The sequence below is a fragment of the Spinacia oleracea genome, chromosome 2 (assembly GCF_020520425.1).
Source record: "Spinacia oleracea cultivar Varoflay chromosome 2, BTI_SOV_V1, whole genome shotgun sequence".
Lineage (NCBI taxonomy): Eukaryota > Viridiplantae > Streptophyta > Magnoliopsida > Caryophyllales > Amaranthaceae > Spinacia > Spinacia oleracea.
In genome coordinates, this window is record NC_079488.1 from 111158834 (window position 1) to 111281055 (window position 122222).

At 34.8% G+C, this 122222-nt stretch overlaps 11 protein-coding genes, 1 long non-coding RNA gene and 1 other non-coding gene across 18 annotated transcripts; 10 read left to right on the forward strand and 3 right to left on the reverse strand.

Annotated features, from left to right (window-relative positions):
• Window positions 1-8342: 8342 nt before the first annotated feature.
• LOC110779028 (uncharacterized) lies at window positions 8343-14958 on the forward strand. Its single transcript, XM_021983588.2, has 5 exons — window positions 8343-8611; window positions 10579-10840; window positions 10961-11154; window positions 13496-13683; window positions 14378-14958. Exons 1-5 carry the CDS (start codon window positions 8517-8519, stop codon window positions 14662-14664), a joined length of 1026 nt encoding a protein of 341 aa, XP_021839280.1. The 5' UTR covers window positions 8343-8516; the 3' UTR covers window positions 14665-14958.
• Window positions 14959-15684: 726 nt separating this feature from the next.
• LOC110778841 (FH protein interacting protein FIP2) lies at window positions 15685-28515 on the reverse strand. Of its 3 annotated transcripts, none has more exons than XM_021983405.2 (11): window positions 28358-28515; window positions 27962-28071; window positions 25889-26023; window positions 24288-24440; window positions 21795-21878; window positions 21645-21691; window positions 21413-21486; window positions 19063-19121; window positions 17309-17368; window positions 17102-17182; window positions 15685-16173 (listed from the first exon to the last, which is right to left on the reverse strand). In XM_021983405.2, the coding sequence occupies exons 1-11, from the start codon at window positions 28395-28397 to the stop codon at window positions 16120-16122; spliced, it is 897 nt and encodes a 298-aa protein (XP_021839097.1). In that variant the 5' UTR covers window positions 28398-28515; the 3' UTR covers window positions 15685-16119. The 3 variants fall into 3 exon arrangements, 2 of the variants coding, with proteins under 2 accessions (XP_021839097.1, XP_021839144.1); XR_008928518.1 differs by lacking the exon at window positions 15685-16173 and adding an exon at window positions 18871-18932 and having other exon boundaries at window positions 17105-17182; XM_021983452.2 differs by lacking the exon at window positions 25889-26023.
• A 1866-nt stretch (window positions 28516-30381) lies between these two features.
• LOC110778750 (uncharacterized) lies at window positions 30382-36268 on the forward strand. The gene is made up of 3 exons (XM_021983340.2): window positions 30382-30934; window positions 33846-34588; window positions 35602-36268. The coding sequence occupies exons 1-3, from the start codon at window positions 30641-30643 to the stop codon at window positions 36068-36070; spliced, it is 1506 nt and encodes a 501-aa protein (XP_021839032.1). The 5' UTR covers window positions 30382-30640; the 3' UTR covers window positions 36071-36268.
• A 4147-nt stretch (window positions 36269-40415) lies between these two features.
• LOC110781890 (probable xyloglucan endotransglucosylase/hydrolase protein 25) lies at window positions 40416-43052 on the forward strand. The gene is made up of 3 exons (XM_021985966.2): window positions 40416-40774; window positions 41085-41278; window positions 42329-43052. Exons 1-3 carry the CDS (start codon window positions 40421-40423, stop codon window positions 42711-42713), a joined length of 933 nt encoding a protein of 310 aa, XP_021841658.2. The 5' UTR covers window positions 40416-40420; the 3' UTR covers window positions 42714-43052.
• Window positions 43053-45007: 1955 nt separating this feature from the next.
• On the forward strand, window positions 45008-47513 carry LOC110778622 (probable xyloglucan endotransglucosylase/hydrolase protein 23). Its single transcript, XM_021983201.2, has 3 exons — window positions 45008-45512; window positions 45705-45898; window positions 46963-47513. Exons 1-3 carry the CDS (start codon window positions 45246-45248, stop codon window positions 47342-47344), a joined length of 843 nt encoding a protein of 280 aa, XP_021838893.2. The 5' UTR covers window positions 45008-45245; the 3' UTR covers window positions 47345-47513.
• LOC130468114 (uncharacterized) lies at window positions 47306-57889 on the reverse strand. Its single transcript, XR_008928519.1, has 2 exons — window positions 57756-57889; window positions 47306-52287 (listed from the first exon to the last, which is right to left on the reverse strand). It is a non-coding gene; the product is annotated as an uncharacterized lncRNA (long non-coding RNA).
• On the forward strand, window positions 51899-53986 carry LOC110780246 (xyloglucan endotransglucosylase/hydrolase protein 22). The gene is made up of 3 exons (XM_021984672.2): window positions 51899-52253; window positions 52659-52852; window positions 53478-53986. Exons 1-3 carry the CDS (start codon window positions 51981-51983, stop codon window positions 53875-53877), a joined length of 867 nt encoding a protein of 288 aa, XP_021840364.2. The 5' UTR covers window positions 51899-51980; the 3' UTR covers window positions 53878-53986.
• On the forward strand, window positions 56127-58406 carry LOC110778533 (probable xyloglucan endotransglucosylase/hydrolase protein 23). Its single transcript, XM_021983112.2, has 3 exons — window positions 56127-56486; window positions 57137-57330; window positions 57777-58406. Exons 1-3 carry the CDS (start codon window positions 56202-56204, stop codon window positions 58162-58164), a joined length of 867 nt encoding a protein of 288 aa, XP_021838804.1. The 5' UTR covers window positions 56127-56201; the 3' UTR covers window positions 58165-58406.
• A 616-nt stretch (window positions 58407-59022) lies between these two features.
• LOC110778456 (uncharacterized methyltransferase At1g78140, chloroplastic) lies at window positions 59023-64243 on the reverse strand. Its single transcript, XM_021983035.2, has 8 exons — window positions 63978-64243; window positions 62043-62146; window positions 61759-61899; window positions 61585-61666; window positions 60921-61114; window positions 60699-60810; window positions 59662-59769; window positions 59023-59552 (listed from the first exon to the last, which is right to left on the reverse strand). The coding sequence occupies exons 1-8, from the start codon at window positions 64146-64148 to the stop codon at window positions 59412-59414; spliced, it is 1053 nt and encodes a 350-aa protein (XP_021838727.1). The 5' UTR covers window positions 64149-64243; the 3' UTR covers window positions 59023-59411.
• A 1894-nt stretch (window positions 64244-66137) lies between these two features.
• On the forward strand, window positions 66138-66210 carry TRNAK-CUU (transfer RNA lysine (anticodon CUU)). The gene has a single exon. It is a non-coding gene; the product is annotated as a tRNA-Lys (tRNA).
• Window positions 66211-75901: 9691 nt separating this feature from the next.
• LOC110778372 (uncharacterized) lies at window positions 75902-79684 on the forward strand. The gene is made up of 4 exons (XM_021982957.2): window positions 75902-76905; window positions 77265-77338; window positions 78080-78215; window positions 78814-79684. The coding sequence occupies exons 1-4, from the start codon at window positions 76777-76779 to the stop codon at window positions 79315-79317; spliced, it is 843 nt and encodes a 280-aa protein (XP_021838649.1). The 5' UTR covers window positions 75902-76776; the 3' UTR covers window positions 79318-79684.
• A 13829-nt stretch (window positions 79685-93513) lies between these two features.
• Window positions 93514-99532, forward strand: LOC110785689 (pumilio homolog 12). Its single transcript, XM_021990209.2, has 5 exons — window positions 93514-95657; window positions 95765-95927; window positions 96624-96787; window positions 97851-98106; window positions 98784-99532. Exons 1-5 carry the CDS (start codon window positions 94054-94056, stop codon window positions 98886-98888), a joined length of 2292 nt encoding a protein of 763 aa, XP_021845901.2. The 5' UTR covers window positions 93514-94053; the 3' UTR covers window positions 98889-99532.
• A 1745-nt stretch (window positions 99533-101277) lies between these two features.
• Window positions 101278-112908, forward strand: LOC110778286 (sugar transport protein 5). 4 transcript variants are annotated; one of them, XM_056837843.1, is made up of 10 exons: window positions 101288-101468; window positions 101575-101653; window positions 101759-101838; window positions 101972-102038; window positions 102817-102879; window positions 102998-103231; window positions 103322-103532; window positions 103614-103791; window positions 104474-104775; window positions 104874-105291. In XM_056837843.1, the coding sequence occupies exons 1-8, from the start codon at window positions 101393-101395 to the stop codon at window positions 103617-103619; spliced, it is 816 nt and encodes a 271-aa protein (XP_056693821.1). In that variant the 5' UTR covers window positions 101288-101392; the 3' UTR covers window positions 103620-103791; window positions 104474-104775; window positions 104874-105291. The 4 variants fall into 4 exon arrangements, with proteins under 4 accessions (XP_021838572.1, XP_056693821.1, XP_056693820.1 ...); XM_021982880.2 differs by having other exon boundaries at window positions 101278-101468; window positions 104474-105291; XM_056837842.1 differs by lacking the exons at window positions 101288-101468; window positions 101575-101653; window positions 101759-101838; ... (3 more) ...; window positions 103322-103532; window positions 104874-105291 and adding exons at window positions 106281-106537; window positions 108978-109297; window positions 110358-111215; window positions 112282-112908 and having other exon boundaries at window positions 103649-103791.
• The last annotated feature ends 9314 nt before the right edge of the window (window positions 112909-122222 follow it).

The window sequence follows — 122222 nt, forward strand, 5'->3', positions numbered from 1 at the left end:
ACAACCTATATTGTATTAAATTATAATTTGAGTATAGGTCAAGACTCGTATTGTAGATTAAAATCTATATAGTTTGTTAATTGTTATATTTAGCATATATTTTTAAGTTTAGGTTAGAACTCATATAAAATAAGTGTGGTAAATTATATGATCTAAATTACCATAAGATTATAGAATTTGTAGTCTTTTTTGTTATAATCTCTTGTTTTAATTCTAATTATTTTTCATCCGCTCCATAATAATGTTCCAATTTAGAATGTTGACACTATTTAAATTAAAGATAATCATATAAATTATTTTCAGTACATAAGAAAAAAACATATTCATGTGAGTCTTATTTGATTCGTTTCAATGAGTATTTTAATAATATCAATTTTTTTTCTAATGTATTATATATGATCGAAACGGTAATGTATATATATATATATAAATATATATATATACTCCCTCAGTCCTGGAATAATCGAAACGGTTTGACCGGCACAGAGTTTTGTGCATTGTAATTGACTTATTATTTAATTAGATGGTAGTTAGTAGTGTGGTATTTAATATAAAGAGTGTGATATGTAAGTGGATAGAGAAGTAGGTGAGTTCTTTGGTAAGTGAGAACTTGATATAATATTAATAAAAGTTTCTATTTTTAGAAATGTTGCAAGTAATCTGGGACGGCCTTATAAGGAAAACGTTTCGAGTATTCCGGGACGGAGGGAGTACATATATAAGGAGGAATTATTAGAGCGCCACGTAGGATTACTGTTGGTTCCGGCCAATGAAAAATAAAATTTCTAATTTAATTTTGAATTAAAAAATCAAGTGCCACGTAGATAATTAATTGTGTGCCACATAGATATTTTAATTATTTAATTAATAATATAACTCTTATCAATAAATAATATATACTCACTATGTTCTCGAATATTAGTCTCTCTTTTGAAATCTTGACACTATTCACAATTGAAGAGAATCTTCTAATTTTTTATAATACGTACTTCAAAACATATTCATGTGAGATTTTATTTTGTTCGTCTTAATGTGTAGTTTAACAATATCAAATATTTATATTTTTCTAACATCCGTATTTGGAGATATTTACGTTTAAATATTGAGTTGAAACGAGTTAAAAAGTCAAAATAGGACTAATATATAAGAACGAAGGGAGTAATTAATTATGTGCCATATAGATATTTTAATTATTTAATTAATAATATAACTCTTATAATTAAATAATATATCTAATTAAATAATAAATCTTATAATAAAATATCTACGTAGAAATTAATTACTCCGGTTGTCTAACCTTCACTTTCAGTGAATCTTTTTTTTGACGGGAACTTTCAGTGAATCTAGAAAAGGGTAAAGTAGGGCAATATCCTCTTTTAATTGGTTTTTGTATAATTTTTGAATTTGAATCTAATAACCTGATAACTATCAAATAGTTGGTACTCCTCGAACATTCCACGATAATAACGGTTTTGTTATCATAATTCTACTCGTGAGCCATTAGATCGTGGATTTAATTAATATGAAATACTACGTACAAAATTTATATTGTTAGCTTTTGTTATAGAACTAGCCACTACTCCTGTCATGTAAATTAGATAAATATTTTTAAAAAATAACAATAATTCAGTGATAATATACATATAAATCATGAAAGTTATAATCAAATCATGATTCCAAGTTATCCCAATATATTTACTAATGCACTATAACTCTTCAAGATAGGAATTGTAAATTCTAATCAAATCATGAATCCAAGTTATACAGCCACATAGGAAATCTAATTTAAAATAAAATTCAATCCAAAATCAAACACTAATCCAACATTAGAGCGCCATTTTTATTAATCAATTACTAATATTACGCATATTCAATTTCATCCAAAATCAAACACTCTAATAAATATAAAATAAAATTCAATTAAAATCAATCACTAATATAATCTAATATATAAAATATAGCAGTTGTAATAAAAGTTTTATTTTAATTTAATAATTTGATAGAATTCGTGCATCGCACGGGATAAAATCTAGTTAGAGATATGAATTATACAAAATGTGCATCGAAAACTGAAAAATTAAAAATAAAAATTAGAACATCATTATGGAACAGAGAGAGTATATTGCTATTTTATTAAAATTTATCAATACATTTTTTTAGTTTAGGTAAGGACTCTTGCTATAATTTTTTTAGTGTGAGTTATAGCCATATAAGTTCTTGAGTATTTTGTATAATTAAATTTTGGTCAAAATTACCACAAATTATGTTGAGTTTTTCTTTTGGTAGAATTTTATTTGTCATTACTTATTATTATTAATTCCTATGAAGTAAAATATATTATTACTTTGGCCTAAAGTCTGTCAATAGATCATTAAATCTATGTTAAACCCATATTTTAAGTTAAAAATGGTACTCTATATAATGTTCAAATTAATATATACTTGGTTTAACTAAAATTTTAAGTCTATGACAGTAAAATCAAATGGCAAATTGAAACATTAATTCTTGATAAGGATAGGTCACCCCATAAAATTCATTGCAATAAAATTTATTCTAAACATGTGTAGATTTCGTCCAATTTATATTAGTCATATAAACGAAACAGAAAATATATATTTACATATATATTGAATTCAAAGAAACTACTTATTCTGTTTTTTTTTTTTTTGGGGGGGGGAGGGAAGTAGTTTTGGTGATGGATGTTTTTTTTTTCTTTTTAATAATAAAAATCATGTTTATGATTTATTGGATATCCCATCGATTTATCCACGAGTTTTGTTCTTACTCTAAAAATTACATTTGACATTACAGAGTAATTATTACTCCATTTGTTCTTGAATGTTAGTCCCTTTTGGAATCTAAGACAATTCAACAAAAGGACAATTGTCACATGAACTGCAATAGAATATAACTCATGTGGTAAGAACGAGAAATAATTGAGGTGGTTTAATGGAGATAAAAGTTTACTTGAGAGTAAACAAGTGGACATTTAGGATATTTATAAGGGTATAAAGGGATTAAATGTTAGACAAATAAGGAAAGATTTCAAAAGGGTCTAATTAAAAAAGAACAACTCAATTATGAAAGGGTGTAACATTAGAATGGAGGGAGTAATTGATTCTTAATACTACGCATTTATCTAATTTTGGTAGTAAAAAATGTGCGAGAAAAATTATGGAAAAGAAGTGACACATATCATCTTGGTATTATTTTAGATAAGTTTTGTAAATAGGTTGTAGCAGTATGGAATTATAATACAAACTTTTATATAAGGCGGTGTTACATAAAAGACCGCTTTGGTATCATACAAGTTGAGCAATGAAATCAATTAGTTAAGCACTAGAACTAATTAGTTAAGCACTAGAACAATTAGTTAAACAATTAAACTAATTAGTTAAGCATTAAAACCAATTAGTTAAGCAATGAAAGTGGTCTTTCCGGTAAAGCGGTCTTACACAAAAGTTGTCGGGAAGTATAATAATACTAAGTACATACATATTATTTACTATTGTAGTGATATTTAGACTCATTAAGCAGGTCACCAGTTTTAGGCTTTTTTTTAATAAATATTACAGAGTAAATATTATTCAAGATTTTTGACATAAAATAGAAGATCGGGAGGAAAGGAAATTATTATTTTTCTAAAAAATATTACGTTTTCAAAAGTTGCTTTAACAAAAATATATATTTTAAAAAGAAAGCAAGAATACACCAAGAGATGCCACGTGTCATTCCTAATATGTCTTTTAGTATATAGTTATTGATTAAACTACACTTATTACACCGTAAATGAACTGAAAAGCTAAAAAATGAGTCCAAAAAGCAGGACAATATTGCGTCAGTACACATTATATACTACGTACATACTAAGAACATATGAGTAAATTTGGTTGAATTACTTGGTTCGGGTCATTCGGGTGACGAGTCATATCGGTCAACTTGATCTTGGTCAGCTTCGGATCGAATCATTTCAGATTTTTGGTTAACTTCGAGTCATCGTTACAGGTCAAAATCGGCATAGACTCGGTTTAGGTTGGTTTTGTCAAGTTTACCTAAGACGATATGAACCTCATTCATGACACATTGCATGCAGCCAGGGGTGTCAAATTTCAATCCGACCCAGTGAACCCGATGGGTTTGTCCAACCGTTTAGAATCCGAACCGTTTAGAACCCGTGAGTTACAATCCGAAACCCGATCCGATCCGATTATATTCAACCCAAATCCGAACCAACCCGTTAGTATTGATCCGATTAAGATCCGAATCCGTTAACAGTCCGATCCGTGACAATCCGAATCAATCTAATCCGATCCGAAGCAATCCGAAACCCGTTTATGATCCGATCCGTTTCAATCTGAATCCGTTCCAACCCGAGGAATATCCGTTTAATCGATCCGTTTTTAATCCGTGACCTGTTTAATCCGACCCGTTTCAACCCGTGACCCGTTTATTCCGATCCGTCTTTAATCTGTGACCCGTTTAATCCGAACCAATTCCAACCCATGACACGTTTAATCCGAACCAATTTCAACCCATGACCCATTTAGAATTACTATTGTTAGACTTGTAAACATTATAAACTTACTTGACTCTATATTTATAATGTGATAGAAATATAGAATTATATATTTGTAAACTTATAATCTTATAAAAAAGTATATAGCTATAGCTTATACAGTTATTTACTTTGTAATTATCGTTTGATAACCATATATTTATATAATTATGTAGTTATAGTCTTACAAAGTTTATTGTATGGTTATAGTCGTACAGATGGTTATCATCAACAATCCATAAGATACCCAGTTTCGTATATGAAAAAATTAAAAAAACTTGATATTCTAAAAACATATATCGAGACCAATATAACAACATCTTACATGATAACATTTTGATGTATATAAATCATAATAGGAGAATCTACGGTCAAAGTTTTCATACTTTGACACATATTCTAAGACGTAAAGAACTTTCAGGAATGGAGGTAGTATTAAACAAGGTTATACAATATACTAAATAACTTATATTATTAATATTACTAATCTTAAATTCTTATTACTTTTAAAAGTTAGTTATCGTTTTCTTCCCCTAATTAAGCCATCGATATTATAATAATATAATTTGGAACCGAACTGACCCAATTTTCAACCCGCTACCAAATAACCCGATCCGATAATTACCCGAACCAATATAAAACTGAATCCAATGTAACCAGGCTAAATTTGTTTCAATCCGACCCGTTTTAGTCTGTTACCGATTAATCCGATATGAGTCCGATCCGATATGAATCCGATCCGAAATGAATCCGAACCGATATGAATCTGATCCGAAATGAATCGGATCCGATATGAATCCGATCCGATATGAATCCGATCCGATATGAATCCGATCCGATATGAATCCGATCGATATGAACCCGAACCCGTTATAGTCCGACTAAACCCGTTAACAATCCGTCATATTCCAATCCGATCCGACCCGACCCAAACCGACTATAATCCGACCCGTTTACAACCCGATCCGATATGGATCCGTGAATAAAAAATCCGACCCGATCCGATCCGTTAAGTTTTCAATCCGATCCGATCCGACCCGTTAGCCAAATTAATTCCTTTCAATCCGATCCGTTTCAACCCGAATCCGATGAGTCCGACCCAAACCCGATCCGTTGATCCGATTTGACACCCCTACATGCAACCCTCTCAAATCTCAATGAGATGGCCCATATAAAGTAGCACATGACCCAAAAATAATTAGCCCATTTTGTTCACAGAGCCCAGTTTCTCCGACTTGTTTACGTGTTAGTGTGTTACTTCTACATTCAATTACTAGTACAAAAGGTCTTGCGCGCACAAGGTGTACAATAAATTTATTGTACACCAAGATAACTTTTATCCAATTTTTGTAACTTTAACTAAGTTTTGATTAACTTTTATATTAGTAAAAAAAAGTTGATAGATAAACATTTTAAAGAGTTCAATGATTAATTTTATATATTATTAGAGATTTTGAAGAAATAAGTTTTATTAAAATGAAAAAATTTATCACTACAAAAAATAGATAACTTTACATATATAAGCTTAACTTTTAAGCATTTTGAGTTAACTTTTATTCTGGTGTACAATATTTATTGTACAACTCTTGTAAATAAGAATTTGTGTTACCAGTATATGACCAACTTCATAAACTAACATCATCTTCAATTAAGATTTAATTGTTGGGAGAGTTGGGTTTGATCACTTTTCATACTTGTATTTAGTCATAATAGGCAAACTAAAAAAAAGCCAATCATTTTCGAGTTTTTAAACTCTCAAAATTGGGATCTTAATTGTGTGTAATAGAGGATATTAAGGGTATACTTATAATTGTAATTCTGTACGATATTATTATATATATGAGTCCCAGGCACCCGTATTAGGGTAAGCTGTATCACTAAGGGTATCCTATATATATATATATATATATATATATATATATATATATATATATATATATATATATATATATATATATATATATATATATATATATATATATATATATATTTTTTTTTAATGATACGGCTTACCCTAATACGGGTGTCTGTGACTCATATATATAATAATATCGTACAGTAGTACAATTACGAGTATACCCTTAGTATCCTCTATTAGTGTGCAATATCACCAACTTCGACAAACTCACAAAACCAGGATGTTGATTGTGTGCAATGTCTATCAAGTTCGACAAACTCTCAAAATCAGGATGTTTGTGTGCAAATTTGCCACTAATTTATTTTTTTGATTGCAATGTGAAAAGTTTTTCATGCACATACTGCGTTAATTTCCTTTCTTTTGCAACGACTTACATAAAAGCTCTACTAAAAGAAATGATAAATGGAGTAACATTATAAATTTACAATAATATAACACAATAAAAAAACAAGAAAAGTGTATGTTAAAGTGTAAAATGAGGTTGGAGCACAATGTTCCAGCCAGGAACAAGATGAGTTATGTTCGTGTTGACTCTAAATTCGTTTCGTCCTATTTTCCCAAGTTAAAGTACAATACTGATATTTTCCAAAATCGTGATGTTTGAGGAGGTTTTACACGTTAGTGTTACTAATCTTTCTATTTGATACGGAGTAGAAATGAAAAGGATAAAAATATACTCCCTCCGTCCCGGAATACTCGACCCGGTTTGACCGGCACAGAGTTTAAGGGACTTGAATTGACTTATTTAATTTAATAGGTAGTAGTTGATAGTGGGATATTATTTTAATGTAGTTAGTGGGAGGTGGGTTAAGAGGTGGGGTTGGGGGAGAGTAAGGGTTGAATTTTTAATTATTTTTTGTATGGAGTAGGGAGTAGGTGGGTTAATAGGGGTGAAGTGAGAAATAATATAATATTGTTAGAATATTTCCATTTTTAGAAACAGGTCAAGTATTAAGGGACGACCCGATAAGGAAAACAGGTCAAGTATTCCGGGACGGAGGGAGTAAGTGTTTTTTTTAAGTGCATCAAACACAATGTTATACACTTGTACGGTATAAAATCACAAATACACTTTTGTATAAGACTATAAGTATTACTCCGTGTAAAATTCTACTTCGTATGATACTATGATATTCCTTATATAGAAGTATAGAACGGGTTCAAACTTTATATATAATTGACACCTAGGGGTATGTAAACTTGGCCCAGACCGAAAAAATGGATAGGATCGGAGCGACTCAGACCGGATCGGAGGCAATCGGTCCGGTCTACGGGTCAAGAAATATCAATTTTCGATTTTCGATTCGAATTTTGGACCGGACCGATTTTTCTTTAATAAAATATAATATAAACTATTTAAAAATTTAATTCTATCGTTTATATGTTGTAGATATTAGTATACTGTGATATAGTTTATTTTAGCTTCAAAAATATATAGAAATAGGTCCAAACTGGTCTGGTCCAGGTTTTGGACCTTTTCCGGCCTGGGTATGGTCCGGGTATGGTCTGATTTGGGGTCCAGTCCAAGCCTAATCGATGCGGTGCTCGGGTCTTGAATTATCAAAATTTCGGTTTTAGGTACGGTCCGAGTTGGTCCGATGAACACCCCTATTGACACCTGTTAAGTCTCTGCAAACTATGTTAAATTTGCGTAAGGTTTGAACCCCTGATTTTGAGTTTTAAATAATAAATTTTTTATCAATAAATCATTACATGTTTTATATTTTTTTTGCATAACAAATAATAATAATACATAAGTAAATGTGAATGTTGTTAATGAAGTAACCGAGGCATAGCCCGAACCCAAAAACTAGTTTTTTTTTTGTTTTTTTTTTTAACAAGGACGATTTAGTACTTACTCCGTAATTTGTAAGGCTATATTGATTATCTCACCATTCTCTCTTCTCATAAAGAATTAAAGAGAGAATCCTGTAAAATTCGAAAGTTAATCTCGAGAGTCTTGTAGTCCCATCCTGTAGATTGCCACTGAAAATTTAATTATTGCATTGTCTAATTCCCGATCTTCATTAAAATCTGAAACAGATGTTGAATCGTTGGTCAATTCTCTTCTTTTTGTTGATTTCATGCTGTATTCGGGTATCTTATGCTAGTGCTGGTGATGCTGATCCACTTTACAGGTACTCCATAATCTTAATTTTTCCTGTTAATAATCTACACTTCTTTTGGAACAATTTCATCTTAATTTTGCAATTGAAAACCTGTAATTGCGCTCGTAAATTGATTGTATGATGTTTTTGATTCTCTTACTGTAATGGGTGTTAATGTTGTTAGCCAATTGCTCAATTTTTTGGAATTTATGTTGAAAATCTTCGAACTAGGTATAAATATTGGAACTTTGCTAAGTAAGGATGGATTATGAGATGGATCTTTGAACCTCCCATGTTGGCATTGCTTGTTTTCGCAGTCTAAACTCGAAAACTAGAAATTGATTATCAAGTTCCTTCACTTCTTTCCTTTGATGACATTCTTCTAATGTGCTCTTTGTAGCTCTAGATCAATCCTTAGAATAATGTGTTGTTCTGACTAATAATGATGGTTGATTAGGATTAAGAAAATGGGTGATGCGAAAATTTGATTGGTGGTATTGCTACTAGTGGGTGTTGAGGTTTTTGCTTCCTCTTTTGCTAGGGTTTTTAGAATTGTGGAGAAGGAGTAGTTTGACAGAGTTATGGTGCGGGATAAGAACAAAACTAATTCAATTGGGTGATGTTTAGACTAGGGTTTTTGTGGATGTATAAGAGGGCTTTGTTGTTTGTTAAGAAAGGAGATGGTTGGAGTTGAATTTAGTTCTATTAAGGATGGGTGTTGTGGTTCTAGTTGTTGGTGAGGGGGACTGTGGTTCTTGATTGAGTGTGTCAGGAGACACAGATGGTGATGCTCTCAGATTGGATGGTTTTAGGGAGATAGCAGTTATTGTGACTATTGCTTAGGGCGGTTGAGTGAAGTGATCTCTTATAGAAGTTGGTTAGGACTTCCAAATCCTCACGCTACGGCCTTTGGGGCCACAAGGGAGGTTGAGAGTGATTGGTATTATAAGTGGACAAGTGGTGCATGTGGAGATGCATGCTATCACGGTTCGAGTGTTTTGACATCGGATCGTGCGGCACGCTCTTGCCTATGGGGCGGCAAGGGCGCAAGCTTTGGGCAGAAAGTGTATCTCAAGGCTTTTTAGGGGCACGAGCGGGTGCTTGAATCAGAATGGGCACTCTTGCCTGACAAGAGCGAGGGTCGAGGGTCGAGGGTCGATCAGGGCGCTTGGTGTGCACAACAGGCACAAGCGGGACCGACGACGAGAATGTAACGGTTTTGGAAAGTCTTGAAAAGCTTAAGAACGAGTGACAACACAATATCTATAAAGGCTTATAGCAACGATAGTAAATAAGCAAAGACAACTTTTGATGAGAGGTATTGGTCCATACCCCTCATAAGAGGTTTATTTTGAATTAGCTTTAAACTCCGGCGAACGCTAGATTGACGGAAACATAATAATTATATCTGAAGCCTAGAAACTATTAGAAAACTATTAGAAAAGTCTTAGAAAGCAAAAGATAAGCAAAATACAAGTAAAGGAAGGATGGATTCTAATACATGTGATGCACAAGGGGTATCACCTGAAGAGGCACTTATCACATGTAGCCATGTAGGTGTCTGATATGGTGTGTGAAGTTGAGAACTATGTGTGTGGAGCACTTAACAATGCGGTTTACGCCCCATCAAGAGGTCTCCTCAATAGTGTCATTGATATAGGCTATATTACTCGAACACGGCTACGAGTTTCGGGTATTTAAAAAAAAAAAATACAACAGCTATTATTTCTCGGGACTTACCCTCACTTTGATAGTGATGAATGCTCATTGAATGAAGATAAAAGATTGCTTTGCTGTTGGAAAAACTAATACACTCTCATGTCTCTAGAACACAATTGGACAATCAGTGACAAATAACAATGACTGACAATAGTCTAGAATCAAGTCTTTAGTCAACCATTTTGGTTTTTGCTTTTGTAGGCTTTATTAATTTATCTGCAATGTTGCATATTCCATGATTTTCCTTCATCCACCTTCTATTTTGGGCTTGTTTGTAGGTCTTGTGTGAACCCGTGCATAAGCACTGGATGTATTGGTGAGAAGTGCTTTCCACATTGCAATTCTTCTTCAAATGGAGGTTCAGTCAACAGTCCATGGTACGCGCAAGAATCCCTTTACTTGAAATGGAAACAATCAGATTGCCTCAGCGATTGCCGCTACTATTGCATGACTGGCAGAGAAAAAGAAAGAGAATCACTTGGTCTCGGTCCTGTTAAATATCATGGAAAATGGCCTTTCAAACGCGTTTTGGGACTTCAGGTCTGTCATATTTTTAAGTATGAGAAAAATCAATAATACTTACATGAAACATGCACTTGAATTTTCTCATTTGTATATGGTTTTTCGGCTTTATCCATTTGCAGCAGTTTATTTTTGCAGGAACCTGTTTCCGTGGCTTTATCTGTTCTCAACCTCTTAATGCATTTCTGGGGTTGGTTGTCCTTCTACAGCCTTCTACAATATAAGCTTCCCCTAAAGCCAAACGGAACTTATTATGAATACACCAATTTGTGGCATATCTATGGATTCCTATCGCTTAATTCTTGGCTCTGGAGTGCTGTTTTTCACAGTCGGTAAGTTTTTTCTTGTATATTAATTCAAGCTATAATTTGACGTTCTTCATTGAAATACCAGTATCTGTTGTAGACACTATAAACAAGAAGAAAAGTAGGAAACAAAAGCCATGTATTCTTGGTCATATTCAAGTAGAAGTTACTTTTTCTTATGTTTTCAGCTAGAGAATACCCTGACTAGGTGGTGCCTGCTATTTATGCATGATAAGTTTGAGCACTTTGAAATGATTAAATTAATAACTTTACATCTGGTACCCCGAAAACGAAATTACCGAGAACTCCAATTTTCCTCCTTTGAGTTAGAACTCATGTTGTTTTCATGAGCCACTATTACAGGGGGCTATTACTTTACATCGTCGCTCAAAATATCTCATGATTATCATCAATTCATGACAATACCCAGTCTGGGCTTGGTCCTTGAGTGGCAAACTGGCTATCCTTTTCATATGAGCGAGATTATAAAGAGACTAAGAGAGATGCTGCAGAAGTCCTTATTGCCTTATAGGTCAGTAGTTGTACAAAAATATGAACCGGATATGGTGTTGCCTAAATGATAAACTTCTGTCCTTTTCGTATTCGGAAGTAGATACAATCTTTAATTTGCCTCTCCTATTTGAGTCTAGTGTTCTAGAAAAGAAAGTATGAATGAATACTATGAACTTCGTGTATGCCATTCATGTGTACATATTCTCATTCATCCCACACGGTGCATAATGCATGACTAAACTAGCAAAGGTTGTGGGGACTAGGGGATAGGGATCTTGTAATGGAACTTCTGTTGTGTTTCCTATTGGTCTTTAGCTGCTATTTATCAAGACTATCTTTATTTGTATAACGTGATAAGAACTTATATTAATCAAAAAATGCTCTCAAGATGAAATACGCTTATACGCTGTGAATTTTCATTTTTTGATTTTACATGACGCCCTCGAGGAAATGTTAACTATTCTTCAACTAACAATAAGCCACAAGGAAAGCACATGACTTTACTCAAGTAACATAAATTTTCTTCAACGTAGTCACGTAGTATCAGGAAACATTATGACACCTTTTCCAGATTTCTGGCCTCAGAATTTCATTGATTTCGCTTCTTCCTGCTTTGTTCAAATTTCCTTCCCTCGCTCACTAAAATTATGAAATAATCATAGTTGCAGCCCTGGATTATTTTTCTCGAAAGGTTTAGGAGAATGAGAAGAAAGAGGAGCAATTACTCAAGTAACTTTCACTTTCTTCTGTGATCACCTAAATTCCCGTTATTTTTCCTGTATTGAAATTGCTTCCTTTATTCCCCTTTCTTGGGAGTCTATAGATAGAAAGGCCAACAGGGGAAGAATAATTGGTTCAAAGTCAAAGATTAGGCATGCATGAATATCGGTAGTACAGTAGCAGCACGTATGACAACCGCTACCACAAGTCCACCACCATCTAATATAACTTCTACTCAAGCAGGGTCATGGGAAGTCAAGATGTTTATAGCCTTATCCTAAAAAAGTAACCAAGTATTTCCTCCGTTCTTATTTACATGACGCAATTTCCTTTTAGGGAAGTTCCTTTTTATTTGACACAATTCTATTATGGGAAAGTTTTGTATGGTGAATTTTCATATTTACCCAAACGTTTCTAGTAATTTGGTGAAAGTGATGATTGGTTGGTTGTTGTTGTTAAGGGGTATTTTTGTCCTTTAACTTTCTCTTTTAACTCTCCTTAATATGTTGACAAAATCAATTGTTCATGTAAATAAGAACGGAGGAAGTGTGTTTTTATTTGAAACCTCAATGAGCCGAAGTTTCTTCTCCTCCCATAACTAGCTTTCAGCTGTAGCCACTATTTTAAACTTGAGGTCAATTGCATTTCCTGCTTCCACCACTGTCCTTTGCGTATATTTACTTCTCTAAGTTTGTGAAGATGCATTGGAGATGCGTTGTGTAATTAATCAACTTGTCTAGGTCAAGATACGTTGCTTTACTATTAGAGAACCTAGAAAGGGTTTTTTTTGGGGGAATGCTCTTCTTTGATGCAATTTAGGCTTTGTTATGTTCACCTTACTTCCACTTATTTCAGGATAAATAAGTTCAGATCCGTTAAGTTAAGTTCAAATAAGTCAGGAAAAATAAGGGTTGACCAATTATAATTTATAAATAAAATAAGTTCTGATAAGTTCAATTAAGTTCAGATAAAAATAAGTGGAAATCATGTGAATAGAAAACACCGTTGGAGAAAGAGAGACATTGAATCCCTGGTGCATTATTGTAACAATACGTCAATACGATTGTAGCCTCTAAAATGAAAGCTTTTCCCTACTATTTTCGAAGATATTAATGATCAATGTGGTTTATTGCAGAGACATTGATATTACAGAGAAGCTTGATTACTCATCTGCAGTGGCAATACTTGGGTATTCACTCATTGTTTCAATAATGAGAAGTTTCCATGTTAGAGATGAGGCTGCGAGAGTCATGGTGGCTGCCCCGCTTCTGGCCTTTATAGCCACTCACATACTGTTCCTTAACAACTATAAAATGGATTATGGTAAGACATTCAGACTCAATATGTTATTCTATTTTATAGATTAAGATAACTGTGGTGGGCATGGTCCTCCTCCAAAATTGCATGCAATACACAGTTAATGGATGCTGTACTAAAATTTCAAGTTGAACCTTTATATCGCAAGTAGAATTTATAAATGGCTTGGTAAGCTTCACCCAATATGAAAAGCAAAAAAAATAGGCAAACTTGGCTACAACAGCCAACTATGTCCAAGGTGTACTCGACAACACAACTTAACAAGGGTGCACTCTGCATCATCAACTATATCATCTTATGCTGTCCGCTAAATTATACTCCGTACGAAGTATCATCTTATGCATATCCTGCTTATGGGTATCTTTGCACAGCTTTACCTAAAGATGGTCGTGGGCCAGGCCGGGTCGGGCTTCGGACTGAGTCCACAGGCCGTGGGTCTAAATGGACCGGGCCCACTCTGTGTTTTGCCAGGCCGGGCCGAAAAGTTCAAAATATGGCCCAGGCCCCCTTATTTTGCAAAATTTAGCGTGCTTTGTCGTGCCGGGTCGAATCGTGCCGTGCCGTGCCTCGTCGCGCTTTTTCCAAAAAAATGTGGCCAAGCCCGGGCCACGGCTTCGTGCTCGTGCCAGGCTCCCACATTTGTTAAAATTTCTTTTTTTTAAAAAAATTTATTTTTTAACTCATGTCGTATTGGAAACAGGGTGGAACATGCAAGTCTGCGTGGTCATGGCTGTCGCTCAGCTTCTGATATGGGCAATCTGGGCTGGTGTAACTCATCATCCTTCACGGTGGAAGTTGTGGTTTGTTGTTATAGCAGGGGGATTCGCGATGCTTTTAGAGATTTACGATTTCCCACCTTATGAAGGATTTGTTGATGCACATGCCCTTTGGCATGCCACCACCATTCCCCTCACCTATTTGTGGTGGAGCTTCATTAAGGATGATGCCAAGTACAGAACATCTGACCTTACAAAGAAGGTAAAGTAACCAACCATCGTATGAACGGCTTTATTGTGGACCCCGCTATCGGTTTGATTGGTGTTCGAGTTGATCCAAATGGCACACGGCTGCCTCTCGTCCTGTTTATGGCTTGGTTTTCAGGACGGGAACTTCTTAGTTGGCAAGAGTACGAATTTAAAAAGATGTTGATGTTGAATTTCGAAATCAGCTAGGAAGGATGAGCTTGTGTGCCTGTGATATTTTGCTAATTACACCAGATTTTGATTTACAGAATTCTTACTGGGTTTGATGGTCTAATATAAAGTCTGTTCAAATCTTCCATTTTTTTTTGTTCAAAGTAAAGTTGTATTTGAATTAACATTTGTTTACTATAGTCATTCAAATTATGGGGTTTTTCCAGAAAAATCCGGTAGGGCAAATAGGGTTGCCGGGTAAAAAATTTGGGTGAGGGTTGAGTGATGTTTTATGTTTTTCAATTGTATGTGCATCAACCAAATACGGAATATGAAGTGACATTGAGCACGAATGAAAAAAAAAGAAGTCCCTCCACAGGCAGATTTCAGAAGAACAATAAAAAAACGTTATCTAATAGAAGGCACAATTGTTGTTTTTTTGGAAGGGGAAAGTAATGGATTAATAAGTTGAATCAAATAAAGACCTCTTTTATCAAAGACTCAAAGCTATAGCCGTTTAATAAGCCTTGCACTGTAGAATATCTCTTATATATAACGCTGGAACATGCAACTTTGTCAAAGAAAGGGTTTAACGATTTGTTGTAGTTGTAAAGATGAACAACTTGATTCATCTAAATGTACTCGAAATATTATGTTGCGATTATACATAAAACTTTACCATAAGGAGGATGACACACCAACATACTAAAACTCAACGGACTCTACCCGTATGGTAAAGATTTATTGAATATAAGAGACAATATCTGAATTGAAAGAAAAGAAAGGGTTGAAAATAATCTAATTTCTAAAGAATTTAGACGATTTTCAGCCTACAATGACTAAGAAAATAAACCCTAGAATAAGAGAGGAAGAATGAGAAGAGAAATTAATGTATTATTGTTGTTGATGTTATCATAGTGAGATTTTAACTAGAACTTTCAATGCAAATTTGGTTACAAACTTACAACTTAGCTAACATAAGCAGGAACAAGCCAACCTCGGCGGCCAAGGGGCAAACACCAAAGACTTGATTGTTGACCATATCGCGCTGCAGCGCTGCTATATGGTTTCTCAACTATACTTTACGGTGGGGAGTAAATTTAGGATAAAACTTAATCGACATTGAGCATAGAGAGATTCCTTAACTATACAAATGAAAAAGATCTATCAGTCCAAGGTCCATCAGCAATCATATGGACAATGGGGATTTGAGCACAATCAACAGAAATTGAACATTTTCAATATACATATTGAACTTGACTTGGAACTATTAAATAGAAAAGTGCACAGTATGTGCAGAATGCTTGTGTCATCGGATTGCTCCAAGCAAGTTTGCACCATCAAGCCTTGCACCTTCCAAATCCTGATGCCAGAAACAAAACAAAAAAACAAATATTATGAGTTTTCGTATCAAATGTGGAACACCATGTCATATTACATGATTCTGAACTTGAATTGTTGTATCAATATAGAAAGACCATGTCAAGAGTCCTAAACAATTCATATCATTCCAAAAATAGAAATTCAAACCATGTCAAGAGTCCTAAATAATTCATATCATTCCAAAAATAGATATGGAGTATTCAATCCTGAGTTCCTGACAGACATACTGTACTTAAAAGAAAAAATTGCAAGTTAAGCAGGACTAGTAGACAACTGTATTGACAGAAAGAGCAACTTTGGCTAATTTTGCAGACCAGAAAAGGAGTAGCTCTAACAACTTTTCAAATCACAAGATACGTGACGAACATGCAATAGGTGATTAGTGATATAACATACTTACATAACCCTTGGTTTTTAAATATGAAAAGATACTGTAATGCAAATACCAAATTATTAACTTCTACAAATGAAACATGTTTTGCTTACTGGAGTTTAATACTGTTGATTTAAGAAAGAAATCTACTAGAGGTTAGGAGAGTCAAAGTGAAACCACACATGAAATGAAACTGAAAAAATTCTAATTGTACAAGTTTATGTCATACAGTATATTCTTGACTCCAAATGAAAGGAAAATTTGATAGCTGCCTACTGTAATTCTAATTTTACAAGATTATAGACAACTCATTAGCTGCCATTCTGCGGCTTCTGCCAATGCACAAAATATTGGTATGCACACTTTCTTTTTGGTATGCACAAGATAATAGTACCGGTTAAGCTATATTTATTGGTATCCAAAAATTAAGTATGCCTTCGCACCGGACATACTTTTCCGTAAAAAAATATATAACAAAAACTAGTTGCGAGCCTCGGGGCAGATATGTGTAAAAGAAATAGTTGGTTGAACTTACTGTTTCCCGAAGATTGACATGTCGTAAATAAGCTCGCTGAAGATTTGCTCCTTTTAAATTAGCATTGGTCAACTTTGCCCCCTGATAAACATTGCAAGTCATTAAGACATTAATTATCCCTTCTTTGTCATCCTTTATTGCTACACGTCTCAAAATGTGTTACACACACTGCCGAGCAGCTGATTTATCTACTAAAAGCCGATTTACCTTTAGGTTGGCCCCTTCCAAATTGGCTCCCTCTAAGTTGGCATTAGTAAGATCTGCACTCTGGCAAGTAAAGGCAACAAAATAAACATTAAAACTCGCATCTTAATTCTTAAATCATCAAACTCAAATAAGAGAATTATCAATTGTTGACATGCAATTAAATTAAGCAATTACAAAATGTGAGTCGGTTTCATTTCCGGGCAAAGTATGATAGAATTTCAATCATGCAATGTGAAACTTCAACTATGGCTCGATTTGAAGAAAAGTGAGCTGAAGTTAGAAAAGGGCTGTCTAGGAGCTGGTAGTTGTTAAGCTAGCCTAGCATGGTGTATAATACCAACCCGAAACTTGTCCAAAAACTTAGGTAGGAAACCCTACGAAAGGTAAAGCTTCCCAAAAACTGAGCTTACTCTTGATTTACCCAGTATAGATTCCAAAACAAACCTCCACATGATCTACTCCACCAAGTTCTTGGACATCAGTTTCCCACTTAATGGGTTCCTATATTATTTGGCGTACTTCGATATTTGAGGCCTAGGTTAGCAAATTTGAACCCTAATTTGTTAAAATTTATAGTGATACTTGAAGTTCTAATGAGAACCAAGTCTATAATCTGTCAAAGAAAATATCAATGTAAGTAAATCATGCTGATCCAAAAGTAAGTATCCAATGATGGGAAATCTCTAAACACGGATTTTATGCTGAAATGATCAACTTTAGACCTTGAACACTGTAAATTGTCAACACCATGTAAACCATATGACACAAAGAGAGAAGTCAAGCTTAGTATTGCGTGTTTTATGAGGATAAATAGTTCCCATTCAGACTTCCAAAATTCATTTCCATACTCTTTTACACCCTGGATAGTGTGATCTTCACTAAAGTGATTCTACGATCTTGTAGAGAGGAGGGTAAAGGATTCATGTGGGAAATGCTCAAGTGCTTAACAAAAAATGATTGAGTGCATGAGCCAGTGATCTCCTGATGTAGAGCTACTGGAAAGAAAGATGATAAGAAACGCAAAATGGCTTTTAGCAGTAGATCATGGGATATCACGTCATAAGCTTTGTTTTATGGAATAAGAAAGGAATTTTAATACAAAAGGAGGACCAAGCCACCAAGATCAAGCAAAGCCACAAGAGCATATGCCTAAGAGAAGTTAGTACACCACCGGATTGCACAAGGAAGCTAAATAGAACATAACCACGAAAAATTCAATCAGTTCTTTCAACATAGAGCAGTAAGAGGACCCATACAAGCGCAAAAAAGCATACCGGCCACAATTTTGTGCCTCCCTTTAGCCTCAAAGTTTCATATCAACCTTTGTCAAAAACATTAGAAGACTTCCATTCCAATATGGTAACTTATAAATTGTACATGTAGTCACATGGATGTTTTAAGATGTCCAGAAAATGTTGTCCAACTTCTATTATGGTTTTGGTTCATGATAGGTTTTTCCAAGATGACCCTATTTAGAATGATGGATATGAAGAGTGTGAAAATGAAACAACTACTACAGAGGACCCTTCTGCCAAAAAAACTATAGAGGACCCTATGTTCACCTGCTACAAGATGCATTTCATTAACTGCGAAATTCATCACCAGCTATTGTCAAGCAGAAATACTGAAAGAACAGATCAGAAGTACATTAACTAATTATTGCAAAAGCTAGTGTGATGTTATTAATTGCCTTATTACAGGCAACCAGAACATCATATAAGAAAGATATCAACGGGTAGTGACAAGATGCAAACCTGCAAGTGAGCGGAACGCAGATCTGCTCCACAGAAACTACAATCAATTAAACAAGCATCTGCAAGTAATGAAAGGTTTTGTGAATTCAAAAGGCATATTCAAAAATATATTCAAGGTAATAGAACAAGTTTAAGAAAGTTTAGCATGCTTTATAAGGTTCAAGATTGGAGAAGGATAAGCAAGCTCACAAATAAGCTACATAATCCTCTCATCGTAGTAAATTTAATTAAGTGTAGCAGTTTGATGGAACAACCAGATTAAAGACAAATTTCTTCGGCCTTTACCAGCCAATATAATCCAATTAACAAGGGGGAGAAAAAGGCATTCAAGGAATTGTAATTTACACATACACACCTTCTGATTATTTTCTAGGTACTCGTGGGCAAAATTAACAGTAAAATATTACATGAAAAAACAATTACTTATGTATTACTAGTTCTATTATATTCTAAAAATTAAAAGAGGGACAAAACCTAAGTTTTCAAGGGAACTTATCCCAAAGTATTTGATTCATTAAAATGAGTTTATAAGGAAAGTTCTGCAGCTCGCTTTTCCTTTTTCTCTCTCCTACTCCCACCCATTGGCAAACTCTGCTTTCCTTATTTTTCACCTAAAGCCTTGATGGTTTTCAAACTTCCTTAATACAGATTTCCAAATTATTTTTAATGCTTCAATGGGTAAAAAACCTGTTTCATTCCCTAAACTACTACTCCCTCCGTCCTTAAAAGATTGCCCCATTTTACCATAAATAGATGTCCCTAATTGTTTGCCCCATACCTTATTTGGTTTGTGGTCCCCACATATCTCTTCTCACACACTATTATTTAATCTAACTAAAAGACAAATCTACCTACCCATTTGCTTTTGAGTATACCCAATTCTTAATAAAATAAATATTGGCTATGGGGCTATCTTTTAGGGACGGAGGGAGTAGCTCGGACACATATCTGAAATGATGCTTTCTCTCCTTCTCGCCTAAGAAGAAAATTATTGAGACAACGAAGAAAAAAGAGAGGCAAACGAGAATTTTAAAGATTCTACATATTAAAGGTAAAGGACCTTCAACCCAAAAATGAATGTTAGACAAAGGCATGAACACTCAAGCAATTTGCTAACTAGACCACCATCACTTTTCATTATTGCTATGCAACATATCACCCTTGAATTGGGTAAGTGTGCTGCACATAGGTATTAAGTTTGTTTTAGGGTTTTCAAGGCTTTAATGCATCGTGGAGGAAAAATTAGAGAAAGGGGTCAGGTTCAGCTATGTGTGAAATGATATTGAAGGAATGGCTTCACAACTAGTTTAGTAGCATACTATAATCTGTTGCATAAATATTACGTCAAAATCTCCAAAAAACAGATCAACATAACTAAAAGGACCACCTAAAATCTAAGGCCTACCATAAATTAGTCAAAAACTTGCTCAAACATAGCACCACTTTTCAAATCATGAACAATTCTATGAGTGGTGGAAAACAGAGCAAACATATTTGGATATTAAAACTCAAGGGAACCATCAGCGATTTCTCTCGATCTATCTCCAATTTTATTTTGTTTTTCATTTTTTGCATATAATTTGTAGCAGAAAACCTTATAAAATCCAGTCCGCCTCTCTAGAAGTGTGAAAAAAAATGGTCAGGGGAGATCAACTATAGTTATAGGTGTGTGCCTTCTATAGAGCTAATGTTGAAATAATTGATCCATTGTTTCATATGTGTGATTTATCCATAGGAGGACATGTGGAAGATTAGGATTACGGCTGGATGCAAACAGCCGATCAGTTTAAATGATTCTATTGACATCCTAAACTTATTTTTGTTTTTGAAATTTGATAGGACGGCCTTGGGAAAATTAACTAAACATGGGACTAATTAGACCCCTCAGAATAGCAGAATACAATGTCCTGTTTGAGTGCTGAATGAAAATATGGCCTCAGATTCTCATCAAACAAGCTCAAGAACTGGAGAAAGTTTATAATGAAAACAAACAGCAGGGTCATATAAAACAAATACGAAGTATGATTTAAGCTTATAAAAATGTTGATAACAGCAGCTATAGAGCTGTTGATGCAATTTAGGTGGATGGGTCTTGCATTAAGGAAGTATTTTTGAGAGGAGGATTTGTTGATTAGCAACATAGAGAAGATGATAGAGACGGCGGAACATAATAGAATAAAATAATTCCCTTGCAATATAGAAAATCACATAAGTTCAGTAGCAAGAATAGATTGTGCACAATGTGCTTTGGAGTCTGAAACAAGCACAAGAGGTTTTTTATACTACTTTATAGTAACAGATAATGGGAAAACAAATTCAAGACAATAATCAGATTGATAAGAAGGATTGCCTTGCAGGTTTGCACTCTGCAGGTTGGCACCCGCCAGTAACGCTCCGCGAAGATTTGCCCCAGTAAATTCACATCTTCAACAGGTAAGACAAACCCATCAGAACCCCCAAAAAATAAACCACCTAAGGGAGAAATGAGAAACCAATATAGCAGTGGCAAAGAAAAAAATTTGATAATTCAATCATGGATAATTATTAAGGAACTTCATTAAAGTTTTCTTCGAGTTACTTACTCACGCAAAGTAGCATTGTGAAAGATAGAACCTTCAGCATCCACATCCTGCATAAAGTGTAGAAGAAATCATCCATTACTGAAACACTTTGCGTGCATGTATTGATATGAACTGCAACAAGTAAACCTTAATACACTTGGATTTACATACCCGAAATTTTGCGCATTGAAGGTTTGCACGGGAGAAAAATACATCTTTAAGAGAAGCATGGCTAAAGTCCACATATGAAAGGTCCTGAACACAATAGAATTAGAGGATATCAGATATAAGCACACAAACATACATACAACGGTACACATATACAGAAATATACAATTATATAAATGAAAATCAACCCTGAACAGAATAGTTCTACAAATAGCCAGAAGTTTGTCACAGAAAAAAACACCTTCCCAAAAATCACGGTATTATTTTTAAGAAAAACCTCCAAGCACAACTCTACCTATGTTCTAGATCATGCAATCTGAATTTAGGGTTGTCTGGTTAGACAAAAAGAAACGCAGAGGTATAGAGAACAGGAAGGATTAGGAAAATAACCCAAACCCCCCAGCTCCTTAATGTGTTTGGTTACTTGGTTAGGGGGGACTAGGGTGGACACGAACAGAACTGTTCGTGAACAGCTCGGAATCGGTTCGATAAAAGTTCGGCTGGAGCTCAATTCGTTTGTAAATGAACCAAGCTTGAACTTGAATTTATGGGTCGATGACTAAACAAACCAAACTCAAACTCAATGGTGTTCGGCTCGAAAGCTCGCGAGTTCGTTACTTTAAGAATAGTAATGTGTATTTATGAGATTTTTATATATCGTTTAATACCATTGTCTAAACTATCAATTGCATGACAAATAGGGGATAACATTTTACATAACTTGTCCAAGAAAAATACGGAGTACTATATAATGTTAGATTAAGAAAATTATTAATATATTATTGTACCTGTTGATAAAATATGATTTATCAGTTTATCGAGTCAAAGCTCGAAACTCCGTTCGAACTCGAAGAATTCTTATCAAGCATTGCTCGATAAGGATTTTTAAGCTCGCGGTAAGTTCGAGCTCGAGTTCGAACTCGGGAAAATTTAACCAAACCAAGCCGAGCCATATTAGAGTTCGGCTCAGTTCGGCTCGTGTCCACCCCTAGGGGGGAGCCAGGGTACAAATTTTCCTTCACAAATCACAACAGTTTGGTTCAACTGATTAATAGAACTCCTAGCCTCACTTTCTCTCTCTTCCTCTTTTATATCCTACCATTGTCACTTCCTTCACCTTATCACCACTGCTTCATTCCTCATCATGGCACCACAATTTCCCCATCTCAGCACTACTGCCACCTTCCTTGTCATGTTACTAGTTCTGATTAGGGATGCTAAACCTTCAAGCGAGCCCGAGCATAGGAAAGCTCGACGAGTTTTATTTTCTAAGCTCGGGTAGAGCTCAAGATCAGAAGTTTGAGCTTGGTTCTAGCTTGAAGCTCGTTTCACGCTCGTTAATCCCATATATCAGATCATTCTCAAGCACATAGCTGTACAATTTGCAGCCCTAGTTCGTGTATCCTTACACCCAAATTGAGGCTCGTAGCTATTATTCACTTCACCCGTATTTAGAAATAGACTTTATAACTCTTCCCTTCTACCATCCCACAATAAACAATCAATTTGGGACGAATGTTTTCTTCAATTGAACAGAAAAAACAAAAAAAAGGAGGTAAGTACTCAATTGTGAATAGATTCTTGCATGTATAAAGAAATCAATTTAGAAGTTCATAACAATTAGATTCTTGCATGTGGAGGAAAACATCAATGATTCTCGACTTCACTTCAGTCTTCCACTGCCTGCCTGCCTTCATCATTGTTCTTGCATCATCTTTTACTGCCATTACCTTTTCGTCCTGTTCCATATATGGAATGACATCGTCTTTTAGATCTTTCATATTCTTCAGAGTCACAGATTTATGCTGAAGCACCCGAAGTGGCAGGACAACCGAGTGGATGGGGATTTGGGTCATCGAGTAGATGAGGTGGGTGCCCGTGCTGTTGTGTGTTCCAGAATATATAGATCTATTATTGTTTTTTGGGATAAGCTATGACCTATGATGCTCTTTAGAAGGAAGAAAGGAATGAAAAGGGTTCATGGAAAAGGGTTCATGACCTATGATGCTCTTTAGAAGGAAGAGCGGGAGATCTTGATTTCCTTGTTCGACCAATTCACCTTATATCCAAATAGAAATACAACAGGCGATCAGAAAAATAAAGACACTATTTTCCTGTAAAAAACCTATTTCTTGTGATGACTGGAAACTGGCTGATTTCAGCCCCAGTTGACTGAAACAAGTAACACAGAGCTGCTGACTAGCCTGACTATAAGGAGGGCAGAAGAGTGTCAAACTTTTATCCGGTCCTAGTGCTAAAATAGGCAAAGATTTTACATAATGGGAAGCCACCTTTGGCTGACAGCAGCCACACTAGACCTAGAACTAGTGAAGAAAGAAAAAAGGTGGGGCAGAGTTAATATCAGAACTTAATGCTGATATGGCACATGGTGAAATTCTATTTTGTCAAATGTCCTGAACCAATATGCTCAGAAGGAAAAATAAGAGAAGTTTTTACATAGATTACAATTGAAAAGCAGCTAGAGCGCTAAATTACCAATTTAGAGAGATCAAGCCCAGAAAGATTCACCCCTCGAAATTTAACTCTCTCCGACTGTATGCACTTGATAATATCTCGTCGAGTTAGCTCAGAAGTCTCATCCTCTTCTTTCCTCTTACTTGAAGCTGTATTTATTCCCTCTATCAGCCCCTGAAAACAATATCAACATTCTCAATTAATGAAAATTGTAACTGAACATTTTAAGTTCATGCATAAATTTATGCCATGATAAGCTAAACACAGCATGCTAAGTTTTACTGTCTCAGCTTCCATAATAATAAAACCAAAGGTTACTTAAGAATCAAGAAAGAAATAGGCATGAGCAACTATGGAAAATTCATTTCATTACTTGATCAATCATCATACCTTTGCTTGCCCAATATTAGTTGATAATACCATTAAGAAACAGTGCAAAACAAGATTGTCAATAGAGCCCATTGATTTTAGGTTGACATGGTTCACCATTCACCCTAAAGTTTTAGATTCTCTATTTCCTTCCCCCTCTTCAAATAGTCGGAACTTGGAAGCAAAGGGGGAAAACGTAAGGGAGCCTCAACTAACAATACTGTCTGTCATTGATGTACAATTTATTCAATATACTAATACAGTGGAATTTAGCCACGAATAACTGAACCAATAATATTTATATATACGTAGGACACTTATGAAAGTTTAAGTTTGATTATTTTTTGCGGATTACTCAAAATGGAAATGTTTTAACTTCTTGTGACAGAAATCAAATATCTTCACATGACTATTTATATACATCTAATCTTTTCCTATTCTTACTTAAAACTCAAAAGGCGATTTGTCTTCCTTCCTAATTCCATTCTGCATTTTCTCGTTTTTTTTGCTTTAGAGAAGCGCTAATAAAGAAATCACTGTCAAAGTTCTCAACGAAAAAGTAAATGCAAATAATCTCATTCATGATATTCCGTATAGACGTAAAATAAAAGGAGTCTGTTGACCATAAGACAAGAACTAGGCAATTGAGTATGGGTCGCTGACAAAGATTAAGAGCGGGAGAGAGAAAGGGAGAACTACACAGAGACTAACTGAACATTCTCTCACATACTGCTTAATTACAAACACCACACTATACTTTGATACTCACTCTTCTGCTACAAGTACTAAAATTTTCAGGTACTTTATTATTCACTTTAACAGTCCAGTAAGACATCTTCTAATGAAGTCAATTCAAATCAGACACAATGCTTCTGGCCCCATATAATCATCTACACACATCAAGAGTGCACGTCTTTATGCAACATAAAATTTCAACTGAGGACATTGGTGAACACTCCACTCAACATGTATAATGTTATTTATTCCTTTAACATACAACATGTCAACAGATAGGGTGGGGGGGAGGGGAGGGGGAGGCGCAACTATATGAGTCTAGAATAAAGGCACTTTATGCACTGCATTTACTTCTTGTCACCAATCATCATCCTTCCCACTGTTGTGGATGCAATAACTGGCTGAAAAGACATTTGTAATGATAGTGCAAAATTGGCAACAAGCATATAGAACGATAGAACAATTATATGGTAAAAAACTTAATCCGAAATATGTGAAGGTGGAAAAGTATTGTTTACAAGTAGTTGATAGTATTCGGCCTCCCGTATTAGTTCAGCATAGTCGGAGTCCTTTAAATTTGGAATCACACCATCCCGTAGCCAATTCAAAATATGCCGAAAATGTTCACCGTCTCTATCTACAAAGATATAACCCTGAAGAAATGCTATATTGTTAAGTTGTTACTTATAAAGAAGCAAATATATATGTGCCTGAAGATTGAGAATGACGATGAAAAATAAAGCAGTCACTGAGCTGTCTAGATTTTCTCTCTTCCTACTCAGGATGGGAATAGGTGCAGATTTTATGTGTCTTTTAGCATTGGGTATGGAATCCCCTCGAAGCTAGCAACCCAAAGAAATAAACCTCATCCTATAGACTTCTATGCAAAGAAATTTTGAACAAAATACAACAATTTAATAATGATCCATCATCTATGATGAATGATGACGATATAGTCCTTTTAAAAGCTAATAGTTCCTCAAAAGTCATGCCCTGTTGTGTAAGGCCCATAGAGAAACTTATCACTGAAAAAGTTTAGCCCATTATGCTAATGTACAACCCAGCAAGACTTATACATTGTTCTAATCCATGAGCTTGCTTAACGTTACTCAAGATATATTTCTTACATAAGTGTATGATAAAGATTGGGCTTCAGTAAACCTATACTATACATGATGGGATGGTTTTTCTGAGCAGTTCATAGAATCGAATTCTAGTACTACTGTGAAACCCATAGAACCGCATAGACTTCTAATACTACTGTGAAACCCTATGCATTGACACAGTGGGGGATAAAACCACAGTTTTCAGTGGAGTAGATTGTGACAAAGGGATCCTATGTCTCCCGATCTGTTTGTCATTGCATAGTGGTGTTACTATTCTGAGAATGTGAGCGTTACTATATGCAGATAAAACGGTAGATTAACATCACAGTTTCCGTAGCAATTAACATCTAATATAGCCTAGTATCACATCAGTTTGAAACTCTCTTTGCAAAGTTACACTTAAACTTGTTATTATTATCTATTACCATCTATCAAGCGAGCCATAAGAACAAAAGGAAAAGTGAACTCGAGCAACCCGAAACAGATATGCCAGCTCCACTCAAACGGGATGTTACTGCGCCCTCAATCTGATAGGCAAAATGCACCCCAGTGCTTACAGCCAGAGCTTCCTGAGCTGCTGCTTGGGCAGTATAAGCCCCCTTTTAGTCTATTAAACATAATTGATGCGAATAGGTCTCGCACATTTGCCTGTTTAATTGATACTTCTGATCACTGTTGCTTGATTCACTAGTATGAGACGGGGTATGGGTATGCAATTTGCTACCTAATTTGCTAAATTAGACCAAACTTGTATTATGTATTATCATGTTATAAATTATAATTCACTTTTTCGGTTCGTGGGGTACTGCTTTTGATTTCCAACCCATCATGTGGTGGCATTGCACAACCACACATTCGCGAAGGTTGTTCTTGTTTGTATATTATACGTCTTTGTAAACAGGTTCTTCCTAATCATTATGATTTTGAGATATCCCAAGCACATATTAGCGTACTTCTAGTCACTTGAACTAATTACTAATTGGATCTTAATATTAATCCAATCCCACTAACCCCGAGAAACTTAAAGTTCCTTATTGGGAATTCTTCATCACTCTTAACACCCAACAACTAAACACTTTTTTTTCCTAATCTCCCCAAACCCTCCCCCCATGGTTCTATTTCTCCCCCCTTGATTCCCTACCAGTCCTAGTTATAAGCCGATTTTGTTTCTAACACTAGATTAGGAACTCGGAATTGCTCATCCCAACCCACTTTTCAACAATCAACACATACCCTAACTATCAACGCATACCCTAGCATATTTGTCATATAACTTCCTAAAACTCCACAAATAAATCACTGACTCCAAATATTTCACCCTCTATCGACTAATCTACACTCTCAATGAACTGAAACTACTAATAAAATCACAAGATTCACAACATTATTCAATAATATGAGTGCTCGTACCACATTTATGATTTATCCATATAATAACATAAACAGTAAACAGCTAAAATGTATAGAAAGGAGGGCAGGGGCAACCTTGCCAGGATCTTGACAAACAGTGTGGCGACCACTAAACATCGCCGCGAGCATCGAATCAGGCTCGCGTTGCGTCAATGTATCAAGTGTTGTACAGAATTTCTTCCCTCCTACAATTGAAATACATCAACAACAACAAGTAATCAATGATTATCAACAGGTCACACTTCAGATTATAGCATAAATTACAAACAATTGAAACATAAGTACCAAAAAAAAAACTGTAAATTCGGCTCCCAATTAAGTTGCATTTTGGTCAAAATGCTCAAAAAATCATCAAATATTGTGAGAAATTGAACTGAGTAATTCAGTACAGTTGATAATCGGAATTCCTTGCTTGTAAAATACGGAATCTTGAGTTTGAGAATTTGCAATTGAGAGAGAGAAAGAGAATACCGATGTTGAGACGGACGATGGAAGGAGAATCGGGAGTCATCGTCACCGGAGCGGTGAGCCTTCTTCAGTTGTAGAGAGAGAAAATGTATACGCATGCCGACGGATGGCTGACTTGGCATTTTTTCGTCTTTCATACGAAGTATATAGGGCCCAACTACTCTCTCTATTTTCTTTTTTCCTTTTTCTGCCCTCCGAGATGGGCATTTGGTAGGTCGAGCGGAAGGCACGTGTGCCTCACGTCTCTGACGAGGGAGACGTTGTGTTGTGTCGGACTCGTGCCTCTCTCCCATAAAAGGTTTGATGTTTAAATGAAGCGCTAAAAGCTGCTCAAATGTACTCAAAACTACCTATTATTTTACACAACTATTCGTATAATGTTAGACCCTTAATTTATAAGTCTACGGCATGATATGTCGAGCAGAAGGCACGTGTCTGGCCATGTAGGCCTGTGTGCCTGGCATCTTTGACGAAGGAAAAATTGTGTTATGTCTGGCTCGTGTCTCTCTTCCATAAATGATGTGATGTCTCAATATACTATAACTACCCTATTATTTTACACAACTACCCTTATAATGTTAGACTCTTATTTTATAAGTCTACGTCATGGTATGAGCTTAAACTGCATTAGTTTATACCATAGTCGAATCTCCAAATTTATGTCTTTAAATTTTTTTCCCGGGATATTTTTTTCAAATTCAACAATAAATCAAACCCCTAAATAAGATAGATTTATGTATATTAAGCTCACACCAAGGCAATAACTTATGCATTTTAAACTCCTGCCATGGTATGAGCTTAAAATGCATAAGTCTATACCATGATCAAAACTCTAAATTCATAAGTCTCTATTTTTTTTCCGGAATTAAGTAATTCAAATTCAATAACAGATCAAACCCTTAAATAACACAGACTTTTGCATATCTAGCTTGTACCATGGTACAAACTTATGCATTTGAGCTTCTGCCATGATACCAGCTTAAAATACATAAGTTTGTGATTTTTTTTGGACAAAAAAAAAAATTACCTGTTGTAATGTCGTCAAGGTTCCGCCGGTAGCCTCAATGTGGTGGCCGGAACGGTGGTGGTCGGAGTTGGGGGATCAGAAATGTGGTGGGAAGGTTGGAGGTGGGAGAAGGTAAGTAGTGAAAGGATGAGGTAAATATAAGAGGGTATATACATAAATAAATGGGGCGGTAAATAGTAAGTCCCATGTTTAATTGTACCGTCTCGTCCATGTGTTGTGTGATTTCTACGAGCCCCTTTCTTATTTTAACACGGAGTATCTTTTTGCTAATGGACTAATATGTTCCTACGTTTGTGCATGTCTATCGTACTCGTGCCAAGCTTTTAAAAAGATGTCCATGACCTGTCCATGGCCGTACCTCTCGTGCCGTATCTCGCTTATAATTTGACTGTGCAACTTGACATTTTTGTAATAAAATTAAAAACATAAACAATCGTTTTTCTTCGTATGTGTAGAGAGAAATTCTATAAGTCTCGTCTAAAGTTGGTGAATTATTACCTTTGTCTCTCGTCTAACCATTACCTAAGTCACAATATTGTAAATCACGAGTGACTACGAAAACGAGAGAGATGTAATTCGAACATGTAACCTACATACATGTCCTCAGTCTTAATCACGAAACCGAGTGATTAATGGTAAATCCATTCAACAATAAAGCACAAACTAGACATGATCATCATGAGCCCAACCGAAAAATAGTAAGGTTTGGGCATTTTTTAGGCCCATTACAGGCCCTGGCCCGACCCGATTTTTGAATTTTTAGGTGAATTTTGGGCAAATCAAAATTGAAATTTTAGTTATAAATTTGTCACGAACTATGGCCCAAAAATCTGGCTATTTTTTACCCGAAATAGTGGGCTTTGGGCAGAATTTTCGACATAAAATTTGGCCCGGTCTAGTCTAATGGGCAGAAAAGTTGAAGACATGAACCGGCCCGGCCCGGCCCGCAATTACGGAGTATGCTACACGTTTGACAGCGGAGGGAGCAGTTCAACCATCAACACAGTCCGTCAGCATTGTGAATTGTGATCTCATCTCCCCCACCGAGTCACCGCCTTGTTCCTTTCTTCCCTGCGAAACAACAACAATGCAGAAAAATGTTACGGAGTAGGAGCAAAGTTGATACAAATACAAATCATTCGAAAGTTTTTAGAGTATCCCCCCTATAAATCACCAGAAAGGCAAAAGAACCTGGGAAATTAGCAATAAATCACCAGAAAGGCAAAAGAACCTGGGAAATTAGCAATTCTCTTCCAACAATGGCAATTAAAGCAGAAAGCTTAACATTAATGCTGGTAAATTTAGCAGGAATAATGGAGAAAGCAGACGAATCAATTTTACCTGGGGTTTACAAAGAAGTTGGTGAAGCTCTTCATGCTGACCCCACAAAACTAGGCTCACTCACTCTCCTTCGATCCATTGTTCAATCTGCGTGTTACCCACTTGCTGTTTATCTTTCTGCACGCCATAACCGTGCTCATGTTATTGCTCTTGGTGCTTTTTTGTGGGCTGCTGCAACTTTTCTTGTTGCCATTTCCTCCACTTTCTTTCAGGTATTTCCCATTTTCTCTGAAAATTGTGATCTGGGTTTGGTTTGTTTTTTGTGATTATGTTTGTTTTTGGTAAATTTTTGGCTTATTTGGTTGTTGTTGTTGTGCTTGTTTGAGTTTAACGATTTCATGTTTGTATTTAGGGTTGTGAATTGTGATCTTAAATGGGTTTGTCTTTGTTTTTTGGTTGATTTTTGGCTAAATTTGTTGTTGTACTTGTTCTGGGATTGGTGATAACATGATTATTTGGGATTGCACTGTGAATCTGTGATTGAGGATTGAAATTAAGTGAATTTTGCAATTCATACCCATGTTTGGTAATTTGTGGAGCGATTTTGGTCTTGCAGTGAACCCAATTTTGGAACAAAATTGAAATACCTGATTCAATTTCCTATTGGGAAAATTTCCGAATTCGGATTACCATTGTCTGAACCAAATGTCTTGATGAACTAATCTTTACTTTGTTGTAGTTGTTGTGGAGAGGCAAGTTGGTCACTGCCTTGTAGATTGAGTTTGGAAGGACCATATTACTAGAATTCTAGGTTTAGGAATTAGGGGTATTGTTTCCATACCCTGTCGAAGGTGGGCCGTGGGAGCTAGGGTGAGCATACCTTGTTCATGAACAATTCGAGCTCGACTTAAACTTTTCATGAGCTGAGCACAACCGGCTCCAGAAGTTCGGAACAAGCTCGAATTTTTTAATAATATTTTCTTCTAAAAATGTAACTAAGAACAAAAAAAATCAGCACAAACATAGTTATGACAAAAAATGAGTTATAATTTTCAAAATCAACTTGAGTTTTATGGTAAGTTGAACTTGAATTTTAAGCTCGACAAAGCTCGAGAGTCGAGTCTGATTCGAGTTCAAATGAAAAAAGAGCCAAGTTTGAGCAACCCAAGTCCGGTCTCGGCTCGCCCGATTATCAACCCTAGTGGGATCGTTGTTGGAATTTTTGTTCTGATGGTCATCTAATTCATCTTGGATTTAAGGAGCAAAATAAGGTTGTTATTAGTGTTTGGTGTTCTCCATGTAGTTTACAAGTAATGCAACACACTTCATTTATTTGCATCTGACTAGAGTGGGCTATGTCAACTCAAGAAGGGAACAAGGAAAAAAAAAGGTAGCTTTGGAAACACTAAAGGCCTAAAGCTATATTAATAATATGGTGGTTCTTTAGTGTCTGGAGAGTCATCTTTTGTTCTTCTTGGTTGTTCTAATGACTGTTTTAATGTTGATACTCCTTTTAGAGAACTCTTTAGTGAGAATGAAAATTTTCTGCATTGGTTAGCTAATGAAAACGAACATTGAAGTTTAGATTTTGCTAGCGCTTCGAACTTATTTGGTTATTCCTTTAGTCCTGAGTAGTGGAGTAAAAGTGCTGGTATGTTAAGAAGGAATGTCGATAGCATTCACCAGAATAAGAAATAAAACTATGATCTTTGGCCTACCAAGTAGATGAATTATGAAAGACATAAGCATGTAAAATGGAATGTACCCTGCAAATACAATGTTGAGGATTGAGAAAAGACATAAGAGATGTTGAGGATTAGGAACGTACCCTGCAAATACAATGTAGAACAAATAGCAAAATAACAATAACAAAAGAGACAAATGTTTGTGTGGGAATTTATATTTCCTCCCCTCAAATCATATTGTATCATTAAAATCCTTCAAAATAACACAATAACCCCCTTTTGATTATTCCTTTCACCAATTGTATTTTCCGTCTTATTTTCTAGCTAGGTCTAAACCCCATTTTATAGGTTGTACTATAAACCCACATATACTAGAATTGTACTGGCTCCCAAAGCCTAAATAATTCTGGAGATGATTACAATACCAAGATACTATTGATTTCCTAATTACATACCGTAATATACTGGGAGACACATAACAAAAAAGCTAATGCAAAATCTGCCTTACCAAAAGAATTAGGAAGTTGCCTAACTTCCTTGTTTACCCCACATGACTATTTCCTAAACTCAATGTTAATTAGGAGTCTACTAAAGAAACAATCCATCACTGAAATTCTTTTTGCATACACTTGCTAGCTTACTGTCTGATGTTTTGCCACGTTCACAAACCGGACTTTTACTCCAACACGAGTCTGTTGAAACCCAATGTTATTCACATGTGAGTTGTCCCACATTGGAGAAAGTGGAAAGAAAATACCGACTTATAAGCTTGAGGAGTTACTCCCACTATTGCCAATTGGTTTTAGTGCGGAACCGGGCTTATAGTGGATTGAGTTTTCCTCATTCTTCTCGGGTTGTCTGGACCTAATTAATATTCTCTGAGATTTAACATGGTGTCAGAGCCCAGGTTTGTTGGGCCTTTCATAACTGGACATTGTTTCAAGAGCCAATGTTACCCACATGTGAGTTATAAGTTTGAGGAGTTCCACTATTGCCAATTGGTTTTAGTGTGGAACCTTTGTTGGAATACTGTGCGAAAGAAGATTTTTAGTAGAAAGATTTACTGCATTGATGTCCATCCAGATTTTCTCTATTTAGAAAACATTGACATTCACAATTGATCCATTCATAGTTTATATTATTATTGTTGGTTGTTGCTTAAGGGCAGGTTGTAACGGATGATAGGGGGTTACCTTATATGGAACTAGCTGGGCCATATCATCGGGGAATTCTCAAAACGTGACAAGTTGTTGGTTTCTAGTCTAGCTTTTGCTTCTCTGTTATAGTAAAGGCCTAACACTTGTATTGAATGTCTGATCTATCACCTAGAGAAATGTAGAATTTGCAGTTGTTGCACACAAATTGTGACCTTATTGTAGTCTTTAGCACAGCAGCTGCCGCATGCTACTAGTAAATTTCCAATTTAATGTGCATTTCAGGTTGGAGAAGATTGACTTTTTAACTATTCAGAAATATGTCAAATGAATTTTATGCATAGGTAGCAGTTTCAAGAGCTCTAAATGGGATAGGACTTGCGATTGTTGCTCCTGCTATTCAGTCTCTTGTAGCTGATTCAACAGATGACAGTAATCGAGGAAAAGCATTTGGGTGGCTGCAACTGACAGCCAATCTTGGCTCAGTTGTTGGTGGCCTGTGTTCAGTTTTAATTGCACCAAAAACAGTAATGGGAATTCCAGGTTGGAGAATATCTTTCCATTTGGTTGGAATAATCAGTGTAATTGTGGGAATTTTAGTCCGTTTGTATGCCAAAGATCCACGTTTCCCCGATAATACTACTTCAGTGAGTACCAATGAGTCATTCTTATCACAAGTGAAAGAATTAGTACAAGAAGCAAAATCAGTGGTTAAAATTCCATCTTTCCAGATTATTGTGTCACAGGGTGTCATGGGTTCTTTCCCTTGGTCAGCTTTGTCATTTTCAGCCATGTGGTTGGAGCTCACGGGTTTTTCTCACACGGAGACAGCATTCCTTATCGGGTTATTTACTGTTGGTAGTTCAATAGGGGGGTTGTTTGGTGGTTGGTTGGGTGATAAATTGTCAAGGAATTTACCAAATGCTGGTAGGATAATACTAGCACAGATAAGCTCCGGGTCAGCAATCCCACTAACGGGCCTGCTTCTGTTGGGTTTACCTGATGACCCTTCTACCGTTATTGCGCATGGTTTAGTCATGTTTTTCACAGGGTTTTTTATATCCTGGAATGCTCCTGCTACAAACAAGTAAGGCTCCGTTATATTCGACTTATTTTGTCTGAACTTATATTATCTGAACTTACTTTATCCGAAAAAAACTTATTTTGACTGAAATATACTTATTTGTGTGTTAAAAGTGTGGAAAAAACTTATTTTTTCTGTACTTATATTATCTGAACTTAAGTGAACTTATTTTGTCTGAAATAAGTCGAATAGAACATAGCCTAAGTCTTGGAGACCATCCTTTTCGATTTCCTTGGTTGATAGCACTTTCTTATAGTTATGCATTGTCCAAACTCTAGGAGGACAATCCCTCCTATATTTATGAGGCTATCGTTCTGCAATATGGTTGTTATGTTGTTTACTGCTAAGACTGTCTAAAAGGTCTCTTGATGTTGCTGTGTCATGAATATTATTAATTTATTATAGGTTGATTGCTAAATAACATGCTCTTATAAGTGCATGCTGTCAATCTATCTGACCTAATTGGTACAAACCGAAATACTGAAATATACATAAACAATCCCTAATTAACAACTTTGTTATGCATAAAATGAGATTGGTGGAGGAAATTTTGGCAAGACCATATATCAACTACAGCCCTCAAGACTGTTGGTTTATTATGCTCTTCATTTTCTAGTTAATCTTGGCATCTTTTTTTCCTGGTGTGTTATGTGCTGTTCATTTTCTTTCCACTTATTTCAGGAAAACTAAGTTCAGTTAAGTTCAGATAAATTCAGGAAAAATAAGGGTTGACCAAGTGTAATAATATAACTAAACTAAGTTTTGATAAGTTCTAATAAGTTTAGATAAGTTCAGAAAAAATAAGTGAAAATCAGGTGAATAGAACGCACCTAGTATTAACGATACACACACCCTGATATCATTTAATGCATTTTTTATTTATGGGAGTGTTTTTTGTATATTTTTGAAGTGAAATGTTGGACAACAAATAAACGGGTTTGTCTGTGTTAAATTTCACCCCTCCCCCCAAAAAATAGATGTATGCTGTCATTCAGGATTTTAACTGCTGTTTGCAGTCCAATTTTTGCAGAAATCGTTCCTGAAGAATCAAGAACAAGTATCTATGCATTGGATCGATCATTCGAGTCAATACTTTCATCCTTTGCACCTCCCGTTGTTGGCATATTGGCCCAGCAAGTTTACGGTTACAAGCCAGTTTCTAAAGGATTGACTATCACAGAAGAAATAGCAACAGATCGAGCAAATGCTGCATCATTAGCCAAAGCACTATATGTTGCAATTGTTATTCCAATAACCTTGTGCTGCGTTATTTACTCGTTCTTATATTGCACGTACCCAAGAGATAAGGAGCGGGCTCAAATGCGGGCTTTAGTAGAGGCTGAGATGCAGCAACTGGAGGCTGATAACTTGATTGAAGGACAATACACTTTGGGTGAGATGTCTAAATATGATGAGTTGCATTTTGAGGATGGAATAATTGACAAAGTGGTAGATGGTGATGAGAGAATGTTGCTTCACCATTGATAGATTATGCTGAATCTAGGAATTTTGCAGTCTAACTCTCAATGTATAGAACAGGGTTTTGTATATTTGTGTTATCTTCAATGTACAGAATAGGGTTGTAGTTACATTAAACTTTTGGGATCGGGTTAAAATTAGGTTGTAATGTGAGATGTACACATTTCGGATTTGGGTTTATAGATCGGTTGATTGGGATACTGATACTGGTGACTTTTGTCAAGTTCACAATGTACCTTACTTACATTTGCTGCAGCAAAAGTGCTGCAGGAAACAGCAGAAACAGCATTGTATGATGTTTAGTTCTGGATTTTGATCTAGAGCTATACATTTGCATTACCCTTCAAGGGTTTTCAAGCGCAGGGTTAACCTCTACGTTTCAAGTGGTTGCAGGATCGGACCAGCTTTGAAATTGGGGCTACTTCACATTCAGTAGAACAGCATAACGGAAATCAGAAATCAGAAATCAGAAATCAGAAACAGTATACTGTATGTATGTATATGTGCAGAGGTAAGAAAATTGCTTGCCCTAAAAGCTGATGGTGGTAACCAACATATGTTAGTTGGTGGGAACTCACCTTGTGGCTTGAAGGTCACAGGGTCGAGCCCCATCAACTGTGAAATGCTTGAGAGTGGCTCAAGCGCAGACCTGTATAACTAGGTTGTAACTAGGTTGGTTAACCTGTGGCAGGTGGCTGGTACAGTAAGGTCCTTTCTTCTTACCTAGTATGGTGGTGCAGTTATATGGTTTGCATGTTTTGTAGTTTCGGTCTCAGATACGCGTCATCTAATCGTGATGAACGTTTTCTGTTCACCGGGGTTTAATTATTTATCGGGGCTATGATAAACATTTTTGGTTCATTACTCTATTATAGTCAGAAACTTGTGGAATTTCTCCATCATTTAGTTTTCCTCAGATGTCTTCTAAGTGACACTGGCTTGAAAATTGATAGTCCGGCCTTCGAGGACGATATTCCAAAGAATAATAGCCTTACATTTTTATTTTTATTTTGTTAAGGAAAAATACAATTAAATTAGTATAGTCTTTTCTTAAGAACGTATCCTAATTTATCTAAGTTAATAAAATATAAAACTTTACTATCAAGCAAAGGATCAATATCTTCGCTTGTCGTAATGCATTGACCAGAGGCTGTCACATGGTGTGTTGTCCGATTAGCTTCCCGATAGACATGACACAAAGTATAACAGTTAAAATTTGTAAGTAGTTGTTTGATGTCATGAATAAGCAGCTGAATTTTCCACGGACATTGAGCTCGTCCCTGCAAAACCTTAATAATTAAAAAATTATCTCTCAATAAAAATTCGTTTAATATTATTTTCAATTGCTAATAACAATCCATTACGGAGGGCTATAGGCCTATATCTTCTGAAAGAAAGGGTTGAGTGGCTCCCAAATTATAATAGCCTTACATGGAACATTAGTCATTTAGACTCAACTGAGGCACTCGGGTGCACGATGCACCCTCCCACATTTTCTTCTTACATATGAGGAGAAAATATGGTAAGACCCACCAATAAACATAAAAATACCATTAAATACACGATACACCCCGGGTACGGTGCACCTAATAATTTTCACCTGATGTTGCATGAATTGCATATTTGCATCCCTTGCGAGTTGCTGGCTTTGTTTGTGTTTGGAGAAGCATGATTTTAGTGACGGTGAAATTAGTCCTATTGTCGCTTAGTTAAGTACTACGTATGAGCTCACTTGGGTTTTTTCATACGGAATATGGTCTTTTTTCACATAGGAAAATTTGGTAAAATTAATCCAACATTTGGCCGATTTTCTTTTATTAAGCACACCTACGACATATTTTTTAATAATCCCACTTTTACTACCCTACGACTTTTATTGGGCCTAACAAGTCATAAACCTGTTGTAGGCGGTAATATGTCTCTATGTGGTAGTACTCTCTCTCGATATATTCAGTCATCATCATCAATGCATCACCATCTCGTTGATTTTTTCACCGGTTATCGATCACTTAAGCCCAATAAAAGTCGTTGGGTAGTAAAGGTGGAATTATTAAAAAATATGTCGTAGGTGGGATTAATAAAAGAAAATCGCCCAAAAATTGGATTAATATTACTAAATTTCCCTTTCACATATTTAATTGTTACGTGTAGTGTAACATAGAATTGTTGCAATAATTGTGAAATTTTCAGAAAAATTGAAGTGTATCAATAAATAAAAACCGGAAGAGAGTTAATATTTATCCTTTTTTCAAAATCTTATCTATTCCCAAGCTATGTTATTCAAAAACTTAAAAGAAAGACAGAAATTATAATCAATGACAAAATCACTCACGGGATTGGTTCTAAAGATGGTTGTGTATTGTGTCGAGTCAGTATGTCTTTAGTCTGATTAGACTCTTGTCCAGTCAGATTGTTTTTGTGTTAGGCCGGCTCGACCGAGTGACATCCTTAGTTGTAAAATGCAAATTGTAACATTGCTACTCCCTCTGTATTTATTTAAGGGATACACTTACCTTTTCCGGCCGTATTTATTTAAGAGATACACTTGTCATTTTTAGTAACTTATCAACTCCACAATCTAATTAAATAATCTATTTACACCCCCACCCCCACCATCCCCTAAAATGACATGGTCCCCACTTATTTTACTTATTAAATTATCTTTCCAACCCCACTTGTTTTCTTACTTTATTTCTTTCAATTATTTTTCTTAATACCCGTGTCCGACCAAGTGTATCTCTTAAATAAATACGGAGGGAGTATCTCTTATGAGAGGGATGATCACAAAACATGCATCTCTTTTGTCATATCCCTAGCTAGAAGTTAAGTTCTACCTTTTTTAGACTCTTCAATTATTTATTTTATGTAAATCCTTTCTCCATCTTTATCAAACTTCTTTCAAGAAACTTGTGGATCCAATTAACTTATTCTTCCTGATTTTGTGAATTTTATTTCATGCATACAAACTTATCATTTTGGATTTTGTAGGCCTTCTTTTGAGGGAGGGATCCAGTTACTTCTTGTCTTCTCTCTGTGTGATGACAATCTTCACCGACCTTTTCCCTTTGCTACCACCTCTTTACCATTCGAGGGCGTCAAAATCGCAGCCAGGCATGTATTATGAAATACATGCCATAGACTTGTTTGTAATTTCCCAGCCATTTTGAAATGGTTGAATAGTCAACCCCGTTTGCCAACTTGGATCCCGTTACTGCCAATTCTGTAATATGAATACCATTTTAAAATATTTAGCACCATTTTTGTGATATTAATACCACTTTATAAAATTTAGTACAAAACGAGTACCATTTAAGGAAAATGAATTTCATTTAGAAAAAGTTTAGTACCATTTTTGTAATACCAATACCATTTTTCTAATGAATTGCCAACTCAGCAATGCCAAGTCAGCACCCCGTTTTACAAGTGTACAATACCGTTTTACATTTCCCCCCAAAAATATTTACCATTTAGATTTACCTTTTTATTTGGAGTTGACATGTTTTTGCAAATACATGCCTGGCATGTATTTGGACTTCCTCTTACCATTCAATTCTATCCCCCCTTTCATAAATAGATTTTCATAACTAGAGTTCGTATAAGAAGTTAAACATTTTAAAATTTAAGTAAATCAACACTAATTAGATTGATCAGTGCATAATTCTATCATGCATTCTTAAATTTGTTACAATTTAAAAAATATATGAATGCTTATTACATCGCACATAAAAGCCAAAAGCCTATTTTTTTTTGTTTTTTTGGTGTTAGCACTCGGTTCACCCTTAGGCTAATAAGGATCGGGGCGAGTTTTGGGTGGAGAGGTTTCAGTCCCATCCCAATTATTGTTGCGGGAGGACGAACACGGATTCTCCCTACCAAGTTCAGCCCCAAGCCAAAAGCCTTTGCTGAAAAGTCAATTACCAAAGTTCTAATCACACTACGGAGTACTCCATCTTTAAAATATGTACTAATAAAAACTTTCATAAAATCCAATTGTTTCCGAGTAAGTCTCCGAGACCACCTTAGACATAAGACCGCCGATATTATCATTAAAAACATAAATATATGACAAAAAAATTAACCAATTTAGAATAGAAAACATAACTATTTTCTTTCAAAAAAGAAAGCATAACTATTTGATAAGAAATTATAATTATTTGATTGAAGTATAATTAATATAATTTTGTATAACTATTTGATTAAAAAGTATAACTACTTGATAATAAATTACTCTTATACATAACACCGTCTTATATATCCCCTACTAAATAAACTATTTTCTTGTCCTATATAAATACTACCTTCATATATACCATGGGCGTTTTCCCATACTTCACTCCCAACCATACAATTGTATGCATGCTTTTAACTTCACTATTATTCCTAAGGACTTGTAGTAGAATGAATACAAGAAAATCATTCCAAAAAAATTTGGCTTCTAAACCATTACCTTTAACCATGATGATGGTTGTTTTGGTGCTTCTAATGCAACTTTTGATGGGTGTTTCTGGAGGAAGCTTTGATGAAGAGTTTAAGATAACATGGGGAAATGAAAGGGGAAAGATTCTAAACAATGGACAACTCCTAACCCTTACTCTTGACAACTTTTCAGGTTCCGGGTTCGAGTCTAATAAGGAGTTTCACTTTGGTAAGATTGATATGCAAATCAAACTCGTACCTGGTAACTCTGCTGGAACTGTCACGACTTATTATGTACGTACTAGTTCAATTCATGACTACCACACGTAACATCGATCATAAGTTTGGTCTTAATGTTTTCTAATGGTCTGGGTTGAATGTTTTCTAGTTTCTAGTCTGATATGGTCTGAATGTTTTATGCGAGTAATGAGTGATTAGAATAAGGTGAATAGAACAAAGGCTAATTAGTCAATTTCTACGTTTTATGTCAACCAAACAACTGCTAATTAGTTTGAAAGATTAATTTATATTTAATAATTAGTTTGAAAGATTAATTTATATTTATATAGTTGGGTTATTTGTGTTAATTTACATGGATTTTCAGCTATCATCAAAGGGAAAAACTCATGATGAGATAGATTATGAATTCCTTGGGAACTTGACTGGTGAACCATACACAGTTCACACCAATATATATGCAGAAGGGAAAGGAGATAGAGAGCAGCAATTTCACCTCTGGTTTGATCCAACTACTGATTTCCACACTTACTCTATCCTATGGAATCCCCAAACTATCATGTAAGGTTTCCATATTTACTCCTTAATTAAATACATTCAATTTTCATGTAAGTTAATCTTTTTACACTTTTCTTTATTACTCCTGCCGCTTCTGAATATATATAAGTAAACTAGGATTTGACCGGTCCAGTGTTACCTAATCCTCCAATCACTCCATGAACCGCGAACCGAAAAGGCGAATTACAACATGAAAATGGTATAATTTTGGTCTAATTCAACAAATTAGGTAGCGAATTATGAACCCGTTCCCAATCTCATACTAGCGAACCAGGTAACGGTGGACCGGTCTAGTGGAAAGGATTAAATCTTCACTAGGATAATTGATTTAAGATATTTTAATTAATTGGGCCAGGCCATATTAAGATATATATGTTGGGCCTTTGATTTGTTGTGTATATGAGTATGTGTAGCTTCAAACACTTTCTGAGTGTTAAAGTGTCAATTTTGAACTTTGTGGGCCTTTTTTGTTCTTAAATTTCACTCTTTTTATCTGGTTTATATATTTAATAATCATGTTGACCTTAAAAAGTGACAATAAACTCGTAAGGACGGGCCTATTTAACAAAATAATACTCCCTTCGTTTTTTTTTCTTTACGTTTTTCTTTTTGGGTGTTTCAAAATGTTCTTTACATTTCCTTTTATATTATCACATAAATGCTTTAATATTCTATTAAAATTTGCGTCGAATGATTATTTTGACCAATTAAATTCATTGAGTCATTTAACCTCTCACACTTTTTTATTGGGACATTAAAAAAAAATTATTTTCCCAACATCAGAATTTTGATAAGAGTAAAAACATTATAAATAAACGTATTTTTCCTTGTTTAAATAAAAAAAATCGAGGAATCTCAATGCAAATTAATTAGGCGTTAATAAACGTGCAAAAGGTCAAACGTAAAGAACAAAAAGAAACGGAGGGAGTATTATATAAACTTCATTTAGACTTATTTTTTTGTTTTTTTATGCCCAAACATACATCTATTTTATTTGGATATATGTTTAAATGAAATACCTTCCTAATATCTCACTTCCAAACAAAATTGTAGATTTGCAATAGATGAAATACCTATAAGGGAATACAAGAACATGGAGTCAATGGGAATCCCATTCCCAAAGATCCATGCAATGAGACTCTATTCAAGTATATGGAATGCGGATCAATGGGCGACCCAAGGAGGCCGGGTCAAAACCGATTGGAGTCAGGCTCCGTTTAGTTCATCTTACCGGAATTTCAAGGCGGAAGCGTGTGTTCGGGTTGCCGGAACAACCTCATGCCACCCTCAAACGGTTACTTGGATGAAAAGGAAGCTTGATGGTTTGAGCCAAAGTAGGCTTAATTGGGTGAGGAAGAACTTTATGGTTTATAACTATTGTATTGATACCAAGAGGTTCCCTCAAGGGCTTCCTAAGGAATGTCATGTCCTTAAGTAAAAAATAAATAAAAAAAGAGAAAAAGAAAAAGAAAAAGTGAAAGTGAAAGTACAAATATATTTTGACACATCCGCTGAGAGAGTACATTTTAATATACACTACTCACATAGAGGTGTGCTAATATCAATATATACGTGGTGTGTCAAAATCAGTTTTCAATAATTATCTTTGACATCTTTTTTCTATAGGAATTTCGTTGTCATCTTGGAAGCTTTCCCTTGTTTTTAGAGTAAATATGTTGTAAGGTGTTGTAGTTATTGTTCATCGTTGTAGTTTTAGCATGCCGTGAATATGTATGTATAATTGTACATAAATAAAAGCTACTCTAAATGTTGTGGGAGTTTTTCCTAATTTTACCTACACCAAGTAAAACATATATATCTAGTTTTTCCGTAGTAATATGTTGATTTTGTGCCATTTGTGTTTTGGGTGGATGCGAATGATGGATTAAACATGTGGCGGGTGGATGCAAGTGGAGCATATTGATAAATGGATGGACGATAAATGGATGGATGCGGGTGAAACTCCGCCCAATCAGAAATATATGCATTAACCATCCCAAAATATAAGGAGTCGTACTTTAGACTTTAAGCATGTGTCTACAAGTGCAAACAACCAAAAAATATTACCTAAATTTTTGTTTAAATTAAACTACAATTTCAAAATAATTACCGAAAATTCGAAAAGACAAGTCAACAACATATAAAGTTGAAGTCTTATCATCTTAGTCAACCACTCGATGTGCTCTTTACTACACTCTACACATAAATGTAAAACTATACATAACTTGAAATATTCAAGTGTATACCAACTTTTAACACAGTACACATTACAATATAATATTCAAAGTAGTAATTTAGAGCATCATCAAGCTAATGAATCACTAGTTAATTACTTATACGTAAAGCTCATATCATACATACGTAGTACTAGTAGTTAACAAGTTGTATTGAGTTGTGACTTTATTGGATAAACTTTGAGGGGGGTTGTGCATGTAACAGACCAACACGAATACACGATAATTAAAAGCAGATTCAGATTGAAACTCAATTTTAAGAAAAAAGGTCCATTCATGTACATAATTGAAACTGAATATATTGACATTTCCCTTTAATGCATGCAATGAACTATCTACGTGTGAAAAGCATAATCAATTTACATTCAATTCCAATAGTGCTATTAATATTCTTTCAAAAAATACAAAGAAGAAATTGTAGTCAAGCCTACTCAATCCATCAACCTCCCCCAACCACGAATTGTAACGGAGTATATTTTTTTTTCGGGGATTTGTTAATCAAGATATATCGATGAAGTTTTGGCCCAGTGGTAAAGACTGAGAATCTGTGTATAAATTGATATTAAGTTTGAATCGTTTCACCCTTATTTATAATTTATATTATCCTTGTAGCTCATATATGTTAAAAAAAAATTATATAATATATAATCAAGATATATGTTTTTTTTGTTTGACAATTAGATATCCATTATATCATTATGTATTGTCTTTGATATTTCTTCTAGGCTTTTGAAATTACAACCATGTTTTTAGTGAAGGGGAACTATGACTTGGTCCTTATGGGCTTCTAGTACACCCTATTGTGAAACCTAACAATTCTTACATCCATTTAATGTACTTAGAAAATAAGTACACTCGGATGCTTATAGACATCTCCATGAAATCTAAATTACACTACTATCAAATATCTTAAAATGTTTTCTTAATTGTACGTTTTGGAAAAGTTCAGCAACTAATTTCTCTTATACTACTCCGTATAACTTTCTTTTTTTAAAAGGAATGAATAAGAGCCTTACTGGCCTAACACTTATTTCAGATTAGTCAGTCTACATATATGTCTACGCTTAAGCCATTCTCAAACATTTTGCAGCCAACTCCACCAGCTTGTATTGGTTCTCATATTGTAAACTTGACCTGCAAAAACAATTACTTCGGTTTTTTGTTTAAAAAAAAATTCAAATTTTAATATATTTTTTAAAACAAAAAGAACCTTAAAAGTCAAAGATTGAAAATGACCAAAATACCCTTCCTTCATGTCATTAAATTTGACGCAATCCTTCCAGAGAAAGGCAATTGTCATGCACCGTGGGGCAAACACTAACACCGCGTATCCGTATCACCTATTCTCAAAACCAATAGTTGGCAGCTTCGGTCAGCTTCTAAAGAAACGCCATTAAAATCAAATCAAACCTCACTTATATATAATTTCTCCCCTTTTCCATGCTTTATTATTATGTATTTTCAAACATATGGTTTTAATTTCATAAATTCATAATGCACCATGCAAAGGCAACAGCTGTTTCCTTATTTGAACCTTCTTTGTTACGTCTTTCAAGTCAAATAAGTCATAATCTCTCTTACCAACTTCACTAGCCGCCTTTCCTTATCCATTTTTGACATTTTAACATCTCATACATTTTGCACTATAAATAACCTCCCCATGCATAACATTATGTTATATCATCATCAAACAATAAGTTTACAACTTTACATACAAAGTATAATACTCTCTCTATATGGCTTCTTCTACTATGTTTAGTGTTCTTCTATTTGCTTCTTTAGTTGTCGCGGTCTCGGCCGCCGGTAATTTGAATCAGAATTTCGATATCACTTGGGGTGACGGTCGTGCCAATATTCTAAACAATGGTGAACTCCTTACCCTTACTCTTGACAAGACTTCCGGGTCCGGTTTCCAGTCTAAGAACGAATACCTCTTTGGAAAAATCGATATGCAGATTAAGCTCGTTCAGGGGAACTCTGCTGGTACCGTAACTGCTTACTATGTAAGTATATACACTACGTACATGTTACTCATTTTCTCATATTACTTACCATCTTGATTACTGATTTACTTCTCCGTTCTCTTTTAGTTGCAACGTTTGAACTTTTATGCTTGTCAGTGCACATCTTTAACCATTAATATCTCTAATTAAATTATTTGCTCATAATTTATTTTGTAATTGTTGAATTTGCAGTTATCATCAGAAGGAGCCACACATGATGAGATAGACTTTGAATTCTTGGGTAATGTGACAGGTCAGCCGTACACTCTTCATACCAATGTTTTTACACAAGGAAAAGGCGATCGTGAACAACAATTCCGTCTATGGTTTGATCCTACTGCCGATTTCCACACCTACTCCATCCTCTGGAATCCCCAAAGAATTGTGTAAGTACTTTATAATATTTCCTCCGTTTCGGAATAATTTTTTCTGTCTCGAATTAATTATCATGTTATACATGTACGTTTATTTAAATTAGTTAAAACTAATAACATGATAACAAAAATTCGGAGAGACAACTTGTTATACTTTCTCTATCCCAAAAAAGATAGTCTAGGTTTTTTAATTGGGCAATAGATTCTCAACTTTCTCATGTACTATATTAATTAAAAATGGATTAAAAATAACAAAACAAATATATTCCTCCGTTCTTTCCACAAATTTCGCACCATTTTGACTTTTATACTATCACGTTGTGCCTTTGACTATCTTTTATAAATATATACATAAGATAATACCTAATCATGTAGGATCTTGTTAGATTCGCATCGACACATACTTTCTAAATATCATTTTTTTATAATTTTTACTATGCATAATTCAATAGATTAAGAGTCAAAGTTGTGCACTAGAAGCGTAAAATCAATATGGTGCAATATTTAAGGAACGAATGAAGTATGTACTATAACTCTATAGGTCTATAATCCACTTTTTCGTGTACTATATCTCAAGTCTCATGCAATTAATGCAAACCAATTACCTGAATACTATATCCAACTTCCCTGCGTACTCTGTATTATATATTTCCTCCGATTTTTAATACTCACAACGTTTATGTATTTTACACTATTCACATATTCTATTTTGAATATTGTTGGTGATTTATACATAATTAAGATAAAACATAATCATGTACTCCGTAGCATCTGGTTAGATTTGTCTCAATTCGTATTTTCAAAATGTTAACTTTTTTTATATTTTTTTCTTAAAGAGAATTAAAGATATTAACGATCAAAGTTTTGCATAGGCACGCGTGAAAGTTACTAACGTTGCAATTATTAGAAATAGAATGAAGTATCACTTTTCTTAAAACCCGTGTTTTTAATCTAACAGAACGTAACTATGGGGGAGTAATACTTAATTAAGTTTGCTTACCAAGATTGTGTTTAGGGTGAATACATACTTTATAAATTATACTTACCCTTGTATTATTATTCATTCATGGTTACAGATTTTCTGTAGATGGAACACCTATTAGAGAATTCAAAAACATGGAATCAATTGGAATCCCATTCCCAAAGAACCAAGCAATGAGGATATACTCAAGCCTATGGGATGCCGAAGACTGGGCAACCCAAGGCGGGCGGGTCAAAACAGATTGGGCCAAAGCTCCGTTTATGGCTTCATACAGGCACTTCAATGCTGATAATGCTTGTGTTTCAACCAACGGTCGAACCACCTGTAACACCGCCTCGTCGTGGATGAACCAACAACTTGATGCTACTAGCCAGAGTAGACTGCAATGGGTGCAGAAAAATTATATGATTTATAATTATTGTGTTGATATTCAGAGGTTTCCTCAGGGTTTGCCTAAAGAGTGCAGTGTTGCTTAATTAGTCTTAGAAAAAAAAAAACTGGGTTCTGTTTTGCTGTATTAATCTTGTTTTTTGTAGTGTAACAATTTGTTTTTGTACAAAATGGGATATGGAGTAGTATTTCATTGTAGAGTCAAGTGGTAATAAGGAAGTGTTGAATGGAAAGGAATAATTGTGTTTTGTTAAATTGTTACACAAGCTTAATTCCTCCGTTTTGTAAGGATCTTTGCAGTTACTATTTGCACAAATATTAAGATAAAAGTAAAAAAGTTAGTTGAATATACTCCGTAATAATTTTTTTGATAATCAAATCAATTCATTGATAAAAAGTCATACGACATCTACATAAAGATTTGAATCTAACAAATACATAACATTCGAATCACAACTTCCTTTCACCATAGTTACGATCGTAGAATCAAACATTTTGTATACTTTCTTTTATATCGCTGTGATTTACAGCCTTTATCGACGAGGTTGTATGCTTGATCGACCTGAGACTTGTCCACCTTGTACACAACACAATTCCTGAAGAACTTCCTTATGTATTGAATCTTTTGAAGCAACCACTTTATTCTGAAGGTTATTTATCAAGATGAAAGACTATGTGAAAATAGTTAATGAGTCGAAATAGCACGAAAGCGCCCACTACATTCCTAGTAAACAAGCATGGTTGTTCATGAAATTGTTGCACTATTTCTAAGCTTTTTCCATTAACGTGTCTTGATATATGCGCTAAGGCGACATATATATAATGATCTTGTAATGAATACTGGTAAGGCATTTATCACTAATGGGCCTTGGGCCGCTTGAATAGAGTTATGAGTCTTTAGTGGGTATTAGCTTATGTTTTTTTTTTTTTTTTTAAATAGGTAAGAAGAAAGGACCCTACTGAACCAGCACCTAACACAGGTTAACCAGCTCAGCTCCGCATGTCATCGCTTGAGCCACTCCCAAGCATTTTGCAGTTGATGGGGCTCGAACTTGTGACCTCCAAGTCACAAGGTGAGTTCCCCGCCAACTCCACCAACATAAGTTGGTGGTATTAGCTTATGTTGTATTTGGCCAAATGGTCTTTTAAGCAGCAGACTCAATTGGTATTCAATTAGGCACCAGACAGACAAACAGTTCATATGACTCTGAATTTTACATAGGCGATATTTGGCATTTACGTGTGATTAACTCAAAACTTAGTTGGAGAAAAATGGAATTTGGTATGACGATGAGATTGTGGACCAAATTAAGAGATACCATTGAAGGAAATAAAAGTTGGTGTGCCAAAGAAAGAAAGGATATTTGAAGGATCATCAAGGGAGTCCAGCTGTCTAATAGGAACACTTCTTCTCCAAGTAAAGGATCGGACGTATTAACGTCACTAAACTCAATTCGAAATAAGAGGTTTATGGTTTTCAGAAATAGCCCCTAAAATGCATCCTATTTTTCACACTTACTGTTTGACAAATGTAACAGAAATTCCTATAAATATTATTTCCTTAGAAAAAAAAATATCCTATAAATATTAGAAAAATTTTAAATTTACCATCTTATAAAGTCCACCTTTTCAATGTACCACCTTATAAAATTTTAATTCAAAATTACCACCTTATAAAATCACAAAACTTCAAAGTTACCATCTGTTAACGGATTAGTACTGAGTAAATATTTGTACTTACAAAATTTTATCAAAGTTAATAGGGTATCAAGTTTGCCACAATTGGTCACGGAATTGTAAGGCTATTCATTTGAAATTGTAGGATCCTACTACATGTACACCTAGTGTACAAGTGTACAAAATATCTTGTACACCATGTTTTTCTATTGGTTGAAATGGCATATTTATTGTCTTTCATTCTCATTTTTTAGTGGGTTTGATGATGTGTCAACAAATTAATGGCGGTGTACATGAGAATCTTATATACTAGGTGTACATGCAGCCTTTTCCGAAATTATAATACGCTAATACGTAAGTATTTCCAAATAGAGTGTTTTCAAAAGTAGAAATTTCCCATGACAACATTTCGCATCAAACTAAACATTTCTTAAATGTAATTGAGTTTAAACTCAACTTAAGAATCTTAGGACTTAGAGCAACATCAAGGAGGTTTTATCTTAAAAATTTCGTCAATGTCATCAATTTTTCACTAATATTTAATTATTTAAATTTTGTTAAAACTTCTTCAGACTCATCCAAATTTAGGTATTCACCCCTCAAACTCATTTAAAATATCTCAAATAATATAACGTCTTAATATTTTGTATTTAGTTAACTCACATTTGAATTTTAAGTTGAGTCTTAGTTTTTCAAGACTCAATTTAAGACTTTATTAAGACTATCTCACTTCAATACTACAAACTGACATGCCTATCTTAAAACTAGACAAATTATATGCTATGTCAGCAAAATTCAAAATTTAAGACTTAACGCTTATGTTGTTCTTAAGAGAAAAACTATAAGTTGTGTATTACCAAAAACTATTATCCACCTACTTCATGATTCATCCCACTCTATTGCTACTCATTACTTTTTTTTTTTTGTTTTTGACGAGTATCGCTACTCATTATTATTCCCACTAATCCATTGCCATGTGTAAAACAAGGCAATCAACCTACAACACAATTGTAAATACTTCGTAACCTCCTCTTTTTTTTATTTGTCCATATGGACCATAATTTTTCTCCCCTAGAATAAATTGAATAATAGTCGATCATATTTAGAGTTAGGTACACGTAATGTTTTTATGTTTTTTATTTTTTATTTTTTGGGTTTTGATCATTTTTCCTCATTTTATAATTTTCCAGTGAGCATAAATTATAAAATTAGGCAAATTTTATCTTAGATAAACACATACACCAGATGCATAATAGAGGCCGGTTCTGCTTCCCCGCTCCCATAACTATATGTTACCTTTTCTTGTTCCGTTTTCTATACCTAATTGCCAACCCAACTTTTCATGTGGTACATTTACAACTTGTTGTAATCAGTGAAAATAAACAATAAAACTACTACAATTATGGTTCGTTTGAAACCTTCTTGGAAAAAAGTCAAAATACACCGTCCCTTAATTCCCTAGGGATCACTTGCCGTGTGGGCCCAAATAGGAGGCAACTTTGATGACCTCCCTTGGCACAATTTGAGGTTGTTGACTCCAAAAACTTCCTTTCTTTTGGTACTACTCCCTCCGTCCCGTAATACTTGACCTGTTTTTCTTATCGGAACGTCCCTTAATACTTGACCTGTTTCTAAAAATGGAAATATTCTAACAATATTATATTATTTCTCACTCCACCCCTATTAACCCACCTACCCCTATTCCATATAAAAAATAATTAAAATTTCAACCCCTACTCTCCCCCAACCCCACCTCTTAACCCACTTCCCACTACCTACATTAAAATAATACCCCACTATCAACTACTACCTATTAAATTAAATAAGTCAATTCAAATCCCTTAAACTCTGTGCCGATCAAACCGGATCGAGTATTCCGGGACGGAGGGAGTATAATATTTGGCTCCCTTTTATGACAAAAGCTTAGCCCTCTGCGATGGACCATTATGGACTACTATTAGCATTTGAAAATAATACTTTGTACTCCCTATATCTCTAAAAGATTGACTTATTTGACTTTTTACGATCTCTAAGACACGACTTAAAACGTAAATAACTCTATTACTACACGCGTAAAAGTTATAAAAATTGATATTTCAAAAATATATATGAAACGAATCTAACAAGACCCCACATGGCTATATTATTTCTTATAGGCTAATGAGAATTCACGATCAAAATTTTCAAAATTTCGCCGACCGGGGAAGTATTACACACATTTTCATTGAGAGAGACAATTTACCAATCATTCAGTTTTGCAGAAATGGAAAATTCAGCTGCTTATGGATGATGACAAACATTTGCTTATGGATGATGACAAACATTTGCTAACGCATTTAGATAATTTTACTACACGCCATACCTACCGAGAAGCTAACCGTGCATCATCTAATTAAAACGCAGGTGCTGGTCACCACATTCCAACCCAACAAGATATAGACTATAGGTGATCAAAATTCAGGCCGGACCGAACTTTAACACAAAAAAACACGTCCAATCCCATAAATTTGGTGCGGGCTTTACGGGCCAAAACGGACTTTTTCGTACGAGATTCGGATTTTGGTCTAAAATGCATATTTTAGACTACTCAAACCCGCACTTTTTCAAGCCGAGTCGAGTCGGGATATAATTGATCATATCTAATTATAGACCCACTTGTAGAGTTGTAGATAGTACACTTTTTTCCCTTATTTCTTTAGATAAATTAGGATACAGTTTTAAACTTTCAAGAGTAGATTATCCTAATTTTGAATACTATTTCCTTTTCAAAAAAGAGTAATAAATATTTGCCTATTTGGTTACCCCGTGCATGCAATATCTCCAGCTGTATCGCCCTTCCATAATTCGAACATTCCGCGCAACCTCAGCTTACTTAACCAGTCAACCCATACACTCGCTCTACCAACTTCACCAGCCGCCCCGTTACCATCCTTTTCCCAGTATAAATACACTTCTCCATTCATGCACATTACTCATAACACAAACTCACAAAAATCTATCTTAATTTCATTCAAACCAAGTAATATTTATTAGCTACATTTCAATATGGCAGTTTTTGCTCTTGTTAATGTACTCCTACTAGTCGTTACCTCTTTCATTGCCGTGGCGTCTGCTGCTGGTAATTTTAACCAGGATTTCGATATCACTTGGGGTGACGGTCGTGCTAAGATACTAAACAATGGTCAGCTTCTTACCCTTTCTCTTGATAAGACCTCGGGTTCGGGCTTCCGGTCTAAGAACGAGTACCTCTTTGGGAAAATCGATTTGCAAATTAAGCTCGTTCCTGGGAACTCTGCGGGCACTGTCACTACCTACTATGTAAGTCCGGCCTCCCTCTTCTCTAATACTATCTCTGTTCCATAAATATGTTTACAGTTACTATTTGTATAAATATTAAGACTAAAATAAAAAATTTGGTAGAACATAACAATATGGATAAAATAAGATAGATAGGTAAAAAAAGTTTGGTGGGTGTAAGAAAAAAATGAATAAAGTAAGATAAAGTGAGTGGAAAATTTTAAATATTATGGGGGTAAAAAGGATAAGTTGATAAATTTTCATGTCAATAAAATAGAACGAAACAGTAAGCGTAAAAATTATTTTGAAACAAAAGTAGTACAGATGATGACGTTGGTGACATATTGTGTAGTTCTGTTACAATTTTTGTAAGATTTTAAGATTCAAATTGCGATTTTAATAACCATGTTTGTTGTTATGTTACAGTTATCTTCTGAAGGAAAAAACCACGATGAGATAGACTTTGAATTCTTGGGTAATGTGACTGGCCAACCTTACACTCTTCACACTAACGTCTTCGCCAAAGGAAAAGGTGACCGGGAGCAACAGTTCCGCCTCTGGTTTGATCCCACTGCCGACTTCCATACTTATTCCATCCTTTGGAACCCCCAAAGAATCATGTAAGTTCATTCATCACCACCAATTCTAATCAATTAAGCAACTGAAGAATTAGGGCCGTAACTAGAGGTGTTAATGAGCCGAGCCGAGCCGATCTGAGACCGAGCCTTTACAAGCTCGACTCAAAACATTAAAACCGAGCTTGTCAAGCCTGGGAAACTGGCCTCGAGCTCGAAACATTAAAACCTGAGATCGGTTTGATTCGTTGAGGCTCAATAAGCTCGTTCGAGGTTGATCATAAAACGTTTAATTAAGAAACATGTTTATCAAAAATTTCACGTTTTATAGGTTAAAAATAATATCTACTTAAAAATTAATTTATGCAATAGTTATTTTATAAAAATACATGTATTGTACACGAGCTTTCGAGTCGAGTCATTGATAGCTCAGGCTTGGCTCGTTAAGATCTCGAGCCGAACCTTAACGAGCCGAACTGAGCTCGAGTCAAGCTTTGACCAAGCTTAGCATTGAGTCAAGCTTAGCATCGAGTAGTTCACGAGCAGGCTTAGCTCGTTAACACTCTAGCCTATTATCATTGTCCTTAAACTAATTATAGCCTACACTATTTCTTGCTTTGGGTTTCTGGCTGGTTAACTATCTCTAAACTTAATTTGTGTTTGATTTCAGATTCACAGTGGATGGTACACCCATTAGAGAATTCATGAACTGGGAATCAATTGGAGTCCCATTCCCAACGAACCAGGCAATGAGGGTCTACTCGACCCTATGGGACGCCGAGGACTGGGCCACCCAAGGCGGGCGGGTCAAGACAGACTGGGCCAAGGCTCCATTTACAGCTTCTTACAGGAACTTCAACGCCGACGCTTGTGTTTGGTCCAATGGTAAATCTTCTTGCCTCGGGTCGGGTCAGGCTCGGGCTTCTTCTCCATGGATGAACCAACAACTTGATTCCACAAGCCAGAAGAGGCTGCAATGGGTGCAGAAGAACTACATGATTTACAACTACTGCACTGATATTCAAAGGTTTCCTCAAGGTCTTCCTAAAGAGTGCTCTGCCACCAACTAATTAAGTTCTTATCAGTAATTATTATTTTTGGTAGGAAATGTTATTAAATTAAATTGATTTATATTCATTATTCATTGAAATAATAAAGAAATTTTATTACATTAGAAAATCAAGTTCTATTTATTTATTTATTTGCATTTTTTGTGTGCAAATGACTAGAACTCAGAAACGAAGGAGGGAAAATTCGAATATGTGACTTATTGTACATTTTTGTTATTACTTACATACTACTGCTACAACAACAACAACATTTATATGATCTTTCTTTGCTTTTTCTCCTTTGTGGGGCAAAGACGGTTCAGACATTGAAAAGCGAGGACATGAGTGGAGATGTGATTATTTCATTCTTTAATTATTCAATTAAAGAAATATTAATCATGATTACTAAGACATTAAATTCTTAATCACTAGAATGGAGGCTCCTGTTGCACCAAAAAAAAGAAAAAAAAAGAATGGAAGGCAACTCGCCATCGCGGTGAAGCACAAAGAGCACACACAATGGTGGAAAAGGCGCCTACAACAGTGGTTTGGTTATAAGTTGTTTGATAACTTAAACAACTAGCAACTATTTACCAAACACTTTTACACAAACGTCTAAATACAACCAGCTAGTTAAACCAGTTAATAGAACCAGGCAACCAGCTAACAACTTATAACCAAACGGGACCTTAGATCTTAGTAATCTGAATATAAGAGGTAATTAGTGCTTAGGGACAGATGATTCAATGCATATGAGGACATGGTTTCCTAAATAGTATGGCAATAACTAATTGAGTGGTCACTGATCAGTTGGTTAATGATTTTACTTAAAGTTAGTGGTTGTATATTAACCAATAGCATAAAGTGCATTATCATATGGCAAACCAATAGTTGCATCAATAGTGGTTCTATTCAAATTAATAAAAAAAGATATAAACAAGTAATCCATGATAAACGGATTCAAATATGAAACACTATTAAGTTCTAACCACCTGAAAGTTACTTTGGTAGCTTTTCAAACACCAGTATTTTAAATTGCCAACCTCTATGCACAAATTCTAGTATCCCAATCATCTACAACAATTGGAAGCATCTATGATCTCATCCCCTTGATCCTATCCCCTACGTTACCCAAACACGGATATCCATATCGGACACGAGTACGTATTCAAGTGTCCGACAAGGCTATTTTGTGAAAATAATCAATGATTTTGGTCTAAAATGAAGTGTTGGAGTGTTTATACTCATGTCCGAGTGTCGAGGATCCGACATGGGTATTTGAGGTAAGGTAACAGAGCAGATCCCTCTCTTTCCCTCTCCTCGGCCCTCGTTATGTTCCGTACAATATAATACAGGATCCTTGCCCGTTGTTTGACAAAGTCAAACAACTATTCTCTACTATAACAGCTTTGTTTGTTAAGTGACAATAAACATGTACGTATAATTAGTGACAAATTTCATGTGTTAATGTCCATGGATATATACAATCTTCTCAACCAAGCAAGGTTTGACTCAAATCACTTGATAAGACCTTTTCTTCCATATATCCTCGAGGTTTGGGGTTCGAACCTTATAAAGTGAGAGTGGGTAGGTGTGAGGATCCCTTACCATTCCCCCCTTATCCCAAGTGTATAGAATGCAAATACGGGACCAAGAAGTCATGAGGGTTCAAATGGGACCTATTGTTAGTGCTAGCACCAAACGGTGAGCACAAACTAGTTGGATAAGTTGGTATACGTATTAAAACTTCTAGCAATTGGTTTGTAGAGAACTCCTTAGGCCTTGTTCTCTTCACCTGATCTGGTTTGATTTTTCTAGTTTCTGGTCTTGTCTAATCTGGTATGCTCTAGTCTGAACGTTTATGTGAGTGTTTTTTGCTTTTTCTGGGTCTGGTCTAATCTAACAAACAATAAGAATAAGGTGGAGACTAAAGAGAACAAAGTCTTAGTCAAACTTTTGAGTCAAAAGGCACCATCCTTTTCACCTTGAGTTCACTAGCTGTATGAGGTAACAGAAAATTCACAGCTGGTGCATGTCTTCCTCATCCTTTTTCATTCTACTACGTAATTCATTAGTTATTAGTGCTTCATGAAAAGCCACCAGCTGTTTCACCTTCATAATTTGAACTTTTCCTAACTATAATCCCAAATTCTATCCATAATAGTGGATTAGTACGTAGTAATCACCAAGTCATTGTCTTTCTACCAACTTCACCAGCCGCCTTGATCATCATTCACCATCTCCTGACATATAAATCCACGCATACTACGAACTCATCGAACATTCAAACAAACATCTTCATCCACTAAATATAGTACTTAATTACTTACCATCATTAGCTATCCATGGCTACTAATACTACTACTTATATCCTTCTTGTTAAAGTTCTTGTAGTTGTGTATTTAACTGCAGCAGCTTCTTCTGCTGCTGGAAATTTCAACCAGAAATTTGACCTAACTTGGGGCGATGGTCGTGCCAAGATCCTAAATAACGGTCAGTATCTAACCCTCTCACTTGACAAATCGTCTGGATCTGGTTTCCAGTCTAAGAACCAATACCTCTTTGGGAAAATTGACATGCAAATCAAACTTGTCCATGGAAACTCAGCTGGTACAGTGACTGCTTACTACGTAAGTCCCTAAAGTCTTTCATCATCCCTTTAATTTTGTCCAAAAATTTAAATAAATAGCTCTAAACTAACTAGGCTGCTTTTAAACTAAAAAAATGTTCTTTTTGAGGGGTTAAAAGTAAAAATGAACCGGTTATGTGTAGTTCTACATGCAACCAAGTGTACCTTCTACCAACTGGTGACCCACCCCCTGAATCGGTTCACTAATCACCTCATCAGTCAACGCCCTGCTTTCTACTACTACTAAATGGCTCTAAACTAAGCTTTTAAACTATAAAAATGTGCTTTTTGAGGGGTTAAAAATACAGAACGAACCGGTTACGTGTAGTTTTACATGCAACCGGATGTACCTGCTACCAACTGGTGACCACACCCTAAACTGGCTCACTAATCACCTCAACAGTCAACACCCTGCTTTCTACTACTACTGAATGGCTCTAAACTAACCGAGCTGCTTTTATACTATAAAAATGTGCTTTTTGAGGGGTCAAAAATATAAAACAATCAGGTTATATGAAGTTCTACATGCAACAACCGGGTGAACCTTCTACCAACTGGTGACCCACCCCCTGAACTGGATCACTAGTCACGTCAACAGTAAACACCCTGCTTTCTATCAAAATTTGACGTTCTGTTTTCTTAAAATTACAGTTATCCTCCCAAGGACCTACCCACGATGAAGTAGACTTCGAATTTCTGGGTAACGTTACCGGTCAGCCATACACTCTCCATACAAACGTTTTCACCCAAGGGAAAGGTGGCAGAGAGCAACAATTCCGTCTCTGGTTCGACCCTACTGCCGACTTTCACACCTATTCTGTTCTCTGGAACCCCCGCAGAATTATGTAAGTAACCAATCTATTCAATTCATTCACATACAATTCCTACTCCCTCCGTTCTTAAATGTTAGTCCTCTTTCCGTATTAGGTTGTTCTTTTTTATTAGTCCCTTTTGGAATCTCTCCTTATTTGTCCAACATTTATCTCTATTATACCCTCATAAGAATCAAAATAGCCCACTTGTTTACTCCAAATTATACATTTATTCTCATCCCCTTAATTATTTCTCTCTCCTACCCCCCACATGGGTTACATTCATGTGACAAGCCTACTTAATATTGGATTGTCTTAGATTCTAAAAGGGATTAACATTCAAGAACGGAGGGAGTACCTTATTTGTAACTGTTAAATACGATGTATAAGGACAAGCAAATCAGATGTGATGAAATGGGTAGTGTATGCATATGATCATAACTGTTTAGGAGTTTTACCTTGCTACTGGTTGATCTCAGATTTTCCGTGGATGGTACACCCATCAGAGAATTTAAGAACATGGAATCAATTGGAGTCCCGTTCCCAAAGAGCCAGCCAATGCGGATATACTCAAGCCTCTGGGACGCCGAGGATTGGGCAACGCAAGGCGGGCGGGTCAAGACGGACTGGACCAAGGCTCCATTTACAGCTTCTTACAGAAACTTCAATGCCAATGCATGTGTTTGGTCAAACAGAAGATCTTCATGTCGTGGGTCCGGGTCAACATCTTCCTGGATGAAACAACAGCTTGATACTATAAGTCAGCAGAGGCTGCGATGGGTGCAGAAGAACTCCATGATTTACAACTACTGCACAGATACACAAAGGTTCCCTCAGGGCTTTCCTAAGGAATGCACAGTTACCTAATAAAGTCACAAGTTTTGTAATATAGTTTCTGCTTTCTGCTAAGTGTAGATTTTTCTGTATGTATTTGTTTTTGTACAGAAGTCTCATACATGAGAAATAAGTTTGTATTCATAAACTGTTTCATCTTTATAAAGTAGTAATAGTAAGAAATAAGTTTGTATTTATGCAACGAAGTACGGAGTATATAAACTTCAGAAATAAAATAAAAACAAAGTCATGAGATTATTAGAATCAACTAAAAAGTACTTCCTCCGTTTTTTATTACTTGCACTATTTGATGTTTCACGCTTGTTAATGCAAATCTTTAGCCATTAATATCTCTAATTATACTTTAGCTAAAATTACAAAAAAAGAATGATATTTGAATATATATATATATATATATATATATATATATATATATATATATATATATATATATATATATATATATATATATATATATCGAGACAAATCTAATAAGATCTCACATGACTATTTAATTCATTATGTACAATCACAAAAAAAAAAAAGTGATAACAGAGATTGTGTGAATAGTGTAAAATTGCAAATGGTTCAAGTAAAAAAAACTGAGGAAGTAACTTGCAGTCGTGCGACTCGTGCATACCCGTAAAGAAAATCCACCTTTTCAAGTACATGATGCAGAAAGAGGAAAAAGTAACTTACTTATGAGCACTTACAACCTTTTGCTGGAGCAAACAGAGTCATCCACAATGAGAGACTTGATTTTCTGTTGAATGAATATTCCTCCCAGAATTATTGAAGACACTGCAAGTTGACAGGCTAAAATAGGCATAATACTGTATACAAATAAAATTTACTCGGTATAAATAAAATTCTCCATTTCTGGAACTTCAATTTTCAAATTCAAACTCTGAATCGGCCAAATTATTATAAAAAGGAAAAAAATTCAGCCTCATGTTTGACGGTATTACAATTTATACTGATGGTATTAACATTTGTTCAGCACACCTATACAAGCAGAAAGAATGATACAAAAATGTACTGAGAATATGAATATCCTGAACAACACAGGAAATTTCTGTATGAATGCAATACATGGTTACCATTGATGGTACTAATGTAGACCTGTTCAACAGGCCGGGTTAGGGCTGGGCTGAAATTAAATGGGCCGGTCCCCCAGCCCATAGAACAGGTCTACTACTACTAATGCATGAGTTTTAACGAAATTTCTGTATTGACACCTCAGACCGGAAGATTCAGGGACAATTGACAGAACCAAAAGCTTAATTGGGTTTTGAAGCAGAGATCATAACGAACAGCCCGTTCCTTGAGCATCTAAAGTCCACTAGGCCACAGGTTGTGCAAAGATCTTTAAGCTCGCGTTCGGATAGGAAAACACGTGATCCAGAAACTTGCTGCAGATACTACAATAGTACCACATAAAAATCAAGAAGTATGGATATTGTTAGCCAAGTTCATAACAAGTATGCGATTCATTTCTTTCTAAATGTCCTGCAAAGAAAAGTCATTTACCTCACGGAAATTACTTCTAAACGGCACTAGCGAAAAAAGGCCATCTGCTATGGTAGTTGTGGCAACAAATACACCCCCAGGTCTTAATATTCGACTTACTTCAGCAACCTGGAAGTTAGTTAAGATCACGAAACTGGTATTAAGTGATAAACAAATATCCTTTTTAAGCAACAAGTAACAAATTGAATACCAATCCATGCAGTATAATATAAGAAAATACAAGAAATCAGAAGCTAGATGGTGATATTACTCCACACGCATCACCATTTTATGTTACAGAGTACAAAGTTTATTGAACATAGAAAGTGCTAGCTAAAAAACCAACAGCTTTTTCAAAATTCAAATTCGGAACAAGTTTGGTGGACCATACTCTCAAAGTAGTAGGGTAAAAAAAGGATTTAGATAGAGAAAGCAATTGAAGTGACCAACTCCAATCCATGGTATTCAAAGTGCATTGAAAATGTATTGAACTTTTGTTGTAATATTCTTGCTGCTGTCATGCAATATCCTACATCAATTGAATACGTAGATGGCCTCACTCTATGTATGTATCCTATACCAATATTCATTTGGAATAAGTGTCACTAAGGCCCCGTTTGGTAGGGTGTAAAACGTTTTCATGGAAAACGATTTTCTCCTTTTCAATCATTTTCCGTTGTTTGGTTTTGCAAGGGATGGAAAACAGTTTTCCATAACTCCCTCCATGGTGGAAATACCTTTTCCATTTGAAACTTGAAAGTGAGGGAAACCACTTTTCCACCTTCCCTCCCTCTCCCTTCCCCTTAATCTTCACCATCTTCTCCCATTTTCTTTTACAGAACCAAAACAAAGGAAAACTAGTTTGGAATTGTGTTTTCCTTGAAAAATGTTTTCCATGAAAACTCATTTTGCACTAAAAACGTTTTACACCAAACCAAACAGAGCCTAAAAGATAGCACACGGGATAAAAATCATCAATTCACAACAATTAACAAGTCACGCTGTAGGCTGTAACATGCAGGATAAAAAATGATCACTGCATAAAAAGTCATGCTTACAGCAGAGGATGGAGAAGGCCAACAATGTAGCGCGGCACCAGCATGCACAGCATCAATGGAGCCAGAAACAAATGGAAGTCTAGAGATATCAGCTCTGACCAAAATTAACTTCCTGTTGAGAAAGTGAATTATGAATTAGAACTTGTCAACGTAGGTCCTCATATGAAAGTGTTATCGAGAAAATTTGAACTTCAATTGATCTAAAGACATGGGATGTCCTACTCTTTGGGGAAGCCTGGGTCCTCGTTGACAAATTCATAGCACTGCTGCAACATTGCTTGTGAGTAATCAAGGGCAATAACACGAGAAACCAGTCCACTCTTGGCAAAAAGCCTTGAGAACAATCCACTTCCGCAGCTAGCATCAACAATGTTTCCACCTAAAACAGGCTTAAAGTATTCTTTGGCCATTTCAAACTGCAACCAAGATCAATAATCAATTATATTATATTGATGCCATCAATAAGGCTCTGTTATGTTCACCTTATTTCCACTTATTTCATGAAAAATAAGTTCAGTTAAATTCAGTTTAGTTCACATAAGATAAGTTCAGGAAACATAAGGGTTGACCAAATACAATTTATAACTAAAATAAGTTCAGTTAAGTTTAGATAAGTTCAGATAAGTTCGGGAAAAAAAAAAAGTGAAAATTAGGTGAATAGAACGCATCCTAAGACATTCATCAAACATCGGAAAAGAGTATCACAGAGATACAGAGTACTTTCAAGAGAAGAAAGAAGAAGGCACGATGGGCAAGACAAATGTTGCATATATCAAAAACTTACAAAGCTAAATCATGATGAAATAAAACAGCATCAGAACACATTACAAGTGGAGTTCAAGGATTAAAAAGTGAAAATATAATACAGAAAAGTTGATGATATCACCTCTCTATCAGGGCCAGGGTAACCACCAAGCCCGAAATTTTGGCGCCAGCCTCTTTCATACACATATGACATGATAGGAGTGCTGTAAAAAGACACAATTTATTTATTACATGATGCCTTCAACTGCAATAAAAAAGGAAAGTTGTAAGTGATGAGCACGGACATTTGCAGCACCTGAAAAACTCTGTTACTGGTGCCATTGATTCGACATAGTCCTTGGCACCACTTGATGCAGTGAGATTAAAACTGGATCCATTTTCATAGTACGTCTTTCTACAAGTGTTGCACTGTAAGGTAGTGCCTTGGACAGTCTCTCTGCAATATAACAACTCGTCTAAGATGATCATGTTAATTTCCTTAGGAAACCTAACTTTGTTCAAAGAATTAACATTCTAGGTAGAAGACTTAAGATGTACTGTTACATTTCTTACAACCTAGGAATAAGCCGAATAACTTACATTGATAAACTTGAATCACCACTCCATGCTAGAGGTTCATAACAGATTGCGCAACCTAAAATGCTATTGTGAGTATCAGTTTTCTGGTCAGTTGTAATAGGTTCCTGAAATTAACCCACGAAAAGAGAAAGGCACGATTTAAAAGTAGATCATGATTCACGAGTTCCATAAAGGGCGCGAAAGAAAATGAGATTTATAATTGTCTTTTCTTTCCTAAATTTCTTGCATTTCTTTTCAGGGGATTTAAAACTCTGATGCTTTTGCCGTTGAAAGGTGGCAGGCTCGCATATAACCTTTCACAAACATCCACTTCAATCTCTCACCTCCATAGAAAAGCAATTGAACCGTTCAAAATGTTAGACCCGGCTAATATATCATATGTCCTTAAACTCGACTATTGGTCCCAAAACGACATTATGAAATATGCTACAAACCCAAATTAACCACATTGTACTTGTTTATAAGGACAGAAGCCTTCCTGAAGACAAATACTATTAACTAGAGTCGCAAAGGTTTGAATAGGGAATTGAAGTTAGGGACTTCAGGCAGCAAAAACCAAAATACAAGAGAAAATAAGCTCATATTTTGTTGAGTTGCACAAAATTCTTTCATTTTTTGTAATACTATAGGTACTATACCCATTATGTTAGTCAAGCAATGGCCAACATTCCAATAACATTAATTGTACTGTTATAATTCACAGATTTATTTCTATTGAAAAAAACTCATTTGACTTTTGAGATCAAACATTGGTACTATATCCACTAACTTCTAGCTCTTCACTGTACTATTATAATATAAACATGACTACTGATTAGTACTCCGTATATGCATGTCTAATGTTTTGTTTTGTAAAGTCAGTATTGATCAGTAAATATCAGTTTCAATCAGTAAAAAATTCGGTAACTTCGCATAACTAAATACACCAGTCATTCCGTAATGCTCCGCATCAATTTCAAAACGTAAAATAAGTTTTAATCAGTAGAGAAAACTAGTTTAGTTTAGAAAGAGAATGGTGAGGCAAGTTCACTGATCTTTTTGTTCTGAAAACTAAAAGCAGGAATATGGAACCACAAAAGCAGGAATACACCCTCCGCTCTTGAATGTTAGTCCCCTTTTCTTATTGGGTGGTTCTTTTTTATTAGTCGTTTTTGGAATCCTTCTTTATTTGTCCAACATTTATCCCCTTATGCCCTTAAAAATATCCAGAATGGCTTACTTGTTTACTCTCAAGTAAATTTTTATCCCCATTAGACCTATCAATTATATCTATCTCCTTCCCACGTAGGTTAGATTCTATTGAAATTCACGTGAAAATTATACTATTGTTGGATTGTCTTAGATTTCACAAGGAACCAAAGTATACAAAAACTTACGTAGGACGGTTTTATGTATAAGACCAACTTCTTACTAAATAGTACTACATAGTTGATCAGCTTGATCAAATAGTTCACTAATTCTTAAATGGACCTGTCCACACTAAATTTGTTGTGGACCAGGTCTAAAAATACTATTTAACAAGTTGATTCTGATTTATTTTGACATATCTGTTAGAATTATTATGAAAAAATTATCAAATTAGTGTCATTGGTTTACGTTGTGCTTGAATAATATGATTTTAAGGTCACTGTTCTTTGGTATACCTAGTACTCCATATTCAAAAACTGAAACCATAATTAACAATGTGACATTACAAAAACTGGTTTTCTTCAAGGAGTTAAATGACAAAAAAATGTCGAAAGTACGGAGTATTCTACAAGCAACTCAAACAAAAAAAAAATCAACAAACTTTGGTCTTGTAATCAACAGAGCATAATTCACACACTTAAAACAAAATTAAATGCAAATTTATTCAGATAATTACGATTATAGTTAACATAATGATCGACAAAATGAGCAGAAAATAAATTAATTAAGAGGATAAAAGAGCCAAACCGGCGTCGTCTCGGTTACTGCAGTAGAAGAAGCTCGAAGCTTAAGCGTCGGAAAAGTTAATCGGACGGTTGAATTGGAAATGAAATTGACGGAATTGAGATAATTACGCCGGTAATTGTGGAGTTGACTCCGGCATAATTTAGGAGTGAGGGTGCTTGTAATGCTCGACATTTTCTTCTGCTTTTTCCGATGAAAATGGTTGATTCTATTTTTAGACCGAAAATTGTCATCTTTATTTACCAGAAAATAAGGAAACTAATTTTGATTTCATTTTCGTAATTCGAATATTTGACGTGTGTAAATTTGCACCTTTTATGCAAAACACTTTTTTTCTTTTTTAGTCCTTGGCATTTTGTTATTTTGAAAAATTAGGGAAAATTTGATTAAAAAAAACACTAATTACAGGTTCACAACTTCTTTTGTTACTTCGCCTGGTCTCATCTGCTCTGATTTTTCCTAGTCTGATCTGAATATTTTTTTAGGGTATTTTTCCTTTTACTTGTCTAATCTGGTGTGATTTTTCTAGTCTGGTCTAGTCTGTTTTAAACTTTTTTCTTATCTAGTTTGATTTTATGAGAATAAGTATTTTGTAATGCGGAATAAACAACAAGAATAAGGTGAGAAGAGTATAGTTGTTGTCATTAATTTTCCTTAATAGGTAAGTAGGATGTTGGTCCAAACTCATACCATCGAGAACGAACCGGTACGGATTGAAGAACGGAACTTTAAAAATTCAAGAACTAGAGACTGAACCAATTATGTTTGGATCGGATCCGGAGAGGATCGAAAATATGATCCAAATTCGGGTTTGGATGGTTTGGAACGATTTTAAACTTGTTTTTATAATTTTTTATAAAAGAAAATTCTACAAAGTATGGAAAATATACAACAATAAATATAAAAATCTAATTGTTCAACACCTTTTTAGAAAGATGATATAAATATTTCATAATATAGTAAGCTTTTCAACATGTTAAAGAGAACATTAATTTATTTATTTTAGTGGTTTCTATTCATACTGTATTTTTTAAGAAAAAAAATGGTTTTTAAAGGATATCGTATTTGATAGGACCATAAACTGAAACATTATATTTCTCGACCCAAAATTTGACTAGTTCTCTTTGGTTCGGTCCGGTCCAGACCAGTCCAACATATGCTATAACTAAGATTTGTCGTTATAAATGATAATCTAATCGAAATTTGTGAATAGTGTCAAAAGTTAAGGTGTAACCATTAATATGAAACGGAGGAGTAGATTAACCAATAAAATTTGGACACAAGACCCACAACCCAACATTACAAAATTTGTATGCTCACGAAACAGTTATACTGACTGCTAATGTCTAACAGACTAACACCTGTCAGTCGGTCACTACCTCCGATTCATAATATTTTACTGTATTTGTTTATGGTAGACTCGTGTTTTTAAGATAGTTTAAGCAAATTTAGTGGATGTAGAACAAAGGTGGATGGAGTAAGAGAGGGTGTGAAAAGATGGGTAAGTGTAAGAAAAATGTGGATAAAATAAGAGATAATGAGTGGAAATGAGCAAATATTGTTAGAGAAATGGGGTAAGATGATAAAAGGTGTTTACCATAACTTGAATTAAGTAGAATTGAGTACAATTGTTTGTAATACCCAAAACAGAAAGTGAGTAGAACATTATGAATGAAGTGAGTTTAAACAATCACTCCGTAAAATATACTCTAAGGCCCTGTTCTGTTCGACTTATTTTGACTTATTTCAGACAAAATAAGTTCAATTAAGTTCAGATAAGTTCAGATAATATATATAAGTTCAGCAAAAATAAGTTTTTTTCAGACATTTTCACAAACAAATAAGTTTATTTCAGATAAAATAAGTTCAGATAAGTTCGGTTAAGTTCAGATAAGTTAAGTTAAGTTCAAATAAGTTCAAATAATATAAATTCAGTCAAAATAGTTCAATAGAACAAAGCCTAAGCCTACTTCCATCAGGAAAAAAAACTAATATTAAAAATAAGAATAATATTGGAAAATATGTGCTGAAATACAAATAATGTTGGAAAATATATACTGAAAAGAAAAATAATACGGAGTATTGGACAAGGTGGATAAATCAATTATACTAGAAAATGCAATGAATTTATAATATGTTTTAACAGGGAATTTGAACAACAAAGCCCGTCTAGCTCAGTTGGTAGAGCGCAAGGCTCTTAACCTTGTGGTCGTGGGTTCGAGCCCCACGGTGGGCGTTTGATCTTCTTTTTCTTTTCTGCCTGTTTTTTACCTTGTTTTTTTCGTTTTCCTTTACACATGGATCCAAAGTCAAGTTTGTTAAATACACATTTCCTAAACTATACCTTCATCCCCAATCATAAACTTCTCTCTCTTAACAACTTAGAAAATAATACTTCATTCCAAAAGATGATCGTTTGTGACTTCTGTATTAGCTTGCTCTATGTCAAATTGTCAAAATTCAAAACAATAAATGATAGGTGATTATACCTGAATAACCTGATCAGTGTGACCATCAACCTGCAAGTTAATCGTCTAAGGAAACTTTTTTAGCCAATTGGAAAATCTTTTTAAGATCAACCAAACAACACTAACATAAATTTTGTAGATCAATAGGAAATTAAAAGGTTTAGATAAAATGAACAACCTAACAGATAATATCATTATCATTATTATTTGTAAGGACCTAACAAGTAACATCTACCTAGCTATCTTGTAGCTCAGGACTTTTTATAATTTTTGAAAAAACATTGAACTAAGTCAACTAACCTAGTAACTAGCATACTCATCAATTTACAACCCATCAATTATCTCATTTCCCACCACCAAACATGATTGCTAAACTTGTACTATTAGTGAAACGTACAATTATGCCCTATTTTTGTCATTTGGTGAAGATAGGGAAAATTAATACTTTGACTGGATACTAGGGATAATGATACTCCCTCCGTCCCGGAATACTCGACCCGGTTTGACCGGCACAGAGTTTAAGAGACTTTAATTGACTTATTTATTTTAATAGGTAGTAGTTGATAGTGGGGTATTATTTTAATGTTTTAGTGGGAGTTGTGTTAAGAGGTGGGGTTGGGTGAGAGTAGGGGTTGAATTTTTAATTATTTTTTGTATGGAGTAGGGGGTAGGTGGGTTAATAGGGGTGGAGTGAGAAACAATATAATATTGTTAGAATATTTCCATTTTTAGAAACAGGTCAAGTATTAAGGGACGGCCCGATAAGGAAAACAGGTCAAGTATTCCGGGACGGAGGGAGTAGAAATCTGTATGAAAATATCACATATCCGTCATTGTAATTATATAATGTGTGATTTAGCTTGATATTTTTACTTTTGGCTCCTTATATGCATCCATATGAAAAATAATAATATTAACAAGTGATTGATTAAGACTTTATAAACGTTAAATGAAATAGATAGTGTTTTCGGAAATGAGTATATTAATTCTCATTGATAAAGTACTTAGAATGATCACATGATCGAGTTGTAAACTTGAGATCTTATTTAAAAACATCAAAATAGTGTATGTATCTAAAATAACATGAGAAATTTCATTCTGAAGCTAATAAAATCGCACGGTATAAAATGAACGGTCAATTGAAAAAGGTTGCTTCTAAAAAAGTACGGAATACTTTAAAACTACTAAAAATGCTACAAGCGTAAAATAAGAGTCGTAAAGGGTAAACAATATAGATAGTAAATGTGATTTTATCTCTATTTATGACTTTTGAATCTCATCTCCTATCCCTTTAACCGACTAAGCTAGTCGGTAAAGAAATAAAATTTCTTGTTACTTATGTTCTACGTATAACATATACACAAATTCTTATTTACAAGGGTTGTACAATAAATATTGTACACCGTAGTAAAAGTTAACTCAAAATGCTTAAAAGTTAAGCTTATATATGTAAAAGTTATCTATTTTTTAGTGATTGTTTTTTTAATTTTAATAAAACTTATTTCTTCAAAATCACTAATAATGTATAAAATTAATCATTTAACCCTTTAAAATGTTTATCTATCGACTTTCTTTTTACTAATATAAAAGTTAATCAAAATTAGGTTAAAGTTACAGAAAAATGAGTAAAAGTTATCTTGGTGTACAATAAATTTATTGTACACATTGTGCGCGCAAGACCTTTTGTAACATATAAACATATTAATGTAGTTATGAATCGCATAATTGTTTTGTATCTATAGGATTCGTTTTTTTACAAAATTTTATATAAGACGGTCTTACACAAAAGACCGCCTTGGTGTCATATAGATTAAGCAATGAAATCAATTAGTTAAGCACTGAAACTAATTAGTTAAGCACTATAAGCAATTAGTTAAATAATAGAACTAATTAGTTAAGCACTAAAATAATTAGTTAAACACTAAAATATTTAGTTAAGCAATAGAATCAAATAGTTAAGCAATTAAAGTGATCTTTCCGATAAAGCGTTCTACACAAAAATTGTCGTTATTTTTTAATGGTAAAATCTCTCAAATGCCTCTTATGTAATTTAATCACTTGGCTACATGGATCTAAAGTGAAAAACTATACCACTATAACACTGCTCGAACACCTCAATCTCATCATACAATACTTGATGTTCAAGAATACGATGCAATGCAATGTGCCAAACTGCCAACGTGGGACAGACGGACTTATCCTGTATTTCTTCGCCCAAGAGATAAAGGGCATCCCTTTACCCCTAATTACATGTGCCTTTAGAATCCCACTCGCTTGCAATCTTGTATTGGTGTTATTGTGTAAAAATGTAACTCCTTAATGATTAACCTTTAACACTCATACAGTCATACGTGTACACTGGTCATTGGATGGTAAATTTGTCAGAGTCCATCATAATATCATACCAATACAAGAAAATATATTATTAAACAATAAGATTTCCCATTTATAAAAATTAAATAATTACTATCTCCGTTTCAAAAAGATATTTACAGTTACTATTCGTACGGACTCCAATGTAATATTTAACTACTAATATATCTAATTTCGTATGTGAAAAAATTGTAAAATATTGATATTCTGAAAATACATTCACAGACCAATCTAACAAGATCTTACATGTAACGTTTTGATGCATATAATGTTGAGAATTTACGGTCAAAGTTTTTATAATTTGGACACATTTTCCAAAGCGTAAAAAACTTTCTGAAACGGAAGTAGTATAACAAAAGAATATAGTAGGGTCGTACCAAAATGTTTTTGCATCGGAACGAGTAATCCTAGACAATATACTTCACGTACATATACATAATACATGTATATCAGAAAGTTAACTGTGTAATAGACTATTGATCACCACATCTAGAGCTATCAAGATATAGATCCGCTTATTAATACTAAATTTTCTTATTTTATTAAGTTATGATATAATTGTTTGAAATGAATGCTACATCGCCACACGGGATAAACCAAATGGCTAAACGGGCCGTCAATGTATATTCCGAATCACCTTTCTTGTACTTTATTTATGCGTCACTATATTTCAAAATTGGTATCAAGCTAAGCCAAAAACGAATCTAGTCAAATGAAAACATGCAAGTAGAATCAAGAAACTAATTCTTAATCAATAATTTATAACAATCAAAAACACAAATAGATCGCATGAAGCGCTAAGCATGATACCAGCATATGTATGGGCAGCCTGGCAAAGCTGTAATTCATTCGTAAAGTATATCATCATATCATCAGTTCATAATGTGAAGTGGATGAAAGAATAAATGAATAAGTACTCACTACTCATACTCATCCCCATCTTTGCTTCAGAGCAACATCATCTCTTTCTCTATCTATCTCTCCCCACCACCGAAAATAAAGCCTTTCTTTGCGGGAGGGTTATCAACTCATCACTTGAAATACTGGACCTGGTTATTGGACAGAGTAGTTTAACAAGTACGAAATATAGGGTTAAGGTCACGTTAATAAGGTTTTTATTGGACGTGTCTTTATTAGACATGGTCAATAGAGAGTCAAAATTTATAACACGTTAGTTCTGAAAAGTAAAATAGTTATGATGTACGGAGTATAGAGTAAAAATTTATGTGCATGTATAGCTTCGTATGGACTTGTATTTATATATGGAATTTTTTATTCATTTTTTTGCTCGTTTATTATTCCGCCCACTATTGGCTCGATTTGACCTGTGACCCGCTAAAAACGATCCTATTATTACCCCCCCCCCGCTTTTGAACCCTACCGGTTCAACTCGTCTAACAACCAGGTCTGATCATCAGATTATCACTCATCACATAACAAAATACCCGTCGCTCCGTGAGTCCGTCACTATGATTAAAATCGGCAAAATTTTGTACTTCCTCCGTCTTTTAATACTCGCAACGTTTGTTAGTTTCACGCATGCCGATGCACAACTTTGATCATTTATATCTTAAGTTCTCTTTATGCAAAAATTATAAAAAGTTGATATTTTGAAAATACACATTGAGACGAATCTAACAAGATCCCACATGACTATATTTTATATTATATAAAAAACACTACGAATAGTCAAAGTAGATTATATGAATAGTGGCAAAAGTTCAAACGTTGCAAGTATTAAAAGACGGAGGAAGTATTTGATAGTCTCACAATTTTTTTGTTCGATTATTACTTCATGCGTCTCTAAAAGATTGCCCCATATACTATAAATGTATGTCACGGCAGCACGAGGTGCCTCAGCATGATTATTCCATCGAAGCGAGAAAAGTTGTGAAAGTAGACAGTCTGAATCTGCGAAGCTTTTGGTTAGGAAAGAGAAAACCTTGCCCCCTATTTGTTTGCCCCATTTCTTATTTGATTTGTGATCGTCACATATTTCTCATCATACAACTATTATTTAATCTATCTAGCCGTTTACTTTTACCTATAACCAATTTTTAATAAAGTAAATAAAAATATTTGAATTTGGACAATTTTCTAGGGACAGAAAAAGTACAATTTACTCCCTCTATCTCAATTCATTCAATTGAATAATCGTCACATTTTTATTTCATGTCCGTCCTAATTTAATTGTTACGGAGTACCATTTGTTCCACTACCATTTTACCCCTTGGTAAGAAAATTTGGGTGAGATTCGTCAAAGTAAATACCAGCTTTAAAAAGTTTGTTTGGTTACTTATGGCCTTTTTGTTACGAATTCTCTAACAGGTGCTGAAATTGCAGTGGCTGTTAGAGAATTTATTATTTGTAGAGTTGTACTTGTGGGAGCATATGTACAGATGTATTCGTGGGAGTTGAGGAGTTTACTTCAAAGCTACTGCTACTACATTATAATACTATTTCAGAGTAAGTAACAAATGGGGAAGATGATTTGAATTAAAAACATATTTTAAAAATACACTACGGTATTTCTGCCCCGGGACCCAAGCTCTAAGGATGATCCGCCATTGATGGTATATTTTGTAAATAATAATTATTATTATTTTAAATTATTAAGTTAAGTGCTAATTTTATTTTATTTTTTTGCATTTTACTGATTTTTTTTTGTAAATAACGTTTGTATGCCAAAAATAGGTATGAGGCCCCAAAAGGTGAAAAAAAAATCGGGTCCTGAAAGGTGAAAAAATCAACGGCAACTTTTGTGTAAGACCGCCTCACCGGAAAGACCACTTTGGTTGCTTAACTAATTGGTTACATTGCTTAATTAGTTGATCCAATTGCTTAACTAATTAATTCATTTGCTTAACTAATTGGTTTCGGTGCTTAACTAATTAGTTTAAGTACTTAACTAATTGATTCCATTGCTTAATTTATATGATACCAAGGTGGTCTTTTGTATAAGACCGCCTTATAGAAAAGTTTGTAAAAAATCAAAAGGTTGGGCCCTGATATTTGGCTTAATTTATTATTGAGTTATAGTATGGTTAAACGGTGAGTTAAACTATGATTAACTTGCCGGAAAATGAAAATGAGACCCCAAAAGGTGAAAAAAAAAAGTTGGGGTCCTAAAAGGTGAAAAACCAAAAGGTTGGACCTCAGCCTTTAGCTTAACTCGTAAATTGGGGGTTGTTTGGTTGACATCTAAAAATGGGGGAAGTGGAAATTCATGGGATTTCATAAATTGACTAATTGTTTGGTTGACATAAAAAAGTAAAAGTGGAGAAAGTTGAAATTCATGAGGATTTTGAGTTCCTACCAAACATGGGAAGTAAATTACCTAGTTCCCCCTTGGTCAATCAAAGTTCATGGGAATTTCTAATTCCCATGTTATCAACCAAACAATTTTAAGAGATTCCCATGAATTGAACATGGGAACTAATTTTTCTTGAATTACAACTTCCTATGGGAATTTAATTCTCATGTCAATCAAACAAGGCCTGGATGTATTATTTAATTAGATGGTGGGGTTGATAAATTACTAAAAATGACAAGTGTATCTCTAAAATAAATACGCCAAGAAAATACAAGTGTATCCCTTAAATAAATACGGAGGGAGTATCAATTACCTTATCGATCACCCTTTATTTAAATATATACGAAGCAGTACAAGTATAAAATCAATTTCTTATTCAAGTGTCGTTGCGTGCATATTTTTTTATTTTTTTGGTGTTAGCACCCGCTTCACCCTTAGGGATAATCCGGATTCAGGGCGAGTTCTAGGTGGATAGGTTCTAGTTCCCTCCCAATTGTTGTTGCGGGGGATCGAACACGGGTTCTCCCTACCAAGTTCAGACCCAATCACCACTAAACCAACAAACAATTGGTTGCGTGCATATATGACTTACTAGTATTGTAAAAAATGAAAATGCATAATATCCCCATGAATTTTATTTTTTTTCTTAATTTAATTTAATTGGATTTTACAAGTTTACCATACTTTGAAAATTATGGTTTGCATCCACAATCTCTACCTCTTTACCAATAAGATATTAACCTAGTAATTAACACTAAGGATTTAAACACGATAATAGTTCATATTCGAATCCCATCATTTATTTATAATTTGTATTATCCTTGTGACTCACTCGCACAGTAAAAGAAGTCTACCTTTATCACCACTTTGAAATAAATTGTACGAGAATTAACAACCTGTCTAATTAGATTTTTTTTGATAAAATTGTCTAATTAGATTATTATCATCTAAACTTAATTACTCCGTAGGATATATGGGATTGAAAAGTGTAATTCCTTGCCGTCACCCTCACACGTGACACGCACCAACTTATGTACTCGGTACACTTGGACAGCTTCTATCTGTAATGGAGTGTCAGAAACATATGCGAAAATTCTTGCGAAAGTTCTACTATGAACAACTCCACAAAAGTCGCAAAGCCAACCAACATTGTCATGTCAATTGATTTATCATCAAGTTATGTTTACTCAAATTGTAATTCAAATCCAATTACTCGTTTGAATTCTGGTTTATAAGTCCGTTTATAATTTGTTTAAGTTCGAAAAAATAATTTAATAAAATATAACATTTTTTTTATAAATAATTTGACCTGTAACAGTCGAGAAATGTATAAAAAGGAAGTGAATCTATCATGCATTATAATATTTCATAGAAGATTCCAATCATATATATATATTTTGTGAAGCTTCTCCTTGATTATATGATTTAAATCAAGTGGACGATTTCTCAAAGCTCGTTTATTATGCTCGAGTAAACTCGTTTAGCTCAAGCTCGAACTCGGATTCAAGCTCGAGCCAAACGAGTGAGCTCGAGCCGAGCTCGAGACATCCTAATGCTTAGTGAACAAAGCTCGAACAACGAATGGAAAATGTCGGTTAAGCTCAAGACAAGCTCGAATAGTGAAAATCTTTATCAAGCTTAGCTCGAACAAGGTAAACTCGGATCGGCTCAGCTCGTTTGCATCCTTACAAATAATACTTGATTGTTAAGTATATGCACGTTAAACAATGTTTGGCTTCGTATATTTTTATAAATATTACTACGGAGTACATCGTTTTAACATTAACGAGACAACATAGGTATCTTATAGGGGCACCCGATTAAGTCAACCTTAGGTGGTCCCTTATAGAGTGTAGATGATTTTCAGGTCCAACAAAATTATATAAGCTATAACCATGTCCAATCGGACCCAATAAGATTTTTTAATGCAATCAAGTTTGATAAAATCTAATAAAATTACAATTATAAATGATAAATTAATATTTTATCAGATAAAAAATAAATAAAAATAACACCCTTAGCATGTGTTATACTTATACTCCCTCCGTCTCAGATTAGTTGTTACACTTTCCTTTTTCGTCCGTCCCAGATTAGTTGTTACATTTCTCAAATAGGAATGACCCCACAATTATTATATTGTCTCTCTTTTCCCACTAAATTGTTTTTGTCCCCACACCCTCTCTCATTCAATTAAAAAAATACCCCAGTAACTCCTATCACATCTACTTTTTCAATAAAATAACAATTGATAACCAAACAACCCCTTATCACCTAAAACTTTGTGCAAATGTAAGTGTAACAACTAATTTGGGACGGAGGGAGTAACTCAACTTATTTTGTCGTACCAAATATCACATACATGATACAACTAAAGGTCGAAGTGAATGCAAATATCAGCTCAAAAATCAAATTTCAAAAATCAAAACGTTAATTTTATAAATGCTGATAATAATCTAAAAAGTAAATCCAAATCAAATTTTAAATCTTGGATAACAAAATTAAACATTTAAACTCAACATTTGTGAATTCGTGATCAACGTCATCTTAAAATACTAGATTAATTTAACCATAACAATAAAATCTTAACTTAAAAAGTGGAGTACATATTTTAAAAGATCGTGAAGATAAGATCATAGTTTACCGTTATATACGCAGCAATAGCGCAGCCTCCAACAGAAATTCAAAATACTTGCCATGACGTTTGCTGTATTATATCCACTCAACAACAAATACTTCTTCCATTCTTTTATAAATGACACAATTGTACTTTTGGCACTATTTATATAATATATTTTGACCATCAATTGTGATTTATACGTAATAAAAAATATAGTCATGTGGGGTCTTGTTATAGTCGTCTCATCCTATAGTTTTATAATATCAAACTTTCATAATTTTTAACCATTGATAATAAAAGGTATTAATGGTTGAAATATTGCGTTGGCAAACGTGACAAAAAATTGTGTCATTTAATAAAGAATGGAGGAAGTATACAATTTCCGCGCTTTTTATTTCTTGTTGTTTTCTCTATTTTGGAGCTCTTTAAAAACCAATAAATTCATAACTAATGAGGTCTTGACATACTGGTTAAAATCAAAATACATTCACAACAAAAAATCCCTCTTTTAAAATTAAAAAAACACACACAACTACCTTAATTCGATTTATAAAAATTACCTGTCTAACGCTTTATTAAAAAAAAATATATAGGATTATATATTATTTATTCTTTTTAATTGTATAATTTAGCCATTATCCGTTTGTTCACTTGACACATCTCACATACGAAATATGATTTATTGATTTATACTCGTACTTGGGAAAACATATATGAAATTTTTACATTTTTGAAATACCAACTTTTTACAAGTATTTAATTTTGCATATTCAAAATGTATTTGAAGTTATAAACATACGAAAGTCGAATAATTATCTTTTAACATTCGGATATCATTTACCATTATAGTCAATTCACCAAGTTATATGAGAGTGATGGATAGCTCAGTTGGTTAGAGCTTTCATCCCGATTCCAGATGATCCTGTGATCGATTTCACCAAGTTATATAAGAACGGTGGGCTGAGTAGTTTGAGGTTAGCTAAAGTGTAGTTTCTACCTTATCTTAGATTTCGCTTATCATTGAATTTCATCGTCCGAACCTAGGCATTCTAAGTACAATGCCTAATAAAAAACTGTTACGAGTATTCTGAAACGGAGGGAGAAAAAACCAATTGACGGCAATAAAAAAAATGCCGAAAACAAACGTTACAAACCAAAAAGCGAAACGCGGAATTCTTTCATTTACAGAAGGGCAAAACTGTTGGGAGACTCGGCTTCGTCATTGTTATAGAGAAGGTAATAAAGTGGCAGACAAATTAGCAAACTTAGGGGTTGGACAGGAAGAGAGATTGCTCTTCTTTGATAACCCGCCAAGAGAGTTAACTTCCCTCCTGCGTGAGGATTTTGAAGGTGTCACGACACCTCGCCTAATTATGTAATTTTATTTTTGTCGGGGTTTTTCTCCCCTCTTAAGCACCAAAAAAAAAAAACAGAAGGGCAAAATTAACGTAGACTGTACGGTTTATTTACGGTGGGCCCACGCACTTGTGTAGCTTAAAGCATCCGTTTAGCTGAGCTAACACACACCGGAAAATAAAAATCCGTAGCTAAACTTAAACGGCATACAAGGGTACTTTCGTCCTTTCACTCCACTCACCCCCTTCCTCTTTTTGTTGCGAGAAGAGGAGAGAGAAATTCCAAATTCGAAGAAAGAAAAAAAAAATCTCTCTTTTTTCTCTCTCCTCCCCGCAGAAGTAGCGCAGCAGCCAAGTCCAGACTATAGTAGTAGTAGAGTAAAGAACCCCATTGTCAGAGAAAGAACAACCCCAATTCCTTTCTCTTTCTATTTTTTTTGTTTTCATTTTCATTTTCATTTTATTTTTAATTGGAATTAAATTATTCTTGGCGTGCTTAAATTCAAATCCAAATTGGGCGAATTTTTGGGATTTCTAAACTGTATTTTGTGGGGGAACGAACACCAAAATATTTAAACACAAATTCATAGTGTTTGTTTTTATTTTCGTAATTACATTTTGGGAATTATTATTGTGATATTTTGAATTGTACATTTTGGGAAATTGGGAAGTAAAAATGGAGCAGCGTGGAACTCCGGTGAGAAAACCACATACATCAACTGCAGATCTGCTTACTTGGGAGGAAAATCCTTCCGCTGATTCTTTTTCTCTCTCCTCCTCCAATCGCCCTATTCGTAATAACCAGGTACTCTCTCTCTCTCTCTCTCTTTCTCTTTCTCTTTCCTTTTTTTTCTTCTGGGTTTTTGTTTTTGTTACCATTTCAATTTAGTAATTTTCCCGGGTATAAGTTTGATTTTCTGGGTTTGAAATTTGATGGGGTTAAAAAAAAAGAGTTGATTTTTAACATTTGTGCAAAGATTTAAATTTCTGCTTCTGGGTTTCTATTTCAGTAAATGAGCAATTTAAGAGAATGATTTTTTAAATAAATAAAATAAATTTTAGGTATAAAAGATTGATTTATGGGTTAAATTGTGCTGAATAAGAAATTTAATGGGGTTGAATTATGGTGATTGATTTATTTTTGTTTAATTGGGAAATGAGCAGCCATCGGATGGGATCAGTAAGGTGGTCTTTGGAGGTCAAGTGACTGATGAAGAAGTGGAATCCTTGTTGAAAAGGTAAGATCTGTTCAATTTAATTTTCAGTTAAACTGTTTTTTCTCACGTTTGTCTTGTTGTTCATTAATTTGATAATCTTGTGTGAGGAATTTAATTGGATCTTCATTCTTCACATTTAGATTCCTGCACATTTTACTGTTCATACTGTAACTGTTTAAAGTAAGGAAATTTGGCTGCATCATCAATAAGACAATAACTCATTATATAGTGTGATATTGTGTTATGCTATTGTTGCTTTGGGATTAAGATTTACTTCGTATAAGTTTAATGCTCGGTTTTACCGATAATTGCTTTAATTAGTCAGTGTAATTTGCTTTCCCGTGGATAATGTTTGTTTGCATTTAAAGGGAACTCTATGTTTTCAGCTGTTCCATTGATTGGCCTAGTTGATAGTCTTGATACGAGTGTATTGTTAACGGCGTTGTCTTGGACCAATGGCGGCCTTGCTCAACGTCTAGTGTTAGTATTTTGAATATGCATTTGTGGATTGTCTGTTCATCTTGATTGATGTTAGGTCTTGTGCTAGGTGCTTGTTCAGTAGGTTCCTTTCTTCTTGCCTATTTTTTTAAAAAAATCTTGATTGATGTTCAATGTTGAACCGAGTGTTTTGGCTATAACGTGTTAAGAGGGATATAGTCCAATTGATCTTCTTCCCAAAGGGCATGTATGTTTTTGCAGATTAGTTGCTTTCTTTCTTGCTAAGTATAGAATAATAAGGTTATGTAATGTGTGTTATCTCAGGAAACCATGCTCTGCTCACAAGTCAAAAGAGATGGTAGGTAGTGGCATTTTCGAGGCTGAAGAAAAGACTGAGAGCCAAGAAGCTGAAGGTGCCAACCAAACTCCGGGTAGCAAAACTGGCGTTCGTATGTACCAGGTATACAATGGATCTTTCCCCCTAGTAAAAGGTTATCGTGTGACAGAAATTTTCTGAGTGTTGGTCAATATAATGCGAGTAAAACTGAGGTCTATTCCCTAGTCAATACGAGTCAAGTGTTCCTTTGTCATGAGAATCGACAATACTGAAAATTAGTTGCTGTTGAAAAATGGTAAATGTAGCAGCTAATCTGCTCCCAGATTACGAACCAACAACTTTTGTGCAAGACCGTCTTACCGAAAAGACCGCTTTAATTGCTTAACTAATTAGTTTCAGTGCTTAACTAATTAGTTTCAGTGCTTAACTAATTAGTTTCAGTGTTTAACTAATTAGTTCCAGCGCTTAACTAATTGGTTTCATTGCTTAACTTACCTTAAAAATTTGTAATTATGAACAAACTAAGGAAAAAACTCCCCCCCCCCCTATCATGAAATGTACGGTCAATTGTTTTAGAGAAACTTCTTGTTTTTCTTCGCCTTTGTGAAAGTTCAATTATCTCTTATGGTAATTAATAATTAATACTTCTTCTATGTTTGGTTTAGTATGATAACATATTCTAATGCTCTTGCAATATTTTTATGGTGATTTGGTGTACCAGCAAACCCTTTCTGGAATGAGTCAAATCTCATTTGGTGCTGATGAGAGCGTTTCTCCAAAGAAACCTCCCACTTTACCAGAAGTAGCAAAGCAGCGCGAACTGAGTGGAAATCTGTATGATAGTGCAGCAGCAGAAGAAGCAAAGTTGAAGAAACAACTCTCCGATGCTAAATGCAGGGAGTTAAGCGGACACGACATTTTTGCCCCTCCCCCCGAAATCAAACCCCGATCGAACGTAAGGTCGCCTGCATTCGAGGAAACAGACAGCGAACTTGTAGTGAAAACAGCAAAGAAGATTTCAGACCAGAAATTCGCTCATTTATCAGGAAACAACATCTTTAAGGAAGATGCACCACCAAACTCGGCAGAGAAACCGTTGAGTCACGCCAAGCTGAGGGAGATAAGTGGGAATAACATCTTCGCCGATGGGAAGGCCGAATCCCGAGACTATTACAGCGGCGTTAGAAAGCCTCCGGGTGGTGAAAGCAGCATTGCTTTGGTTTAAGGGGTTGTTTGGTTGACATCTAAAAAAATGGGGGGAGTGAAAATTCATGGGAATTCGTAGATTGGATCGTTGTTTGGTTAACATTGAAAAAGTAATAGTTGAGGAAGTTGGAATTCGTGGGAAGTTGGTTTAATCTGGTCAGAGATCTAACATTGTTATTTATTTTTTTTATCATCTTCTTCTCATTATTATTGATTTCGCGTGTCATCATTCTTCGTTGTGGGTATAACGACTTGACCTTGCAAGTTGCAACTATGGAGGTTTAGTTACATATTTTCTCTTAGGTTTTAACTTGTTGATTCAGAGTTACAGACATTTTGCTAATTGGTTGTAATGTTTATAAAAAAACGTTGGTTTTTTTTTTCAAGTGTCGGTGTCATATGTCAATGAAGTGGTTGGGGGTGTTAAGTTTAATTTAAAATTCACTGAGAATTTCATTCCTTTTTTGTCGATTGTTGTTGCTTACTGAAGTAGTTTTTGCAATAATCCTGCTGAAATGGATATAGTTGATGCTAAGTTTGTGTTGCAAGTTAGCTTAATTTGATGAGAATTGAAATGATCAATTCACTTTCTCAAGCGTAAATTACACATCTTAAAATAGTGTTTCTGAATTCTGATCATGGTCTTTTATACTGATTTACAGTAAAATGAACTTCAATTTTTTGTACTTGAAAGATATTATTGGTTAGATTTCAGTGTCCAAAGATATGATGAGCACTGCCCAAATGGCCCAACAATCGATGACACATTGGTAGTTTGGTACTCATCAGATCTGGACTGAGTCTGGTTCAAAAGAATATTAGACACAGACTTAGACTCATACCCATTTTAAGCATCTGGACCCAGATCCGACCTAGATCATATAGGTCCCAAATAATCGGTCTGGCCCTATAAAATGGGACGGGTATAACAAGGTCTGGATCGGGTCATGGATCCATGCCTATCTTTACTAATGGGCATTTCTTTTCTAATTTCTCTCTTCGTTCGGTTAAAAATTAATCTAGAAAATCTAGAAAGAACAATCTTAGAAAATACTTATCTAGGAGCTAGACTAGAGAAATCTAGTAACTAAAATGTCTAGAAAAAAGAACCTAGAGCATGTAACTCCAATATATACCTCTCTTATATATATTGTGATAAAGTGATGAGAAATACGAAGTACAAGCTACTATCTAATACAAACTCACTCTTGTTCTCCTAATTAATACATTCAGCCCAAATTTCTGACATGTTCAGTTGTTAGGATTGAACGATGTTTTAGGTTGTGATAAATAAATCATGTTATCTAATATTTTGATTCCTCTAAAAGTTGTCCAAAGGATAGTAAACTACTCCGTATTACGTAACAATTGCATTACTTGGTCTAATGAAAAGGATAATGTCCCACAAGTTAGAATCTTAAATTGGCAGAAACAATCCAACAATCCTCTACAAGGGACATTGTAGAGATAGAATCACTGATAGTGGTTAAAACTAAAAACTTGTGTACGTACACAAAAGACCAGACTGAGTTGATCCATGTTAGGTTCTGGCGGATACAACACTGTCTCACCAAATTAGAATGAAATGGATATATGAATTGGTCATTGATCTACAACAACGAGCTACATCTTTGTGTTCTAAGGATTTTAAAGATAAAAAACTGATTTACGCATACTATTGATTTTGATATACTTCTACGTGAATAGAGTAAATAAAACCTTATCTTACAATTGGTGTACCAAAATTACTTATCCTATTCATTTGTGTAGCAAGGTGCTTGATTTGACCAATTGTCCACGAAATCAGCATAAAGACCGTGATTGTTGGCCGCGAAATTTCAACAATATCGTATGAAATTACAGTCCTAACAATTGAAACACAGTACAGATATCAAGAAACCTAAACCATAAATCTGAAAATCATTCACCAAAATCAACAATTGAACAGAGTTCAATGAAATTGAAGGAAATACAATTGAAGAGCAGCCAAACGTAAGAGAGTCGTAAAGTGATATTACGTACTCGAGTTCGATCGAGAGCGAGGAAGAGAGAGCTGGAAACCCTAGCGAGGAAGAGAAAACAACTGAAAAAGGGACATAGAAAGGGTTGAAAATGAAAAGGTAGGCTTATTGTGGTCTTAACTAAACCGTCCTAACTAATTTGTGGCTCAAAACAACATTTATGGCCACATGCCCACAATCATGCTCTTATCAATATAAATAAGTCGAAGCATTAAACAAATAATACAGATTTCAAAATAGTAAACTTAAAGTGGTTGTATTGTAAAGAACTTTTGACTACATTATGTAACAGAAAATGCAGAAACCACTCGTCTCCATGTTATTATCTGATCAAACTTTAATCATATTAGTAATCCACAAAAAAAAAAAAAAAAAAAAAAAAATTAAAAAGCAAATTGGAATTATTTTTCCTGGAGTAATTTTTGCTTCCGATGTATCTTCAATTCTTTAGTTATTAATAGCAGTAATAAATCTAATTTTTGCATCATTCATTATCAGAATTTAATTTTATATTTTTATTTTCCAGTTCGTTTGTCAAATTATGTGAAAATCAATCCATTACGAAGGTATTATCTCTTCTTCAAATTAAATCAACCTTTATAGGAATATTCATTCAGGTTTTCAACTTTGCAAATCTATTAACAAATTAAGTTAATTTTTGATACAGTACAGTCACATGTAGGCTAATACTCACGAAGTCACATTTGATAGATTATTACACGAGTTATTTATATATTTTGAAATTTTGGTGGCTTGCTAAGACTGTTAGTAATATGCTTTAGCTTTTAGGCGCTTATTTCGGTTCGGAGTTCTCACCGCCATCGACGGGTGGACTAATCTCACGCGGGATATTACATGGTTACCTCGATGGGCAGCATCCCTCCCAGCTGAAGTTTTTTCCATACCCAAGGCTTGAAAACGAGACTTTGGTTAAGGAGCCGGAGACCCTTAATCACTCACGTCAACCCCAATTACAGAAACTATGTGTGAAAATGGAACAAAATTAATAAACTATATGTGAACATAGAAACTATATGTGAAAATAGAACAAATTTGAGGAAAGCTTTAATGTGTAGATTTTTTTTTTAAAAAAAAAAATGCTACATGATGTATTGATACATCAAAGATCTTGCATTTTTAAGTAATTGATTAGACACAAAAGAGCATTGCTTTTAATTTATCAAGTTCTCGGCAAGTCAAGAAAATTAAAACTAAGAAAACAATTAGTCCACCATTTGGGCTTGTACAGTTCCAAATCAAATAGTCCACCACTTGGGCATTTCTTCCACTTGGGCTCACTTGGGCTTTTCTTCCACTTGGGCTCACTGAAATTACATGTTTGCAACATCGGATTCCAAGCCCATGATCAAATTGTATGTTTTACACTTTTACACACTAATCTTATACTTACTAGTTAGTAGTTACTGCTCCCTCCATTCCTTTTTGATATTCCTGTTTCTATAAATGTCGTTCCTATTTGATCTTCCGGTTTCTATTTTTGGACATGACTTTTTACCATAAATTTCCCCACCATCCCTTATTTAATTCATTCACATTTCCCCATTCACCCACCCAACTCCACTTTTATGATTTTTTATTACTTTATAAAAAAAAATCTCTCTCCTTCATTTCTTTATTACTTTCTTCATTTATTTATTATTTTCTCTTACACTCAATTATTACTCTTACACCCAATCATTACAAGATTCCATTTTCTTATTTTCCACCCAAAACACCAAATAGGAAGATCATTTAGGAATGGAGGGAGTACAACTCTACAACTCAACAAGTGCTAATTCTTCATCTATCTCGCACTTATCCCTCCTAATAATAATTGAAATTCACACGGGTGAAATTTGCTTAGAGTAGCTTTCGATTTTTGAATATGTTAATACGCCAACCATCGATTTCCATTAAATATTTTTTAAAACAGAGTTATTTTGATATTTATCATCTTTTAAATTTTAGGTTGTTGTATTACCATCTTGTACAATGTAACTTTATGTTTAATACCTTAATTTTATGAAAGGTTTTATATTTATCAAATCTTGACAAATTTCATCTAAATTTCTATCAACATTAATTGGTCCCTGTTTACCTTTTTTTTTTTTTTAATTGTAAACTTAATGAAAAGGGAGTAAAATTAAAATGAATTGGTTAAGTGGGCTCTGTATGGACGGAAAATGGAATTGAATCCACTGAAAAGTAGTGAACACAAACGTTTCATAAAATCAGTGTGGTAAATATGATATTACATGTTATAAGGGGTATCAATGATGTACTTCCTCCGTTCTTATTTATATGACACAATTGGATTTTGGACGTTATTCACAAAAGCTCATTTGACTTTCTTTTGTGGTTTATACTTAAGAAAAACAAAGTCGTGTGGGGTTTTATTATATTCGTGTCAATAAATATTTTTTACGGATTTTTCATGAAATACCCCTCAATTTTCACGAAATTCACCAAATGCCCCTCGACTTTCAGAAATTCACCAAATGCCCCTCACAAATGACTTAATACCCTAACTACCCTTACACTTAACGGACGTTAAGTCTCCGTTAGCACGACTTTACTAATTTGCCCTTATTTTGCTTTTGGGAGCCTTAACCTTTCCCTACCACTGCTGACTGCTACTCTCTTAATTAACTGCATCCTCAACTGCTCCTCTCTCTCTCCCCCTTGTTCTTCCTCATTCATCAACCTTATCTGCATCCATTAATCACCGGAAAACACCCAAAAACTTCTGAATATTTTTGATAAATTCGGCAGTCCGGTCTTCAATTATTCCTCAAAGCAAAATCAATTCATTTGAAACCCAAACCCAACAACAAACTTCTGTAAAACCCATCTTTAATCCCCCTATTTGCTTCAGAAATTATTTTATGATTCATGGCGATTTTCTTGGGGGTTTCAGGAATTGCGGTTGGAGGCTCAGAAATGGGTTTAGGGGTGACAAGAGGAGTGAGGAAGACGGTGTATGGGCCGATCTTACCTATCGACGGTGGCGGATGCGGTGGATTTGTTGGGTCTTTAGTGTTGGCCATTTCCCGGTCTTACCTATTCACAATGGTGAGATGGTGGTCGATCTTACAATTGCTGAATCCCAATTTTTACTTCTTATTTCACAAATCTGAACAACATTTGAACTAGGAGCATGTAAATTAAGACCTTCCCATTTTTTGGCTTTTGGTTCCTTGCACAACTCGAGGCAACTATGGATAAATAGGATTGAATCTACAGGTGTACTTTAATTTGCAGCGGAAAGATTTTAGTTGTGTATTTAGTTTTAGGAGCATAAATGAATTTTTATTTAGTCTGTAGGTACTTTGATCAAGATCCTGACTCATGGGTCTTGACAATTTTTTTTTATTTAATAATTTGTTCCTTTTATTCCATTAATCAAAGTCACACTAGCATTACAGTGATTGGTTTCATAACAACTAAAAACATGACAACACCTTAAAAGAAAAATGGAATATGGAGTTTAGCAGCTTGAGAGATGTTGAGGGGGGTTACTACATCCATGCGAAAATGTTGTGGTTGCTGGGCTATACATCTGGACCTCCCTAAACCTTCCGGCAATAGGATTTACATAGGTGCTATTGAGGGTGTATCATAAAGTAGCTTAAACTCTGTTTTAACATCTAGTGTATTTGGTTTGTAATTGAATGATCTTGGTTATTCACATCAATATAAGGCACTAATACTCTCTAGTCCAATACAAAAAAAATGATATAGGTAATTGGGAGAGAAAGAGTTAGAACTTGGGCCTAAACCATATAGGAGGAGAAACTTGGGCATAAATGATTGCGCATCATAATTGATCTTTAAAAATATAAGTATTTGGTGAATTATTTTTCAACTAAGGGGTATTTGGTGAAATTAGTATTATAAAAGGGGTATTTGGTGAATTTGAAAAGTTGGCTAACGGAGCACTAACGGCGCGTCATTAATAAGGGTAGTTTGGGTATTATATTAAAAGTGAGGGGCATTTGGTGGATTTCTGAAAGTCGAGGGGCATTTGGTGAATTTCGTGAAAATTGAGGGGTATTTCATGAAAAATCCGTATTTTTTAAATATCAACTTTTTATAATTTTTTCCTATTAATGTTTGAAATCATTGGACAATGTGCCTAAATAATTGTGTTATTATAAAAAGAACAGATGAAATATTAGCTTACTGGTTAAAACTTAAAACTGAGGGTCTGTGTACAATATGTCTTAAATTCAAATCTTTCATCCCTCAATTTATGGGTAAGACCGAGGGTCTGTATACAATAGGTCTCAAATTCAAAATCTCCATCCCTCAATCTATAGTTAAGACTAAAGATTTGTGTACAATACATCTCAGATTCGATCCCATATCCCTCATTTGTAAGTTGTATTGCTCGGCGGTAAAAAAAGAGTTGGTTTTTACACTATAAGTAGCTTGATCTCCAAGCCAATTAAATGGCGGAGAAGGCCAATGGTGAATGGGCAACAGGAATGTGGGGCCAATTGTTGGAGTGTGGTGACTGCCATTGTACTTGAGCTTTGTAGAGTCGTTTCCAAATCTCACCACAGTCGTCTCATCTGTAGAATGTACAGTGACACGTACCTTACTTTATTTTGGCAACGCCGTAATTTTTTTTTTACCGTGGAATCAAAGTACGGATTTCCTTTTTACTCCTATTCAATTTTTTAGTAGCTCTACCTAGAGCGGCTGAGCGGGTAAACGTGGTGCATTGCGTCGTGTCAGATTGAGTTCATGTTTATTTTGATGTTCTTTTTAACTTATTGATACGGAGTATTATTAAGTACGGAGTTTTAGGTTCCATAAATTCAGATGAATTCTAATAAAATCATACTTTAAATAAGATCATGCATAGTATATGTTAAATAAGATCATACGTAATACTCCCTCCGCTCCTTTAAGTTGTATCCATTTGGGAAAGTGGGGGGTTTTAAAAAAAATTGGAATCTTGGTTTGTATTGGAAGTGTAATGAATGGGTGTAAGAAAAATGATTGTATGTAAAAGATTATAATTAAAAAAAAAAAAAAAAATAATAAAGAAATAAGGTAAGAGAGAGGAGTGATAATGATGGGTGATAAAGGAGGTGAGAGGGTGGATATATGGGGAAGGGAAAAGAATTAAATAATAGGGACGGGGAAATTTAGGTGGGAATATAGGTAGAATCTTTAGGTATTTTGATAATTAGATAGAAATGTAAAAGTATTTTAGGATAAAATGTATGTCCAAAAATAGAAACGGATACAACAAAAAGAAACGCTTAAAAAGTAAACGGATACAACTTAAAGGAACGGAGGGAGTATAAGTTAAACAAGGTCATATAAGGTTTATAAGTTCAATAAGATTCAATGTATATATGTTTCAATAAAGATGGGTAGCTATTTCAACTCGAAAAAATAAATAAAGTCTTATAAGTTTCAATAAGATTATATAAGTTCCTATGGATAAAATAGATAATATTAGAGCATGTACATTGAGGCTTATGGAGTAACCAAGTGTGTCTTGGCCTAGTGGAAATGATTCCACCTTTCAACCAAAGGTTGGGGGTTCTATCCTCACTAGGGGAACTTTGAGGGAGGGTTCCCCTTATCACTCCCCCCACTCTCAAAGTGTCTAGCCTGCTAACCCGGGCGGGTTGACCCGTGCGGGATTCCGACCCGGTAGGGCTATTCATCTTACCTTGCAAAAAAAAAAAAAAAAAACTGAGGCTTATAGAGTGGCTTTTCAAATAACCCTCTAAGTAGCTCTCTAACAAGAACTATGTATTTGCCAACATTGAGGCTTTTAAGAGGTTTTTATTTCTTCAGGGCCCTTGCCCAAGACCTCTCCAATAGTTGATTCTTCTTGAAAACTGGGGAGTAACTTTGAAAAGTGAATTATTACATTATTAACATTATTAACATGGGTTACTACATTATTAACATTATTAACATGGATTATTACATTATTAACATTATTACATCATTCCCCGGGTTACTTCATTATTAACATGCACATTTACTAATATATATTTATTTTGCAATGATAACATGAAACACGTACTCCGTAATAGCTTAATGGCAAAAGCTTTATTGTATAAACATTACATGAAGTGAACGACCAATGAAAAGAGCGCCACGTGTCTCGTATACTTTCTTATAAACATCTTTTAATTAAACGGGATATACACCTTTGACACTAACCCACACTTTTTTGTATCTGGTTCATATTGTGTTTGCTCAATAAAGTTGACCCTATTTTAAAGGTTTAGCGCTAAATATATAATTTTGTAGTTTTTTCCGTACGCAGGTTGAGTCGTACGTGTTAGACGTTAGTTTCATGTCTCCCCTCCCCTCGGATGAGTTATCTTCATTTTACCTTCAAAACAGAACTATATTTGTTTATAACAATTTTGTAGAAAGATTTATTTGGGAAAACATACCCATAATTTTCATATGAAACTATAGACATATAAGTATTTTTAAATTCCTATATTACTATATGTAGACATTTTTTAATATTTACGTAGTAAATATCTTTTTTTGGTAAGCAAGCAATATAATTATTAACCAAATAGAACTATTACAACCTAGCCAACTCAACAGAGAAGGCACAACAACTACTGCTAACTGCCAACAACAGTCAGCAAACTACAACTCCTAGCAGCCAACAGGCAAACCAGTTACAACCAACAAGGCTTACAAATTCAACAACCAAACACTGTCACTCCTATTGATTTTCTTAGTCATGACTGCTTTGACTCTATATTTTACAATTTGCTTCAAGTTGCTCATAACAGACTGAACTGTAGGCACTGAATCTTTCCAAAAACTGTGATTCCTGCTCCTCCAAACCAAATACACCAGGGCTGCCACCCCTGCATAACAAACTTGGGTTCTTGTTTACGCAGTAAATATCAATCAACATTATTTCAATTCAATTATTAGGTAGCTTGTTTCATGCCAATACTATAGGCACTATTTTGCCGTATAATTCTCAAAAATTATTTGATGTTTCAAACATTGAATTGTTGAATATTCAACCATCTATAAAAATAGTAAGTACATACTATCAATTCACTTTTATTTTAAAAATGAGAAATATGAGTTTGCATAAGATTCAAACCTGTACCCCAGTTTCAACACCAGACATTATTCAATTGAGCTATACCCTTGTACTACGTACATGCTATTTTTGTAAAATTAATATTAATATAATATAGAATAATTATCTTGTGAACAAAATTCAAACTAATTTCATTAAATAAAATAATATTTTTTTATTATTCGCATAAATAATCTGGCACATCGCCCGAGCCCAAATTCTAGTGTAATTTTAAAACAAGAAAAACCACAAACCGTGTATGTTTCATATCTTTAAGCTAGTTACATACTTTAAAATTGACCAACTTTAAAATTGTCCGTGTATGTTTTGATGGAATAAGAACCTAAAATGTCCCGTAAAAAAAAGAATTGACCAACTTAAGTCTTCTTGTTCTATTTATGGCTAAACAATTGACTATGGAGTATAGACTCATTGTGACCTTGATTTTTTCTTGTTGAATGAAGTGTTGGCCCTTCTTTTATACTTCGACTTACTTTGTTTGCTTGACTTTTATTGGGTTGTTTCTAGGTACTTTTTTCAATGTATGTGACACATGGATAATTCATAATCAGGACACTTTGCAGATATTAACTAACTTAGTTGGAAAATTTTGTGATCAAATATCGTCTACATCATTTATTGCCTTGTCTTTGGTGGCTCAATAAATAAATAAATTAGGAATTGTGGACAAGAGTGTATAATGAGCACAGTGTACCCCAAATGTCACAAGTGTACGAGTTAAAGAATATGATTGTGTGATAAAATAAAATATGATATATTCTTTTACGAAATATTTTTTTAAAATTATAAATAAAATATTAATCCATGTTTTTTTAACATAATTTAATATTCTTTTACGCACTCATTTGTGTTATTTAGGTGCATCATGTATTCATGTTCATTGTGTACTCTTGTCCACCATCTAATTAAATTACAGCTACGAGTGGTCATTTGGTGAATATACTAAAAGATGGCACCAAATCGAGCCATAAAATGAAGCGACACAACACAACATGAAAAGAAACAACACAACATCGATATGGGATAGTTACTACGAGTCGCATTATCGCATGTGTTGGGCATGTGCCATATTTTTACGGGACATGCACGATATAACACGACGCCACATGCGAAAATAAGTGGTTTTTTTTTGTCGTAGGCATAAAAGTAACGTACAATGACATGGACTTGAGTCGTGTCTAGGCCTTTCTTTAATAACACGACATATATGTATATAATGGATCAGACCTAGCTAATTAAATTGGCGTAATTTATTAGACGTATATAATATCTTGGAAGCTATATAGGCAGCCAAATATCTCAACTGGGAGGGATGCTGCCCATCGAGGTACCCATGCAAACTCCCGCGGGAGATTAGTCCACTCGCCGAAGGCGGTGGGAACTCCTCGTAGTAGAACCAAAAAAAATATAGGCAGCCAAATATCATATACTTGTCCCCTAAAAAAAAAGTATTTACTTGGAAGAAAACTTTCAAAATTGACGTGTAAGTATTTTTTTAAATTCTTTTTCACGGTTGCTAAATCCTTTGAAATGGCTAATCCGTAGCATCTTTACGGATTATGAGGGAGAGAGAATGGTCAAAAGACGAAAATCACAATGACATAGAATTACAAGAGGTTCCTTTTACCTCTATAAAATCCACCGTTTGATTAGTTTTCCGATAACAATGGTTGATCATTAAACCTTTAACCTTGACTAGGTCCACCGATGTATCCTCTATGAGACCACTAATTTCCCAAGGTACCTGCCAAACTCGATTCATGGAGTTGATGACCACCAAAATGTCCCCTTCAATGATCCATTTTTGTAACCCAGAGCTAAATCACACTTGACCACTTCTCTTAGAGCTGACGTTTCCGCAAACAAGATGGAGGCATCTAGGTAAAAAGCTTTGGCCCCCGCAAGTTTGAGCTCCCCTTTTTTGTCGCGGATGACGAAGCCCAAACTCGTGAAAGTAGTACATTTTTTAGCACCATCGTAGTTGAGCTTCACATAGTTTGAGGGTGGGCATGCCCAAGTAACCTACTTTAGAGAGGAACTCTTTTTCTTATTAAGCATTGTTGTAGAAGAATCTTGATCATAAGTACTAAAATGTATTTGCAAATGCTTACAAATTACATTGCAGCTTTCCGTGATACTAATGGGGAAATACCAAAACATTTCTTTCTTACCAAATATGCCACCAAACAGTGGTGACTTTTACTGTGTCTTCCCAACCTAATGAATTTTTCAAGCGGAGCAAATGATCTAGAATAGAAGAGTTGGGCATTGGCGAGAATATAGGCCAACCTTAGGAGTGATGGAGCATTGGAGCTTTTCAAGCAGATCTACTCCATAAAGGCAGTGGAGAAATGAGAGTTATCTTCTGTGTGGTGAGAATAAAATTGTTGGGAGAATGTTACATGACTTCTAAACAATCTTTCCTTTGAAGGAAGTACATCATTTCAAATTTTCCATGGATTTTTTTATATATTAGGAATGACATTTAATTTCCAAATTCAACAATTATGAATTACATATGGCAATAGTTTTATTTGATAGTTATATAGCTAGTAAAATATCATTTATTTGGGGTTGAAATTCAAAGATTTACAAGTGATATTTTAATGAAATATTGCAATCTATAAGAGGTGGGGTAATTTTTAATTTTACCTTTTACGTTTATATCAAAAGTACTAAGAATTCCATTAAAAACAGAGATTATTTTTGGGTGTAGTTACAAAAGTTCTATCTTATGTACCTAGTATTATCGGTCTCTTTTTGCTTTTGTGCTTTTCATAAGTCAATAAGTTTTTTTTGTTCTCTATACTTCGACCACGATCTCTTTATTTTATTTTATTTATGTACTAATTTGTTTTTGCAAAGTTTTGGTGCACATTTTGACTTACAATATATCCATAAATAAACTATGAAAATTTATATTATAATGATCACTGTGCACCCTGTTTTACAAAGAATATATAGTTCAAATACAACGAACATATTGTTCATACCCAAGGAACATATAGCCAATGAACATATAGTTCAAATCCATATAACATATAGTTTAAATATTTCACTAGTACATGTACATTAAAATCGTTCTCAATGTTCATTAGATTTTCAATAAGTGTTCAACATGGTACACAATGAGCACTGTGCATCCGGGTGTATAATCCAAATTGTGTTGTTTGATTAAACATATTGCATCTCGTAATTATTTTCGGAACAATGGAGCTAATATTTTCTTTCAATATTTGTTAAGACCAATAAAGAAAATGACATCTATTGAACCGCAAATTATTATTCTGTACTTTTAACAGAATAACAAAAATCGTGTTGAGTATTTTTTTTTTGATACGGAAAGAAATCTGCACTCCCAAATCCAAAAAAGTTTGTGGATCACACACAATGTAGAAAACAAATCAATCAAGATTTCAAAGGAGTAAGTTTAGAAGAAGTGGTTGTATTACAAGGAATTTTTAACAGCATTAGGTAACAATAAACACAGAGACCTCTCGTCAACATATTGTTATTTGAAGTGAAACCATAGAAGAATTTAATATTAGTACATATCCTAAACGAGTTTTCTATTGATTGAAAGTTATCATTTGCATTGTTTGATTAAACATATTGCATCTCGTAATTATTTTGGGAACAATCGAGCTAATATTTGCTTACAATATTTGTTAAGACCAATAAAGAAAATGACATCTATTGAACCGCAAATTATTATTATCATGTATTTTTAAACGGAATAACAAAAAATTGTGTCGAGTATTTTTTTTTGATATGTAAAGAAATCCTCTCTCTATTAAGAAGAAAATTCCAAAATATTTTGTAGATCAAACAAATCAATCAAGATTTCAAAAAGAGTAAACGTACGTATGAGAAGTGGTTGTATTCCAAAGAACTTTTAAATACATCATGTAATAGAAAAACGCAGACACCTCTAGTCAACATATTGTTATTTGATCAAAATAAAACCATACGGAGTAGAAGATTTTAATATTAGTACATATCCTAAACTAGTTGTCTACTGATTGAAAGTTATCATTTGCATTTTTTATTAAACACGTTGCATATCAGAATTATTTTGGGAGCAAACGAGCTAATATTTTCTTACAATATTTTCTAAGACCAATAAAGGAAATGACTTCAATTGAAGTGCTAATTATAAATATGTATTTTTAAACAGAATAACAAAAAATAGTGTCGAGTATTTTTTTTCGATATGGAAAGAAATTCGCACTCCAGTAATAATAAAAATCCAAAAAAATTTGTGCATCACACAATGTAGTAAACAAATCAATCCAAATTTCAAAAAGAGTAAGGAAGCTTAGGAGTAGTGGTTGTATTCCAAAGAACCTTTAGGTACATTATGTAACAGAAAACACAGTGGAAAAAACTTTATCTACCCACCACTAATAGAGAGTGTGGTAGTGGAATCCACATCAGATTTATTAATTGTTTTTTAATGTTCTATTAGTAGTGGGTTATCTACCGAGTGGGTAGATGTAGCAATGCCCGTCACCTCTAGTCAACAAATTATTATTTGATCGAAACAAAACCATAGAAGAATTTAATATTAGTACATATCCTAAACGAGTGGTCTACTGATTGAAAGTTATCATTTGCATTTATTATTAAACATATTGCACCTTAGAATTATGTTGGGATCAATCGAGCTAATATTTTCTTACAATATTGTATAAGACCAATAAAGAAAACGACATCAATTGAAGTGCTAATTATTACTTCGTATTCTTAAATAGAATAAAAAAAATCATGTCGAGTATTATTTTTTTGATATGGAAAGAAATCAGCACTCCTTTTAGAAAAAAAATCCAAAAAAAATTTGTGGATCACACAAGGTAGTAAACAAATCAAAATAAATCAATCCAGATTTCAAAAGAGTAAACTTAGGAAGAGTGGTTATATTACAAAGAACTTTTAACAACCATGTAACAGAAGATGCAGAAACCACTCGTCAACCTATTTTTATTTGATCAAGTAAAATCATATTAGCAATAAAATAATAATTCAATTAGGTATAATTGTATTTTCTTATAAATAGCAAGTAGAATTAATTTCATTATTTTGTGTAAAAAATAAAAATTTGCACAAAAAAACTAGCAAAACCCTTCTCTCTCCTCTCTTCACTATCTCTCTTACTCCCTCTCTCCAAGTCATAAGTGCGCTCAATGTGTGTGGGCGTTTCAGCGTTTGTATATATATCGCTCTCAACTCTTCATTTTAATGGCGTGAGCGTGCACAGAAGTAACAGACCGTACTACTACTCTTGGCTAAAACCGTGAAATATCAAAAATCAAAAACCCATTTTTCTCAAATTTCATAAATTTCCTTTTTTTGTACCCCTTCAATCAAAATTTCTTGACAGATTGAAAAAAAAAAGCGACGAAAATTCCTCCATCCATCATCGTTAATGTTCATGTATTTTTCCTTAAATTTTGTCTCTTTTGTTTGAAATTTTGATCTGGGGTTTTGTTTTTGTTTTTTGTTTTTTGTATTTTTTTTTGTTTTGTGACCTTTTTTTTCGCTGACTCTGTTGTGTCAAACCAAATCACAGTATTAGCGTAATTTTGGGGTTGTTTGTTAAGGTTTTAGAGAAACCAGTATGAAGAAAGGTGAAAAGGAAATGGAGGGTAATTATTATTTTTATAATTCTGGTGAAGCTTCTCATTATTATAATCAACAACTACCAATGTATGATTCTAGTTTTGTTCAACCTCCATCAAATTCTGGGTTTTGTTGTCCAGATTTTGTTGTTGGTTCGTCGTCATCATCTTCATCAGTGACAAACCCTTTTGATCACTCACGTTTTCCCACGCCAAAATCCCAATTTGTAGATCAATTTTGTGTGGGTCCAAATGTATCAGATTCTTCTTCTTCTTACTATAGGAGGGTTAACAACGGTGTTATTGGTGGGGTCATGGTGGATGAACTCGGTTTATCTAGAGATTTCCAGAAGCTGAATGTTGGGAATTCTGATGTTGTTGACAATTTGGGGTTTAGGATGTCTGATTGTAGTAGTACTAATGTTGCTGAGAATTTTGGGGTTTTAGGGAGTTTTTACAACATTAACAACAACAACAATGGGTTTTCTGGTAATGGAGGGTTTCAATCTTCTGTGTATAGGGATGAAAAGGGTGTTAAGGATTCTAGATTGGGTCAGAGAGGAGGGTTAAATGGTAATCTAGGCGATTCATTCGGGTCGAATCCGGGTTATCCTGCTTCTGTGCATGGTCATCACAACTGTTTGATTAATTTTCCTTTAGATGGGATGACTCAGGTAGGAGATGACTGTTGGGGGAATGGTGGGGTTTCACCACTAAGAGGAAACAAGTACATTGAACCTTTATCTGTGTATGAAAATGGCGATTTTCAAGGTAATGTTCCAATTCCTAGAGGGGGTAATGTAGGGTACAGTGATGAAATTCCCTTTCAAATGGAGCCTGGATTTGGCCCTCATATTGTTGGTAATGGTGTCCCTTTACAGCAGTATATGATTGATGGTTTTACCTCTTGGGTGAATTCTCAGAATTTGTCTATGTATAATAAGCTTGGATTGAATGAAGCTGCTTTGTTAGAGCAATATGGAAGGCAGTATTCTGAAAAAATGAGAGCTGAGAATTTAAGTAGGAAGAATGTATTGTATAACTCTATGAGGGAGAAGAAGATGAGAGTTGTTGAAGAAAGGGAAGTTTCTTTGATGAAAAGGACAAGAGATCTTGAAAGGAACTCGATCTTACGAGATAATAAGGGATCGAATAATGGAGTGATTGGTAAGAGTTACCAGTTAAGTGGGCGTATGAAGAACTTGCCTAGTAACATTGAGGAGAGGAACTTTGAACAACTCAATATTCTGTTCCAATCTGTAAAGGATTGTGAAAATGGTAGCAATGTGGTTAGGTTTGATCCCTTTGTTCAGACTCTATATAATTCATTGATTGAGGTTGAGGGTAACATTTATATCATGGCAAAGGATCAACATGGTTGTAGATTATTGCAGAAGATGTTTGATGAAGGGACATTTGAGGATGTGCAGAACATATTTAACGAAATCATTCACCATGTTGTAGAGTTGATGATGAACTCCTTTGGAAATTATCTAATCCAGAAATTGTTGGATGTTTGCAATGAAGAACAGAGGATGAAGATTATACATGTGGTGACTAAAGACCGCGGTGAACTTGTTAGAGTTTCCTTGAATACACATGGGTATTAATATTATCATTTCACATGATGCTAATTTGATCATTAATTCCCTTTTGACCTTGTTTGGTTGATTTTTTTTGATTGGAATTGGTTTTTTTTTTGTGTTTCAGTACACGAGTGGTGCAAAAATTGATCGAGAGCCTTAAAACAAGGAGGCAGATTTCATTGGTTGTACGATCTCTTGAACCAGGATTTCTTGATCTTACAAAAGATATTAATGGGAATCATGTTGTCCAACGTTGCTTGCAATGCCTTAGCAATGATGATAACAAGGTATCTTTCCTATAATATTTCCTATTTAGCTTAATGTAGATTACTTGAAGAGAGAAACAATTTCTAGACTTGTGCTTTGCTTCTATTGTTGGATTTTACTTGATGAAGTTTAACTAAGAGAAGCAATTCAAACTATACTTTTATCTTTGGATTTTACTTGGTCAAGTTAAACCTTTTTATAAGTGTTGACTTCAACTATTGCTAGGAGAGTGTTACAACAGTTTCCTGTTTTTGTTGTTGTCTGATATATGGAAGGGTAATATGGTAAGATCTTCATATAGAGTTGTAGACTAAGAATTTGCATTCCTAAAATGGGTGACTGTTCATTAAGATTAGGCAGCTATGATGAAAAGAAGATTGACTTTATCTACTTCTAGTCTTAGTTCTTGCTTCATTTTGGCATTGTAAGTTAGTGTACATGTTTATTTAAATGTTCTTTTTGATGATAGGAGCTTTCCTTTTACAACATGTTAGCATCATGAATATTAAATAGTTTTGTTTAATTAATCTATATTTCTGTTGTTTATTGTGTGATAATATTGTTTGCATCCTTCACTAATTCAAATAAGTGGAAAGGGTGATTTTGTTGTATAAACAAGCTAGATTTTCTGCTTTCTGATATAAGACACCAACTTGATTACTTGAACATATGACAGTTTTGTGGTTCTTATTTCTTCATTTGTTTTATGTGGCAAGTTCATCTTTGAAGCTGCTGCAAAGTTCTGTGTGGAGATTGCTACTCATAGGCATGGGTGTTGTGTCCTTCAAAGGTGCATTGAGTATTCCTCTGGTGAACACAGACAGAAGTTGTTACACAAAATTTGCAGCAATGGCCTTCTTCTTGCTCAAGATCCTTTTGGGTAACTACAATCTGAACTTTGGAATTCATGTAACTACTTTCTGGTTAATGCAAATTATCATGACTAGGTTTTACAAAATTGAATCTAAACATGAATTTTATGTGGATCTATCTATCTATTGGACACTTGCATGAATATCACTTATTGTTAGCTAGGACTTTCTGTCATGAATTAGTTTTATCAAGCACTTTTAAGTATTTGCCTTGATTACTACTTTACTAACCACATGGCTTAACAAAATTACTTTTCCCTTGATTACTTGAGCACAACATCATTAAAAGAATGTCAAATACTCACATTTTTGTCATGTCTACTTAACTGAGAAACCCCATTCATTTGCTTTTACCGATAGGAAACTTCCATCAGAGTTCTTTCTCGGTCATTCCAAACCATGGTTTTTGGCTCTGATTTTTGGATGAGCTTTACTACATCTTGGTCTTGCAGGGTAGGGTATTAGGGACTTTGTTGGAAGTTATACGTTAACTTTGTAGAAAATGGGGATGGTTCGCTGAAGCTAGTTCGTAATGTAGTCATGAAATTTTAGTCCTTATGCAAGTTCATGAGCTTAAACCCCTACATCTTTATATCTTGGTCTGTTGTACAGAAGATCAGTAGGAGGGGAATCCCTATAACCCTTTCATATTTGTATGATTTGCATTTGCTAATTTAGAGGTCTAAGTAAATCCCGGTAGGGACCGCAAAATAATATTCGAGTTCTACTTTTTCAGACTTGCAATTGTAGCTTATGCTTTGTTCTGTTCACCTTATTTCCACTTATTTCAGGAAAAATAAGTTCATACAAAGTATAAGATAAGTTCAGGAAAAATAAGGGTTGACCAAGTACAATTTCTAACTAAAATAATGTTTGATGAGTTATAATAAATTCAGACAAATTCAGATAAGGTAAGTTCAGAAAAAATAAGTGAAAATCAGGTGAATAGAACGCACCCTAATATTTTGAGCTTTTTCTAGTGGTATATTCAATTAGATTATATAAAGTAATCCTAGATCTTTTGCATCATTTTTCCAGGATTCTGATTTTATTATTGTTATATTATCGCAGAAACTATGTTGTCCAGTTCATCATCGAGCTCAAAATTCCATCTGCTACAGCACTGTTGGTCTCTCAATTTGAAGGGAACTATGTTCATCTCTCCATGCTGAAATGTGGCAGCCATGTCGTTGAAAAATGCTTGAAGTTTTACGAGGATTGCCATGCAAGAATTGTGTATGAACTGCTCTCAGTTTCTAATTTCGATCAAATTCTTCAGGATCCTTATGCCAACTATGTGGTTAAGTCAGCACTTGAATCCACCAAGGTCTGGTTACAAACTCTTCTTCCTGTTATTTTTTTTTCATGACATGTTATGCTCATACATAACCTCATACAGAGTATATGTTGAATCCATGTCAAATCATGCATATATATGTTGAATGTTGCTTTGTTCATTATTACATAACCTCATACAGAGTTAGCATTTAAGCAGTTGGAGAACTTAACCATCTAGATTATAGAATATAATTAGGTTGCGAATTTAGGTCTTTTTAGAATCATACATCTTGTTTCCTTTTCTGAAGGTAAGTCTCAGCTATTTCAAAACAAATACAGTAGTGTAAAACTTTCCTGCATTTAATTATATTCATTATCTTGACATTATTTAAAAGGTTTGAGAATTGTGGCCAGGGAGGGGATACGAGTTTTTGGGAATACGTTTGCTACAATGTACATTTGATTGTGCTAAAGTCGAAAATTATCAGATTTGTATCATGTTCTTAGGTCCTGTTATGTTCACCTTATTTCCACTTTATTTCAAGGAAAAAATAAGTTCAGATTAGTTCAATTAGTTCATTTTAGTTCAGTAAGTTCACAAAAAATAAGGGTTTATCAATTACACTTTATAACTAAAATAAGTTTTGTTAAGTTCAGAAAAAATATGTGAAATTCATGTGAATAAAACGCATCCTTAATGATACCTTATGCTTCACTATGTGGCAGGGTGCCCTGCAAGAGTCTCTTCTTACAGCTGCCCGTGCTCACTCAGTACTACGTACCAACCCGCATTGCAAGAAGATCTTCAGCCGAGTGCTGATGAAGAAGTAAGGCGAGAAGCTTTTTTGTATGTTGTTTCTGCAGAACGTAAAGAATTAATGTTGTTTGTTTGTTTGTTACTTTCTACAATAACTTTGTGTGTTGGAAATATGTGCCACTCTCTACTCGATCAGTACGTGTTAGCTTCTTTAGCTAGAGAAAATCTAACACGATCGATCGCATGGGTATGTACATGGTCGGTTTTGGATCCCCGTTTCCATGAGTGCCGCATAAGAGAATTTTTGCTTGGTCTCTCAGACAGAAAGAAGACGTGAGTTGTATAGCTGCTTGTTGTCATGTTTGCCGCGACTTCAGGCTGAAGTTATAGAAGTGTTTTACTGTTAACATTGAGACTATGAAGTGTTGTTTTTTTAGGGTTGTAAAAATGTGTGTTTTTTTGTGACATTTTTCCAAGTGAATTGGTTCCTTTACGTTGAACGTATGTTTTGCATGGCCAACTTGATATTACTGTATATTATATGGTACTTGGGGGCCATAATATGATGCTCAGACCATTATTATTATGGTAGGGCTCCATTGTTTTTGTTATTGTACGGAATTTGTCATTTGCACATGAAGCCAACAATTTGCACATTGAACTTGTTTTATATTTCCTCACTTCTTCGGAGGAATTGGGGTCGTGTTATGAATTGTTATTTTTGTATCTCGTGATAAAGTTTGACCCAAAAAACTACAATGGGATAATCTATTAAGAACGGAGGGAATGACTAATAAGAGATCATTGTCTATCTATTCTCTTAAAAAGAACGTGTTTATCTATATTAATCTTTCAATAATAAAGACTACTTTCTCTGTTTTATGCCATGCATCCACATTAGGATTTGTGACTCATATAAGTGTCACAATTTTAAAGTAAGCACTATCTTTATTGCTACTCACATGGGTTATTCCTTATTCTATACGAAGTAGAAAGTAAAGATTTTTATACACGCGTTTAATCCACGTGTTACACTTAAAAATAGAGGCAATGTGTTCATTGTTATCTTTCTTCTACGTTCTCATAATATCTTTCTTCTCCGTTCTCATAATTACGGAACTATCAAACCGAATTTGAATTTTTTAACCATACATTTTACATGTTTTATATAATATTACTCTTTTCGCCTCTAAATTCCAAATTTGGTAAGATACGTCATAAATTGATAATACTCCTTTCGCCTCTAAACTACGTAATTGGTAAGTCACGTCATGCATTATTCCAAATTACAAGTTTGTTCACACCGTTGACCAATAGTTAGAGAAAATACAATTTTGATACAACGAATATGTACACATTTTAAACTAAAACGGTTATTGCCATACTGCTAATTCAATCCAACTCATTTGCAAACACAAGTAGCTTTTCAGTTTTCCCAATCAACCTGAGTTGTGTCATTTTTAAGTCCATCAATGACAAATTTGTTAGACCAATCCGATTCGGTTAAAGTTACTCCCTCCGTCCCGGAATACTTGACTTGTTTTCCTTATCGGGCCGTCCCTTAATACTTGACCTGTTTCTAAAAATGGAAATATTCTAACAATATTATATTATTTCTCACTCCACCCCTATTAACCCACCTACCCCCTACTCCATATAAAAAATAATTAAAAATTCAACCCCTACTCTCCCCTAACCCCACCTCTTAACCCACCTCTCACTAACTACATTAAAATAATGCTCCACTATCAACTACTACCTATTAAATTAAATAAGTCAATTCAAGTCCCTTAAACTCTGTACCGGTCAAACCGGGTCGAGTATTTCGGGACGGAGGGAGTAATTCCGTTGCAGCGAAAATCCAGTTGTCTAATTTTGCGTAAAATTTGTTCAAGAGTTCGTTCTCTAAGCTTATAAGACCTTATGTAACTTATATGACTGTATTAAAATTTATCTACACTTATTAGACCCAAAAGTTGAATAGAACACACCCTCAAACGAGTACTCCCTCCGTATTTTTTTAAGAGATACACTTGTCTTTTCCGGCCGTATTTTTTTAAGAGATACACTTGTCTTTTCCGGCCGTATTTTTTTAAGAGATACACTTGCCATTTTTGGTAACTTATCAACCCCACCACCTAATTAAATAATATATCTACTACACTTTATGACCACCATCCAATTAAAAAATAATTTTACAACTACACCCACCCCACCCCCACCTCCACTTGTTCAAAAAGACATGGTCCCTAATGTACTTATTTATTAAAATATCTACCCCAACCCCACTTTTTTTATTCTTCTTAAGACCCGTGCCCAACCAAGTGTATCTCTTAAAAAAATACGGAGGGAGTATTAGAAACCGTTAGTAATCCACCTACGAATTTCAAAAAAATAAATCAAGGGCAAATCAGTCCAAAAATAAAATGAAATCAATAGTACTACTAGCTGTCAGTACAGAGACGTTCTTCTATATCCAACCCTAACCTCACCTCTGCACACAGCACACCCACCCGTCGCCCCCCTTTCTCTCTCTCACCTTCCCAGAAAATTGCAGTATCTCGACGAACAACCAACAATGTCGCACTTCGGCAGAGCTGGCCCACCAGATATCCGCGACACTTACTCTCTTCTCGTCCTCAACATCACCTTCCGTAACCTTCCCCTCTTTTTTCTCTCTCCTCCATTTCTTCTCCTGCTGAATTTCTTCAATTATTAGAAATTCTTTGATTGATTTTGTTTCATTTCTTTATTTTTCAGGTACTACAGCAGATGATTTGTACCCATTGTTTGATAGGTATGGGAAGGTTGTTGATGTCTTCATTCCTCGGGACCGCAGGTAAACTAGGGTTTCCGATAAATCTCAATTTTTTTCCTAGGGTTTTTGGGTTTTTTTCATTTGTTTAGAAATTTGACGTTTTTCCCCAAATTGTTTTGATTTTAGAACTGGTGAATCTCGGGGATTTGCTTTTGTGCGTTACAAGTATCAGGATGAAGCTGCCAAGGCTGTGGAAAAGCTTGATGGTTAGTTTTTTTTGCCTCCAATTACTCCATTTTTTTTTTTAATTTTAATTGTGAAAAGAATTGGGTTTAGTTTTGAAATTAAGTTACGAGTGAGTAACTTTAATTTCCCCAAATTCTGTTTGATAATATGCAGGCAAGGTTGTTGATGGTAGAGAGATAATGGTCCAGTTTGCAAAATATGGTCCAAATGCTGAGAAAATGTAAGTGTTAACAACATTTTGTGTTAGTTCTTGGGTAATTTTTGGTGTTTTCTGTTGTTAATCTCAGTTCCACAAGCTCAAATGAACGAAGTGAGTGTTTATTGTTAATTTATTAAGCTGAAAGTAGGATAAGGCAGCTCAAATCAGTGGTAAACTAATTATTTGTAGAGGGTCTATTATTCGGAGTATGAGTATTTCAATGGTTTGTTGATGGTGGAAGTTTATTTTTTTGTCTATTCTAGTTTTCTCCTTCCAATATTGTTACATTCCAATAAATTTTCTTTGTTCCAGCGTATTCTGACCATTTCATAATGTAATGCTGTTATTAAAATTGACCCAAAAAAGATGAAATTTGAATTAATCTAACCTGGCCAATTTTCTCTGTTAATCTTAGATTTTTAGTGAACTGGTGGGGATATTTATAATTCTGGCCTTTTCTTTCAATGCATAAGAAAATAGGTCTTAAACTATTAATTCAATCGATATGTCAAACATTAGCCTTTCTTGAATCCAGCCTTTAGCATAGAACAGGGAAATGAAAAAGACAGGCATTGCCCATGTTGCTAACCATTTTTAAGGTTACTCCTGTCCAGGTTTAAGTTTGTAGGCTTGTAGCTGGTAGTCTGGTACTAGCCATAGTATTGGCTTTGATGTTGTTTAATTCAATCTTTGATTTGTGTGCTTGACCTTGGGAAAATCTGTAATTTCTTGTTAACATCCAATGTCTTGCAAGAATTGAATCTCATTTCTGCTTGGCTTTGTATTTTCTTGTTTTCAGTCAGAAGGGGAGAATTCTCGAGCCAGTCAAGACAAAAGAAAGATCAAGAAGCCCACGTCCTAGGTGAGTTACAATATTCTTTTCTGCTTATATCATTTTTGTCATAACTGTAGTGTTGATTGTCTCTGAAATAATTGTTATTCTTGTTGTAATATGTTGTGTGCAATGAAATTGTTTTCAGACATCGCGATGGTCACAGAGATGACCATAGGGACAGAGATCATAGGCGGAGAAGTCGCAGTAGGAGCAGAGAAAGGTCTTCAAGAGATAGGTCCTCAAGAGATAGGCATCGTGGGAGAGACAGGGATTACCGCCGCCGAAGCAGGAGTTACAGTAGAAGCCCGGACCACCGCAGAGATGATGCTAAAGGCAAGTATGATGATGAGAGACGAAGCCGAAGCCGGTCATATGGAAGGTACCATGTTGAACTTTGTCTTTACTAACTAGTTTTGTTATGTTTACTTCATTCACATATCCTGATCAAAATTTCTGTTTTTCATGATAGTGCCTCACCCCGTAAAGGTAGTCTTAGTCCTAAGAGAAGCCCTTCTCCAAGAGCATCTCCAAAAGATGAAAGTCCTGCTGGACGTGTTCGTGAGGAGCGGTCTCCAGCTCAGCGATCTCCAGCTCAGCGGTCTCCAGCTCCTAGGAGCACTTCACCTCGTGGACGAGCTGCTGTTTCTCGTAGTCAATCTCCTCGCAAATCTGATATGGATGTGAGTTTCACAGCTTTTTAACTTGATCCTTTTGTTAGCTAAACTTTTATGGAAGTTGTAACGGTAAATTTGTTCTTTCAGGAGTAAACGGTGCAGCACACAACTGTTGCTTTGATCAGAATGCTTCTAATGAGAGACCAATCTGCCGGAGAACCTTTTGCATGTCCATGTTATTGTTCAGTGCTTGACTTGAATTGAAGTGTTTGTTGAAAGTTAGAACTTTCTTAGTTGAATTCCATGCTGCAGTCAACTTTCCTTGGTATGGTCCTGTTTAGCTTTGAGCAGTTTATTTTGCCAGTATGTTGTAGAACTTGAGATGGTTTGGTGATCTTTTAGTCTTGGAGGTTATCTCTTGTTATTTTTCTGTCCTTATGCTAGTTATTTGTCCCTGCACTTGCTCTTTTTCCATCGTATGATTCTCGTCTATACCTTTCATCTAAAGACACCCTAGTCTTGGGCCTGTCTTGGCTCTGAGTTGATATCTAATTTTCTTGGTTCCTTTTTCTTTCGTGCTGGTCTTTTTGAGAGTGACCGTGGACTTCTGTTGTGGTCTGCTCCAAATTTCATGACTTATTTTATGGACTGATGGATCATTGAAGGTTTTGACCTTTTTTCTAGCATCACTCCACCGTTGATCTTCTAGGTTTCCACACAAGATTGTACACAGTATTTTTTAAAACATCTTGCTTTATTTGATGGATCCAATTCTTTAGGGATTCAATAGACACAGGAGTCCCACATTTTGGTGATTGAACAAATGGCAATATAGTTACTGGTCTACTTGCTTACTGGTATATCATGTATGATAGTCCCGTATAAACCATGGATGATGGTTAACTTGTCATCTATTGGGTGTGTTGTTTAAACAGATCTCTAGTCTTTGACACTGTAAACTTTTAACAGAGGTAGAAATCAAGCTAATATTTTTCACTATATCACAGCACGTGAGCTGCTGTAGCTGCGCACGTGAGCTCGTTGCTGTAGCTGGTCGCCTGATTTATTGCTAGTTTTAGTTTTGGTGTTGATGAATCAATCCCGGTAGCTGAATGCAGCTGGTACCTTAGACTATCTCTGTCTACACTAGAGCATGTGAACTAGTGAATGTAGCTGTGTACCTGAGCTCGTTGCTCTAGCCTGCAGTTGAGGGATAGGAATACATACGTTGGTTAGATCAATATTCCTGCCTATGCTGCTGTTGGCTCTGCTTTATTGCTTATTATCTTCTGCTGAATGCTGATTATAAGTAAGTCTTACTTGCATCCCTATTACCTGCTTGCATCAAATTCCTATCCATTTTTCTGTTTAGCACTGTTGCCATTGCCCATGAGCTCTTGACTGTAGTGGTTCGTGTGAGCACGTGGCTGTAGATGACACAAATTGATAGGCAATTCGTTTGTTGATGGTATGAATGATGTGGTTCGTGTGAGCCCGTGGCTGTAGATGACACAAATTTGATAGGCAATTCGATTGTTGATGGTATGAATGATGCATTCTGCACTTGCGGTTGATGACTAAATTCCCGCCTCTGATTCGCTTGCTGTTGTCAGCTATTAACTTGCAGATGACAAATTGAATTCCCTCAGATTTACTATTTTAATCTGATGATTTCTGTTGCTGGTAGATTTACCTCAATGCGTTCAAGTAAATATATATATTTTTTAATTTACACTGGTAGAAGTTGTACCATATGTGACAGAAAATGGTACAATAAAATCCTGAAAAGTATTTCTTGAATGAATAGATTTGAGTTTGCTGGTAATGCCTTGAGTTTCTATGCTTTCTTGCCTTTTGTTTTTGTACAATAATGAGAGTGGTGGATGCTAACAATTGAAGACTCTGATTCAAGCCATGTTACTACATCTGAGTCAATATTGTTTCAAAAGAGTGAAGCAATTTGCGAGCAAAATGAGAGTATGTGGAGATGATCATGAAGCATGCCTTTCCGTTCTAATTATAGAATTTTGGCGGCGGTCGCGTTACTGAGCGTATCGTAGCTTTACGATGTATTCGCTTGAATCGGTGTCATATGGAGGTTGCGGTAGCAAGTTAGGCGCCTTGTCACGGACAGGCCTTTTGACGGCCGGCGCTGCTTCTGATTCTGGGTAGTATTGCCTTTGAATTGTAGGGTTTCCGTTCCGGAAATATCGCAATATAGTTGACTTTTATTCTCTAACCATTACTTTGACTCTTTAGATTTCAAATCGTGTGCAAGTAAAAATTATAATAAAATAATATTTAGAATATATATATAAATACGAATCTAACATGATTCCACATGACTAAAATTTCTTTACATAATAATTACAAAAAATGGTCAAAGTCGTAGTGTAAATAGTGTAAAAAACAAATGGTGTGATATTTTCGGTACGGATGAAGAACCATTTTTGGACATCGTTTGCCCCAATTTTTATTGAGGGAAATTAATATTATCAACATTAGTAGTGTACTGGAAGTGTTGATTACACATTTACACTACGTATTTGAAATTAAATCATGTTAGGAGTAAACCTGCCTTATTTATAAGGACATTTAACTAGAGGATGATTTTAGCCTCTTACCGTCTTACTCCCTCTGTTCTATAAATTCCTTACTTTTTAATTATGTGCGGTTTTCAATGCATTACTTTTACCATTAATATTTTTAATTTTACACTAGTAAAAATTATAAAAAAAAGTTACATAGAAAATTTATGAAAATTCAATGATATCCCGCAAGTTAATATTTAAAATTCTCACGAAATGATAACAGGCACAAAAGATGCGTGAGGACTAGGAGTATGGTACCACTTACAATAACTATTCTACTCTCACCCTATATTTATGTTCTCTATCTCTTTCTCTCTGCATAAACACAGAGAGGGAGCTCAAGTAAGAAAATGGCAGGAGGAATGCCCTTAGTCGACGAAGGCGGCAACTCGAGTGGGAAAATAACGGCCACGGTGGTGCTAACTTGTGTAGTTGCTGCCTCTGGTGGACTCATTTTTGGCTATGATATTGGAATTTCAGGTACCACACATTTTTTTAATCTATGTTCTTCTGTATTTTTTTGTATATTGATGTGTTAAGGACGACCTGATCAAGATGAGCCCGGCCCGGCCCGACATAACAGGCTGATTTTTATGCCACGACCCGGCCCGTCATTTGATTAGGTCTAGTTAAGATATAGCCGACTTTAGGACAACCTTACTTGAACATGATATGTTCTATAGTATTCATACCTCTGTATCTTTGAGTTGTAAAGCCAATTTTAGGCACAATCCTTGCATTTTTTCTCCCCCCTATGTTTTCTCTGGTTTTCATAGTATGTTTTATCCCGTTTAATTCAAGATTAAGTCTGACCTACAATTTTACAAAGCTGACTGAAAATACATGCACGATGTACCAGTAAAGTAGGGTCCTTCATCTTACATTCTTACCTTCAAAAAAAACCAATGATCTAAATTTGTACATCCCGACTCACTGACCATCTCTAGATTTGTACTTTTAGTTAAAAAAAGTACACTCATAACACAAAGCATGAAAGCACACTTTGACCGGTAGATGAGATTGCCCGATACACTCCTCGCCTCCCACCCCTTTACAAATAGATGATTCATCCATGTAGTTGACACTAAAGATGGATGTAGACCAGACCAACATGGGCTTGGGGCCTATTATATTTTTTTTGACCTGACTTATTACAAAAGGGCCCGGTCTACAATCATTTTTAGTTTTTTTAAAGGTAAGATGAAGTGCCTATCAGGCTGGAATCCCACACGGGTTTCCGGATTAGTTGGCTAGACACTTTGAGACTGGGGAGATGGTAAGGGAATCCTACCTCAAAGTGCCGTCAATAGAATTGAACCCTCAACCTTTTGGTTGAAAGGTAAAATCATTTCCACTATGACAAGACATTGCTCGGTTACAACCATTTTTAGTTGGCACATTATATATGTTAGAAAAATGAATTAATCCGCATATACAAATCCCTTCAAAATATGGGCTAGCACTAATGAATTTAATCGGGTAGATTTTCCGAATAATTTAACCGATAACATATCGGAATCTATCGTGTATTCCTGCAAAATATGATTTGTGCACCCGGGTGCACAATGCTCACTGTGCACCCTGTTTTTAAATGAACAAAAAACGTTCAAATTTTAATGTATCGTACTACCGTGTATCGGTGTGCCTTTAGTAACACTATATGTCTCTATGTACCATTTCAGTGTCATTTATAATTGATTTGGACCACAAATAATGCGTGTAAGAATTTTCATAAGAAATAAGCCAAGTAAGGAATGACGTGACCAAATTGACATTAGGTTACTATAGTTGGGTTAGTTTTATTTTCAGTTCCTACTTACTCATCAGTCGTTGTATTTACTAATTACTAATTAGATTGTCATTAGGCACCATAAAAACTTACAATTCATCTTTAACTTGTGTACTTTTTATACTTGATGAATAACTTCCTAAAGAAACAAGGATCGACTTAATATTGTTGGAACTATGACTAATAAGAACAATAATTAGAACAAGCTTATCTGTAACAATGTCGTGGCGTGACACCAATCACTGCCCTAAAGTCGAATTTGCCCCGCTAAGTACACGCGGACTCGTAGCAACCGACCCCCAGGGATACACGACTCCAATCCTTCGGGTAGTGCAATATATGATTAAAGGGTAGTGCAATATATAAAGGGTAGTGCAATCCTTCGGGTAGTCCAATCCTTCGACTCCAACCCTTAACCAAAAAGAACAAATGATTAAAGGGTAGTGCAATATATAAAGAAGGTAGTATGTGGGTTTTTTTATCAATGTGGGACAATTGGTTTTTCATTCTTTTGAAGCATTCCTTTTTGGAGGAACAAACTCCAACAAATATAACGTTCGCAAATATATTGTGGAATCCGACTCAATAAGCTCATTCGCAAATGCAAGTGGGGTAAGTTTGGGGGATAAAGGTGGGATAAAATCGGAATTAGAATTTTAGGACGATGGTAGTTTTGGGAGAATCATTTTCCATAAGGCATAAATGGAATAGATTTCAATTGGGAAGAATAAAAATAAACACTAATTTGAGAAGCGAGAAGAACTATAAGAAACGAAGGTAGTATATTTCAGAGGAAGAACTATAATCATCTCAAATTTAAGATGAATTACTAAACGTTTGTCCATAGACAGTACCTGAGATGTAATTGTATATGGACTTGTCAAAATTACGTCTCAAATTTGTAATAGAGTGATCGATCGTAATTCTATCTCAAAATTTGCGTAAACTTGCGTAAGGACCCCTCCTATTTCCGTTTCAAATAGTCAAATCCGTCTCTAATCAAAATTTGATAAAGATTTGGACTAATTAGGGAGGAATTTTCCATCTTTATAAAGTGATGTTTTTGTAGTGAGCTTAATAAAAAGAATAACATGAGAAGTTTAATTGAAATTCCTTCATTTTGTACCTCAGGGGGAGTAACAACAATGGTACCATTCTTAAGAAAGTTTTTCCCATCAATACTTGAAAAGTCAAGGGATGCAAAAACAAACATGTATTGTATGTATGATAGTCAAGCTTTGACATCCTTCACATCTTCCCTCTACATTGCTGGATTAGCCGCTTCCCTAGTGGCTAGCCGTATCACCGCCAAGTTCGGACGTAAGTTCACCATGGTGCTTGGTGGCTGCACCTTCCTTCTTGGTGGTGCTGTCAATGGTGCTGCTCAAAACGTTGCTATGCTCATCATTGGCCGCATTTTGTTAGGCTTTGGTGTTGGTTTTACAAATCAGGTTAGCACAATTTGTAATTTTTAGTGTTTTTATTCTGTTTCATTTTTGGGTAATGCTATTTGTCAAATTTGAGAATAAGGGACAATCATTTTCTTTCCCTTACAACTTAGCTCTTGCTACATAATACTCTTCGGCAGTTAATACTTATGAATAATACTCTCTCGGTTTTTGAGTAAATGCATCACTTTAACCGATACATTTGTGACCACTGATATATCTAGCCGTCTATTACTAAATGCTTTGAAAAGCTGATACAATGAAAATCCAACTACATATTCCATAATATCATTAAATATTTTGTATGTATTAAAAATATTCAATTCAAAGCAGTACATGAATAATGTGATGCATTATTTATCAACGGAAGGAGTAATGGTTACTAGAAGTCATTTTGACAAATAACTTATATGGGGAAGTGATAAATCCAAGGAAAATTTTACTTCTTCCAAGGAAATCCACATTTTTTTAAAGGTGATTTCCTTGGAAGAAGTGAAATTCTTCCTTGGATTTATCATTTCCCACTTATATGGCCATGACCTCTAATAAGAAGTACATTGTACAAATTATACTCTCCTGGTACGATAGCACCTTAACGAGAATCAAACTCGTTCCGGTTGAGGATTTAGAACTGTCTTAGGGCCGATCCGATCTTCTTTGCTTTAGGTGTTGTCTGTAGCCTGCACAGTAAAGTGGGTTAGCTATATTCGGGAGTGATTCGAAAATCCCTCTGATACCTAAGAGTCATTTAATGCTGATTTCACTCTAATAAATTCATACTAGAATGATTGTGGGATCATATACCTTTGACAATAAATGATTATCCATATATATATATAAGCGGACGACCGATAGGAACGATAATTTCATAATCAATTGGCCGACTAAGTCTTATTGGCCTTGAATACCCTTTTCAGCTATAGTTGGGAAAAGGGTGTTCTACAGGTATGCCGGTAGGACATCCCGTATAAAACTGACGACCTTGTAGATGAAAAATGGAAGGGTTTACCAACCCTCACACACCATGCTCCTAACATATATGTGTAATGGTTTTGTAACACAGGCAACACCAGTATATCTATCAGAAGTAGCCCCCCCAAAGTGGCGAGGTGCATTCAACACTGGATTCCAGTTCTTCATAGCCATCGGAGTAGTAATAGCCAACTCCATAAACTACGCCACAAAAAACCAAACCTGGGGTTGGCGCCTATCCTTAGGCCTCGCAATAATCCCAGCAACAATAATAATCCTGGGAATTCTTCTCATCCCCGACACTCCCAACAGTCTAGTTGAACGAGGAAAGATGGAGGAAGCCAAGAAGACCTTAGAGAACGCACGTGGGGTTAATATCGATGTCAAAGCCGAGTTTGCAGAGCTTATCAGGGCTACTGAGTTGGCAAATGTAGCTAGAGAGGAGCCCTTTGATGCCAAGAAGACCTTAGAGAACGCATGTGGGGATAATACCGATGTCAAACCCGAGTTTGCAGAGCTTATTCAGGATGCTGAGCTGGAAAATGTAGCTAGAGAGGAGCCCGTTGATGCCAAGAAGACCTTAGATAACGCATGTGGGGATAATACCGATGTCAAAGCCGAGTTTGCAGAGCTTATAAGGGATGCTGAGTTGGCAAATGTGGTTAGTAAGGAGCCCTTTGTGACTATATTTGAGAGGTGTTATAGGCCTCATTTAGTGTTGGCGATTCTTATTCCGTTGTTTCAGCAGATTACTGGGATCAATGTGATCGCTTTTTATGCACCTGTTTTGTTTGAGTCTGTTGGGTTTGGTAGTGACTCTGCTTTGATTGCTGCTATTATTCTGGGTGTGGTTAATCTGGGTTCGATACTTGTGTCGACGTTTTTGGTTGATCGATTTGGTCGGAGGTTCTTGTTCTTGGAAGGTGGTGTTCAGATGTTTATTTTCCAGGTACATTCTACACTAATTTTACATCGACTCATCCTTCAGTTTCAAATTATATAATTACATGATTTTAGAACTATCATATTTTGTACAGTTTTTGCCTATGAATATTTGTCAAAGATGCATAACTTGACTTCTTGAGCTGATCCTGTGTGACCTTTACTTTACTCTCCATTCCGAAATAGTAAGTCATGTTTTTGTTCCAAGTAGAGATATTCATGATTCATGGCCTCATGGAGTCATGGGCAGGGTGGACTATAAGTTCGGTCCACCCAGCCCGTTGAAACATATAGCGGACTTGCTGGATTTTCATACAAAATAAAAAAAATTGGGGATTAAGCCCGGCCCGTTCATGTTAATGGGTGCGATAATACTTGTCATGACTCACGGGCAAGCCCGTCCGGCCCATTTATATATATAAAAAAGTAATACTTGAGGTTTTTTCTGTTCTTTTGATTTAGTTGATTATGCTTGAGGTTTTAATTTTTATTCTTAAGTAACTAATAGAAAAATATTGGATACTTAACTTTTACTCCGTATTATGTAAACATTTTCACCTTATCATTATTAACTTTTCTGTTTGAAACTAACGAACTTGCTTCTTTCTCACATTCTTACGAGAATATCTCACAATTTAATTTTTAACTTTGTTTCATCAGAAAGGAGTCAAAAATTTAGAAATAAAGTAAGCAAAACAATTGTTTTTAACCATAAATATTAAAATAAATATATTTTAAAGACAGTTAGCCCAAGGGAAAGCCCAAGCCCAAGGGAAAGCCCAACCCTTTTAATACGTGGGTGTGGACGAGAAGTCAAGCCCGCAAAGAAAAGGATCGAGTTTTCAATTTTAGGCCTGTTGGACAAAAGAATAAGCTTAGACCTGGCCCGTTACCCATCCAAGCCCGAAAATGACCACCTCTATTTCTAATTTCTAAGTGGTTCTAAATAATTCGGCCACTACATAAAGTTAGAAAATAAAACTTTCATTTTATATATAAAGTAGTTTTTCACAAATTTGTCCTAGCATTTAAGCAATTTCTAATTTTTTGAACTATACATATCAACCTTGCAGATCGCAGTAGCAGGTGTTCTAGCAGCAACAACAACAGGTGTATCAGGAACCGATCACTTATCCAAGGGAAAAGCAATCCTAGTATTAATTCTAATGTGCATATATGCAGCTGGTTTTGGGTGGTCATGGGGTCCCTTAAGTTGGCTTATTCCAAGTGAAATCTTCCCATTAAAGATTAGACCAATAGGCCAAAGCATAAGTGTTGCTGTGAATTTCGCAACTACTTTTCTACTTTCACAAACATTTTTATCTATGCTTTGTCACTTCAAATTCGGTGTTTTCTTCTTCTATGCTGGTTGGATTGCCATAATGACCGTTTTTGTTGCACTGTTTGTGCCAGAAACAAAGGGTATACCGTTGGATTCTATGCATGTTGTGTGGAACCAACATTGGTATTGGCACAAGTTTGTGAAGGAGGGGGAGACTTAACTTGATCTTGATTCATTGTGGTTAAGTGTCAATGAATTACAAACTTGTTACATATGTTTTTTCTAAAAAATTTGTATGGAGTAAGTTGTAGTATGTCTTACATATTTAATTGTAATTCTAACTTTAGACTGTCACGTAGATAATGAGTCTGTTTGACAATTGGTTGTTGGCTGATATTTGTTTCACTTGCTTGTTTGACTGGTTGTTTGTGCCAGAAACAAAGGGTATACCGTTAGATTCTATGCATTTTGTGTGGTACCAACATTGGTATTGGCACAAGTTCGTTAAGGAGGAGTCTTAGTTAACTCGATGTTGATTCATTGTGGTTTAGTGTCAATGAATTACAAACTTGTTACATATGTTTTTTTTTAAAAAAATTGTATGGAGTAAGCACGTAAGTTGTACTATGTCTTACATATTTAATTGTAATTCTAACTTTAGACTGATTTATAAGTAGATAATAGGTCAGTTTGACAATTGATTGTTGTTTTACTTAGTTTGTTTGACTGACTGTTTGTGTTGCCTTTTTATGTTGGTTGTTTGAATGTTGATTGTCTAAAAAGGTGTTTGGTAAAGTTGATTGTTAGCTACTAAGTAGTACTGTTGAATACAAAACGTAATTAGTTACAAAGTAATTTAAAAGGCAACAATCTATGTAAAAAAACTACTCTTATTAGCTTTTAGGATCGGAAAATCTAGCTTTTTAAGGAAAAACCACTCACCAAACATGTGGTACATATTGATTATTTGACCACTTAAAAAGGCCAAAAGAAAATGAAAAAGTCAACAAAAGGCCCATTACTAAACATGTCCAATATTGCTTAGGATCACTAAATGTTACGGAGTATAAGGTTTTCATCTCGATCAAAAGTTTCAAAAGTTCAATTTTCCGTAGCTATAATAAATTCTTAAAATATTTGACATTTAATAAGTCTTGGTCAATAAGTCACTGTTCATCAATTGTCAGTTTCCAAGATGGGCCAACTACTTTAGAATTGGGTTTCTATATATAGAAATCCAGGCATGAATTATTAGAAAGTTTTTTTGATGGTGGGTTATTGTTGTTATACATGGCCACACGGGTGAGAGTGAAGGATAGCTCAGTTGGTTAGAACTTCCATCCTGGTTTCAGGTGATTCTGAGATCGATTCTCATCCCGTACTTGTGGCTCATTTGCACACAAAAAAAAAAAAAAACATGGCCACACAGGTCAATAATTCAACACTGTATGAACTCAACCGTGATCGCCAATGAAACTACCAGGCCAATTCCAGACTTAGGAGTTAGGCCTACAGCTGGCAATTCCTGTCCCGATCCGATAACCCGACTCTAACCCATCATGAAGCTAATAGAAACCCAAAACCAGACCCAACTTGAACCCTTTACTATTATGTATACGTTTTTTAGGCCCGGATAAAGGCTTGTGCAAGCTGGGCTATAGCACAGGGCCCACGAATATAAAGGGCTAAAAGGGCCTCCAAATTTAGATTACATATTAAACTGTGCAACAAAGTTATAGTAACACTTGCTTGTCATAGTGGTTGAGCGTGTACCTACCACACGCGAGACTCAAGATAAAATCCAGTTACACACTTTTTTTTAAAAGTTCCTTAAACTTTTATTATGTTTGAGACGGCTCTGACATTTTCATCCCTCATGTCTTTCACCAAACTGTTTTCCAGAAAAAAGTTTTACACCTTACAAAACACTCCCAAATCGATCATGCGTGTTATGGAGATCACTAGATTAGTCATAAAGAAAGGGACACATACACATAAAGATGGTTGACTGTGGCCTAAATGGACCAGACCCACGCCAAGTCCACTCTGCATCATGTCGGGTCAGCCTAGGCCGAATAGTTCAAAACATGGCACGGGTCTAGCCCAGGCCCACTAGCAGTCTTGTCGGGTCGGCCCCTACCGTTGTGTCTAAGCCTGCATTTACTAAATTTAGTGTGTTTTATCGTACCGTACATTATCATGATTTTTCTAAACAAATGTGGCCTAGGCCCAACCACGACTTTGTGTTCGTGATGGTCCATGTTATTTTCGTTCTCATGTCTGGCCAGACTATTTTGGTACTGGGCCGGGTCAGCCCACAACTATCTTTACATGCACATATGATCGATGTTGAGGTATGCTTTTTAAAAGCTTCATTTCTCAAATTCATCGGACCACTACTACTACATAGCACGCAATTGCAGTTCATTTTGTAGTTTCTCCCATCTTTATCATACTTTAATATTATTGTACGGTACATTCATATATTTTCTTTTAACTTTAATTTTTTATTGACAATACTTTGGTTTTAAGGAAAGGATTAAGTACTGTATATCATTTGATGTATGCACTTTTTTTCTTTGACTTCCTTTGGTCAATGTTTGAAAAAAAAAAAAAAACCATATTGTATACTTCGTATTTTTTATTTGTTTTATGACGAGCTAACTGGAGTTTGATCATTAATAATTTAATATAAATACCTAATTAAATTGATTATCGCTTCAAAAGCCGTAGTGAAAGTGACACCCAACTCCCAGTGTTTAATACTCTTATAATCCGTACTACGTAATTAGTTCTAAAGTATTACGGAGTAACTCTTCCGTTTTATAACATTTTTAAATCTACTATTTACATAATTAATAGTATAAATATTAGAAAAAATATTAGCCCGTAGGATCTCATTGATTCGTTTTAATGAATAGTTTTACAATTTTATCTAATACTCTGTACCCAATTAAAACATATTAATGGTCAAAATAATGATTTCGAGACCGCGTAATAATAGAAAAGCTCACTTTATGAAATGTGTTTGAACATGTCTTAACTTGGTCAAGTCCCTTCGAACAAACCAACACGTACGCGGTACGTACGTGGATCTCGCATCTGTCTAGAGAGTATTACTCCATGTATAAACTCTTATGTCATATCCTAATTGTATTATGTAATTTATACTTCAAGATCAATAAAACTTTTATCTCCTCCATTTGTGGACGTAGCTAAAATATTGTCAGTGAGGTATGTTAGATCTAGCTCTGTTTAGGGGTGGACACGAGCCGAACTCTAATAGGCTTGGCTTGGTTTGGTTATTTTTTCCCGAGTTCGAACTCGAGGTCGAACTAACCTCGAGCTTTAAAATCCTTATCGAGCCAGACTTGATAAGAATTCTTCGAGTTCGAGCCGAGTTTCGAGCTTGTTCGAGCCTTGATTCGATAAACTGATAAACCATATTTTACCAACAGGTACTATAACTCTACTAATAATTTTCTTAATCTAACATTATATTAGTAATTTACTTGGACAAGTTATGTGAAATATTATCCCTTATTTGTCATTTACTACGTAATTGATAGTTTGGATAATGGAATTAAACGATATATAAAAATGTCACATATATGCATTATTATTCTTAAATTAACGAGTTTGCGAGCTTTCGAGCCGAACACCATTGAGTTTGAGTTTGTTTCATTTATTTATCGAACCATAAATATAAGCTCAAGCTTGGTTCATTTACAAACGAATCGAGCTCGAGCCGAACTCTTATCGAACCGATTCCGAACTGTTCACGAACGGTTATGTTCATGTCCACCCCTAATTCTGTTCTGAATTATCTTTCTTCCTTCCATTGTAACAGAACGGATGAAGTAGTAAAATGTAAAATAACTAATCACTTTGTTGTATATGCAAAATCAAAATTACATTAGAATTAATTAGTTTTTGCATATTCGAAATACTAATACAGTAGTACTACATGCTAAGTGTAGTTGATCTATTAGTTTACCTAGAATTAGGTACAAATAAGTACAATAAACCCATGCAATACACTACACGTAGCACGTAACACTTATATTGTATTGTGTACTCATTTAAAATCTTTTCATATTGACAGATATGTTATTCAAACTCAAAAGACAGAGAGAGAATGAAGAAGGAGACAGGAGAAGGCTTAAATGAAGGGAAGTAGGAGGTGGGTTGGGAGCATTTAACAAAAACACAAGTGATAAGAGTGACAAAATTAAGATAGATCGAGAAAAAAATAATATTATAATATTACTCCCTCCGTCCCTAAAAGATTGTCTCATTGCAATTTTTTGGGTCAAACTTTGACCATGAATTCTCACTAGTTTATAAAAAATAATATACTTATGTGGGGTCTTGTTATATCCGTAAGAACAGCTGTGACGATCGTATTCAAGTTGACCTAGCTTTAAGGTAAGTTGAACATGAAAATTTGAATATAATTGTAACTAGCCGAGCTTGAGCAGAACGACTGAACGAGCTCTGTCTCAACTCTTTCAATAAGCACCCGATATTGGCCTTGTTTGATAGATAGAGGTTTGGGATAATTATAGAGGTTTTGACCATTTTTAGAGGTTTGACTTATCAAAACCTCTAAAATGGGTGTTTGGTAAAAAGAGGTTTGAGAAAGAGGTTTGATGTGAAACCTCCCATTTTGAACACGTTGCTATGAGCAACGTTTTTGTTGGAGGATTGAAATATTAATTTGTAAAATACATTTATGCCCATGATTAATCTGTTGCATCTTCTTTAAATCGTCTCCCTCCTCTCCTCTTACCTCCTACATCAACAATAATTATTTGTTTAATTATTTGTTTAATTTCCATTCATACTTTTTTTGTTTGCTTTTCTCTTTTGATCTTCCCAATTTATCAACAATAATAGTTTACCATTAATTACCGATGATACTCTGGGTTTTTTTCTTCAAAGGTTCAGCACATCAAGCAAGGAACAGGATGGAGGAGGACACTTCTCGGTATTTCTGGAGTATTCTGTTTTTAACCCACTTTCAAGTTGTACAGTGAAAATGTCTAAATTGAAGTACACAACTACGGAGTACATATAATAATTACTACCACCTAAGTTTATAATTTTTCCCAGTTATATTTATAAATTAGAAATGCACCATTTATAATAACTAAGAAGGAAAATAAAGTAATGCTACAAAAATCAATGTCTAAAAATGTCATTTTACACAACTTAATAGTTATCAGCTTTTAACAATCAGCTAAGTGTTACCAAACAAGTTTATATAAACAACTAGTCAAATCCGCAGTCAAATCTGCTAAACAAAAAGTTAATAAGCTAACTGCTAATGTAAACAGTAAACCGCTAAACTCTAAACTCTAGTTACCAAACAGGGCCATTACATAAGTAGTAGCAGTGGCGGTTCTTAGTTATGGCGTAGGTAGGCCCGGACCCTAAGTTGAAAAATCCATAGTATATTTTTATATTTAGGCCCTCTATTTTTTTTTTGGGGGTGTACCACCCGGTTCAGCTTTAGGGCTAATTCGGATTCGGGGTGAGTTATGAGTGGATAGGTTTCAGCCCTCTCCCAATTGTTGTTGCGGGGGATCGAATACGAGTCCTCCCCTACCAAGTTCAAACTCAATCACCACTGAACCAACAGACAATTGGTCCTAAAATTTGAATATAATTGTATAGATTTCATACTGCATTGTTTAATTTTTCTACTGGCCCTCTCGTAAAACTGTTTAAGATCTGTCACTGCATAGTAGGTACGTGTAATTTGTACTTGTAATTTGTTGTTGAAGTAAGCGAGGCGTTTGAATGCTGATGGCTTTAAATTCAGCATTAAATTGATGATCAGGAATTAAAATGAATTGAAGAAGGCAGGTAGATAGACTCACACTCGATCACCCGAGTCACCTTTCTTTTTCTCTCACCAAACATGCCTTTATTATTTTCTCTACAATTAAGTTATGTTTTTTTTTTATTTATTTATTATTCTTTATCTAAATACTTAAAAATGGAAAATCACCTCCAAATTTGGTTCATATATATACATGTCTTGAGTACTGTCAACTAACTTTGCATGGGCTGGTAGTTAGACAATTAATTGACTACTACTATATTAAGTAGGGTTTTTTTTTTTATTTCGTATAATCCTACACATAAATACCATGCATTTGCATGAAGGGGTCCCTTTTATTAATGAATTTTGCATGGCTTAGCTTGTGATCGACCATTGTATTCAAATCATGCATTTACGACTACTACTTAATACTTTCTCGTTCGGAATCACTTGTTACGTTGCTCTCGTCCCGGAGAGTGATGCATAGCTCAGTTGGTTAGAGTATTCATCCCGGTTTCAGGTGATTCTGGATTCTCATCGTATCCCCGCCCTTGTGGCTCATTCGCACAAAAAAAAAAAAAAAAAAACATTGCTCTCGTCCTAATACTGGATATGACTCGGTATAAAAAAATGTCAGTTAATTGATCTACATATACGATGCAATAATTGATGCTATGTATTCATCAAGAATCTATAAGAAGCTAAAAATGGAAATATGACTGACACTTCAGTAACTTTTAGCTATACCTTTTGACGCGTGATTTTGTAATAATCATGCATTTACGAGTACTACTAGCTTATTAGTTTCTCGTTCGGAATCACTTGTCATATTGATCTCATCATGGTACTTGATATGACTCGGTACAAAAATGTTCGGTAAATAATCTACACACATGAGATATAGCTAATCCTACGTATTCATCAACACGATATAAGAAGCTAAAAATAAAAATAAAAATATTCATACTCCACTAAACTTAAGTTATAGAAATTGACCCATAATTTTGTCATGATCATGCATTCATGCATATATCATTACACTACAAGAAATTGTACTATTAACGACGGGAAATCCCGTCGCGAAAGGCCAATAATCATTCATTAACGACGGGATTTTCTGTCGCGAACCCGTCATAAAAGGGGGCCGTTGTTAATAGAAATCCCGTCGTAAATCCGTCGTAAACCCGTCGTAAAAGACATTTGCGACGGTTATTTCCGTCATTGTTTGGTTGTTAGCCCCATCACAAAAGGCTTTTACGACGGAATTTTTGACCCGTCGTAATTAGATTGTCGTTAAAAATACAAATTCTTGTAGTGTTACCTAAATGTATTTGAAATAATATAAACTTAATTTCTATATCATGCTTTAAAATGTTGGTTTGACATCTAGCTATAAAAGGACTTGTTAAATGATCGACACTTATTCTGAAAATTATGTCCATTACCTGAATTGCCCTTATTAAATGTTCAACATTCCCCACGGCTACATAAATATTAAATAGACATGTGATCGATAGTAATTACTTAATCATCATGACCTAGCTTACGTAGATTTGTGGCATTCTCTAATTGGATGATCGTTTTTCTTATTATAGTCATCAAAAAGTAAAATCTTCTTTTAAATTCCTAACTAGTATGTAACCCGGGCGTTGCCCCGGGTTTTGTCTTTTATTCGGTGTTTTTAAAAAAAAAAATATTTGTACGGTAGAGATGATGTCATCATCAAATTACGGTGGTGACATAAGATTAGTGGCCGATCAATAACCTCCCCGATTAAACCCCACATCCAAAATCTAAACAAAGTCGGATACTTTTCTTCAAAGTAATAATTGTATATTTTTGAATTAAGTAATCATTCCTTTTTTTGCATTCACTTTTATTCAATGTATGTTTATTGTAAAAAGAATATATAGGCTTATATGGAAAGATATTACATAAGTTGTACGAAGTAGTTGGTTAAGATGGTAAGAAGTGTAACTTTTAACAAAGAGGTTTGGTGTTCGATCCTTGATTCCTTGTTAGATGTTTTTTGGTTATAATGACGTGTCATGATGCTACTTAGCGGTGACGTAGCGTAATAAGGAGAAGTTTACGTGACACGTATACGTCCTTCAAAACGCCTTTTAATATATTAGTATAGATACGCTTCCCTGAAATCACCAATTCCTTATTTTTCTCCAAATTAGGGCTTCTTTTCGGACTTTGTTTTAATTTCATTTAATTTAGTTTAGTTTAGTTCAGTTCATCAGTTCAACTCCATTCAATTCAGTTCAACTTTATTTAATTTAGTTTAATTCAGCTTCATTCAGTTCAATTGAAAAACACGATATTGTATTCATATTTGTTTGTAGTTATCTTATTTTACACGAAAAAACTATATACTATATATGATACCCAAATATATAACGTCGGGTAAATTGGTAAGGTTCACTTTAATTTTGAAAAAAAGTAAATAAGATAAAGGTATATCAAAAATTAAAATGAACACATTATTCAATTCGGAGTATTATACAATTAATCCGACCAATGTCATCATTTTAATTTTTGATTTATTAAACAATTGTTTGCAATTAGTTGCATGCTACAATGAAATACAGATTAAAGTGTGCTACCGGCTGCATCCACGTATATTTGGAGATCAGAGATGAATTGTTTTAACTTAGTCTTTAGGGTACGTTTGTAACGTTTCATGATTTCCCTTCACACTACAAGAAATTGTACTATTAACGACGGAAAATCCCGCCGCGAAAGGCCAATAATCGTTGATTAACGACGGGATTTCTTGTCGCGAACCCGTCATAAAAGGGGGCCGTCGTTAATAGAAATCCCGTCGTAAATCCGTCATAAACCCGTCGTAAAAGACATTTGCGACGGATATTCCCGTCATTGTTTGGTTGTTAGCTCCGTCGCAAAAGGCTTTTACGACGGGATTTTTGACCCGTCGTAATTAGGTTGTCGTTAAAGATACAAATTCTTGTAGTGTCAAAATTAAACTTCACTAGTTGGCGATTTTCTTCCAAATTATAATGACACATACAACCACTATTTCCGAAAGTTTTTACACTTTCCGTTTTAGTCCGTTTCTGAAAGTTCTTTACACTATACTTTATTCCATTTTTAACATATACTCCTTCTGTCCCTTAATACTTGACCTGTTTTGACCGGACACGCTTGCAAAACTTTGACCACCAATTTCTTTAACTACATATTATAAAAACTTATAAAAATATTAATATTTTGAAAATATATATTAAATGAAGCCAACAATATATTATATACTAACATATGTTTTCATACACTAAAAATAAAATAGGGTCAAAGTGACTTATGTGAATAGTGCAAAAAGTCAAAACGGGTCGAGTATTAAGGGACGGAGGCAGTAAATTTTACAGTACATTTATACCCTCATTTTGGTACAACTTGCAATATTTTAGTGATTTGTTATTTCACGCCCTAAGATTAAACAAAACGCCCTAATTTACATTGAACTTCCCATTACACCCTTACTAAACTATTTCTCAATTACCTCCCCTTCATCTTTTTACTAACTCCCTCTTCACAATTTTTTCTCTCTCTTCACTCTCCCTCCTCACCTTAAATGATACTCAGGCACCACCGTTTATGTTCGTCGTCTACCATCTCCGATATACTCCAGGCACCATCGTTTTTGTCCCGACGAAGCTCCCAGTTAATTGCTCATGTTTTCTCCTCTTCAAATTATCTCAAAAACACTGTCATATATTTCAATTGAATCAGTTTTTGCCCGTCGATTAAGGAATAATATTCGAAAATTGTGGTTGTCAAAGCCCCGGAGGTATGTTTGAGTCTGTACAATTCACATTAGCAATGGTGAAAAACAGTATTCGAGTGAGTGGTAGAATGAGACTAGAGACGATCTAGTC

Coding starts and splice junctions, on each gene's coding strand:
- LOC110778286 (XM_056837842.1), top strand. CDS start 106,408: ATGGCAGGAGGAATGCCCTTAGTCGACGAAGGCGGCAACTCGAGTGGG. Junction 109,298..110,357: donor GTGTTGGTTTTACAAATCAG/GTTAGCACAATT, acceptor TTTGTAACACAG/GCAACACCAGTATATCTATC. Junction 111,216..112,281: donor TTCAGATGTTTATTTTCCAG/GTACATTCTACA, acceptor TCAACCTTGCAG/ATCGCAGTAGCAGGTGTTCT.
- LOC110778372 (XM_021982957.2), top strand. CDS start 76,777: ATGGAGCAGCGTGGAACTCCGGTGAGAAAACCACATACATCAACTGCA. Junction 76,906..77,264: donor GCCCTATTCGTAATAACCAG/GTACTCTCTCTC, acceptor GGAAATGAGCAG/CCATCGGATGGGATCAGTAA. Junction 77,339..78,079: donor GTGGAATCCTTGTTGAAAAG/GTAAGATCTGTT, acceptor GTGTTATCTCAG/GAAACCATGCTCTGCTCACA.
- LOC110781890 (XM_021985966.2), top strand. CDS start 40,421: ATGCTTTTAACTTCACTATTATTCCTAAGGACTTGTAGTAGAATGAAT. Junction 40,775..41,084: donor GAACTGTCACGACTTATTAT/GTACGTACTAGT, acceptor ATGGATTTTCAG/CTATCATCAAAGGGAAAAAC. Junction 41,279..42,328: donor TGGAATCCCCAAACTATCAT/GTAAGGTTTCCA, acceptor ACAAAATTGTAG/ATTTGCAATAGATGAAATAC.
- LOC110778750 (XM_021983340.2), top strand. CDS start 30,641: ATGGCAATTAAAGCAGAAAGCTTAACATTAATGCTGGTAAATTTAGCA. Junction 30,935..33,845: donor TTTCCTCCACTTTCTTTCAG/GTATTTCCCATT, acceptor TTTTATGCATAG/GTAGCAGTTTCAAGAGCTCT. Junction 34,589..35,601: donor AATGCTCCTGCTACAAACAA/GTAAGGCTCCGT, acceptor TGCTGTTTGCAG/TCCAATTTTTGCAGAAATCG.
- LOC110778622 (XM_021983201.2), top strand. CDS start 45,246: ATGGCTTCTTCTACTATGTTTAGTGTTCTTCTATTTGCTTCTTTAGTT. Junction 45,513..45,704: donor GTACCGTAACTGCTTACTAT/GTAAGTATATAC, acceptor TTGAATTTGCAG/TTATCATCAGAAGGAGCCAC. Junction 45,899..46,962: donor TGGAATCCCCAAAGAATTGT/GTAAGTACTTTA, acceptor TCATGGTTACAG/ATTTTCTGTAGATGGAACAC.
- LOC110780246 (XM_021984672.2), top strand. CDS start 51,981: ATGGCAGTTTTTGCTCTTGTTAATGTACTCCTACTAGTCGTTACCTCT. Junction 52,254..52,658: donor GCACTGTCACTACCTACTAT/GTAAGTCCGGCC, acceptor GTTATGTTACAG/TTATCTTCTGAAGGAAAAAA. Junction 52,853..53,477: donor TGGAACCCCCAAAGAATCAT/GTAAGTTCATTC, acceptor GTTTGATTTCAG/ATTCACAGTGGATGGTACAC.
- LOC110779028 (XM_021983588.2), top strand. CDS start 8,517: ATGTTGAATCGTTGGTCAATTCTCTTCTTTTTGTTGATTTCATGCTGT. Junction 11,155..13,495: donor AGTGCTGTTTTTCACAGTCG/GTAAGTTTTTTC, acceptor GGTTTATTGCAG/AGACATTGATATTACAGAGA. Junction 13,684..14,377: donor CAACTATAAAATGGATTATG/GTAAGACATTCA, acceptor TATTGGAAACAG/GGTGGAACATGCAAGTCTGC.
- LOC110778533 (XM_021983112.2), top strand. CDS start 56,202: ATGGCTACTAATACTACTACTTATATCCTTCTTGTTAAAGTTCTTGTA. Junction 56,487..57,136: donor GTACAGTGACTGCTTACTAC/GTAAGTCCCTAA, acceptor TTAAAATTACAG/TTATCCTCCCAAGGACCTAC. Junction 57,331..57,776: donor TGGAACCCCCGCAGAATTAT/GTAAGTAACCAA, acceptor GGTTGATCTCAG/ATTTTCCGTGGATGGTACAC.
- LOC110778456 (XM_021983035.2), bottom strand. CDS start 64,148: ATGTCGAGCATTACAAGCACCCTCACTCCTAAATTATGCCGGAGTCAA. Junction 62,147..63,977: donor CAGTAACCGAGACGACGCCG/GTTTGGCTCTTT, acceptor GGTTAATTTCAG/GAACCTATTACAACTGACCA. Junction 59,553..59,661: donor TTAGAAGTAATTTCCGTGAG/GTAAATGACTTT, acceptor GTACTATTGTAG/TATCTGCAGCAAGTTTCTGG.
- LOC110778841 (XM_021983405.2), bottom strand. CDS start 28,397: ATGACTCCCGATTCTCCTTCCATCGTCCGTCTCAACATCG. Junction 21,879..24,287: donor GGCTTGATCTCTCTAAATTG/GTAATTTAGCGC, acceptor TATTGTGTTCAG/GACCTTTCATATGTGGACTT. Junction 17,183..17,308: donor TGGAAGGGGCCAACCTAAAG/GTAAATCGGCTT, acceptor AATGTTTATCAG/GGGGCAAAGTTGACCAATGC.
- LOC110785689 (XM_021990209.2), top strand. CDS start 94,054: ATGAAGAAAGGTGAAAAGGAAATGGAGGGTAATTATTATTTTTATAAT. Junction 95,658..95,764: donor GTTTCCTTGAATACACATGG/GTATTAATATTA, acceptor TTTGTGTTTCAG/TACACGAGTGGTGCAAAAAT. Junction 98,107..98,783: donor CAGCACTTGAATCCACCAAG/GTCTGGTTACAA, acceptor ACTATGTGGCAG/GGTGCCCTGCAAGAGTCTCT.